General features: G+C 40.4%; 1 protein-coding gene and 1 pseudogene across 1 annotated transcript; both read left to right on the forward strand.

Moving 5' to 3' along the window:
- Nucleotides 1-4,061: 4,061 nt before the first annotated feature.
- Nucleotides 4,062-112,899, forward strand: LRRC2 (leucine rich repeat containing 2). The gene is made up of 9 exons (XM_058172661.1): nt 4,062-4,209; nt 16,264-16,408; nt 35,393-35,594; nt 37,751-37,907; nt 64,920-65,056; nt 101,818-101,963; nt 104,709-104,864; nt 105,891-106,027; nt 112,100-112,899. Exons 2-9 carry the CDS (start codon nt 16,284-16,286, stop codon nt 112,147-112,149), a joined length of 1,110 nt encoding a protein of 369 aa, XP_058028644.1. The 5' UTR covers nt 4,062-4,209; nt 16,264-16,283; the 3' UTR covers nt 112,150-112,899.
- LOC131192982 (small ribosomal subunit protein eS26-like) lies at nt 31,151-31,498 on the forward strand (annotated as a pseudogene).
- Nucleotides 112,900-144,179: the final 31,280 nt, after the last annotated feature.

Below are 144,179 nucleotides of genomic sequence, written 5' to 3' on the forward strand. Positions count from 1 at the left end.
GAAATAATGCATACATGTTGTTTTGTATTAACTCTTCATTAATATATCAAAAGGAAGCATAGAGGTTTTATTCCCAGCTCCCAAAGTTACACTTAAAATGGGGAAAATATCTTGGTTTCATTATGAATAGTATAACTGAGGAAGACTTTTTGGAGAGTTTAAACATTCTTTGGAAAGACTTGTCTTAAATTCTGAGCTATCTTTTTTTCAGGGAAATTGGTACTTTGATTAGCAAACTATATCGCAAAATTTGGAATAATGCTAATCAATTTGAAATGATAACCAGTCCTAGGGTTTGTGCAATGGTTTAAAATGCAAACTTGTTAAGATTGTATTCAAATGAGAATTAAATGAATGCTCTTCCTACTGCTAACAATATCATTCCTAAACATTTATTCTCAGTAGATGTGGATGACTTTTAAAGGCATATAAGGTAGTGTCTATATGTTGCAACCCATATCCATCGTTTAAAAATGTGCTATGCAAAAAAGAAAAAGAAACAATACTTCACTTCCTTTATCCCGAATCCTTATCAACAAACTTCCCTGGATGACCTCAGATTCTGCTATTATGACAGGGAGAAAAACACTTCTCTAATCACATTCACTCTCTGCAATTTTATAAAGTATAGTTTTATCCTTTTCTGAAGCAGCCGGGCCTTTTGCTGGATCGCTTCTCAATTGCCCGCCTATATGACAATTAACACAAGAAAAGTTTTCCAATTACAGTGTCAGAGGGATGATATTCTGCCATGTTATATTTTTACGCTGTGCTTTAGATGCTGCGGTATCTAACATAATAAACCTTACCAATTTTTTTGTTTTGTTACATCTTTGAAAGGACAAGGTAGGGTCAATTGAACTGACTTAAATTTGCCACTGGGACCAGCAGATCTGTAGCAAGGTTTCATAACCTTTACTTACGTTATTTAGTGCAGCATGTCCACCTTACCGTTTCCCTTTTTTCTGTTGCCTTTGCTGTGTTTTGAGTCCATTACTGCTCACCTTGATGACCCATGACTGCTGTGCCAAGTCTGCTACGAATCATATTGTGAAGTATGCAGATGATATGGCAGTGGTGGAGCTTATTCGGGATGACAGTGAAGATTCTTATAGGGAGGAGGTAGAGGCTTTGGCAGACTGGTGCAATAAAAATAACCTGGTTTTGAATATTAACAAAATAAAGGAGATCATTGTTGATTTTAGAAAGAGCCGGCATTGACGTACTCCACTTTGTACCAAGGCTGCAGCTGTGGAGGTGGTCAACAGTATTAAGTATCTGGGGGTGCAGATAACTAACAATCTGACTTGGTCTCTCCACACGTCATCCTTAGTGAAGCGTGTAAACCAGCATTTGCATTTCCTGCATCGGATGAGGAGAATGCATCTTTCTCCTTCTGTCCTGACCACTTTTTATAGAGGCATGACTGAGAGCATTTTATCAAACTGCATCATGGTTTGGTTTGGTGGCAGCAGAAGATCCATACAGACAGTGGTAAGGACAGCTGAGAAAATGATAGGAAGCCCACTTTCCGTTATTCAGGATACTGCTTATAAGTGCCATGTGCTTTGAGCTCGAAGTATTGTTAGACACCCCATATACCCACTTCACAGTCTGTTTCTGTTGTTCCTCTCTTGGAGGAGGTTTCAAAGTATCTATAGCAGGACTACTAGATTCTGTAACAGCTTTGTTCCTTATGCCATCCATCTTGTAAAATTGCAGGATTCTTTTTTTCACCATATATATGTATACATTTGAACTAGACTGTGGTGTTCCTTTGTGTCATATATGTGTGCGTCATCATTCCGAGTAATGAACTCTGGGAGATCAGGACTTTGACACTGTGTTTAGGTTCAAGAAACCCTTTATTGAGTACATCAAATTGGCACTTAGAAAGGTGAAACTAGTTCTAAATTATTCCCATGCTTAGGGATAGTTAAAAGAATGAGATTTCCCCAAGATCCTATGTCTCTCAGGTGACATGAGCCTATCAGTCCAGATGTATATTCCCACCCGGCTTCAACAGGTATCCGTTGACATGAACTTGGTTTCAGATGCCAGCTGGTAGATGCTATGGCTAGACAGCTGAGGCATCACATTCCCAAGTTCCCTCTTACCCCACTTTTGAATGGTAACCAAGAAACGAAGCAGAAGTAAGCATGGCTTCAGCTGAAGTTGTTTTGCAGGTTGACAGTGTGTCTATCTGGGTATATGCATAATGTTCATCATTTGAGAGCTGAATGCAATGAAATTTCATTTTAATGTATGCTGATTAGTGTACATTTAAAGTGACAATAAAGTTTTTATTCTATTCTATTCTAAAACATGGAAGGAAAAAAATGCAATGTGAGAAATTCAATGAAATTGACAGAAGAGTCTTAGAATCATGAGAATGCAGCTGAGTACATCATGTCATAGCACATATAACCTGATATAATTATTTGAATGAATTGGTTCAGGCTTATTGTATTTGGGCAGGGCATTAAATTTTTGCCCAACACTATAATTTAATAATATATTGGATCTTTTCAACCTATGTATCCAATGAAATGCAAAAGAAAATGTCCATATTAAAGAGTGTTAACATAGTGAAGAAAATAAACACTGAATATATTATAGTAGTTAAAGAAATTAAACATAACACAGACAATCAACTAAATGAAAAGCTCCACTGATAAGCATAGATATTTACATGAAATTAATTCAGTTGTGCTTACTAAATCTGGGACATGTAGCAACATCATGTGTCATTTTTTCATTTTTCAGCACAAAGATTTTTCAAAAAGAAAAAAGAAACTGACATCTCAGATTCATTTCTTAAAGTGATTTTCTTTCTATTTTTCTACCTGTAATTTGAATTGGTAAAAATTTCTATTGTGCTAGTGGAACTATTTCTCTAGTGCAGAAAAGAGGCATGGGGACCTAATTAGGATTACAATTACAATGCCACTGAAAGCTACAACAACACTGAAAAAGTGACTTATGATTATTTTTCACAGTTATGACTGTTGAAGCATTCCTATAATCGTGGGCTCAAAATTTGGACACTTGGCAATTGGCTCATATTTATGATAGTTGCAATATCCCCGTGATAACCTTTTGCAATCTTCTGACACGCAAAGTCAACGGGGAACCCAAAATCACTTAACAACTAATTTAACAACTGCAACGATTCAGTTAACAACTGTGGCAAGAAAGGTTGTAAAATGGGACAGATCTCCTTTGACAACTATGTCACTTAGCCACAGAATGTTTGGGCTCAGTTGTGGTTATAAATTGAGGACTACCTGAATGTTGAGGTGAGACGCAATGACTGGTTCAACATCACCTACTGAGATTCCATAGCTGAGGCTGGACTTGAACCCAAGCCTCCCAGCTTCAATTCAACACTGTAACCACAGCGGTTCTGTGCAGTAAAAGCAAAATGGCTTCTCTTTTTGCCTTTCACAGATCACAGATCACTGATCTATAAGCAAACCAAAAGGGAGCCTTCTCCTTCTGTTGCAGCCTTAGTAAATTGTTTATTTGAACAGACCTTTAATCACATGGATTCCTGGCATCTCTTTTCCACATACATTGCAATGCAACTACCTCAGAGATGAAGTTCTGCCAGGAAAGACCAGCTGGATCTGTTCCTTCAAAGATCTTTGAGACTATATCATGAAGGTCAGAAGGTCAACCTATCTCTTAAACCATGTGCCTGTCTCACTGGAGTGTCTTGTAGATGGGGATTTGGGCTCTGCAATGTCCCTCCCATCAGTCAATATATTATTCCTAAAGTAAACAGCCTGTTTTCTCTTTTCTGCCATAGGGAGAGTACCATATCTAGTGCTTCCAAATAATTTTAAATTATGTTTGATTTGTAGGTCAGACTAGTGTTATTTCTATCGCTCTAGTGGAAGCATGAGGCTTATCATATTAAAAGTACTATTCTGTTTCCCAAGTGAAGCTGAGGAGTGTTGATATTCTGTCATGCCATTCTATGTCCGTGGCTGCTTTCAAGCCACAGATCAAGTTAGCACATTACAAATATAGAACATTAGCAAATCTGGAAAGCAACGTTAGCATCCTGGCAAGTTTAAACAAATAGAGATATTGAACTGACCAACAGTATGTTTCTGTAAACAACCCCAGAGTTTTCCAACATACTTCCAACATACTGCATAGGTACATTGAGGAGCTGTGCACAAAAGTGATCCTTAGGTGCAGGTAAGTACTTGTTGGGATAATGACTGAAAATAGGAAACTTGAAACCTGTAGGAATCATATATAAAATGTCTTAATTGATGCTAGATCTGGTTGGCTCCTGCCAAAATGTAGATGTGTTTGGGTGCAAGGAAAAAGAGAAGAAGCAACATAAATACCTTAACATCACTCAGACTATTATGAATTTTGAAGCATGAAATGTTCTGATGCATAGCTTAAAAGGCTCACACTACTCAACAGTTTCATCTGAGACTAAGTTGATATAGTGTATTAAGTGTAGTTTTATAAAAATTGTTGCTACTAATTCTGCAGTTTCCTGTCAAGTAACAAAGATGATACTGCTGTATCTCTTAGGTACCTAAGTTGGAGCAACAAAGATTTATTGTAAAAAAAAATATGGTTTGAAAGAAGGACTTTTTATCTTTGTGTGTCAGAATGTTGAGGGATATTTAACAGGTTATGGAATATCTGCTTCTCAGGACTATTTTAACCAAATATTTGTACATGAAAGAAAAAAAATAAAAACCTTTATAAAATATTGCATGAGATCACCAGATTATCAGCTGGTTCCTTTCACTTATAAATGTTAGTTGAAAACCTGTACTAAACTTTCATGAAATAAATATTAAGACTAGAGAGAGACATGAGGCTTAATGGCTATTATGATGAGCATATCTTGTGAATACCAGTTGCTGGAATATAGAAATAACGTTATTGACCTCAATGTGTGCGTGTGTGCGTGTGTGTGTGTGTTTGTATGTGTGTGTGTATATTTCGTATTGGCATATTGGCCAGAATGAGAAACAGGACAACAGATTAGACAGATCTTTGATCTGATCCATTGTAACGTGTTTGCAGTAGTTTATTTCCCCCTTTATACAAAATGAGTATGAAAAATAATGATTGTTTCTTGTTTTACACAATGTTTTTCTTGTTTCACATACTGTGGAATTAGTTTAACAAAAAGATGTGCAGATTTTTCAAACCGTGCAAAGTTTTGTTTGAAAAAAATTGATGTGGGAGAGATGGGAAGGATCATGCAGTTATATGTGAAATTAAAGCTGGGATATACAATATGACTTCAAAACTCACAAAAGGTATTTCCTCTCCTAACAAAATCGCATTTTCAGCACCTACAATGTGTTGTGCCAGCCCTGAACCTTTAATACATTTGGAAGGCCCTGTTAAGCTGTCAGCAGGACTACAAGGTGCTGGGGTCTATGTACTCAGTTAGGATAAATGGCATCAGAGAAAATATTCAGAAACAAATACAAATATCTATAATCAACACTGAACTTGACTGGAACAAGCTTAGTCTCAGCCTATGACATTTGAAGCAAATACCTTGGTCCAAGGGGATAACTGCTATTTGATTATAACTCTGGGAAAATACGTTTACTTATTGTAACCAGTATCATTAAAAAGCTGATCCTGGGATATGCTGGCAAGTTGCACTTCCTCCTCCTCCTCATGAGCTATGGTGGTACAGTGGTTAGAGTGCAGTACTACAGGCTACTTCTGCTGACTGCTGTCTGCTGTAATTTGGCAATTCAAATCTCACCAGGCTCAAGGTTGACTCAGCCTTCCAGTTTTCCGAGGTGGGTAAAACGAGGATCCAGATTGTTGGGGGCAATATGCTGACTCTGTAAACCACTTAGAGAGGGCTGTAAAAGCACTGTGAAGCGGTATATAACTCTAAGTGCTATTGCTATCAGTCTTTGTTACAAGGCAAAGAACCACTCTGCCTTGAGAAGGCAGGAGGCAATGGTGGCCAAAGTTATGGGCTATGTGCCTCACCTTCCTTGTACCACAATCTCTTAAACTGTGAGGTTGAAGAGTCTTCCCTCAGAATCAGCATCTGGAACTGAACCATGTACTTAATTTTTCAAGTCTTAATAGATGAGCTAGGTTTTATTGTGCACTAGATCCTTTTTGATATTCCCTGTGGTGAAGTTACAGGTTTCCTTCTCATGCCAAAAGCTGAACCCCAACCAGTGGTAGAGTGGAACACATTTTCTGTAGGTTTCCCATTCCCATGCTTATAGGAAGAAGTCTAGTGCAGAGCTGTGGTAGGATTCAAATTTTTTTTACTACTGGTTCTGTAGGTGTGGCTTGGTGAGCTTGGTGGGTGTGGCTTGGTGGGCGTAGCAAGGAAAGGATACTGTAAAATCTCCATTCCCACTCCACTTCAGGGGAAGGTTACTGCAAAATCTCCATTTCCTCCCGATCAGCTGGATCTCAGGAGACAGAGAATAGATGGGGGCGGGGCCAGTAAGAGGTGGTATTTACTGGTTCTCTGAATTTCTCAAAATGTCCGCTTCCAATTCTCCAGAACTGGTCAGAACCTGCTGAATACCACCTGTGGTGCAGGGGTGTGGAACTATGGCAACTTTATGACCTGTGGACTTCAACTCCCAGAATTCCCCAGCCAGCCATGCTGGCTCAGGAGTCTGGGAGTTGAAGTCCACAGGTCATAAAGTTGCCATAGTTCCACCCTCCTGATCTTGTGTAAAAGCAGAACAAAGCATCTTTCCAGAATCAGATACTCACAGTTGATCCCAAGGCAGAAACATGCAGACTTTCTTTACATGGGTCCCAGCCTATTCTTAACAGTCTGTCTGCATCCATTCTTTTGCCATAGGAATAAGGAAACTCAGAATTAAATAGGTAAACATGCCAGCATGTCAAGCAGGTGCTTTATTCTTTATAGTTTCATGATAACTTACCAGAAATGAGATTGGCACTTGCTGTCTTACTTCTGCTCCAATGAAGCATAACCACTGTTGTTTGCTAGAGGATGGTTGCTTGGCCTGTACGGTAGTTTTTAATCTGACACTTGTCACATGCTGCATCGTGATAATTTCAGGAGGGCCAGCTGGCCTTCGGAAAACTTCAACTTCTGACCTGGCTGCTTGCTCTAATCAAGTGTTCACTTGAGTATAGGCCAAGCTGCTCACAGGTTATACATATTGGTATTAAACTTTGCTCAATAAAATTAAATATTTAATAAAATTAAAATTCTTCGGTTATCTCACAAGGCAAAATCCATTTGCAGAAGATGATTGCCAGTTCATGGAAAAGAAAAAGAGGTGGGAATCTGTCATTTTACATCCCACAGCCCAGTGGCAAAGATATTACAGTAATGCTGAAAGAGCAAGAGGGATACAAGAAAGCCTCTCATATCAACCGCTGTTTAATCCATAATTAAAGATATTAATTAGCATCTCTGTGAGGAATTTAGACTTGACAGTACAAAGACTGCAGCTCTCAAGTGAACCTTAATGATGAGATAATTTTCTTTCATGACTCCTGAAATATCTCGCTGGAAATTTGGCATTAGTGGCACTGATGCTTAGCACCTCACAAGGGACTGCAAGCTGTGGATAAAGTTAGGAATTAACTCTATATCTCCTCTTTGCCTTTCATTCTGCCTGCTCTTTGTCTTGAGATTGCTAATCTCAGGCTCTTTGCTACCAAGGTCTGCATGTATCTGCTTATGCACACACCCACACACCCACTCTTTCACACACAAGAGACACACACAAACACAAACACACAAAATCCCCAAAGCTTCAACCAAAAACTCTCTACTATTGACCTCACCCCATTCCTAAGAGGTTTGTAAGGGGCGTGCATAAGAGCACAAGCGTGCCTACCGTTCCTGTCCTATTGTTTCCTTTCGTTATATCCAATTAATGTAGTTATTACATACTTATGCTATATAAGCATATGCTTATATATTGTATAGTTATTTCATGCTTATGCTTATATATACTGTATGACAAAATAAATAAATAAATAAATATAAACAGGTGCCTACAGAGATCCTAGTGTCCACAGATTTACTTCCTGATAGGATGCAGCTAGTTTTGCCTATCTTCACTATTTCTTTAAATAAATATTATGTGCTCAATCTACTTCACTAATCCTTAGACTACTTAAACTAGTCAAATTCAAGACCATATTAATGCTAATACCAATGAATATTTATTTCCTTACTTTTGGAGGTGCAATGCCGTGTTTCTATCTGCCGAGAAGACTTGGGTTTTAATGTGTGATAATCTAGAACAGCACTTTATTAGAGTTATAATTATGCTAAGTTAGACTTGAAAGATCAACTTTGAGAAAGTTAATCGTGTACAAAAGTTTCATTATTCGAAAAGAACACCAGCCTCTGCATCAAAGGATGTTGAATTAACTATGTAGGCTTCCTACTGTATTAATAAATTGAGGAAAATATGCAGACTGCAAAAAGCTTACAAAAAAAAAAGGAATAATATCAGGACCAATCAGTATAATACATATTCTGTTTCTGAAGTCCTTAACAGCACATAATCCTGGAGATAGAAATATTTCTGATATGACACCTGGTAGCTGTCTGTTGAATAAAACACCATTTTAAATTGAGCAATTATGAAAATGGTAGCAGCTCCTTTGAAAATGTGTATATTCTCTGGTTTTCATAAGCTTTAAGAAGCAGAAAAGGGTTTTGCAAAAGCAATGAATTTCACAGTTGATGCACTGACTCATTTCTTGCATAAATCTATTGAAACTCTTAGAGGGAATGAATCTAGCTCATTGTATTAAACATGAGAGAGCATTGACTGAGGCTTGGTAAATTTTTCATGTGTAAACAGGCATTACTAAAGTTAAAATTACTCCTTACTATAAACTCCACATACAGACCTTTGTCATTCATGGTGCCTTGTAGTTTCCTTTTCTCTGTTTTTTATAGTCTTAGACCCTATCTTTTCAATTTGGAATCTTTGCTTTCTTTGTAGATATTGTGAATAGACCCAGTTTCATAATCTCTCATGACAAATAAATTACAGAGACATACAATACTACAATCAGGCATTACCTAAGAGAAATACACAATGACCTAAACAGGTGTCGTCTAAAAAAGTGATATTTGCCAACAAACTCTGCATGGCTATATTTTAAGCTACATAGTTAATTGTTCTTCCATTCAATATGCAAGTGGTAGGAAAAAAAAATACCAAAAGGAAGGGAAAATATATTCCTGGCTTACTAACAATTCCTTCCATACCACAAAAAGCTAGACGAAAAGGATTCATCCAGATGTTCCTTGTACTTGTTTTACTTGTACATACAAGTAAAACAAGATCTTCCTTTGCTAGAAGAGAGCTAATTGATTATTTATGAGCTATTAATGAAAATGATAAATTGTAAAACAGTCAGAGAGCAGTTGATAGAACAGAACACAAAATAAACAACCTATAGCAGGAAGCTAGCCTGCCCATAACTTCATTTACACCAATAATGCTTAGGCATGCAGAAGAAGTGCTCATTGTTATGGGAATGCCCTTCTATTTTTCCACATTGTGGTGTAGTAATTTCTCTTTAGGAAGTGATGTATGAGTATTTTTCTTTAGGAAGTCTCTGCTATATCTCTTTAGGAAGTCTTTGTTACATGGACACCAATCTCATAAAACACAAAGCTGATAAAAAAAAAATAACTCCAGCAAAGGAAGCATAAGTGTTGTAAATGTTGTACCTTGATGAACATATCTTTTCTTTTATGTACACTGAGAGCATATGCACCAAGACAAATTCCTTGTGTGTCCAATCACACTTGGCCAATAAAATTCTATTCTATTCTATTCTATTCTATAAGAATTTTCTTAATGGAAGTATGACAGAATCTATGGGCTGAGTATATGTATCCAAAAAAAGTTTGCATTATCTCCAGCCAATGGCACTTCAGAAGAAGCACAATTTTATTTCTGAACAATTTTTTTTATTGTAAAAATATCCTTTATGTCTGTAACTATGATCATTCCTCTATGGTCCTTCTCTAGCTATAATAATAATAAGCCATAATAAGGAAATGATTGAACAAGAGAGACGTTGTGATAAACATGTCAAACATAGTGGGTTCTAGCATGCTTAGAGTCAGCCTGGGTATTGATTCCAGATGTTGATGTGCAATATCATTATTTTTTAATGCATTGTGAAAGTATCAGTTTTGGGTTGATTTTCCTATTGTAAGGGAAATATATCTGAATCTGCAGTGCAACTTTAGAGAAGTGTCAGGCTGTCTGCCATTGTTGTGGCCCGCCAGCAGCCAGAGGAGCTAGTGGTAGACTCGGACAGTGAAGAGGTTGGGAAGGAACATGGGCCAGTTTTGGAGTCTGGGGAAGGCTCTGATGAATGCTCTGCGTCGGAGGCAGAGATGAGGCCAGGGCCATCCAACAGTTATCAGCTAACTTAGGAGTTGGAGATAAGTGGGGCAGAATAACAGCTGGAGCCTGTTCCCGATGTGCGCATGCGCAGAGCTGTCAGGAGAAGGGAATAATTAAGGAACAGGGGTCGACTTGACAGTAAAGGCACAAGGGGACGCTGAATGGTCCCTCCCATAGGGAATAAATAGGAGCAAAAGGGGAGTGGTGTTTGCAGGAGACAATTAGTTCGTTTATTAGTGTGAAGATATGCTTACCTGAGTTCGTGCCTCATAGAGACTCCTTGACAAGTATTTCATTGTACAGCATTGTGCCTGGAAGCTATCGGCCTGGCAACTATCCAAGGACTGATAAGGTCTGCAATTCACCCTTGACAGACTGTTGGATGTGAATGCTAGGAATTCACATTAGCCAAATAAAAAGGTTTTTTTTTTTCAGGACAAGGAGTCTGTTTCGTGATTTGGTGAAGCCTAGGTCAGAGCAGCCATTGACTTCTTTAGGTAATCATTGTATTGAAAATCATATCCCTGTCCTTTTGGAATTAACACCCAAACAGTTTAAAAACAGAAAATCCACTTTACTCACCCGAAAAATGGCCCTGAATTTGACTTCCATCCCCCAAAGGATCAGCCACAGGCTGCATATTTCAGGTCCTACCTTCCAAAAATGCCACCTAACAGACTCAGGAAACAGATCACAGCCTCACTAACCTCTGGAACAGCATCTTCCTAGACAAATTCGTGGTTCCCATTCAGGCTGTGCTTAAAAAGTTTTTGATAGCCTGGCTTTTTCCCATGGAACCTTGTTTTAAGGTGGCTGGTGGGCCTGTTATGGCTAGGTGTGTGTCTATGTGGAGAACTGTTACCTGGAATCTTTCCTCTTCTGGATATACATTGTTCTGTTCTTTGCTTTACTGGTTCTTAAGTTTTTAATGCTATTTGCTACCCAAAGGCTTTATGGAGTTGGTCAGTTTTTTAAATTTAACAAATACCAGTTGGGAAAAAAAAAGGTAGCTCATTTTAGTGTCTTCCTAGTTTACTTCAAAATATATTTCCCCCTTATTTTTCTAGTTACATATTATACCACTGCATAATATTTTGCTTGGATGCATGTCTAGAATAATAAATTGCCAACTGTCTCTAGCTGGGAGTTGACACCTTTGTCAATAAACCATCTCTGCAAATATTAGGCTTAACACTGTAATGTGTTTATTCCTTTATGATATTGTTATGAGCTCATAGATACATTGTACTATAACAAACTTAAAATAAACAATGAAAGCATAAGTAAATATTACTATTTCTGAAGCACGTGATTACAGTATATTTGAAGTAACATGCAACTTAGTATTGGTACTAATTGAGGGGGTTATAGAATAGCCATAAAATATGACAAGTGTGAAATATAACTTATGGTATGTCGATGGAGATTCTCAGTCATCCAGGTTTATAGTTGTCACAAAGGTGCTTTTTTTCAAGGGGCAACTGGACTTTCTGGTTTTTCTTTGAAGATGTTTCACTTCTCATCCAAGAAGAAGCTTGGATGAAAAGTGAAACATCTTCAAAGAAAAACCAGAAAATCCAGTTGCCTCTTGAAAAAGCACCTTTGGGATTACTTATGGTAATTTTAGCTTATCTTTTGGAATATGAAAAAAAAATCCCATTTATTTTTAATTATCTCTTATTATGGACCCAATTGTTAACCAGACTGAAGCAGTAGCTTCAATTAGCAGATGCTTGGAAGAGGAGAGCAACTATAACAACCTGTTGTGCTTCACGGCTATAGTGCCCTATATCTCCTAAATTAGCTTTTTATTTTTGGATGTAATGAAGGGCACTGGTCTGTAAACAGTATTGAAACATATTCTGCTGCCAGCCCAATTAGATTTAAGGGGAGGGAGGCCCCTTTGTTTCAAGCGATAATATATCTTTAAGATATATCTTAAAAAAACACACACAGAATATCCCAGACCATACAATCCTTAAAATGGTGAAAACAATGAAATATCAATTGAAACAATCATAATCAGGAAAGCAAGATACCTTCTCAACATAGCAAAGGGAAAATGAACAAAAGGGGAGAGGTACCCTTAAAACCAACAGCACAAGTTTTATCATGGATGGGAGAGGATAGATTCAGATTACATACATCCTAGGAAGATAAATCTACTGTTATATATTGAAGTTCCCCTAGTTGTCTCTGGATGGGGTTGTACTTCCTGTGATAGGAACCGTTCCAATCTGCTGGATCAATAGGGAGGCCTTGTTCTGGGGGACCTTTGCCCAGCTTTATTGGGGCATCAAATTGTGACCTTACTTGAAATGGAAGGCTCTGACTATGGTGGTTTGCTCTCCTCGCTTGTTTATACTATAGCAATGCACTCTATATGGAACATCTTTAGAAGACCATCCACAACTATCAATTGGTCCAAAACATGATGGTCCAGGGTGTTAATGGGTGCTGGCCAAACTTCTAAATTTTTTTTTTTTTAATTTATATCCCGCCCTTCTCCGAAGACTCAGGGCGGCTTACATTGTGTAAGGCAATAGTCTCATCCTATTTGTATATTTATATACAAAGTCAACTTATTGCCCCCCCAACAATCTGGGTCCTCATTTTACCTAACTTATAAAGGATGGAAGGCTGAGTCAACCTTGGGCCTGGTGGGACTCGAGCCTGCAGTAATTGTAATTGCAGGCAGCTGTGTGTTAATAACAGGCTGCATTAGCAGCCTGAGCCACTTCCCAGCAAAGGGAAATTTCCCAAGGAAATTTCCTTTCCTTTATTAAATTGGCTTGTCCTTTATCCCTTATTACGTGTAGGACCGCATCTCTCAATTGGAGTTGGTCTGATCATTATGATCTTTCAGGAGAAGCAGCAAGCTGTTTCCCATTTCTGGGAGGTAAGGAAGCCTGAAGCCCAGAGACGACACTTTCCTATTTCAAAGCTGTCTCTTTGGAATGGCCTCCCAGAGGTTCATTTTCTTCAGTTTTTCAGAAATAGCTGAACACTGAATGTTTCAGGAACCTCATTTGGAGGTTGCTGCCATGATCTGTTGTAACATCTGTATATATTTTATTTTTAAGTGTTTATGATTATGTTATTGTTTTTATTTGTGAGTCACTGAGAGTTTATTACGATTGTAGGGAGATATAAATCTGATATAAAAAAGTATCAAAATGTCTTGCAAAGCAGAAAGCTTTTAACTGCTCTTGCAGGAAGGTTGGTCATAGATTAGAATTATTTATAACAATAAGAAAGACTGTGAAAATCAGATGGGATAGAATGTGGAAAGATAATAAGATATGGAAAAGTAACAAAATATTTAGTAGAAAAAGTGAATGAAGAAGAGCAAGACGCTTTTTAATCCAGCATTCAAAAGTTCTACACATCCCAGAAGAATAACTTCTATTCATTCTGTGCTGTCCAACATATTGAACCAATATTCAGAAAAGGAACAATATCTTTAAAATGTGAATATAGTCAGAATGACTGAAATCCCTCATCCGTGAATATATCTAATCTTTAAGAAAATGAAGGGGGAAAGGTTGATTTGTCTTTCACTGGATTGACAGTTCCTGACTCTCTATTTAGCTTTAATAAGGATAACATCTAATGAAATTTCAAGATATGCATATATATATATGCAGAAAACATTTATATATCTATATCTATATCTATATCTATATATAGGTCTTGGCATATTCAGGTCGTTTTCCCATGTAAGGTTGAAAAGACCCAAACATGCCAAGACCTACATACCTATACCCGTGAAAACCTACAAACACACACACACACACACACACACACACACACACACACACACGTCTGGGTTGAAGCAATTATTCTTTAAAGGCTTCCTGACTTCTGTATAACATCAGAGTTCCTGCAAGCTGGCTTGGTGAATGATTTTATGAATGAGCAAGCATAACAAAAGCTCAGCCCAGATACATTAGTTGTATTTCTTGATAGAAATCACACGGAAACAGTGACACCTTCAGCCACTGATTCTAAGCAAGGGAGAAGAATTCACTATTAGACTTCTACCCAGGAGTGAAATCTACATACCTTCCTTACTGGTTTGGAAGTGTGCGTGCCGGTTCGGAAGTGTATGCTTGCTTTGCTCATGTGTGTGCGCATTGAAGGCAAAAAACCCATTACTTCCTGGTTAAAACCAGGAAGAAAAGACATCCGGGGTGGGTGGGTAGAGCTTCGCTTCGCCATCGCTATCAGATCACTGAACCACCGACCATGATTGCTACCAGATTGCGCAATCTGGTCTGATCTGGGAACATTTCACCCCTGCTTCTACCACTGTTAGTGACATCTCTGGCTTGTCCCTTTCAATATTGAAGTAGTGTTTTGAAGCTCTAATATGACACTCTATTGGAAGTCATGTCTTTGGACAAGATAGAAGGGCTGGATCTGTTGGTTGTAAAAGAGCTCACTGAGCCCTTTTCAGAAACAAGAGATGTTATTAATCCTCTAGCCAATTATAACTGGAATTTTGCTACTGGCTTTCTCAACAGATGAGCATCAGCCTCTGAAAGCAATTAATTCAAATTTAAATCAGTAGTGACTAGAAAAATGTGTATAGATCTGGTAGATGTGTCTCTCCTGTGTAAATTAGAATGCACATGCATTTTCTTCTCCAAGCAATCCCAAGTACAATTTTAGCAGTCTGCATACCATGAAGCAATTGAGTAAACCTGGAGAAAGATCCAACTGCTTTAATAGTGTAAAAAGAGTCACTCTTGCTACATGGATGGATATAACTGCATATATTATCTTTTCAGTCATCAATCAAATAGGAATCAGTTTCCAATTTATTACTTCCAGACAGTGCTTACGTAGGAGAAAGTTACATACGCTTCAAACATCTTGTGCCCCCAATGTATACATTGCAAGTAGAATACACATATCTCTTCATCTCATGAATTGAAACATATAACTTTACTTTGTTGTCAATTTTAGAGTTTTTAATATAAGTAATCCCCAGCTAACATGCTACTGTGTTTCCCTGAAAATAAGACCCCAAACGGGCTTTTGAGCACATGCATTAAAATAAGCCCTCCCCAAAAATAAGCCCTCCCTGAATATATTTAAATGCATGCGCAGCTAGTCCCCGCCTTTCCCTCTGGTTAGGATTAGGGAACCAGAGCTGGAAATCAGGTAAAATGGCAAGAGTAGGCCCTCTTGCTCATGTGCCCCAAAATAATAAGACCTCCCCAAAAATAAGGCCAAGCACTTATTTCGGGGTTCAAAAAAATATAATTCAGGGTCTTATTTTCAGGGAAACACGGTAGTTAGCGATTATGTAGCTTGGACTCCAACACATGAATGCCAATGTATCAGATTCTGCCTTACACCAGTTACTATAATATTTACTATCAATCCTGATTAACTCCAGTTAAAGTTTATGGCTCTCTAAGATCATCCATATTATTTTAGCATCTAAGCTACAAAACAAAAAACCATGACAGGCGAATCTCCCAAGTTGAAAAAAATTGAATACATAAACTAAAATTATTACCAATTTCACACTCTTTTATCATGATCAAATCAATTGCTTTATATGTCTGAATCCAAGTTACAGTTGGTTCATAAATTAAGATGCCTCTCCTCATGTGTAGGATGATAAATAACATTTAATGGATAAATCAATTCAGGCACTTGTAGGATTGAAAAAAAAGATAACTATGTATTTTAAAACAATGTGCACTGTATGACATAGGGTCTGCTGGTTTTTGTTTTATTATTTTATTTACTTAAATAAAATGGCTTTCTTAGTATTAAATAAGATATTCCTGTTCCTAATCATGACATTTTTCAAATAAAACAATTTTTTCCCCAGATAATCTTAATGCCAGCATTATGGGACATCAGGTGATAATATTTGACTTTTCAGCCATAAGAGGTTTATGGGAGATTCGAGTGAAGAAGCACAAAGAAAAACAGAAACAGGAAAAAGAACGAATAGCTCACAGTGCATTAGAGAAGTAAGGAAATATTTACTATATTATTATTTCAATGTTATTACTACTGTTTCATTATAAATTAAGCCATTGTACACCATAGCCACCGATAGCTGGCATTTATTTATTTATATTTCTTCTATGACTGTTCATCTCAGCATAGTGTTTCTGATAACTAATAGTCTGTATTTGATTGGAATTTTTGTTTTGGGAGGATGGGATTCACATAATTGTATTGACCATTGCTATTTTCATTTGCTATTTTCATCTGCTTACACTGTTCCCTGATCAAGCTGTTTTAAGAGATGACTCTCATTTGTTCTCTCTGTATTATTAATGGTTTATAACTATAATTGGAATGCTTATAAACAAATGGTTATGTCAAATAACCATTTATCATGAAAACATGATCCCAAGCAACAGTTACAAACTAAATACAAAAAGAACATTGATGGGCCAGAATGAAGGTACATCTGCAAGATTGAATATCTTATGGCCTGAGATCATTTGAAAAGATCCTTTTGTTGGGCTTCTTTTGGAAGAATATTTAGATATTTATCACGTGTGGGGGAATTTCTCTTGTCTTGATTTCATTTTGCAGAATGGAGTACAACCAAATCACACACCACTCTAGTGCCAAAGGTGACCCTCAACCAAGAAAGAGTTACACTTTCCTATCTTAACTCAGGGAAGCACCAAGAAAAAGAGCATGATAAAAAAAGGGTGAAAGGGTATTTTGTAAATTGAATAACATAATTCTCCATAATAAGGGTTTGGGCTTAAGTAGCGCTGTGCATGGGATATGCCTGTGAACTTAAAAAGTATTCATTCAAGTAGCTTTTAAAGAGCTTACAGAGTCCCAAAGGTATTGTTAATAGGGCAGGAATTCACTATGTTATAAAAAACAGTCTCATTAATGAGGTCTGCAACTCTTAAGATAGTTGCAATGTGCTGAAGAAGCCGGTTATATTACATGTTTGCCCATTAAAAAAATCTTAGCATTTTAATCAATTACATCTCAGGAAAGTATTGTTTATTTTACAAGATGTCAGTAGCGCCAGACATTCTTGCCTCTTTTCATGTTGCATTGTGTATTGTTCTCCATTGTGCCTCAAACTATTTGATTAATTGCAAAGGAGGTGAAAAGCTTTCTCTCTCTGACAACATGCAATTTGGAATGCTAATAAGTACCATCAGGAAAAGAGACATAGGACCAGGTCTGGTGCTACAAATCTTCTCAGTCATCTAAGCAAGTGAAAATTAATGAGTGGTTAACAGCAAAGGAACTTGGAAGTAACCTATGTGGATTAAGCGATTCTAATGTTTGGAATTTGCTCATAATGCTTAAAAATCCCACTTGTGATTTGGTTGCAAAACAAGCTTTTACAGCATTGGTTTATTCCATTGTTTGCCCATTAAAAAAATCTTAGCATTTTAATCAATTACATCTCAGGAAAGTATTGTTTTACAAGATGTCAGTAGCGCCAGACATTCTTGCCTCTTTTCATGTTGCATTGTGTATTGTTCTCCATTGTGCCTCAAACTATTTGATTAATTGCAAAGGAGGTGAAAAGCTTTCTCTCTCTGACAACATGCAATTTGGAATGCTAATAAGTACCATCAGGAAAAGAGACATAGGACCAGGTCTGGTGCTACAAATCTTCTCAGTCATCTAAGCAAGTGAAAATTAATGAGTGGTTAACAGCAAAGGAACTTGGAAGTAACCTATGTGGATTAAGCGATTCTAATGTTTGGAATTTGCTCATAATGCTTAAAAATCCCACTTGTGATTTGGTTGCAAAACAAGCTTTTACAGCATTGGTTTATTCCATTGTTTGCCCATTAAAAAAATCTTAGCATTTTAATCAATTACATCTCAGGAAAGTATTGTTTATTTTACAAGATGTCAGTAGCGCCAGACATTCTTGCCTCTTTTCATGTTGCATTGTGTATTGTTCTCCATTGTGCCTCAAACTATTTGATTAATTGCAAAGGAGGTGAAAAGCTTTCTCTCTCTGACAACATGCAATTTGGAATGCTAATAAGTACCATCAGGAAAAGAGACATAGGACCAGGTCTGGTGCTACAAATCTTCTCAGTCATCTAAGCAAGTGAAAATTAATGAGTGGTTAACAGCAAAGGAACTTGGAAGTAACCTATGTGGATTAAGCGATTCTAATGTTTGGAATTTGCTCATAATGCTTAAAAATCCCACTTGTGATTTGGTTGCAAAACAAGCTTTTACAGCATTGGTTTATTCCATTGTTTGCCCATTAAAAAAATCTTAGCATTTTAATCAATTACATCTCAGGAAAGTATTGTTTTACAAGATGTCAGTAGCGCCAGACATTCTTGCCTCTTTTCATGTTGCATTGTGTATTGTTCTCCATTGTGCCTCAAACTATTTGATTAATTGCAAAGGAGGTGAAAAGCTTTCTCTCTCTGACAACATGCAATTTGGAATGCTAATAAGTACCATCAGGAAAAGAGACATAGGACCAGGTCTGGTGCTACAAATCTTCTCAGTCATCTAAGCAAGTGAAAATTAATGAGTGGTTAACAGCAAAGGAACTTGGAAGTAACCTATGTGGATTAAGCGATTCTAATGTTTGGAATTTGCTCATAATGCTTAAAAAAATCCCACTTGTGATTTGGTTGCAAAACAAGCTTTTACAGCATTGGTTTATTCCATTGTTTGCCCATTAAAAAAAAAATCTTAGCATTTTAATCAATTACATCTCAGGAAAGTATTGTTTGTTTTTACAAGATGTCAGTAGCGCCAGACATTCTTGCCTCTTTTCATGTTGCATTGTGTATTGTTCTCCATTGTGCCTCAAACTATTTGCTTAATTGCAAAGGAGAGTGAAAAGCTTTCTCTCTCTGACAACATGCAATTTGGAATGCTAATAAGTATCTTAAGGAAAAGAGACATAGGACCAGGTCTGGTGCTACAAATCTTCTCCAGTCATCTAAGCAAGTGAAAATTAATGAGTGGTTAACAGCAAAGGAACTTGGAAGTAACCTATGTGGATTAAGCGATTCTAATGTTTGGAATTTGCTCATGGATTTGAGACATTGCAGGAAGAACCTCTCTCTAATATGTAGGATAATCTACATCCCCATTTATCTTCTTGAAATCAGTATTTCTGAAATGAGGATTGAGGTATCTATATGGGCATTGGATTCTCTAAAGAACATGCTGAAAAACTAGATAAAAACCATTCAAAAATGACAAAATTACCTTACAAGAACTCCATGAAAAGATTGGATGTGGATGAACAATACCTTTTAATTGCTGGAACTGTGACAGCTATGTTTGAGCAAATGGCAGTAATCTGTAGGAATGTAGATGAGCTGAAATACGTATGTGAAGTTTTGGTAATACATATAATGAAGATCTGAACTAGCTCCCAAAGGTAAACATTCTAACACCCTGATTATTAACAAAAGAGCACTGAACCCTTTGATTAAAATGTAGCATATCCCTGAAGGGGATGGGAGAAATTCCTGCTTCTTACAACCAAACCAAATAGCTGTTGTGGTCCACCAGCAGCCTGCAGTTCTAGCAGCAAAGTCAGACAGTGAGGAGGCTGGGGAGGACCATGGGCCAGTCCTGGAGTCTGGGAAAGGCCCGGATGAGGGCTTTGCGTCAGAGGCAGAGATGGGGCCAGGGCCATCTGGGAGCGATGTGCAGACTCTGGAGCCTCCAGAGGTGGACAGCAGAGAGACAGGGGAACAGGAGGAGCCTGTTCCTAGTCCACACATGCAAAGAAATGCCAGAAGGCAAGAGAAGCTAAAACAAAAAGGATATGTAAGTATCGGGAGTAAGGCCAGGAGATGATTGGCCCCTCCGATAGGCTTAAAAGAGCAGCAATGGCTCTTGGGCTCTTTATAGGAAAGCAACGTTGCTACATTTATTTCTAGCTGTCATCTCTTGTTTCTGAAGTTCTAGCTGTTGGAGAGAAACCAACCAGGGACTTACTTCACCTTAAATAGTTTGGAATAGACCAACAACGTATTTTCAAGATGGATCAGAACAGTCATGAATTACAGTGAGGCTAACATCCTTTGCCTTCGCTTAAGGAGTCGTACAGAATCAATAGCATTTCCATATACTCCGTATACAGATGAATTAAGGGGACATAGTGGCTCAGTGGCTAAGACGTGGAGCTTGTCGACTGAAAGGTCGGCAGTTCAGTGGTTCGAATCCCTAGTGCCGTGTAATGGGGTGAGCTCCCATTACTTGTCCCAGCTTCTGCCAATCTAGCAGTTCAGAAGCATGTAAAAAATGCCAGTAGAAAAATAGGGACCACCTTTGGTGGGAAGGTAACAGTGTTCTGTGTGCCTCTGGCGTTGAGTGCGTGGCACATCTGCGCATGCGCAGAAGTTTCTGTGCATGCGCACAGCATTTTTGATGATGCCTGGGCGGGTAGGCCAAGCTTCCCATTGCTGCCACTACTGATTCGCCCCAACTGGGGCGAACCAGTAGCAACCCACCAAATATGTTATGGCATATTTGTCTATGGATAGTAAGTTACATGTATATAGCTTCCATATTTTGAAAATCTTAGCATTTTAATCAATTACATCTCAGGAAAGTATTGTTTATTTTACAAGATGTCAGTAGCGCCAGACATTCTTGCCTCTTTTCATGTTGCATTGTGTATTGTTCTCCATTGTGCCTCAAACTATTTGATTAATTGCAAAGGAGGTGAAAAGCTTTCTCTCTCTGACAACATGCAATTTGGAATGCTAATAAGTACCATCAGGAAAAGAGACATAGGACCAGGTCTGGTGCTACAAATCTTCTCAGTCATCTAAGCAAGTGAAAATTAATGAGTGGTTAACAGCAAAGGAACTTGGAAGTAACCTATGTGGATTAAGCGATTCTAATGTTTGGAATTTGCTCATAATGCTTAAAAATCCCACTTGTGATTTGGTTGCAAAACAAGCTTTTACAGCATTGGTTTATTCCATTGTTTGCCCATTAAAAAAATCTTAGCATTTTAATCAATTACATCTCAGGAAAGTATTGTTTTACAAGATGTCAGTAGCGCCAGACATTCTTGCCTCTTTTCATGTTGCATTGTGTATTGTTCTCCATTGTGCCTCAAACTATTTGATTAATTGCAAAGGAGAGTGAAAAGCTTTCTCTCTCTGACAACATGCAATTTGGAATGCTAATAAGTACCATCAGGAAAAGAGACATAGGACCAGGTCTGGTGCTACAAATCTTCTCCAGTCATCTAAGCAAGTGAAAATTAATGAGTGGTTAACAGCAAAGGAACTTGGAAGTAACCTATGTGGATTAAGCGATTCTAATGTTTGGAATTTGCTCATAATGCTTAAAAATCCCACTTGTGATTTGGTTGCAAAACAAGCTTTTACAGCATTGGTTTATTCCATTGTTTGCCCATTAAAAAAATCTTAGCATTTTAATCAATTACATCTCAGGAAAGTATTGTTTATTTTACAAGATGTCAGTAGCGCCAGACATTCTTGCCTCTTTTCATGTTGCATTGTGTATTGTTCTCCATTGTGCCTCAAACTATTTGATTAATTGCAAAGGAGGTGAAAAGCTTTCTCTCTCTGACAACATGCAATTTGGAATGCTAATAAGTACCATCAGGAAAAGAGACATAGGACCAGGTCTGGTGCTACAAATCTTCTCAGTCATCTAAGCAAGTGAAAATTAATGAGTGGTTAACAGCAAAGGAACTTGGAAGTAACCTATGTGGATTAAGCGATTCTAATGTTTGGAATTTGCTCATAATGCTTAAAAATCCCACTTGTGATTTGGTTGCAAAACAAGCTTTTACAGCATTGGTTTATTCCATTGTTTGCCCATTAAAAAAATCTTAGCATTTTAATCAATTACATCTCAGGAAAGTATTGTTTTACAAGATGTCAGTAGCGCCAGACATTCTTGCCTCTTTTCATGTTGCATTGTGTATTGTTCTCCATTGTGCCTCAAACTATTTGATTAATTGCAAAGGAGGTGAAAAGCTTTCTCTCTCTGACAACATGCAATTTGGAATGCTAATAAGTACCATCAGGAAAAGAGACATAGGACCAGGTCTGGTGCTACAAATCTTCTCAGTCATCTAAGCAAGTGAAAATTAATGAGTGGTTAACAGCAAAGGAACTTGGAAGTAACCTATGTGGATTAAGCGATTCTAATGTTTGGAATTTGCTCATAATGCTTAAAAATCCCACTTGTGATTTGGTTGCAAAACAAGCTTTTACAGCATTGGTTTATTCCATTGTTTGCCCATTAAAAAAATCTTAGCATTTTAATCAATTACATCTCAGGAAAGTATTGTTTTACAAGATGTCAGTAGCGCCAGACATTCTTGCCTCTTTTCATGTTGCATTGTGTATTGTTCTCCATTGTGCCTCAAACTATTTGATTAATTGCAAAGGAGGTGAAAAGCTTTCTCTCTCTGACAACATGCAATTTGGAATGCTAATAAGTACCATCAGGAAAAGAGACATAGGACCAGGTCTGGTGCTACAAATCTTCTCAGTCATCTAAGCAAGTGAAAATTAATGAGTGGTTAACAGCAAAGGAACTTGGAAGTAACCTATGTGGATTAAGCGATTCTAATGTTTGGAATTTGCTCATAATGCTTAAAAATCCCACTTGTGATTTGGTTGCAAAACAAGCTTTTACAGCATTGGTTTATTCCATTGTTTGCCCATTAAAAAAATCTTAGCATTTTAATCAATTACATCTCAGGAAAGTATTGTTTTACAAGATGTCAGTAGCGCCAGACATTCTTGCCTCTTTTCATGTTGCATTGTGTATTGTTCTCCATTGTGCCTCAAACTATTTGATTAATTGCAAAGGAGGTGAAAAGCTTTCTCTCTCTGACAACATGCAATTTGGAATGCTAATAAGTACCATCAGGAAAAGAGACATAGGACCAGGTCTGGTGCTACAAATCTTCTCAGTCATCTAAGCAAGTGAAAATTAATGAGTGGTTAACAGCAAAGGAACTTGGAAGTAACCTATGTGGATTAAGCGATTCTAATGTTTGGAATTTGCTCATAATGCTTAAAAATCCCACTTGTGATTTGGTTGCAAAACAAGCTTTTACAGCATTGGTTTATTCCATTGTTTGCCCATTAAAAAAATCTTAGCATTTTAATCAATTACATCTCAGGAAAGTATTGTTTTACAAGATGTCAGTAGCGCCAGACATTCTTGCCTCTTTTCATGTTGCATTGTGTATTGTTCTCCATTGTGCCTCAAACTATTTGATTAATTGCAAAGGAGGTGAAAAGCTTTCTCTCTCTGACAACATGCAATTTGGAATGCTAATAAGTACCATCAGGAAAAGAGACATAGGACCAGGTCTGGTGCTACAAATCTTCTCAGTCATCTAAGCAAGTGAAAATTAATGAGTGGTTAACAGCAAAGGAACTTGGAAGTAACCTATGTGGATTAAGCGATTCTAATGTTTGGAATTTGCTCATAATGCTTAAAAATCCCACTTGTGATTTGGTTGCAAAACAAGCTTTTACAGCATTGGTTTATTCCATTGTTTGCCCATTAAAAAAATCTTAGCATTTTAATCAATTACATCTCAGGAAAGTATTGTTTTACAAGATGTCAGTAGCGCCAGACATTCTTGCCTCTTTTCATGTTGCATTGTGTATTGTTCTCCATTGTGCCTCAAACTATTTGATTAATTGCAAAGGAGGTGAAAAGCTTTCTCTCTCTGACAACATGCAATTTGGAATGCTAATAAGTACCATCAGGAAAAGAGACATAGGACCAGGTCTGGTGCTACAAATCTTCTCAGTCATCTAAGCAAGTGAAAATTAATGAGTGGTTAACAGCAAAGGAACTTGGAAGTAACCTATGTGGATTAAGCGATTCTAATGTTTGGAATTTGCTCATAATGCTTAAAAATCCCACTTGTGATTTGGTTGCAAAACAAGCTTTTACAGCATTGGTTTATTCCATTGTTTGCCCATTAAAAAAATCTTAGCATTTTAATCAATTACAAAATAGATGTGAAGCAGCATTTTAAATCACAATGTGATGTATTATTGTCATGTTTATATTTTATGCCTGTTTTGAGGCATAGCCCTCAAGATTGGCTTACCTAATATGAAAATAAACACGCACTGAAAAACAGAATGTTAAGATTTGTGGTTGCAATTCTGTTTTACGATAAAATTGAAGGGAAATTTGTCTTGCCCCCCAAAAAATAATAATCCTTGTTTTAAATCCAGAGAGAGAGTTCAGCCCACTCTCTTATATGTAATCGCAGAGACAGAGGAGTTAACTTTGCAGAATAGTGCCTGGCTCAATTGGTTAATATCTTTGATTTGTTAATCTTGAATAGTACCTGGGAGAATAATATATCTGAATATTATGCTTTCTGGAAGTGAGATTCCCATGAAATGATAAATATGATTTTTAATTTCAGAGTTGGTTTAGTGACCACTTGACTTTAAATTTACATTTGGTTTCAAATGGGCAAATTATATATACTTAAAAAATCTTATTGCACTGAATAGGCCTCTAGTCCTGGAATACATTTGTGTAAAATGAACTGAGAAGGTGGAAAGAACATGGAAATCTATATATAAATCTGGCAAGGGAGACAGTTTGTACAATTCTTTAATTAAAGTCCCCCAAAAGGATTCTTAACACAGTTTGTACTATTATTACATTTACTGATTTGCAAAATTAAATGAGCTCTAGCAAAAGGTTAGCCAATTATGGTTTGATGAGGAATGTGCAAAAGGAAAGAACTCTTTAATTGAACATTTGCAATTAATATTAGAATAATGACGGCCCATTACTCATGAGCAAAGGAAGAGAAAAGAATATAAAGCTTTGCTAAAAAAGAAAAAAAAAGATATGAAAGGTGTTGGGTCAAAATCACAGCTCCCATCTCTGCCTCCACATAGGAAGTTGTAGTCTAAAGAGGCACAGATGGACTTGCCAGATTGACCATCTGTTATCTCAGTTGAAGCTACTAAGTTAATATCACCACCAAAGAAGGGAAAACCTCAGGAAGTGGCAGTATCCCATCTGAGTTGTGAAACTCAAATCTTCACTAGTCGACACCCATTTTGGTGGTTTTGTTCATGATCATAACCTTCACACTGAAAAATCCCACCAAATACAATAACTCTATTATTGTCCCCATATTTAAAAAAGGAGCCAGGTCCAATCCTTCCAAATGTCTTCTGATTATTATAAATAACCTGCTAGTTACTTGTTTTGGAACCCAGTGGTCTGGAAAGCATGATTGCTGAGGAACAGACCAGGTTTGGTATAGGATAGGGACATCAACTAGGTTTTATGACGTTGCACCACAAAATTTGGTGGGTTTCAAATTTTTTTACTACTGGTTCTGTGGGTGTGGCTTGGTGGGCATGGCATAGCTTTATCGGCGTGGCTTGATGGGCATGGCAGGGGAAGGATATTGTAAAATCTCCATTCCCTCCCTACTCTGGGGGAAGAAGACTACAAAATCTCCATTCCCTCCCCACTCCAGGGGAAGATTACTGCAAAATTCCCATTTCCTCCCAATCAGCTGTTCCCAAAGGTGAATTTTAGCAACAGGTTCCTTGGTTGTGAGCTCTGTGCCTTTTTTTTTTTTTTGCTTTTTTTTTCTGCCTCTGAAACTCTGTTTCAGAAAAAAACTTTTCTGCCTTTGAAAGCCTTCAAAACAGAACTTCAGAAAAAAAGCCTCTGAAGCTCTGTTTGGGGACTTCTTTTCTGAAGCTTCTTTCAGTCTCTGAAACCTTCTCCGTTTGAGAAGCTGCGTGGGCTACATTTGGCATATAAGATGCACCCAGATTTTCACCCTCTTTTTTGTGGGACAAAGGTGCATCTTATACTCCCAAAAATACGGTAGTTCAAGGTCTTCAAAGCACAGATGAACAAGAACATACCTGAGCACCAGGGGTGGGTTCTACTTACCTTTACCACCAATTTGCATTGTGCCCGTGCGTTCTTATGCAGAAGAGTTTTGATGACATTTGGGTTAGTGGGAGGAGCCTCCCGCCAGTTTTACTACTGGTTCTATAAAGTGGTCCAAACCGGGGGCAACCCAAAAACTGCTGAGCACCAAAACCACGAAGAATCACTGGTTTTTTTTTTTTTAATTTGCATTTATATCCCGCCCTTCTCCGAAGACTCAGGGTGGCTTACACTATGTCAAGCAATAGTTTTCATCCATTTGTATATTATATACAAAGTCAACTTATTGCCCCCAACAATCTGGGTCCTCATTTTACCTACCTTATAAAGGATGGAAGGCTGAGTCAACCTTGGGCCTGGTGGGACTTGAACCTGCAGTAATTGCAAGCAGCTGCTGTTAATAACAGACTGCATTAGTCTGTTGAGCCACCAGAGGCCCTTAATATGCTTTCTTTCTTTTTATATTCTGCTGTAAAGGAAGCCTTATAATCGAGAAAACCAGATCCATCATATAAAGAGCATGAGACAGGCTGAAGATGATTCAGATGCATTTGGCACGTGCGCGCGCACACACGCATTATTAATTTGATTTGACATATTCCATAATTTGCTCATAATGCTTAAAAAAATCCCACTTGTGATTTGGTTGCAAAACAAGCTTTTACAGCATTGGTTTATTCCATTGTTTGCCCATTAAAAAAAATCTTAGCATTTTAATCAATTACATCTCAGGAAAGTATTGTTTATTTTTACAAGATGTCAGTAGCGCCAGACATTCTTGCCTCTTTTCATGTTGCATTGTGTATTGTTCTCCATTGTGCCTCAAACTATTTGATTAATTGCAAAGGAGAGTGAAAAGCTTTCTCTCTCTGACAACATGCAATTTGGAATGCTAATAAGTACCATCAGGAAAAGAGACATAGGACCAGGTCTGGTGCTACAAATCTTCTCCAGTCATCTAAGCAAGTGAAAATTAATGAGTGGTTAACAGCAAAGGAACTTGGAAGTAACCTATGTGGATTAAGCGATTCTAATGTTTGGAATTTGCTCATGGATTTGAGACATTGCAGGAAGAACCTCTCTCTAATATGTAGGATAATCTACATCCCCATTTATCTTCTTGAAATCAGTATTTCTGAAATGAGGATTGAGGTATCTATATGGGCATTGGATTCTCTAAAGAACATGCTGAAAAACTAGATGAAAACCATTCAAAAAGACAAAATTACCTTACAAGAACTCCATGAAAAGATTGGATGTGGATGAACAATACCTTTTAATTGCTGGAACTGTGACAGCTATGTTTGAGCAAATGGCAGTAATCTGTAGGAATGTAGATGAGCTGAAATACGTATGTGAAGTTTTGGTAATACATATAATGAAGATCTGAACTAGCTCCCAAAGGTAAACATTCTAACACCCTGATTATTAACAAAAGAGCACTGAACCCTTTGATTAAAATGTAGCATATCCCTGAAGGGGATGGGAGAAATTCCTGCTTCTTACAACCAAACCAAATAGCTGTTGTGGTCCACCAGCAGCCTGCAGTTCTAGCAGCAAAGTCAGACAGTGAGGAGGCTGGGGAGGACCATGGGCCAGTCCTGGAGTCTGGGAAAGGCCCGGATGAGGGCTTTGCGTCAGAGGCAGAGATGGGGCCAGGGCCATCTGGGAGCGATGTGCAGACTCTGGAGCCTCCAGAGGTGGACAGCAGAGAGACAGGGGAACAGGAGGAGCCTGTTCCTAGTCCACACATGCAAAGAAATGCCAGAAGGCAAGAGAAGCTAAAACAAAAAGGATATGTAAGTATCGGGAGTAAGGCCAGGAGATGATTGGCCCCTCCGATAGGCTTAAAAGAGCAGCAATGGCTCTTGGGCTCTTTATAGGAAAGCAACGTTGCTACATTTATTTCTAGCTGTCATCTCTTGTTTCTGAAGTTCATGGGCTTTGCCAAGAAAAGCCTTTGGCAGCGTGCCAAAGAGGACAAAGGTTTGTGATAAGGCCAAAGGACTTTTTCTGAAGGATTTGTTTTGGAATTAATTTGGACTAAGCTGAGAATGAAGTAATTCTCAACTGTTCTAATAAAATATGTTTGGTTAGGACTGATTGTGTCTGGTAATAACTACTTGGGCCTAAATCACAACAATAGCATAAAGCATCACTTTTAGCAAGACAAAGGAAAACAGCCATTTAAGGGACTCATTATTTACTTTCTAAGCAACTTCTGAATTGCAGAATATATTCAACTAATCTTAAACAATTAAACAAATGGAATGCTTTTAAAAGTAAAAAAAAAAAAAATGCTTTTAAAAGGTTCTGGCAATTAGGCAACTCAGATGGGATCGCCAGAATCCTTTAAAAGCATGTTTTGTATAACCTCTTCAGCCAAGAGGCTGCAAAAAAAATGCTTTTAAAAGGTTCTGGCAATTAGGCAACTCAGATGGGATCGCCAGAATCCTTTAAAAGCATGTTTTGTATAACCTCTTCAGCCAAAAATGCTTTTAAAAGGTTCTGGCAATTAGGCAACTCAGATGGGATCGCCAGAATCCTTTAAAAGCATGTTTTGTATAACCTCTTCAGCCAAAAATGCTTTTAAAAGGTTCTGGCAATTAGGCAACTCAGATGGGATCGCCAGAATCCTTTAAAAGCATTTTTCTACAACCTCTTAAGCCAAAGAGGCTGTAAAAACTGCTTTTAAAAGGTTCTGGCAATTAGGCAACTCAGATGGGATCGCCAGAATCCTTTAAAAGCATGTTTTGTATAACCTCTTCAGCCAAAAATGCTTTTAAAAGGTTCTGGCAATTAGGCAACTCAGATGGGATCGCCAGAATCCTTTAAAAGCATGTTTTGTATAACCTCTTCAGCCAAAAATGCTTTTAAAAGGTTCTGGCAATTAGGCAACTCAGATGGGATCGCCAGAATCCTTTAAAAGCATGTTTTGTATAACCTCTTCAGCCAAGAGGCTGCAAAAAAAAAATGCTTTTAAAAGGTTCTGGCAATTAGGCAACTCAGATGGGATCGCCAGAATCCTTTAAAAGCATTTTTCTACAACCTCTTAAGCCAAAGAGGCTGTAAAAACTGCTTTTAAAAGGTTCTGGCAATTAGGCAACTCAGATGGGATCGCCAGAACCCTTTAAAAGCATTTTTTCTACAACCTCTTAAGCCAAAGAGGCTGTAAAAAAACTGCTTTTAAAAGGTTCTGGCAATTAGGCAACTCAGATGGGATCGCCAGAATCCTTTAAAAGCATGTTTTGTATAACCTCTTCAGCCGAAGAGGCTGCAAAAAAAAAAAATGCTTTTAAAAGTAAAAAAAAAAAAGGTCTCTAAAATGCTTTTAAAAGTAAAAAAAAAATATGGCCATGCCGACCCAGTCATATTACACCTGCCCCCCCAAGCCATGCCCACAGAACTGGTAGTAACAAATTTTACATTTCTGCTATGTAAGGATATGTTTTAAAAGATGTCAGTTCCAAATATTGAGTCAATAAATACATTTACAAGTGGAAAAAAAAAATGCTTTTAAAAGGTTCTGGCAATTAGGCAACTCAGATGGGATCGCCAGAATCCTTTAAAAGCATGTTTTGTATAACCTCTTCAGCCAAAAATGCTTTTAAAAGGTTCTGGCAATTAGGCAACTCAGATGGGATCGCCAGAATCCTTTAAAAGCATGTTTTGTATAACCTCTTCAGCCAAGAGGCTGCAAAAAAAAAATATGGCCATGCCGACCCAGTCATATTACACCTGCCCCCAAGCCATGCCCACAGAACTGGTAGTAACAAATTTTACATTTCTGCTATGTAAGGATATGTTTTAAAAGATGTCAATTCCAAATATTGAGTCAATAAATACATTTACAAGTGGAAAAAAAAAATGCTTTTAAAAGGTTCTGGCAATTAGGCAACTCAGATGGGATCGCCAGAATCCTTTAAAAGCATTTTTCTACAACCTCTTAAGCCAAAGAGGCTGTAAAAACTGCTTTTAAAAGGTTCTGGCAATTAGGCAACTCAGATGGGATCGCCAGAATCCTTTAAAAGCATTTTTCTACAACCTCTTAAGCCAAAGAGGCTGTAAAAACTGCTTTTAAAAGGTTCTGGCAATTAGGCAACTCAGATGGGATCGCCAGAATCCTTTAAAAGCATTTTTCTACAACCTCTTAAGCCAAAGAGGCTGTAAAAACTGCTTTTAAAAGTGAAAAAAAAAGGCATGAATTAGAAACGTATGTAGCATCTTTAATAAACAGCTGCCAAAGGCCCTGGTGATACTAGATGAAGAATTTAATGCTAGGATTGGTACAAATGGTTATGTGTTTTATGAACAGTGTAACTGTTACCTTTGGCCCATATTTTTTGTTATCTCTGTGAAGAAGGCAATGGCAAAAAACTTCTGAAATCTTTCCAAGAAAGGACTTGTCCAATAGTCAACACTGACTCAAAGGCACACAGATACTCATACAATTAAAAAAAAAAAGTGTGTTATAATTCTTGGAAACCCTTATCAACACAAAAGCAGCTGTCAGGAATGTGAGACTGGTGCTTTCTAGTGAATTGTTTTCCATGAAGGCTACTTTAACCCCATGTTTTAATTATAATCGACCTAAATTGAACTATGTTAAGGCTTTATTTTTGCAAACCACTGGGGGTGGATACTAATTTACTTAACATGTCCATTTATGTGATCACCCTCTCCCCAAGGTAACTCTGGGTGGCAAACCTAGTTAATACATTTATATAACAATAGAAGACAGAAATATGCATATTAACACAAACAAAAAAGCATATGAAAATAGCAACTGAGTTTTTTTTCGCCTCCTCACCGTCAAAATGACCAGGAAGAGAAGAAACAACGGCCGTGCCAAGAAGGGTCAAGAACATGTCCTGCCTATACACTGTACCAACTGTGCCTGTTGTGTCCCCAAGGATAAAGCTATTAAGAAGTTTGTCATCTGAAATATTGTAGAAGCAGCTGCAGTCCGAGATACCTCTGAAGCGAGTGTCTTTGATTCCTACGTGCTACCAAAACTCTATGCGAAGCTTCAGTATTGTGTTAGCTGTGCTATCCACAGCAAGGTGGTGAGGAACTGATCCCGTGAGGCCTGAAAGGACCACACTCCTCCTCCCCGGTTCAGGCCAGCAGGTGCTGCTCCGAGACTACCCCCTAAGCCTATGTAACAGGGATGAAATGCTCCCAGTTCGGACTGGATTGTCCGATCCGGTAGTGATGGCGGCGGGTGGCTCAGAAAACTGATAGCAAAAATCCCTGCCCCCCCGCCTATGGCCAGCTGAGCTGTGCGATCATCAGAGGTTTTTTTTACATTTAAAAGTATTTTTTCTTCAGCCAAAAAAATGCTTTTAAAAGTAAAAAAAAAAAAGCCTCTGATGATCACGTGGCTCAGCTGGGTTTGCCAGAACCCTTTAAAAGCATTTTTTCTACAACCTCTTAAGCCAAAGAGGCTGTAAAAAAACTGCTTTTAAAAGGTTCTGGCAATTAGGCAACTCAGATGGGATCGCCAGAATCCTTTAAAAGCATGTTTTGTATAACCTCTTCAGCCGAAGAGGCTGCAAAAAAAAAAAATGCTTTTAAAAGTAAAAAAAAAAATATGGCCATGCCGACCCAGTCATATTACACCTGCCCCCCCAAGCCATGCCCACAGAACTGGTAGTAACAAATTTTACATTTCTGCTATGTAAGGATATGTTTTAAAAGATGTCAGTTCCAAATATTGAGTCAATAAATAAATTTACAAGTGGAAAAAAAAAAATAGCAACTGAGGACAAACTTATCTGTAATAAATAATACTGTAGAATCTCAACTAACTTCCCAGCTTCCCTGACTGGGAGAATAGCCAGATCTTTCCCAAAATCCCCCAGAGAGCCAGTTCATTTGCTGAAATGCATGAAATTTCGGGCAAATCTGTAACGTGCAACTAATTCAGAGCTTCTTGTGGCCAATTTCTGCCTTGTTTTGTTCTGACCTCTTCTCTAAGCATTGCTGCATTTTGAATGGAGTTCCAGTTTATTCTGCTCTAATGTATATTTGCTTGCGCAAATTGTTAATGTTTCCTCCAAGAATCTCCCTCCCACCTATTCATTCTCTTCGTAAAAGTAGTACTTTCATTTACAAGTCTTTTCTTTAAATCTTTATGGTTTGCTAGCAATTGTGGCTTATGAATAGCTTATGAAGAATGCTTGACTCGCTAGAGCCTATTTTTATTCAGTAATACTAGGAGGACATTTGATCACTTATCTTAGTAAAGCCCGCGCAACCTCTTCACCATTGTCCTGCTTGCGGGAATTCCCTTTTGCACTCTGACCTTCACGCTGCAAAGTCCTTCTCACCAAGCTATATGTCAAAGGGGACCTTTGGCTCTCATTATTTAGAACTGTTACTGCAACATCATTTTGTTTTTGGGTATCAAAGTGCTTGGTAGAAATAGGAAAAGAAAGTAGCCACGAGAATAGCAGCCAAATCTTATCAGCTGCTTTAATTTGTGTAGCAGAAAGAAGCAATGCACTACTACAAGGTCATCTTTCATGATTATGTGACTCCAGACTCATGTTTAAATGACTTTTAGGCCCTTAAGAATTGCTCAGAAAATGTACCCGTGTGCCTTTAGTGTTTCTGTCTAGTCCTTGGTACAGAAAGGCAATATATACATCTAATAAAGGAAGAAATAATCTTCATATGTTTACCCACAACTGACAGCTCTTTCATTCACGTTGCTACTGCACATATCAGGATAAAATTGGTTTGGGAAGAAATAAAGATAAGGAGGGATAGCTTAGAAAACAGCTTTCTAATTCAATCCCAGAGATGGATGAAAAGCAAGAACCAATCACCCACTGACATCAGTATAATTCAACTTTCTCAACCTGGCGCCCTGCAGATGTGTGGGCTTTCAGAACTCCCCAATCCCCAAACCCATTGATGAGAATCTAGGCGTTCAAATTCGTACGGTTGGATGACACCAAACTTGGAGAATACTAAAATAACGTATGGCTGGTATGGAAAAGTAGTTCAGGGTGCATAGGATTAAAACTTAACTATCTCAAAAATGTCCTGGAACTTCTCAGGAACTGATTGTGCCTTCTTAATGCCAATTGATGTAAATGCCTCAGGAAGAAATGATGACCCTCTTGGAACTTTTGTCTTTAGCCAATCAGCATAAGACCTTTCTGACTATCTCTTAAGAATAGGAGATCTCCCTTCCCTGCCCTTAAACCAGGGGTGAAATCCAGCAGGTTCTGACAGGTTCTGGAGAACCGCTAGCGGAAATTTTGAGCAATTTGGAGAACAGGTAGAGGAAATTTTTCAGAGAACAACTATTTCCAGAGAAATAGTTCAGAGAAATGGCAAATACCCCAGAGTGGGGTGGGAATGGAGATTCTGCAATATCCTTCTCTTGGAGTGGGGTGGGAATGGAGATTTTGCAGTAGCCTTCCCCTGCCATGTCCGCTAAGCCACGCCCACCAAATCACACCAGGCCACCAAGACACACCCATAGAACCAGTAGTAAAAAAAATTGGATTTCACCACTGCCTTAAACCACCTCTTTAGCAGCAGAGGAGAGGATACAAATTCCTTTGAGTGCTTAATGAGCCTTTCTTGGTGAATTTGATGTAATTGAAAATTTGGAGAAGGTGGCATGTGTGTGGGGAGGGAGGCAGGAATAAAATGAAAATGTTTTCATTTGTACTATTTCAGGATAAGGCAAGAATGGGATATTATGCTAGACTGCAGAAGAAAAGGCATTCCACAGGCTACATATTTGAATAATGGTTTCATAGATACTAACAGCATCTTAGACAAACTTGAAAAGAACTCACCATTGATTAAGAAGATTGCCTTGCTGAATGACAAGGAAAGAAGCAATGCACTACGAGAAGGTCATCTTTCATGATTATGTGACTCCAGACTCATGTTTAAATGACTTTTAGGCCCTTAAGAATTGCTCAGAAAATGTACCCGTGTGCCTTTAGTGTTTCTGTCTAGTCCTTGGTACAGAAAGGCAATATATACATCTAATAAAGGAAGAAATAATCTTCATATGTTTACCCACAACTGACAGCTCTTTCATTCACGTTGCTACTGCACATATCAGGATAAAATTGGTTTGGGAAGAAATAAAGATAAGGAGGGATAGCTTAGAAAACAGCTTTCTAATTCAATCCCAGAGATGGATGAAAAGCAAGAACCAATCACCCACTGACATCAGTATAATTCAACTTTCTCAACCTGGCGCCCTGCAGATGTGTGGGCTTTCAGAACTCCCCAATCCCCAAACCCATTGATGAGAATCTAGGCGTTCAAATTCGTACGGTTGGATGACACCAAACTTGGAGAATACTAAAATAACGTATGGCTGGTATGGAAAAGTAGTTCAGGGTGCATAGGATTAAAACTTAACTATCTCAAAAATGTCCTGGAACTTCTCAGGAACTGATTGTGCCTTCTTAATGCCAATTGATGTAAATGCCTCAGGAAGAAATGATGACCCTCTTGGAACTTTTGTCTTTAGCCAATCAGCATAAGACCTTTCTGACTATCTCTTAAGAATAGGAGATCTCCCTTCCCTGCCCTTAAACCAGGGGTGAAATCCAGCAGGTTCTGACAGGTTCTGGAGAACCGCTAGCGGAAATTTTGAGCAATTTGGAGAACAGGTAGAGGAAATTTTTCAGAGAACAACTATTTCCAGAGAAATAGTTCAGAGAAATGGCAAATACCCCAGAGTGGGGTGGGAATGGAGATTCTGCAATATCCTTCTCTTGGAGTGGGTGGAATGGAGATTTTGCAGTAGCCTTCCCCTGCCATGTCCGCTAAGCCACGCCCACCAAATCACACCAGGCCACCAAGACACACCCATAGAACCAGTAGTAAAAAAAATTGGATTTCACCACTGCCTTAAACCACCTCTTTAGCAGCAGAGGAGAGGATACAAATTCCTTTGAGTGCTTAATGAGCCTTTCTTGGTGAATTTGATGTAATTGAAAATTTGGAGAAGGTGGCATGTGTGTGGGGAGGGAGGCAGGAATAAAATGAAAATGTTTTCATTTGTACTATTTCAGGATAAGGCAAGAATGGGATATTATGCTAGACTGCAGAAGAAAAGGCATTCCACAGGCTACATATTTGAATAATGGTTTCATAGATACTAACAGCATCTTAGACAAACTTGAAAAGAACTCACCATTGATTAAGAAGATTGCCTTGCTGAATGACAAGGAAAGAAGCAAATTTATTTTTCAACTTTCAGGCGAACACTGGACAGTAAGTATATTATCTGAATTACTCTTTGCTTATGCCCATTGAAATGGACAGATTTAAATTTGTCTGAACCTTGTGAGTCATTAATTTTGTCTCTGCTCCCTTTCTTTCTTTGTATAAATGACACAGCATATATTTGATTTTAGTAGATGCTCCAACTCCTTAATATTTTCAGTTTTATCTTTAGCAACCTAGTATTGATATTGATATTGATATCTTCTCAATAGTAATGACACCAATAAGGAAAGACAGAGGTTGATGCCATGGCTTCTTTTTGCACAAGAAGAACTGACCTTTCTAGAAATTGAATTACAGTGTATTATATTTCTCACAATTGCTTGTTAACAGTAGAAGTGACAGTGCAGCAATGGCTCCTTTGTTGCTAAAATAAAGTGTGTGACATTTCACACATTTGACATGCTATCAGGATCCTAGCAGCTGATAATACCTTCTCTACCCCCTATATATTTTCTTTCTTTCTTTCTTTTTTGGTCAAGCAATCTAAACAGAGCCATCTTTTGGAGTGTTTAAAAGGTAAAGGTAAAGGTTCCCCTCGCACATACATGCTAGTCGTTGCCGACTCTAGGGGGCGGTGCTCATCTCCGTTTCAAAGCCGAAGAGCCAGCGCTGTCTGAAGACGTCTCCATGGTCATGTGGCTGGCATGACTCAATGCCAAAGGCGCACAGAACGCTGTTACCTTCCCACCAAGGTGGTCCCTATTTTTTCTACTTGCATTTTTACGTGCTTTCGAAACTGCTAGGTTGGCAGAAGCTGGGACAAGTAACGGGAGCTCACCCCATTACACGGCAACATTAAGGATTCGAACCACTGAGCTGCCGACCTTTCGATCGACAAGCTCAACGTCCTAGCCCCTGAGCCACCACGTCCCTAATAACTTGGAGTGTTTACAACATGGCATCCTTCAGGATAGGTGGGAGCCATTATAGGATATTAAATTTTATCTCTGATAAATTGTCTTGATTTGCTCTTCATTGGGCATCATGTTCCATGAAGTTTGGACATTATACAAATTTATGAATAGTTAATTCATTGTCAGTGGAGAGCAACTAATTGGCTTCCTATAGGCATCTGGGTACTGAAGGTTATAGAAGAATAACGGTTAGGATTAGGGTTATAAGCACAGACAAAAGGATGTATGTTTGAATTCCTATCACAAATTAACCACAGATCAAGGTTTCCATGCCAAGAACTAAGATGATTGATGGATTGATTGATAGTCTAAGCTCTGACAAATTATATTTATTTCTATGGTACAAGAATCTGGAAAGATATTTAAACAATGTTTGTATAACTTTTCCCTTCCCCTTCTGTTATTTACATTACAAATGTTGAAGGTTTGTTGCTTTGTTTTGCTTTGTTTTAATACTCTGAGGAAATATTATCTCTAGAAAGCCATTTCAATTAATCTTATCTAATTAGCTGGAGGGGAAAAAGACACAGGCATGCCCACCAACAAGGGGTTAGTTTCAGGTTTGGGACTATGGCACAAACTGATATTGTAAGAGCACATTGAGCATATCTTAGCTCTGCTTCCTAATTTCTTTTCAAAAATTATTACTAATTTAAATGTATATCAAGTTAAAGTGAAAGTCTTAGCTCAATAGATATGGATATAGTAATTTATGTTGAAATAGTCCAACAGCAAAAGACAAGAGCATATTCATACTCTAAAAAAGAAAAGAAAGTAACTTGCAAAAGGGGATAACGTGACGTCAGGACACTGTAACCGTCATAAATATGAGACAGTTGTCAAGTGCCTGAATTTTGGTCACATGACCATGGGGATGCTGAAACCGTGTGAAAAATGGTCCTAAGCCATTTTTTCCCCCAGGGTGGTTGTAACTTCGAATGGTCATTAATTGAACAGTTATAAGTCAAGGATGTTAAAAGGAAAAGCAGTGCTTCATGCACTGAAAAGTCATTTGTAACCAATGAGTGTAGTTTAATTTAGGGGGTCTCCAACCTTGGCAACTTTAAGCCTGGCGGACTTCAACTCCTGGGAGTTGAAGTCCGCCAGGCTTAAAGTTGCTAAGGTTGGAGACCCCTGGTTTAATTCAAATGGCTTTGTGAAGGAGAGGAAGGTAGAAATGCTACTGTTGCCACATATTCCTTACTGTCCCAAATCTTCTTTTTTTAGGAGTTACCCGACTGGCTGAAAGAGAAAACATACCTAAAAGAATGGCATGTAAACAATACTAAGATCTCAAGCATTCCAAGTTACATTGCCTTGTTTCAGGAACTGAAAATTCTCGAATTATCCAGTAACCAGATTACAGACCTCCCCGTTGAAATTGGTAGGTGTCCTTTTTTCCCCTTAGACATTTATATATTTTTTATTTTTTATTTTTATTTGCATTTATATCCTGCCCTTCTCCGAAGACTCAGGGCGGCTTACACTATGTCAAGCAATAGTCTTCATCCATTTGTATATTATATACAAAGTCAACTTATTGCCCCCAACAATCTGGGTCCTCATTTTACCTACCTTATAAAGGATGGAAGGCCGAGTCAACCTTGGGCCTGGTGGGACTTGAACCTGCAGTAATTGCAAGCAGCTGCTGTTAATAACAGACTGTTCATTTTACCACAATCAATAAGGATTTTCTTTTTTCTTTTTTCTTTTTTTTTAAAAAAAAGCAATTTCGGGATACATTTGATAAACACCTATTTTCACATATGATCATGTGAAATGACAACCTTCACAATCCTGGCATCCTACACATGTGTAGGCTTCAACTCCTAGAATTTCCGGCCCGATAGGTATCAGTCTGGGGAAAAAAAACTGAGCGGGAGCATTGTAATTCACACAAAGGCAAGAAGGTTGATGTTTCTGCATTATAGCTCTGTACTCTTTTATAATTGATCCATCAGGGCCACCTGCCAGATCCATTTACTGAAATGATAGATCCTTCAGACTTCTTCTGAAACAGATATGGGACTCTTCTTTATGGCTAAATTAAAGTGCCAAGTATCTGTGACTAAGCTGGCAGAAAACTATCCTGGTGTAACAATTGATGAGTTGACCCCTCTCCTGTCCAGGCATGGTGCTAGAAAATGCTGCTCTTATTTACTGCGGACAGGGCACATTAAGAAAAGTAATTGTGAGATTATCCCAGCTTTCTTTTCTTCCTTCCCACCAATTCTCACCTGCTGACAGGAAAATATCCACCAACAGAGAACCAGAGAGGTTGCCTTGAACCCTTGAACACACACACACACACACACACACACACACACACACACACACACACACACACACACACACACTCTTCCGTCTCTTTCTTCGTCTCCTTCCCTCTCTTCCTGTCCCTTCTCAATATTCAGAAACCATTATGAAACCAATCAAGAGAGAACCTTAAGTCCTGGGGAAGAATATAGCATTTATTTATTATCCCAACTTTTTAAATATATAACTCAAGGTGGCAAACTTACCTCCCATTTGCCCTACAACAACTCTGTGAGGTAGGTTGAGTTGAGAAAGAATGACTGTCCCAAAGTCACCCAGATGACTTTCATGCCTAAGGCAGACCTAGAACTCAGAGTCCCCTGGTTTATAGGCCAATACCTTAACCACTACATCAAATTGGTTTTTTAGTATTGAGATTCTTCTCTCTCTCTCTGACACACACACACACACACACACACACTCCCCATCTCCGTCTCCAACTCCCTCCCCCCCCCTCCTCCTCATTATCAATCTTTAATCTCTTAGAATTCTTAGCTTAAGAAGAGAGTCAAGTTAGCCCCTCCCAAACTCATTGGGGTATAAGAGGGAGAAGTGGAACTCACCTTCCCCTTAAAATATTCTCTACAGGTAATCGTTGACTTACAACCATTTGTCTAATGACAGTTCAAAGTTACAATGGTACTGAAAAAGTGATTTAGGACTAGTTCTCACACTTGCGACTCTTGCCATATCCCCCAGTCACATGATGAAATGTTGGGTGCTTGGCAGACAACATGTGTTTACAATGGTCGCAGCATCCCAGAGTCCTGGATTGTCATTTGCAACCTTCCTCAGGGTGCTTTTGACAAGCAAAGTCAATGAGGGAAGTCCCCAACAACTGTAGTGATTTGCTTAACAACCATGGCTAAAAAGGTCATAAAATAAGGTACAACTCACTTAACAACTGCCTTGCTTAGCAAAAAAAAAAAAAAAAAAAGGGCTCAATTGTGGTCATCCATTAAGTAGAGAGAGGAAGTGAGTTTAATGAATCTCTAGACTAATAGCTAGATCAATCAAAGCTTGTATTGGTTTTTGGGACTTGTGCAGCCACTGCTGGTCAGCTGCTGGTTGTGTTGATCTATATCTCTGAGCCAAGGATTGGCTTAGAGACTGGCAAGGGGAGAAGCCAGTTTGAAAGAAAAAGATGTTCTTGCATTGTGAAGCAGAATGGCTCTTGAAGACAGTGACAACGGCTGCGATCAGCTCATCTCCTGAAGGTCACCTGATTCTGAAACACAATTGATACAGATTCAGTAGCCCTGTCCTGGCATGTCACTTGCTTAAAAGGGAAACTGTATTTTAGCATTGGAACAGATACCTCCCGGTCCCAGCCCGGCTCCATGCCCAAGCAGGCTGCAGAGGAGGGAGCATCCCCCGGCCCCAGCCCTGGCTCCATGCCCAGGCAAACGGAGCAGCTAGACCCCTCCCCCTCCTCCACAGCATGTGAGCCTGAGGAAAGTTTATTTCCAACAGCTGCTGATTGGAGTGACCCTCGCATCAGAAGACTGGATAGGCGGAGGCAACAGAAGGAAGGGAGAGGCAGGCCTTAATGAGTGCTGAGTCATGGAGCCACACCCCATGGCCTATATAAAGGATCTGCTTTCTGGCAGTCTCTGAGTCAGGCAAAGTCGAACTTATCTTGCTGAAGTCACTTTCTGGTCTCCTGCCTGCTCTGAGGACTTTGCTAGGACTTTGGGCAGAGCTGCAGAGGCAAGCCTGATTCGGATTTCCCTGACCCGGCCATCAGCGGAGGAGTGGGACACGACATCTTGCCTGACTCCTCACACATCTACAAGATGGATCAGCAACAGCTGGCGCTGATTGTGCAGCAGCTACAAGCAGATAACCAGCAACTGCAACAGCAAGTCGCCCAGCTGACTGCTCAACTTGCTGCTGGGAATGCCCCAGCAGTCCAACCTCCTCCTCCTCCTCTTCCTCAGCGCCACAGCCCGGTACCAGTGCCGGAGAAGTTCTCAGGACGGATGGAGATGTTCCCGGCCTTCATGGCCCAGTGCCAGACCTACATGGCAATGCGGCCGGGGGACTTTCCAGATGACCGGGCCAGGGTGGCCTTCGTGATGAACCTGTTGTCTGGCCAGGCTGCGCAGTGGGCCACGTCTTTGGTGCTCAGGGACAGCCCCTTGCTGGCGGACTACCAGGGATTCTGGGGGCAACTGCGCCTAATGTATGAAGACCCCGTGCGGGCCCAGACGACTGCCTGGCGCCTAGGAGAGATCCAACAAGGGCCCTGCCCCCTCCGGGAGTACATCGCGGAATTCCGGTTGCTGTGCCATGATTCGGACTGGAATGACACGGCACTAGCGGACACGTTCAAGAGGGGCCTTTCGGAAGAGCTCCAGGACGAGCTGGCTCGGGTGGAGGCGCCGCGGACCCTCGTTGACCTGGTGCCCCTCTGCCTGCGCCTCGACACCGGTCTCCAGCAACGCCCGTCCTGTCGCCGCCAGCAACCATCAAAGACCGTCGCCCTCCCTCGACCCGTGCTGCCCCCGTCCCGTGCCGCCCTGCGCTTCGTGGCCGCCGCCGAGGAGCGCATGGAGTTAGGAGCGGCCAGGCCTCGCCTGACAGCCCAGGAGCGGAGCCGGAGGCGCCAAGGGGGGCTGTGCTTGTACTGTGGGGAGCCCGGCCATTTCGCCGCCGCATGCCCCAGGAAGCACGGCGGAGCACGTACGCCCGTCCCCGAATCCCGGCCTGGCCAGTCAGGAAACGGGGCAGGCCCGGCCCAGGGGAAACCCTAGGTCGGGCACGGACCAAGCCCCCGCCAGACATGGCCGACGTGGACCCCGGGCCCCCTCAGCACCTGATTTTGGACACCCGGGTGTGGGTGGGTGACCGGCCGGAAGGGATCCCAGCGCATGCGCTGGTGAATTCAGGGGCCACCATGAACTTTATGGACCGGGCCTTCGTGGACCATTTTGGTGTCCCCTTGGTTCCGGTAGACCCTCCGATGAGCGTCGAGACCATCGACGGGAGGGAGCTGGTGGCCGGACCCATTAACTTCGCCACATAGCCCTTGCGCCTCGCCATCGGGGACCACGAGGAGGCGATTCGCTTCTACATGACGGCGGACCTCCACTTCCCAGTGATCCTTGGACTGGCCTGGCTGCGGACTCACGACCCTCAGGTGGCCTGGTCGCGGAACGCCATCTTGTTTCCCAGCCTGCAGTGTGTCGACCACATCCGCCACACCTGCGCCAGCCAGGACGTCTTCACCCTGGCCGTCGCCGTGCCCCCTGAGCTGCAGGACTTCGCTGACGTCTTCAGCGAAAAGGAGGCGGACCGCTTACCCCAGCACCGGCCCTACGACTGCCCCGTGGACCTGCAACCCGGCGCCCCGCTGCCAACGGGACGCCTGTATTCCATGTCCGAGCCCGAGTTGGCTGCCCTCAGGGACTTTCTGGACAAAAATCTGGCCCGAGAGTTCATCCGGCCTTCCAAGTCCCCTCTGTCGGCCCCTGTCCTCTTCGTGAAAAAGAAGACGGGGGATTTGCGCCTGTGTTGCGACTACCGCCGGCTGAACGCCATCACGGTGCGGAATCGCTACCCCCTGCCGCTCATCCCGGAGCTGATGGACCGGCTGCGGGAGGCCTCCATCTTTACCAAGCTCGACCTCCGGGGGGCCTACAACCTGGTGCGGATGCGTGAAGGGGACGAGTGGAAGACGGCGTTCGGCACCCAGTACGGACACTACGAGTACACAGTCATGCCGTTCGGGCTGACCAACGCCCCCGCCGTCTTCCAACATTTTATGAACAATGTGTTCTGGGACATGTTGGATCGGTTCGTGGTGATCTACCTAGACGACATCCTGGTCTACTCCCGGTCCAGGGAAAGTCACCTCCAGCACCTCCGCCTGGTCCTGCAGCGCCTACGGGAGCACCAGCTCTACGCCAAGCTGGAGAAGTGCTTTTTCCTCCAGTCGTCCATCGAGTTCCTTGGGCACATCCTCTCACCCGAGGGGATCGCCATGGACCCGCGCAAGGTGGAGGCCCTGAGCAGCTGGAAAGCCCCGCATCGGGTGAAGGATGTCCAGTGGCTGCTGGGCTTCGCCAATTACTATCAGACCTTCATCCCGGGTTTCGCCACACTGACGGCTCCGCTCACCCAGCTCCTCCAGAAGAAGGTCCCGTTCCGGTGGGGTCCCCCGCAGGAGGAAGCCTTCACGGCTCTCAAGAAGGCTTTTGTCACGGAGCCCATCCTGCGACATCCCGACCCGCACCGGCCTTTCGTGGTGGAGACGGACGCCTCCAACGTCGCCCTCGGAGCGGTGCTGCTACAGGCCCCGGCGGATGGCGGCACCCTTTTTCCCTGCGCGTACTACTCGCGGAAGCTCAACCCTTCCGAGCGCAACTATACCATCTGGGAAAAGGAGTTGCTGACTATCAAGGCCGCGTTTGAAGCATGGCGGCACCACCTGGAGAGGGCCCGGCATCAGGTGGAGGTCCGAACGGACCATCGGAACCTCGAACATCTCACCACGGCTCGGAAGTTGAACCAGCGGCAGATCCGGTGGTCGCTGTTCTTTGCCCGGTTCAACTTCCGCGTCACCTATATCCCCAGTGGCCACAACCGGAGGGCGGACGCCCTGTCCCGTAAGCCGGAGTACCTGAGCGCCCAAGACCCTCTTCCTCCACGGACCGTACTGCCGGCGGAAGCCTTGGCCGCCGCCCGGGAACCGGTGGACTTACGGGCCCGGGTGCGAGAGGCGCAGCGCCAAGACGCCTGGTCTCAGCAGCGGCGAGCGGAGGTGGGCCCCACGTTCCGTGGACATCGGAAGATGACGTACTCAAGTTCCGGGGGCGATTGTATGTGCCCACGGGACCGCTCCGGTCCCTTGTCCTGGCCCAGTGTCACGACAACCCTGCCGCGGGCCATTTCGGGTTTTTCAAGACTCTCAACCTGGTGACGCGGACCTTCTGGTGGCCCCGGGTGCGGCATGATGTGAACCAACAGCAGGACAACTGGGCCAATTACCTGTCCCTGGCGGAGTTCGCATTCAACAACTCCCAACACACCTCCACCCAGACCACCCCGTTCCAGGCCAACTTGGGGTACCATCCGCGGCTCTTCCCTCTGGCGCCCCCGGATTCCCTGGTTCCCGAGACACAGTCCTTTCTCTCCGAGTTGCACGCGGTCCAGCAGATGGTGCGTCGGCAGCTGAATCGGGCGAAGGAGGACTACAAACGGGTCGCCGATCGTTCCCGATGGGCAACACCCCCGCTGGTGGTCGGAGACCGCGTGTGGCTCTCCACAAAGCATCTCCCGTCCGACCGGCGGGCGAAGAAACTGGACCACCGGTTCATTGGTCCGTTCCCCGTCGAGGCGGTCATCAATCCGGTGGCCTACCGGCTGACCCTGCCGCGTTCCATGCGGATCCATCCCGTCTTCCACCGGTCCTTGCTGGTCCCTGAGGCCCCGCCGTCTCCCCTCCGTCGCCCGTCGGCGCCCGTCGCTGTCGACAAGGACGGGGTGGAGGAGTACGAAGTGCACAGCATACGCGACTCCCGCTGGCTGAAGGGGCACTTCCAATACCTGGTTGCGTGGCAAGGGTACGGGACCGAGTTCACCTGGGTCAACGCCTCCGACGTCCACGCCCCGGACCTGGTGCGGGCCTTCCACGAGCAGAACCCGGCCCGACCGCATCCCGATCGTCATCCCCGGGGGAAGGGCCCTGCGGTGAGGGATAGTGTTGTGTCTTGTCCGCTCTCACAGCAGCCGGGGCCTTCTTATCTGCTCCCGAACACGGAGGAATGTATGCCTCCCGGCCCCAGTCCTGGCTCCATGCCCAGACAAGCTGAAGAGGAGGGGGTACCTCCTGGTCCCAGCCCTGGCTCCATGCCCAAGCAGGCTGCAGAGGAGGGAGCATCCCCCGGCCCCAGCCCTGGCTCCATGCCCAGGCAAACGGAGCAGCTAGACCCCTCCCCCTCCTCCACAGCATGTGAGCCTGAGGAAAGTTTATTTCCAACAGCTGCTGATTGGAGTGACCCTCGCATCAGAAGACTGGATAGGCGGAGGCAACAGAAGGAAGGGAGAGGCAGGCCTTAATGAGTGTTGAGTCATGGAGCCACACCCCATGGCCTATATAAAGGATCTGCTTTCTGGCAGTCTCTGAGTCAGGCAAAGTCGAACTTATCTTGCTGAAGTCACTTTCTGGTCTCCTGCTTGCTCTGAGGACTTTGCTAGGACTTTGGGCAGAGCTGCAGAGGCAAGCCTGATTTGGATTTCCCTGACCCGGCCGTCAGCGGAGGAGTGGGACACGACAGGTTGCTATGCATCTTCTTCCTGTGATTTGTGCAAGTGGGCAAATGGTCGCGTTGGTTGATGATCTCTGGAGGACTCGGGACAGAGGTTGTTCCTCTGTCCTGGTCCTATTAGATCTCTCAGCAGCTTTCGATACCATCGACCATGGTATCCTGCTGCGCCGGCTCGGGGGACTTGGAGTGGGAGGCACCGTTCATCGGTGGTTTTCCTCCTACCTCTCTGACCGGTCGCAGACGGTGTTGACAGGAGGGCAGAGATCCGCCCCGAGGCGCCTCTTATGTGGGGTGCCACAAGGGTCGGTTCTCTCGCCTCTTCTGTTCAACATCTACATGAAGCCGCTGGGTGAGATCATCCGTAGTTTTGGGGTGAGTTGTCATCTATATGCTGATGATACTCAGCTGTATATCTCCACCTCTAACCACCCCAACGAGGCTGTTGAAGTGATGTCCTAGTGCCTGGAGGCCGTACGGGTCTGGATGGGGAGAAACAGACTCAGACTCAATCCCACCAAGACCGAGTGGCTGTGGATGCTGGCGGCCCGGTACAGTCAGCTAATTCCATTGCTGAACGTTGGGGGCGAGTCATTGGCCCCCATGGAAAGGGCTCACAATCAGGGCGTCCTCTTGGATGCACGGCTGTCTTTAGAAGAACATATGACGGCTGTCGCCAGGGGGGCTTTTTATCAGGTTCGCCTGATACGCCAGTTGCGCCCCTTTCTGGATCGGGCTACCTTATGCACAGTCACCCATGCCCTTGTTACATCCCGCCTGGACTACTGCAACGCTCTCTACACAGGTCTCCCCTTGAAGAGGATCCGGAGGCTTCAACTGGTCCAGAATGCGGCTGCACAGGTGATAGAGGGAGCACCTCGTGGCTCCCGTGTGACACCTCTCCTGCGCATTCTGCACTGGCTCCCAGTGATCTTCCGGGTCCAATTCAAGGTGCTTGTTATCACCTTCAAAACACTCCATGGCTGAGGACCGGGGTATTTACGGGACCGCCTACTGCCACCAGTAACCTCACACTGACCAGTGCGCTCTCACAGAGAGGGCCTCCTCCGGATACCGTCAGCCAAACAATGTCGGCTGGCGACCTCCAGGGGGAGGGCCTTCTCTGTGGGGGCTCCCGCCGTCTGGAACGAGCTGCCCCCGGGGCTTTGTCAACTCCCCAACCTCCGGACCTTCCTCCGCGAGCTGAAGACACTGTTGTTTCGACGTGCAGGACTAGCTTGAACATAGTTTTAATCTAGGGTTTTTAAATTAGGGTTTTTAAACGGGGTTTCAAATTGTATTTGAAATTTTTAGGCCATTATCGAATCAGTTTTTTAAATAGTTTTTAATTTGTATTGTATGTATTTTGTCTTTTTTTCTGGCTGGGAACTGCCCTGAGTCCTTCGGGAGAAGGGCGGTATACAAATATAATAAATAAATAAATAAATAAATAAATAAATAAATAAATAAATAAATAAATAAATAAATAAATAAATAGTTATACTAGTTAAAGTAGGACATATAGTTGAGAAGTCAATGAGAGAAGGACTTCTCTCTGTAACATGCACTTTCAAGAACTGCCAATTCTTGAAGATATTTGCATCGGGTGGATATAGGAACAAAGGGCTCTATCAATCAAGGACATTAATATAGAGCAAGTAGGAATTAGATGTCATCACGATTTAAAGACCCAAAATATAGGTGATAAAACATCTCTCTTTCTGAATGCATGCGTGCACACACATACACACAAACAAACACATATTAGGTATAACTTGAAAGCCTTTATAATGCCTTGGTAAGGCCACACTTGGAATATTGCATCCAGTTTTGGTCGCCATGATGTAAAAAAGATGTTGAGACTCTAGAATGAGTGCAGAGAAGAGCAACAAAGATGATTAGGGGACTGGAGGCTAAAACATATGAAGAATGGTTGCAGGAACTGGGTATGTCTAGTTTAATGAAAAGAAGGACTAGAGGTGACATGGTAGTAGTTTTCCAATATCTCAGGAGCTGACACAAATAAGAGGGAGTCAAACTATTCTCCAAAGCACCTGAAGGCAGGACAAAAAGCAATGGATAGAAACTAATCAAGGAATGAAGCAACTTAGAACTAAGGAGAAATTTCCTGACAGTTAGAACAATTAATCAGTGGAACAGCTTGCCTTTGGAAGTTGTGAATGCTCCAACACTGGAAATTTTAAAGAAGAGATTGGATAACCATTTGTCTGAAGTGTTGTAGGTTTTTTCTTCCTAAGTAAGGGATTGGACTAGAAGACCTCCAAGGTGCCTTCCATTCTGTTATTCTGTTATTCCGAATAACTTTTATTAGTAAAATTGAGGAAGTCATTTTTAGGGGTTGAAGAATTTTGGATTAAAGAAAAACTGTGGAATAAAAAACATCAAGTAATTCTCAAATTTGCTGCTCCAAAGCCTTCCAAAAATTCCACAACACTTTTTCATGAAATTATTTTGAAATGATTTGGGACATTTTATCTCTTTCTTAAAAAAAAAAGGATGACAAACTGAAATAAAAGTGTATCCTTTTTTGTACTTTGGGGGACTTTTTGAATAATCTCTAGGATCTCTAAGGATCTTGTTTCTCAATTTCTGGTTATTGGTTTTAAAGTCTGCTGCAGTTTTGATCCTCAACTTTTAAAACAATAACAGTGGAAATAATTTGTGTATGTCCATTTTATTTTATAAAGATAATTGCCAACTAGCATCCATGTCTTATGAGCAGACTAGAAGCAAAACATGTTAGAATAACTTTAATGCATAAAAAGCATGAGTATGAGTAGGAAGCAAAAATTGAGCTCCTCTCTTATTGGTATTTTTTAATCTTGGGGATGAAACAAAACAGACTTAATTGATTTATGTGTTCCACAAGGTGGCAGTGGAGAATAAGATAAAAATGCAATCATTCACCAGATTAGATTCTATCTCAAATAGTCTTCCTCCTTCTCTTTAAAAATAATGCACAAGATTATATTATTTATTTATTTGTTGAGTACATATTAGATAATATATATAAGTATAAGCATGAATTGAATACATAAAATAAATACAATTAAAGGGAACATTAGGACAGGGACAGTAGGCACGCTGCTGCTCTTATGCATGCCCCTTATGAATATAAATATAAATATATAAATAAAAATAAAAATATAAACATAAATAGATATAAACATGAATAAATGTAAATATAAATAATAAATGAATAAATATAAACATGAATAGAGATTCATGTGGGTGATTTGCCATATAAAGATGGGTAGTTCTATAAAAACATTTTGCTTGAAGAGTTTCTGAAAAACGGATAGTGGAGTTTATAAAAATTACTACAATGAACTACATTATTCCCAAATCAAATCAGGGTATTTGGTAGAGAAGTGGAAAGACTTAAAGTTCTGCCAGTCTTTTCAAAATCCCCTTCCTTCGCATTAAATGGAAATATTATAAGTGATGTAAAGTCAATGCCCCAAGAGTGGGCAAGGTTCAAATAATATAATTTATTTTAGATAGAAGGGGCATATCAATCTGGAACAGCTGTTACATGTCATACATAAATGGCCTGTAAAGCCACTAAGCAACTGTGGAAGTTTAATTTTTGGAGGTTAAATAGTGTTTGTTCCAAAGGTCTAATCTGCACATCACATTAAGTCAAAACCAAAACTCATTATGGTTAGTGGCTTAATGGTTTGAAGTAATGCTATGACATAATGGATATGGTTGTACATCCGACTAAATCCAAGACAAACCAGCCACATAGTAGCTTAGTGCTCTGTGAAAATGTTAACCGCTTCAATCTTGATTGCAGAAAATATGACTTCTGTCACAGAGTTATTAATACTTGGACCACACTACCTGACTCTGTGGTCTCTTCTCAAAATCCCCAAAGCTTTAACCAAAAACTGTCTACTATTGACCTCACCCCATTCCTAAGAGGTCTGTAAGGGCGTGCATAAGAGCACCAGTGTGTCTACCGTTCCTGTCCTATTGTTTCCTTTCATTATATCCAATTAATATAGTTATTACATACTTATGCTTATGTATATGCTTATATATTATATAGTTATTTTCATGCTTATGCTTATATATACTGTTGTGACAAAATAAATAAATAAAATAAAAAAATAAAATCAATAAAAAATCAATAAAAAGGAGGAATAAAACAGATTTTTTTGAGCTATGAAAAAAAAAGGAACGAAGATACGGAAGAAGGAAAGTAATTTCTCACAGAATCATGAGGGAAACTTTTAAAAAGAGAACAATGAATCTTTTGGAAAATGCACAGTATGAGAGCAGTCTCAGAAAATCAAGTTCCCATTTATAATACTACTGTGCAGTATGTAATCGTTATGATGACTAACTTTGGCTTTGTCAGGGTTCCAGAAATACTTCTTCTGCGTAAAAGAAACTCAGAGGCATTTTTTCTTTTTCTCAGAGTCCTTTACTAGCATGAGGAGACTGGCACACGATGAGTGCAATTCCCAAAACTGAAGTTCCGGATTCGTTTCCCCAGTTATACAAACCCCCATAGTCCCACCCCCCTGACCCCTCTGATGATCACACGGTCCCACGTTCTTCCAGTTCATTCGAGTAACTTCTTGCCACTCTTCCTGCAGACGTGAACGCCATCCGACCTTGACCCTTTGAAGAATGTTACCATACCCCTCAACCCCCCCTCCTCCCCTCAGGATAAAAATGTGGCAGCGTCTGGAAACCTAAAGTTTAATATGGTTTCCAGGCCTGACAGGCTTTTAATTTTGAGACCCAGAGATAAGTTACCAGCAAAATTGATTGGTAGAAGACTTGATTCTTACATAGTCTTTTCCACAGTTACCCTTCCTTTTGGTTTCTGGGATTCACTCCCCTTTCTACATTGTGCTCTATCTAGACCTTCATAAAATTTTCTTACTCAATTTGAGCTGTTCTATCTTTTGAACCCCTTAAGATAAAGTGATTGGTAAAACCCATCATGACATCCTAAACATCCTAACAGCTCAGAATATGGCTGGGCATAAATCGTCTTGAGTTATAGGCATTCCTCAATTCTTAGCATTATGGCAAGAATCTTCCAGTCTTTTAAAGGAAGTTGTAAAAATGGATTTATGATTAGCTCTACTTACAATTCTTTGAACAGCCACTTAGGAACTTTATGCAGCTTTCCTATTTCTTGAAGTTGCATTGCTATAATGATAATAGCCATTGCCTATTAAAAATTAAAAGCTGTGGTTTAATTATGGGATTTAAGATTTAAAAATGATTAAAAAGAAATGAGAATAAATCGTGACCCAGGGATGACTGCGCTACTAATTAAAAATAAAATATTATTAGATTGGAAATTGGCACAGAAAATACATTTCACTATACTTTTAACTATTTCTAATCTGATAGCTCATAACAATAACATTTTTTATTATTGTTTAATAATTAAACAATTAATTATTGTTTAATGGGTATATTATTCTTGTTATTGTTTAATGGGTATATTATTCTTGTTGATAGCAACATTGTGCCATGAATCATTTAAATTAGAACCATGTTAAAAATCTTCATACTACAGGTATTTCTCACTTACCAATGGTAACTGGGACTGAGAAGTCCAACATTAAGCAATGTACTCATAAGGGCCAATATCATGTGACTGCACTGACAAATGATGGCAGTTCTGGCAATCACAGTTGCCCTTGATAGGCAAATCTTGCATGGGCACAACATCCCATCATCACGTGATCACCATTTGTGACTTCCTGCCAGCTTCCCCATTGAGTTTGCTTGTGTGATGCCAGTAGTAAAGGTTCCAAATGGTTATTATGTGACTGTGGGATACAGCAATGTTGTAACTGCAAGAAGTTATAAAGCACCCAAATTGTGATCATATGACCGTGGGAAGCTGCACCAGTTGCAACTATGAGGACTTGTCACAATTCCCTCTTTTCAGTGCCACGGTATCTTCAGTCACTGAACAAGTAGAACAAGTTAAGCAAGGTGTAATGTATTTGAAATTTAGGAGGGAAATTTGGGCGGGAAAATGCACGTTGCTGATTGGCTGATGCCTCAGCCAAAATACTATTTAAAGAGGGGTTTTTGCCTGTTGGCTTTTGCTGGGATCACAATAAACCAAAGAGCTGTTGTCACTTGTATCGTCTCCTGCCTCGTCATTGCCCGAACGTAACATTGGCGACGAAGGTGGGATTTTGAAGGCAGTGAGACTAGGAAAAGAGCTGAAGGAGCAACTTAGTTTCAAACCCAGCCAGTATCAAGAGCGGATACATAGCGATGTCTAGCTATACGCCGCCAGCACCATTCGACCCAGCCAAGGAGAAATGGGGGTCGTACATGGCTCGTTTCGAGTGTTTCCTCGAAGCTAACGAACTGCAAGGAGTATCGGATAATTGGAAGCGCGCTTACTTCCTGAGCCACTGTGGGCCAGAAGTCTTCGATACCGCCGAATCGCTGTCGGAACCAACGCCTGTACAATCGGTGCCATGGCAAATGCTACAGACGACACTACGAGCACACTATGCGCCGGTGCTGTCGAAGTTTGTACAACGGTTCAAGTTGAGGCAAAGAGTTTAGCGAGAGGGCGAATCGATAAGCGTGTACATGGCCGCATTAAGGAAAGCCACAACCCACTGTGAGTATAGAGACTTGGAGGACACTTTATTAGAACAACTCATTTGTGGGGTCAGGGACATCCGACTACAGAGGCGGCTGCTGTCGAAAAGCAACCTAACCCTGGCGATAGCCCTGGATGAGGCCAGGGCACACGAGATGTCCACCAAACTGGCGGAAACCTTACAAAAGCCGAACACGCCAAATGCCGCGGCGAAAGCAACGCCAGTCCACAGCGAAGAAATCCAGGCCGAATTGGACGGTGAAGAAGAGGAAGAGGTTTTCCACACCGGGAGGCCGGAGAGAGGCAACCGGGACGAGTGCGTGAGTTGCGGAGGCCAACACCAACGACAGAATTACAGGTTCAAAGATGCAATTTGTCGGCGGTGTGAAAAGAAAGGATACATAGCTCCACAACCTTCCCGCCCAAAACTCAAACCGGCCAATCAACAGGGCGCCGGATCCGCGAAGCGACCAGGGATTGGTCATTTAAAAAAGGCGTGAAGTTGAATCAGACCACTGTGCGAGTGGGCCACGCATCGACACGGCTAGAAAAGAAAATATTCACCAAGACATATATCGAAGGAGTGCAGTGTAAAATGGAGGTGGATACCGGCTCATCAATCACGATTATGTCTTGGGACACTATCGCAAGGGACCTACCAGACATCGCGAAACGCCAGCTGCAACCCCAAAAGCTGAGAGTGCAAGACTACCAGGGGAACTGAATCCCTGTTCGAGGAGTCACGACCGTCAGAGTGAAATATGGACAATTCAAGAAAACCCTGCCGATCACCATCGTAGATGGAAACCTGCCCAGTTTGCTAGGTCTGGACTGGTTCTGCGCCTTGGGCATGGGAATAACCGGGGTTCACAGAAGCGGAGTCAAACTGAAGGACGAACTGTTGAGAGAATTTGAGGACGTTTTCCAAGACAGCCTGGGCAAGTACGTGGGGACCCCATTTCATTCAATTTGGACCCCCAGGTGGCTCCCATTAGATTAAAAGCTAGGAGGGTCCCGTTCGCCCTCAAACCCAAGATTGACAGGGAACTAGACAAATTAGTAAGCCAGGGAATACAAGTCCCCATCGACCATGCAAAATGGGAGACACCAATAGTGACCCCAGTCAAACCGGATGGATCAGTCCGGATTTGCGCTGACTATAAGGCAACGCTTAACAAAGCATTGCAAAAGAGTGCTTACCCCGTTTCCGTAGTGCAACATTTGTTGCACTCGTTAGGGCAGGGACAGGTCTTTGCCAAACTCGATCTGGCTCAAGCCTACCAACAATTACCGGTTGACAACGGAACGGCCGAAGCGCAGATGATTGTCACACATCGGGGCGCTTTTAAATGCACTCGACTTCAGTTTGGAGTTAGTGTAGCCCCTGGGTTATTCCAAAACCTAATGGAACGACTCCTACAAGGTCTACCGGGAGTAGTTCCATATTTCGACGATGTACTGGTATCAGCAGAAAACTTGGAAGAATTAGGGGTCAAATTGCGAAAGGTTTTGGGCATTTTCAGGTCTGCGTGGCTTAAGGTTAAACTCAACAAATGCCAGATAGGAGTTGAATCTGTAGAATTCTTGGGTTACCGGATAGATAAGGAAGGCATCCACCCAACTGAGAGCAAAGTGCGAGCCATTAGAAAGGCCCCAACCCCAAAAAACAAAACAGAATTATAAGGATTTTTGGGGCTTGTAAACTTCTATGCGGTATTTTAAAAAAATAAGGCAATGGTAGCCGAACTGCTACATAAACTGCTAGCGAAAAAAGCTGTTTGGACTTGGGGCATGGTTGAGGCTAAGGCATTTGAAGGCGTTAAGAATCTCTTGTCCAGCGATAGCCTTCTAATTCAGTACAATGGGACGTTGCCACTAGTACTAGTTTGTGATGCATCACTCTACGGGGTAGGGGCTGTCCTCAGCCACAGGTTACTGAACGGTTCAGAAGCCCCTATTGCATATTTTTCCCGCACAATGTCTACAGTGGAAAGGAACTATAGCGGGAAGCCCTGGCTATAGTTTTTGAGGTTAAAAAATTCCACGAGTACCTGTTTGGCCGGCAATTTGAAATAGTCACAGACCACAGACCTTTATTGGGACTCTTGGTGGGGGACCGTCCAACACCGGTTGCATTATCACCCAGGCTGACCCGTTGGACTATTTTCCTGGCAGCATATTCGTACAAACTGTCTCACCGACCGGGCAAGGACTTGGGACATGCGGACGCTTTAAGTAGATGCCCGTTGCCAGAGACTATTGAAGACCCGACCCCAGGGACGCCCGTCTTGTTAATTGACTTTTTGGACTCTGGCCCAGTCACATCTACGGAAGTGACTAGGGCATCTTACAAAGACATTGTCGTAAGAACTGTGATCGGTTGGGTGCAGAGGGGATGGCCCGCTGCACCGGGGGATCATTTCAAAGAGTTTACAAAAAAGCGTTCGGAACTGTCGGTACAAGGGGGTTGTCTGTTATGGGGGGATAGAGTGGTTATTCCGGAGAAATTACGAGGGCATGTGTTGGAACTATTGCATGTGGGCCACCCGGGGATTGTGAGGATGAAAAGCCTAGCAAGAAGTTACGTGTGGTGGCCACAAATGGATAAAGACATTAGCGACCGGGTAGGGAAATGCCAAGCATGTCAAGAATCAAGACCACTACCCCCAACAGCCCCCATAAGGGATTGGGAGAAACCCCAGGGTCCTTGGTCCAGGATCCACATAGATTTTGCCGGGCCGTTCCATGGGCAGACCTTCTTAATTGTGGTAGATGCCTACTCGAAGTGGTTAGAAATTTTACTCATGAAAACCACAACAGTGAAAGCTGTAATTACAGTCTTGAGGCATCTATTTGTGACACACGGGTTGCTCGACACTCTAGTGTCCGATAATGGCCCGCAGTTCACGGCCACCCAGTTTGAGGGGTACTTGGCAGAAGAGGGCATCCGACATGTCCTCTCGGCACCTTTCCACCCGGCGCCGAAGGGACTTGCAGAACGTTTCGTACGCAGTGCCAAGGAAGCGCTATCTAGAATTAGCCCAGGAGATTGGCAATCCAAAATTGATACCTTCCTGGCAGTCCAACATAGAACTCCCTGTGTGACTACCGGCCGCAACCCATCGGAGTTATTAATGGGTAGAAGACTCCGGTGCCCCCTAGATCGGTTAAACCCAACATACTCCCCTGATGGGTACCAAAGCACAAAGGGAAGAACCAGAACAATGACAACAGGTGACCCGGTATGGGCACATAACTATAGTGAGGGCCCAGCGTGGCTAAAGGGAACAATTGTAGGAGTGACGGGCCCAAAGTCATACATAGTGGACATGGGGGATGGCCGAGTGTGGAGACACCACATAGATCAATTACGAAAAAGAATACAAAACAATCCAGAAACCAAACAGCCAGACCCTGACTACCCAATATTTGAACCAACAGCTAACTCAACCCCGAGGTGATCGGAGGACTTAGCTGAGTCTGAAGAAGTCCAGCGACGCCAACCGGCTCCTCCAGAGGACAGCAGGGACGACTCTGACAATAATCCAGGGCCGGATGGCCCAGAGGAGGAGCTGGGAGGAACAAACAGTCCCTCTGACCAGCTCGACTCACTCCCAGGGAATGAATTGCGCAGGTCAGAAAGAGTTAGGAGATGCCCTGTCTACCTGCGTGACTACATGGAAAAATAACATGCAAATGTTATGCAAAAAACTATGTAAATATGGTAAAATGTGTTCTGGGAGGGGAGGAGTGTAATGTATTTGAAATTTAGGAGGGAAATTTGGGCGGGAAAATGCACGTTGCTGATTGGCTGATGCCTCAGCCAAAATACTATTTAAAGAGGGGTTTTTGCCTGTTGGCTTTTGCTGGGATCACAATAAACCAAAGAGCTGTTGTCACTTGTATCGTCTCCTGCCTCATCATTGCCAGAACGTAACACAAGGACTGCCTGTTAATGTACCTACCTAATTTTAATGAACACAAATCAAAAGTTGCTTCTTATGAATATTGTTGTTTGACTGCCTTGAGAAAAATGGTTTCTCACAAAACACATTTACTGTATATGGAATTAATCCTCACTTTGAATTCACAAAGTTAAATTTTCAAAAGACATATAAAAGTTCCTAACAGTTAGAAATCTTTTTAACTTATAGCATAAGTTAGAAATCTTTTTAACTTATAGCATAATGGAGTTTGTAAAGCCCTAGATTTGTCTTATATATGGCTTAGCATGTTGTGTCTTCAAATGGTGAATTCTGTTCTGAAGTAATTCTCGAGTCTCCATTTTAGTTGCTTTCCAGTTTATGAAGCAAGAATTATTGTGAGAGACTACTTTCTGGAACCCTTTCCACAATAAAATTGAATTTGGGCAATGACATCACCAATTTTTATAGGTTGATCCAGGACCCTCAGAGAAATATCCAGCCTTCAGACAAAATTGTTTGTTATTGACTCTAAAATCTGCTGCTGAATTACTATATACTAATGACAGAGAAGAAATAACATATATAATTCATATATAGATGAGTAATATTATAGCAAACCATGACTTAAATTGTAAACTTAGAAGAATAGTATCTGGTATTGTACACTGTACCATAAGATTAAGTATATGCTGCTGAGAATAGATAGCGTAGGAAGTATTTATTTACTTGGGTTTGTATGTTGCTGTAATCTATGGAAACCTAAAGTTTACAAAGCCCTACTTGCTGGGAGGATTAAAAACATGACATCAAAATAATCACGTAAAACAAATTACAATTAGAGAAAATGTTATGCCAAAGGAATAAACAAATATCAACAAATATCATAGCAGGGAACTTCCCTCTTCAGAATTCCCCATTCCAAGCTCTTTTCAATAGCAATGTCTCGACAGCTTTTTGGCATATTGACAGAGAAAGGTTTAGTTGATCCTGATGCAAAGAAGGTTTGATTAAAAAGGATAGTGCTCAGGATTCCTGCAGTTGAGTTTATGTTGAAGAAGATTTCTAGAAGCAAACCTATTCCTCACAATCTTACTGTGCAGGAAGAAACCAATGAGAGTAGGCAGTCCTAAAGATACCAGTTCTTAAGCCACAGAGACAACAATCAGGGCAGTGGCATACATTGTCAGGAAACTGTGTTGATGATCAGCTAACCAATGTTTGAAACCCAACTGCTGCTGTGTGGTGGGATGAGCTCCTGTCATTCGCTCCAGCTCCTGCCCAGCTAGCAGTTTGAAAGCAAATAATTGCAAGTAGATGGACAGATACCATTGTGGTGGGCACATGAAAAGAGGCCCTAACTGGGTGTCCCCTGGGCATTGCTGATGTCGCTGGCTAGCCCTTTCAACCCAGAAGCGCCTTAGGTTCTTCCAACATGAACACAGGTGAGCAGCTTGAACTTCACCCAGAAAAGATCTTCTGACTTTCTGAAAAGGAGGTAAGATTCGCATAGGGAGCCCAGAGGAGCACACAGCCCTTCCTTTGCCTTTTAACTAATTTTAATCTCTTGCCTCCTTTTAAATTTTTTAAAAACTTTTTTTAACTTTTATATATACTGTTTTATATTTTAACATTTTATTGTACACTGGCCAGTATCCCTCATTAAGGGAGATGGGCAATACAGAAAGGTGAAAAATAAATACAAATAAAAATATGGTCTGTCCAGTTTCCGAAGCTGAGAAGTTATGTGTGAATTCCTATTGACATCCATCACAACTTAGGCTGTTGGATTCTGCCCTAGTTCAAGGGTAGAGTATTATATAATCCAAACCAAAAGTGACTAAGGTATGAGTAACTAAAAGCAGGGTCTCAAGATCTTGCTAAACAATAACTGACAGCAGTAGTAACTCTGAGAAGATAATTTTAGCTATAAATATTATCTATCTTTGAACAGGAACTAGTAGTGCAGGTGAACCCAATGGAGTGCAGACCAGGAGTGAAATGCTCCCAGTTCAGACCAGATCGCTCGATCCGGTAGCGATGGCAGCGGGTGGTTCAGAGAACCGGTAGCAAAAATCCCTGCCCCCCCCATGCCCAGCTGAGCCACGCGATCATCAGAGGTTTTTTTTTTTTACTTTTAAAAGCATTTTTTCTTCGGCCGAAAAAATGCTTTTAAAAGTAAAAAAAAAATGTCTCTGATGATCGCGTGGCTCAGCTGGGCATGAAGGGCCAGGGATTTTTGCTACCGGTTCTCTGAACCACCCGCTGCCATCGCTACCGGATCGAGCGTTGTAGAAAAAATGCTTTTAAAAGTAAAAGAAAAAGTTGGCCACACCCACCCAGTCACGTTAACACCCCCCCTCCACCAAGCCACAGCCACAGATCCGGTAGTAACAAATTTTACATTTCATCACTGGTGCAAACTATCCACAAACAAATATATATCTTGGATATTAGCAGGTCCCAGTGTCACAGTCACTTAATCCTGCTGAGATTAAGCTCAAACTTTTTTTTTAATGTTAGAATGGAGAATTAGGTTGTTTTCAATGGGAGAATGAGTTTGAATGTTAGGTAGTTGTCTAGCCGTGGTTGTGGTTGTAGTAGTGTGTATGACCTTAGGAATATTATTGGATTTGACCAAGTGGAGTTCACTTGGACCATGTGGAGTTGCACATGGTCATTGCAAGTTGAGTTTGTCAGTCTTAATTGGAAACCTGGACCTCAAATACCTGTTCAAGACAGACCTGTGGCATGGATAGTAGCATCAGTCAGTTCTGATTGAATGCCAACTGAAGGTAAGAAATAGAGCAGGTGTTGATTGAATGAGTCAACATTTGTGACTGGATTGGTGTCTGGAGTTGTTGACAGAATAATCACATGATATATTAATTGGGTTAAGTAATCAATGTATCTTGATTTGCCCATGTGACATCTTCCCTTTGTGAGCCACACTGGTCCTTGGTTGACTTCTGAATGCAATTCAAGGTGCTGATTGTAATCTATAAGGCCTTTCATGATTTGGGTCATAATTATTTATGAATCTGCCTGTCTTCAGTAGCTCCTGCCCATCTATAAGATCAAGCTAGATAGGAAAATATTATTTTTCATGTTTATTGGACAGCTCAGAGAATGTTTAGAAACAGTTGACTGTCAACTTATTGAAATGTAAAATGATGGAGTGAAAACTTACCTATTTGATATATGCTTGCTGTACTGTGATCTCCGTATTTAATATTCATACGTTTGCTAATACGATTTAGGGAAAAAATAAAGTTTAAAGATGTGAATGTAATTTTGAAATATATCAGATTTTGGTATTATTAATATATGAAGAGACACTGATTTGGGTATGATGGAAACACTATGCTATTTTGCTGTTACAGAGAGGCTACTATGTCCTTTCTTGCTACTTTATTATTAGCCTTTTCTTCACAATGGAAGCACAAATCAACAATATTCTTTTGGGACAGTTTTAATATTGTATTTAAAAAATAAGCATGCCTGTCACAGGGAATGCCACAGGTTCATGATCTGATGGGGACCGGGCAAAGACATCGAGTTTCCAGATTTTATCTTTTATACACATTTTATTCAAGACAGAAATAAGCAGTTTAAACATAGGCCATGCTTCATCTAAGTAGCCAAATAGATTCACTTTGTACACTTCAAGATTGCTAATGGGTATCTCATGAATGAAGCTACACCTCTTCTCTAGGCAAGCCTAGCTTAACCTAGCTTTGTGGCACTTCACACACTTTTTTTTTTGCTCTAGATATGCATCTGTTCTCAAAAGCATTCCAGGAAAGCAACTATGAACACAAGACATATGACCTACATGCAGTGGTGGGATTCAGCCAGTTCGCACCACTTCGGGAGAACCGGTTGTTAACTTTCTGAGCAGTTTGGCAAACTTGTTGCTGGAAGAAATCATTAGGGCAGAGAACCGGTTGTTAAATTAGTTGAATCCCACCACTGCTTACATGTCTAAGGAAAAGGTTGAACCTTCATTCATTTTCAATCTGAAGAGAAAATAGGTGACCCTTTTGTTATTTCTTTGGAAGGCAAATCTTTGAGCGTATCTTCTTCACCTTCAAGCTCACTGAATTGTAGGGTTATCTAGTACTTAGTTCCACTATGGTGTTTCTCTTCAACCTTCTTTCTCTCCTGGACTGATATTGTTTGATCAAAGGAATCTGTAGTGTATCCAACCCTGGCCAGGCATACACTATGGAAAAGAAAAAATACACACGCACAATTGAGCCCAGAGTTTTGTTGTGGTCCGCTGGCAGCCTGGGGAGCTGGCAGCAATGTTGGACAGTGAGGAGGCTGGGGAGGAACATGGGGCAGTCCTGTAGTCTGGGGAAGGCTTGGACAAGAGCTCTGCATCGGAGGCAGAAATAGGGCCAGGAGCATCTGGAAATTGTGTGCTGACTCTGGAGCCTCCAGAGTCTGACAACAGCGAGACAGAGGAACAGGGGGAGCCTGTTCCCAGTGCGCACATGCGCAGAGCTGCCAGAAGGCAAGAACAGTTAAGACAAAAGGGCAACTTGGGAGTAAGGCTTGGAGATGATTGGCCCCTCCCATAAGACATAAAGGAGGAGTAAAGGCACATGAGCCTTTGCAGGAAGCAACTTTGTTCATGCTGGTTGGTTTAAAAATTTCTGCCTATTTGAAAGACTGTACACAAGAAAAATATATTTTGGAATGGAGAAAGTGGATTGATTATGTTCAAAATAAGCATCAGATTAAAAAATATCAATTAGTTTTTGAGTGAAGTTAGGAATTGACATGTATTAGAGTTTAAGAAAGAAGGGAATTGATAGTGTGATGGTGTGATGGTGTGAAATAGAATATGTTTTATGTTATATTTTAGATTATGTTTGTTAGTTACAATACCTTGTATTCTGTTCTGGGAAGTCTCGGGGGGGAGGGGGGAAATGAGGGGGGGGGGAAAGGGGAAGATTATAAATTGAGTGATTGCCATTGTACAGAAATAGTGGTAGAATTAAACAAGTTGGAATGGTGTAAAGTCGGGGCTGCTCGGTAACCATTCCCGAAGGGAAAGGGAGGAAAGAGGAGTAAAGAAGGAAGAAAGTAGGTAGGTAGGTAGGTAGGTAGGAAAGAAGGGAGGGAGAAGAAAGGATAGGAGGAGAAGAAGGAGGAGAAGATAGAGGGTTAGAAAGGATGGTAGTGAGAAGTGGGAAAGAGGAAGGGAAGTAGGAAAGCGAGGAGAAGGATGGTGGGGAAAGCCGAAGAAGGATGAGAAGGGTAGAAAGGATTAAGGGAGGGAGTGGCGGTCAAGCAGCCCAGATTGAGCATAATTTGAGTATAGGATCGATTGTTGTATAAGTGATTGTATTGTACACTGGTCAAATTGTGGGAATTATTATGGAAAATAAAAAAATTTTGCAAAAAAAAAAAAAAAGGCACATGAGCCTTTGCAGGAAGCAACTTTGTTCATGCTGGTTGGTTTAAATTCTGAAGCTCCATTTTGACTATGTGCTCCGTGTGACCTATCAAAGCTAATTGCCAATTAGGTCTTTGGCAGCGTGTCAAGGGAGATAAAGGTGGGTGTTTATCAGCCTTATCCTGAAGGACTGTGGAAGACTTCTTTCAGACTTTTTACAAACTATTTGTGATTCATCACAGACTGTGAATGAACAGAATTCACTGCCATTGAAATAAAAAGAGGGTTTTTGGGACTAATTGTGTGCTTTTTACTGTCTCAGGAAGCCTAGGTCAGAACAAGTTTCCATTGTAACATGACAGTTATTAGGTGAGATGTGCTCCATTTTACAACCTTTTTTTGTCACAATTGTTAAGTGGCTCACTATAGTTGTTAAGTGAATCATACAACTGATAATCGAATCTGGCTTTTTCCATTGACTGTGATTGTTGGAAGTCAATTGGGAAGGTTACAAAGGGTGAACACATTATCCCAAGACATTGCAACTGTCATAAATGCATGCCAGTTGCCAAGAGCCCAAATTCTGATCACATGATTATGGGGATGTGCAATGCTCATAAGTGTGAAAATTGATCACTTTTTTCAGTGCTGTTGTAACTTTGAACGGTCACTAAATGAACAGTTGTAAGACAAGGACTACCTCTAGAGAAGCTCATTATGAAACTAACAACGGTTGGTGAAAAGTCAAGTTAATGTTAAGTATTAAGAAGTTAGAGCTGCTATATGGTTAATCTACAGGTATATCAGTGGTGGGTTTCAAAATTTTTTACTACTGGTTCTGTGGGTGTGGTTTGGTGGGTGTGGCAGGGAAAGGATACTGTAAAATCTCCATTCCCACCCCACTCCAAGGGAAGGTTACTGGGACATGGGAGGCAGAGAATAGATGGGGGCGGGGGCAGTTAGAATTTTTATTACTGGTTCTCTGAACTACTCAAAATTTCCGCTACCGGTTCTCCAGAACTGGTCAGAACCTGCTGAAACCCATCTCTGAGGTACATGCTTAGTGAATTTATAGCTGATAATGAAGAAGTAAAGATTTTGCCTTGTTTCACTGGGTTCAAGAATGCTTAAAAGTGGCTAAAGTGTTTTGAGATTTCAAATGGGATTTAACCCTAGGAGGAAAGGCAATGTCAAATGTAGACAAGATAGTGAAAAGGTTATTTTAGTGACAACAAACATTACAATACCTAAAAGAAGCCTTCCAGTGTTAACCTTCATTATGAAAACTGGCCTTTGAGAAGCATAGGAAGAAAGGGAATGTGCTATTTGAGTTGTGGATTGGGAGACAATTACTCAGAGTCCTGTGGCCTACAAAAAGCCCCTAAGTCATTGAAAAATACATAGTGTATAGCTCCAAGGAAAATCCTTATTAACACATACTGAAAGGCTCATAGAAATAATAATGTTTTAACATCTGGTTACTGACAAATAACAGTAGCCCTGATTTTATCACAGCAAAAAAAAAAAAAAAAAAAGGAAGCAGAATATTATGGAAGCTATCAGGAACTGACTGCATTGGTTAAGGGAGGCAGTAAGCATTCCCTTGTTCCTTAATAAAAGCTGCAAAAAGATATGTACATATGTGAATCAATTTTAACTTCCCTGAAAAGAGGAGGCTTTGTGCAAAACGTTTGGAAAGCAATATTTTTGTATCCTAGAAGGCATTGACAGAATTATGTTAGTGCTTTTACCCAAGTCTTCTGGAACTAAGCAGTGATGCAATTTCAAGTAAGAACTTCTGCTGGGTATTTCTATTCCCTTCCTCCCTTCCCATTCCCTTTTTCTTGGACTATGTATTATGTCTTTCAGATTGTAAGCCTCAGGGTAGGGACTGTCTGATTTTTGAAATTTGAAGGCTGCTGCAGAAGCCTTGTCACAATTTGTGAACCAAAAGAGAGAGGAAAAGCCAAGAGTGAAATTAACTTAGTCTGTTTTGCCAACATCTGAACCTCTTGCATAATTCCCCAAAGATTCATAATCATTTGAACAGTTATATTTAGAACAAAGAATTTAAAATAAACTTTCAGGCCAAAAACATCAAAGAGCTTTACAGTAGTCCGCTTCCAAATTCCCCAGGAACACACTTAATTGTTTAAATTGGCTAATATTATGATTAAACATATAATTTATATTTCAATTCTTTCTAACATGGATTTTAAAAATAAGCCAACCTTAAAGTAAAAAGCAAAGCCCGGCTTGTATCCATGCATTTTTTCATAGCAGGGTTTATAAAGGTATCTGGTAGAGTCTTTTTTTTTTCCAGGAAAAGAGAAAAAAAATACCCTTAATAGGCATTTCTAAATAACTAGTCAGCAATTTAAACATGATTTAAGAAACGATCAGATTAATACTTATAAAAACTTGCTGACTGTGGAAAAAATAGATTGTGTTACTTTGATGCCTGCGATGATGCTTACCAAGTATTTTCCTTAATTCTGTGGAACACAAAGGAAGTTCTACCTGTTCTACAGGGAACCAAAATAATTGTACCTTTTTGAGGGACAGGCTTATTTAGACCATCAAAAGTTGTCTAAAGTGAAAGGTACTGTACATTAACAGATAATCCTCAGCCACAAAATTATAAATACATTTTAGCAGCTGGAGTGGATTGGGTAGAAGAGTTAATGCTGGCTACAATGGTGCAAACCATTAAACCAAAGGTGAAATCCAATTTTTTTTACTACCTGTTCTGTGGATGTGGCTTGGTGGGTGTGGTGTGGCTTGATGCGCATGGCTTGGTGGGCGTGGCAGGGAAAGGATACTGCAAAATGTCCATTCCCTCCCAACTCCAGGGGAAGGATACTGCAAAATCTCTATTTCCATCCCACTCTGGGGCCAGCCAGAGGTGGCATTTGTCAGTTCTCCGAACTACTCAAAATTTCTGCTACTGGTTCTCCAGAACCTGTGAGGACCTCCTGGATTTCACCCTTGCTCAAAGCTTTCACTTAACTCTTATAAGACAAAACTTCGCAATTAGTTTTTAACAAACATTTTTATTGAGAAAGCAATCTAAAGAGTAAATTTTAAATAGATTGAGTGGAATGGAATTTTGAACATTTGATGGGTAACCGTGTTGATGTTTGCAACAAACATTTCAATAGAATTTAGATTATAGTTTATTCAATAACAATAATAAACCAATTTTGAACTTACTGCCTTTATAAAGCAAAGGAATTAATGAAACACGCTGAATGAATGAATCAGGATATTTCAGCAATCATTTCTGATGGGAAGAAATCATTCTACATATTAATTTGACTTTGGCTCAGGGTTTAATAATTTTAGATTTCCATATGCTTTTGAACAATGTACCTGGTACAGAAAAATTAATGGTTGGCAATGAAAATGAATTCTCCATGCCTTATTTATTGCTAAAAGACTTGTTCTTCAATATTGGAAAGATAAATTTATGGCCCCAATTACTCAGTGAATTAAAGACTGATGGTTCTTGTAACTTATGAACAAGTTGCTTACAATGTAGATTATATATGGACAGTTATAATGAAATATGGCCATCCTTTATTGACACATTATATCAAACCTTATATAGAATAATCCATATACATATGTAGTGTCTCATTCCCTGAATTTTTTTTCTTTTGTTTAATTAAATAAGGCTTTTTTTTAAAAAAAGTAAGAGTTCTACCCTGTTTTCCCAAAAATAAGACCTCCCTGGATAATAAGCCCAATCGGGAATCAGAACTCTCTGCTCCCATTAGCATGACCATACCTATTCCTGCTGTTGCACTCAATTGAATTATTGCTCAGCTAATTTTAACTCACTTTCTTTTGACAGGTTGTTTAAAAAACCTAAAAGAGCTGAATGTAAGTTTTAACCGTTTGAAGACTATCCCTCCAGAACTGGGAAACTGCGAGAATCTTGAAAAACTTGATTTGTCTGGAAATTTAGAACTAATGGAGCTTCCATTTGAAGTAAGACTTTGAGCTCACTTTTGATGTATTGATCAATTGAAGAACGGCATGTTTAAAGATAATTTGATTCCCAATTAGTTAAGGCCATGTTAAGTATTACACCATTACAAATGTATCCTATGGCTCGGTGGTAATTTAATTACCTCATTTTTAGGAGTCATGTAAATAAAGAACCTCAGTGAATTAGATATGAATTTGTTTACCTATGACAGATTTTGAATCTGCATGTGTATGTGCCTGTGGACAGAAGACCAAATTATGCCAAAACATACTTTGTTTAAGGCTAATTGTGTGAATGGCTTTGTGCCATGAAAAACAAAATTATGCAGACAGCTGGACCCATGCTATGCCATGAAGACTTGGCTGGTTAAAAATATTTGGCTTGGTTTCAAGACTGCCATTAGCAGCAAAACATGGCTTGGCAAAAATTCAGGGCATTTCCAGACAACCAACATTCCTGTCACCTAAGACTCCTGACCTGACTAAGAAGAAGTTGGGATGGAGGAGATCAAGTTATTTATTTCATTTTAAGTCCACAGTTGTTGCAGGGAGGTAACAAACAATTTTTCAAGACAATATAGAAGCATATATACAGTATTTTCTTCTGCTTTATAGAAAGCAATAAAGAAGAAAAGACTTTCAAATGCCTTTCACAATAGCAACCTAGTTAGCCTTCTCTCTTGCCCCATTACTTTTGTTGACTAATTAGAGCTGGGAACCGAGTACCCACTCCTTTCAATAAAATCTAAAGCTGCCTAATTCAAAGCACAGCAGCAAAATGTGGTTTTCATGAAATTCACAGAATATAGTCAAGGCCTGAAACCTGAGTTCACTGCATATTGTACCCCGTAGTGGGTTCTGCTTATCTTCACTACCGGTTTGAAACTGTGAGCATTTGAACTTGCTTTGCTCACATGTGGTGCTTCTGCGCATGTGCAGAACCTTCTGCGCTTTCACAGAGCATCCATGATGATGTCCAGGCAGGTGGGTGGAGCCTCCCACCGCTGCCACTACTGGTTTGCCCAAACTGGGGCAAACCGGTAGAAACTCACCACTGCAGTAAAACCGGCAGGAGGCTCCGCCCACTGACCCGGACATCTTCATAGGCGATCTGCACATGCACAGAAGCTTCTGCGCAGAAACCTCAGCGCATGTGCGCATGCTCCTGTTGCAAACTGGTAGTAAAGGTAAGTAGAACCCAACCCTGCACCACTGGTGTGACCGCATCATCAAGAAGCATTCAAATAGCATCAATTCTGGAATTTTTCTGTTAGCTTAAATCTTAGCTCCTTGATGACACAGTCACAATAAGCACTTCCAGATGGGGACGTATATCCTTTCATGACTGAGCTGAATCCCACCATATATATAGCGGGGATCAGCTCAGTCCTGAAAGGATATACATCCCCATCAAGCAGTGCCCACAGTTGCACACCTTTGTGGTGCAGCTGAAATCTTTTACAAATTGCTTAGGAAAAGAAAAAATATTTAATATTCTGTAAAAATATTAGGAATATGTACTCAATCCATCTGCATGTGGCCAAAAGCCCATAGGATACTACGTCTTGTTACACGCCTAACAGAGGGCAAAGTGAAATCATAATAATTATAGTAGTATTTTTCTATTGCTCCCTCTGCAAGATGAGTAGAAACATGCTCACTGAGACCATTTCTACTGCATTCGATTATTTTTATTTCATTAATAGCTCCTAAGGTCTTAGAAGTCTATTAATTTTTGCTGGAGATATTAAGCACTGAATAGTGTTACTGATTTAAAGACTGCATAATTTACTTAATGTGTTATGAGGTAATTGGAATATTGGGCCTAAGGTTGCATTTGACGATTTAGTATAATAAAATGCTACAAAAAACAAAAAGTTTTAAAATATTTTTAAAAATGATATGATTTAGTCCTTGGTTCAATTACCAAACATAGGTTTGCAATTATGTGATGATTTTAAAGTTCTCATACTAGAGATTGGTGCTAAATTAGCATAACACTGTCCAACATGCCCACTGAATCTCCACAAACTTGCCATTTGGTTCCTATGTCTTCAAGGAAGGAGGCACAAGTATTAGAACACTAAAATGATGGGGTGTGTGTAGAGTATTGGATGTAAGTGTGTATCATTTTAGCAATTGTCTATCCATTGCAGGATGAAGTCCTCTTCTGTATGTTTCCAATCTATACGGTCCTGAATTTTCTTTTGAGAATTGGGCCTACAATACTTGCTGATGTTGTTGCTCCACCTTGTATACAAGTGTGTGAGTGTGTATACACATACACATATATATATATATATTTTTTACATTTATACCCCGCCCTTCTCCGAAGACTCAGGGCGGCTTACAGTGTATAAGGCAATAGTCTCATTCTATTTGTATATTTTTACAAAGTCAACTTATTGCCCCCCCAACAATCTGGGTCCTCATTTTACCTACCTTATAAAGGATGGAAGGCTGAGTCAACCTTGGGCCGGGCTCGAACCTGCAGTAATTGCAGGCTACTGTGTTCTTAATAAGCCTTAATAACAGGCTTTTACCAGCGTGAGCTAAACCGGCCCCTATATATGAAAGTTTATGCAGTGAGCAATATTATTATGTGAACCAAATGCTTTAATCCTCAGGATTATAGCATCTTTCACATAGAGACTGTTTAAAATTTTATACTAGCCTTAAGCTGTATGTATGTATGTATGTATTTTGTTTCTTTGTTTAGTGATCTTCTTTTCATAAAGAGGACTGGAAATATGAAGTAAAATGAACTAAACTAAAAGAACTAAAAGGTTAAAACTTTTAAAACCACATTCTATAAAAATGCATCAAGCTCATCTCTGCTTTAAAGCAAATATATTTGTTATGATCAGCTTTGTGCTGTGGAATTTCTTAGTCAAGGAAGTGTCATTTTTGAATACTATTTAAGAAATATAGAAACAATAGAAGAGAACCCGAGAGTATCTGCTTTCTGGTACAGATTCCCCATTTCTATAGAATCGAAACATTTTAATGTCACTTGTGAAAATGCCCTTTGGGTCTCCTCAGATGATTTGGGGCACTCAAAGTTGTTAGACAATGGCAAGGCAGACTGCCAATTATATGGAAATTACATTCTTCAGCAAATTAATGTGCAGTATTTCATCACTGAAAAAAATGCAATTTTTCATTTGGCAGGAATGTCTCCTGCAGTAACTGATGACATTTGGACAATGTGTGTTGGCTTGTGCAAATACGAAAGACACCTGTCAGCAAGTGTCTATGAAAATTGAACCCTATGTGTTAATAAATTGTGACACGCACGCAAATCAAATGGAATGTTGCTTTTAAAAAATGGAACATGCACTTCTTTTCTATTATTAAAAATGAGATGGAAATGAAAACACTTGTTCTTAGAATAAATGCAGGCATGAGAAGCCATTCTGAGAAAGAACTTAAAGGCTTAAAGTTTCACAGCTAAGAGCTCACTTCCTATTAGATTTCTTGGAAGTTTTTAAAAAAAGATTTACCAACATGCTTTTTTAAAGATAATTGTTACTTTCTTTCCTAGTATATGTTTTAAAGGCTGAGTACTACTTCGTTATATTATAGAGGCGCAGCAATTCTCATAAAGGCTGATCCAGTATGTCATGATCCCTAGATAAAGTTCTACCACCGAATGTAGAGGCCTTTAATTAGCAATGTATAAAGCTGTTAAGATACAGCCAGCTTTACCAGCATCTCATTCTCCTTCGTGAAGACAAGCTATACTTTTTGTTTTAAAACAAAATAAAAATCTAGGTTAACAGGATGGAGGTCGGAGCCCCCAGTGACAAAAAGGGAGATGACAATACAACACAACACGAGAAATAGACTTCCTAGAGAAGGGTTTTTCTTGTAGAAACGTTATGGCTGCCCATCTTTAGCTACATTCACCAGACCTGGTTGATTGTGGGTGGGTAATTTAACTAGAGAGCAGCCCCAAGGCTTTGGGTCAGAAATTTTAAAACGTACTGAGTTTTTGCCTATCATATATTACCCTACTTATTTCATCATCTTTGACTGCAATTATCTGCACTTCTAATACTGTGGTCAGTGACTACAACAAAAAACCAAAGCAAACCATGGAATGTGGACTCAGTTAATGGATCTGAATCCATTAACTGTATAAAATTAAATTTTGTATAAAATTTATACAAATAAGAAGGGGCACAATCCAAGCAAGGATAAGCCATGCAATTCCCAAACCAATGGCTCCTAACATCACCGAGCAAAAGACTTTTGCAGCTTTCCTATCTTTCTTTCCTTATGTCAGGGTTCCAAGTAACAGCCCATAAGAAATCAAAACTTCAATGCAGGGTTCTGCAAAGTATAGATTTATTAGGCATGTCATATTGGCAAAGCTGGTGAAAACCCGAATCTGAAGTCCCCCAGGTTTTCCCCACCCAGTTCAAAATCCAAAGTTCTTCCCCACATTACACACAACCATCACATGCCCCAATCAGGTGTCTCTCCCCATACCGGATGCCTCCTATCCACAGCCCTCCAGGTGCTGGTGAGAGTGTCCTTGGTTCCCAGAAGAAAGAATGTTTTTTTGGCTACATATCCCCCCTTAGCTCTCTCTACTTCCCCTTCCTTTCCCACAGCTCTAGCTAGCCTCGCTGTGGCAACCTTGAAGATGCTCAAAGATGGATCCAGGGTTGACACCTTAATAGATTTTATTTATTTTTTTTGGTCAAAGAGGGCACACAATCCAGAATTGTTGAGGAAATAAGGGTTTGGGGGAGATAAGTAAATATTAATTCTGTAAATTGCATCACTGAAACACCCTTCAATTACTATTCCATGTTTTAAGTAGATGAATTGTAGAATTAAAAACCTTTAGAATCCCTTTTCAAACTGACATTTCTCCCCTGTCCTGTGAAGGGGAAGGCCGATACATGCGCCAAATCTTTCACTCTTCCTCTTTACCAAATGTCTGACAGTTTATGAAAAGGAACAGCTGAGTTCTAGAGAAACAGGAGAGTTCAGGGTGTTGATACTGACATCACCTATATTTTCTTTTTTTCAATATTAATAGGAAGGTGTGAAAAGCAAAAGAACAGGTGTGAGGGATCAAATGTCAAGTGGGCTTCCACAGAAGCATTAGCACCACATGAGGTCCTATAAATGTTTGGAGAGATTAAAGAAGCATGTGCAAAGAACCCAGAGCAAGACAATCATTCAATGGTTTTAAATCAATTATATATAATTCAGATAAGAACATTGTGAATATTGCCATTTTTCTTCACAGGGAAAAGCCAGTTGGATATGTTAGGAGAGGCAAAAAGTTGAGTTCCAGTGCAGTGCATCAAAAGGAGATTGATCAAAAGGAGTCATCATTTCAGGCAGTATCTATTTTTAGCTTTGATCAACAGCAGCTTGTTTGGGGGAAAACATCCTCTCTAGTTCAATCAGGGCTAAAGGACAGATTTTCTATAAATTGAAAGAGCTTCTGATTCAAGGCAGATGGGTTCGTTGTATCTGCAGATGCTAAACTGTTATAAGAGAATTCTACAAGCATTAACCCCATTTGCTGTGTTCTTTTGCTTCAAGCTTTAATGAGCATAGCTGCAATACTGGGAGTGCTACAAAACCTATAGGCAAACAAACAAGCTGTTCTGCATCAAAACTTTCTTGAACAAATCTGGAAGAACTCCCTAAGACAAAACATTTTGTTCCAGTAATGGAAAACTCAGTCCAATCTCAGAAAAGAATTCTATTCTCCACATATTCTGGGCTTTAAGTCAAAGGCAAGCAAACCTTATTTTAACTGACTCAGCAGGTGCTTTATTTTCTAGAGAAAGGGAGAGGAAGCAATTTCTCCCCGAGTTTGCTCTTTTAAGCAGAAAAGGCTTTAGATCCAGAAGTTCTTCACCCACAATTATATATGGTATTCCTGATCAGTCTTCCTTCCTGGTACATCTTATTGCAGATAGATCCAAAGCAAAGGGTAGGATCTGGAAGTTTTATAAATTAGGCAGGGTGGAAGGTCCCAAGCAGTTCTTCTAATGCCTTGGTTGTTGCTCCTAAAGATCCCTCACATATGTTTATAAATTGCAGTGTTGTTTAATATGACAAAAGAGGAAAAAGATTAAAGAGGCAGTTGGAAAGTAATTGTATGAGCTTGTTTAATATTACGTACATCCAAACAGAATAGAGTGCAGATTGATTTAGTTTTGTCTAAGTCGCACCAACAATATTCAGAAAGGAACTCATGGCATCCCCTTCAAAGGATATGCACAGCTCTCGGTTTAGAAAAAGCACTTAAGCACTTTGAGAGTGTATCTTGGGGTGCTGTCTTAGCATTCACTCAGCTCCTTGACTTGCTAAATTTGAAACTGAATAATTGTTCTGGCTGGGTTGTTTTTTTAAAGAAAACTATGTTTTATGTGTTAGTCAAGTGTTGTCCTGTAGAGATCCTGAAGCTCAGAAAACCAATCACGAAGGCCTTTTAGTCAGTCCCTTCTTTTATCCAAGACTTGGTCGAATCTCAATTAACAGTTGGAAACATTTCGTTTTCAAGAATGATAATGTGAAATTGAAACAGCAAAGATTAATTTGACTTACTTTGGTCCAAATCAATCAAACTGATGATTTTCCCAACTTTATTCTTGATTTCCTAGTAGCAGCAATAAAAGTTATACTGGAAAATAGAGACATTGGCACACTAAATGACAATTGATTCACCTTGACATAAAAACAGATCTAAGCTTTTATATACCCCAAATCAGCTTGCTTAAGAAACAATAATATCTTTTCTACAGTGAACTAGTTTTAATAAGTATCTTAATGTGTTTGATTCAACTTCCATACAGATAGAAAAAGTTCATAATTATGCTCATAAATGATTTTCAAAAAGTGTAATGCTGTTTTGACAAAGCATAAAAATATAGGTTCTCCAGTTACTGTGGAAATATGATTCAATAATTCTACTTGTAAGCAATTGCCATTTTGCAACACCATCATCCATCAGCCCAGCTGATAGCATCTTCAAAGTATCACTGACTGAAATGTTGCTGCTATAATAGCACATTGCTAAAGATCAGGCCTTTTTTTTAAGCTGTGCTTTAACATTTACCTCCCATCTTTCCCCTGACATTTATTTCACATCTGACATTCCTATCCCCTTCCAGAGGTCTATGCTGCTGATATTATCTTTTAAAGCATTCTCAATATTTTCAACCCTGAAATGAACAGTCATTGTTTTTCCCCCACCCCAATAAAATAAAAGGATCTTGCCAAGGAGAAGTTTTATCATGCCCTTTGCAGTGAGTGGGTTGTTGTTGGATTGTATTAATTCAAATGTTTGCAAATAAAATTACTTCGGTAAGAACATTCTGCTTGTCCTCTAGGAAGCAATGATTGATTTACCTTATGCTTCAAAAAAATGTTTTTATTTTTTTGTGAAAAATAAAATAACAGCTTCCGTCGCTGGGGTTTCTGGTTACATCAAATTATTGTTGATTAGTAATTTCAGAGTATTTTCCTTTGGGGCAACATTTCCATATTAGTTGATTCTGCAAGCTACAAATGGGTATTTTTTTTTAAAAAAAAATAGCAATTAAAGGGAAACATGAATTTAAAATAATTCAGGACAAGGTGGGAATGGGATGAATTTAGTCTTATTTGCATAGTTTGCTCTTCTTTTTTAAAAAACTAGATTCCTCATGATCCTCTCATGTGGTTTAAATTATAAAGGAAAAAATGGATACATAGCAAAATGTAAGTAACTTTGTGTCAAATAATTCTGAACTTGCACTCTTGTTTTTCAGCCTCAGGTGTGCCTTCCTGGATGGTACCCAGTACCATCTGATACCAGCTAGTGACATTTGCTATCTGATACCTTGCAGCCTACCTCTTTCTCAGCTTTGATTTAAAATTGATGTTGTCAGTTTATTGTGGGGTTTCATGATGGCTATGCATGATATTCTGAACAGGATGATAATTCAGCTCTATGAAAATCCATCTAATTCTTGAGGCCAGTTCAAAATATGAAACAACCACAGACAGTGGTTCCCAAAAGTTTCTTTGAAGGGGCAAACTTCAAAGCCAACTTTCCAACTTGTGTAGCTTAATGACATAGATTTATCCCATGCCAACACTGCACAATCTGAAAGCTAGTCCTGGTATGGAGCATCCCCATGAAGTTAGGTCCTACCAAAGTTATAGAGAATAGCAATCTGCTATTGGCTTGGTTTCTCATCTCCTTGAACAGCTTTCAAGGCTGAGATTTCTTGCATGTAATAATCTCTTTATCCTGGAAGCCATATTTAGTTCCCCTTGCATTAGTTCAACCTTTCTTTAAAATCTTTCAACCTTCCTTCCATTGCATTCTAGTATTTTCTACTATCTTCTTTCCTTTTTATTTCTAATCTGATGTCAGGGTTCCAAGGAACACCCCAACGAAATAAAACTCTGAGGCTTGAGGTTCCTCAAAGTTCCAATTTATTAGAGAGGTGATGTTGGCATAGCTGGGAAAACCCGAAACAGAAAGCTTCCGGGTTTTCCACACCCAGTTGACAGTTCACAGCCCTGCCCCACACCCACAAGTTCATCACATTGTCCAATCAACTCTTCACACTCAATTGGATATAATCTTCAGGCAGTCTACATCAGACGCAGGCAAAAGTCCTTGAATACGGAATGTTGTTATGACTAACTTCCTACCGCTCCAACACAACCCCCTCCCAACTTCCCCAGCTAAAATATGTGGCAGTTAAGAAGCAAAAAGAAAATTGCCTTCCAAAACTGACATCTGTCTTGCAGAATTGCAAATGCAGCTGCAGCAAGAGTAAGGGCAACAAGAACTATATAAAAAAAGTGTTTTCAGGGACACTGAGCTTTTTATGCCAAGCATTCCTTTTGTTCTTTCTGTCTCTAATGCTTTCTGTTTAGTATAGCATGATGCTATTAGTGATTGTTTCTTAAGTAGTCATTTCCTATTTCACACTTCCAGGGCTTCAATTATTGGTTTTTAATACCAGGCACAAGACTTTCAAAATAATACTGTTTCACTATATGAAAGAAAGAGGAAATTAATCCTTACCCCTGTCATCATAGTCATGGCAGGGGTGTTGAATTGAAAGGAGGCAGACACTACAAGGGGAAATTCATGAGGGACTTCCAAATACCCATGCTAATCTGCTAGAGGAAAACACTTCAACAGACCAGCACTTCTCAGAATGCAAGGGGTCTTATCCCAATTGCCATTTTTACTTCCTTCACATCCTTTTTTTTTTCCAAATGAGAAAAACCAATATTATTATCAGTGGTGGGTTTCAAATTTTTTTACTACCGGTTCTGTGGGTGTGGCTTAGTGGGCATGGCAGGGGAAGGATACTGTTAAATCTCCATTCCCACCCCACTCCAGGGGAAGGATACTGCAAAATCCCCATTCCCTCCCAATCAGCTGGGACTCGGGAGACAGAGAATAGATGGGATCCAAACTACTCAAAGTAGATCCGAACTACTCAAAATTTCCTTTTCTCCTTCCAGTCAGAACCTACTGGAACCCACCTCTGATTATTATTCTATCTGAACTGAGAAGGATCAGGTTTCTTTAACTCCTCCTTTGGTTTGTGCAACCCATGGAGCTGATCTATTCCCTCCTATTGGAGGGAAATCTTGCTTCCTGGGTCTTTAGCTCAGTCAACCAGTAGAATCTTCTCTCTATGCTAGAAACATACTTGCTTCCTCATTGACCTTCCAGTGTTCTATTGTTTATTTATGACAATTGTTATTGTCAAACTTTCAAGGTGGTTAAAACTTACTATCTTTCATTTCCTCCTTCGCAATTCCAGACAACCTAGCAATATATTCCCATGGGCATATTTGGAAAAGCATCTGAATGGAAAAAAAAACCCAAAACACCTCAGCTTGCCATAATCTCATACATGTCATTCCACAATAATGTTTGGAATGTAATGACAGTATGGCGCCATGGCAACTGAAGCACTTTTCAATGCATTCATTTTCATATCGATTTTTCTTTGCTGCTGATCCTTACGCACCTGTTTGAGATAGAAAGGACTGTAAAAACAGCAACAACAACTGTGTGCATGTGTGAAAGTGCTATTGATTTGTTAAATGTTATTTTTGCGGAGGTGAGGACTAAGAGAGCTTTATTAGCGCACAGTTGAGGGAAGCTAAGAGATGAGACATAACAATTTGAAGCAGAAGGGAAGAATAAAAGAGCAGCATTTGGTGCTGCAAAATTCTTAATGTGCCGAAGGATGGCTAGTTAAAATAATGTGGCAAATTGGTATAGCTCCTTGATTTGTATATTTTTGTAAAACTAGTGTGCTGTCTGGAGTCTGTGGAAATAGGCAGTTTATAGGATTTTGTGATGAATAGATAAACTTTATTTATCCTTAAAGAAGATGATGAAGTGAAAATAAAGCACATTGCAATTTAAGTTGAATTTTAAAGTGTTGAGAAACAGATTGTGGGATGGAAATGCCCATCATTAAATTGCCTTTTGCTGAACAATAATAACCTGCGAACCTGCAATATAAAACAATTTTGGGTATAATAACTGGCATTACTAGACAATAAATAGCATTCTACATTGTTTTTGCAAAGCTTTTGTTTTACTTCTGCATCCTGTGGTTTGCAGAAAAGTAATGCCTTCCAGAAAAACTGTGCATTCCAGCAGAGAGATTAGAAATGCACAACTTAAAGAATTAAAGGTAAAATAAATAGAGTGGGAAGGCAAATGATACTGAGGACACCAGCAGATTTTTCTTCATTCATTCGTGTCTCCTTTAGGATTTAACTCATCAGATGTTGACTCATCTAATGGCTTGAATTTAGACACTATCACGCTTAAAATTCTAACCCACTGAAGTCAATGCACCATTCAATTTTGTAGGTTTATACTATTATCCAACCCAATGTATATAATTAATGGTAATGTTGTTTTAGAAAAGTGAATCAACAATTGAAATTATCATGGACCTTTTTATTTCTGATATGCTATGAAATGAGAAGTTCCTGCTGAAACCACAATCAAGCAACCTTATCAGCAAATCCTTTTCAATGACACAAATAAATAAAGAAGAACTGAAAACACATCCATTAATCACAAAACTCTTGCCACTTAGGAATGGAAGCTGGAAAGCAGTGGGATCTTTGAAATGTGCACAGGCAGCATTTTAAAATTAAATGATGAAGATCAACAGAAATATTGGTTGTTTATCAAACAAAGATGACAATTGTTAATGAAAATCAGGACAGAAGTAAGGGTGGCTGGGACGTTTAACTGGCACAGAGTCTGCATTAGAGCTGATTTAGAGTTAGAAGGGAAATTACTTGAAAGAAAGGGAGGTAAATGCTGCTAACAATGAAACAATGATGTAGGTTTTTTAAAAATAAATCGTTACAAGAAGTTGCAGAAATTCGCTTAACTTCTAAAAGGAATAAAATATATAGGACTTCCTTTATTAAAAGCATTATATAACTACCATAATTTCCTCTGAGTCCGTGAGCAAAAGGATTAACTAATAAATCCATCTAGTTTCAGTATAGAATGGAAAGGAGCTGCTATTTCTTACTTAAAATCAGTTTTAACTCCTGGAAACTGACAGATTTTTTGGGCAAGATTTTTTGGAAGTGGCTTGCCATTGTCTCTTTCTTGGGGCTGAGAGAAGAGTGACTGACTCAAAATCACCCAGCTGAGCTAAGGCAGGACTAGAATTAATGGTTTCCCAGTTTCTAGCCTGTTGCCTTAACTACTGGACCAAACTGGCTCTAATTTCTTAAATATAGCCTCAAACAAAATACCTAATGGAACTTTATTATATCTTGTTAGTCTATCCATTAATATTTCTCAATCAGATCCTATTTCCAAGGGACTAGAAAGTTTAAGGAAGACAGTCTATAGAGATTCTCAGTCATCCAGGTAATGGTTGTCCCAAAGGTGCTTTTTCAGGACGCAACTTGACTTTCTTGTTTTTGAAGTAGTTTCACTTCTCATCCAAGAAGCTTCTTTAGCTCTGACAAGCTCTGGTGGCTCAACAGACTAATGCAGTCTGTTATTAACACAGCTGCTTGCAATTACTGCATGTTCAAGTCCCACCAGGCCCAAGGTTGACTCAGCCTTCCATCCTTTATAAGGTAGGTAAAATGAGGACCCAGATTGTTGGGGGCAATAAAAGTTGACTTTGTATATAATATACAAATGGATGAAGACTATTGCTTGACACAATGTAAGCCGCCCTGAGTCTTTGGAGAAGGGCGGGATATAAATTCAAATTAAAAAAAAAAAAGCTGCTTGTCCATTCCTCACTATCCTGTCAGAGCTGAAGAAGTTTCTTGGATGACAAGTGAAATGTCTTCAAAAGAAAAAACAAGAAACTCCATTGCCTCCTGAAAAAGCATCTTTGGGACATTTAAGGAAGACACTTTTTGTGGCATGATATTATCAACACTTGAAGAAAGTAATGATCCTCTAAAAATATTGCAGATTTTAATTATCTAGGCATACAACCTCATACCAACTATGTTATATATCAGTTAGATACAGTAAAGCAGTGATGGCAAACCTTTTTGGTACTGTGGGGGTAAGACACTCCTGGTCTCTCTCTCTCTCTCTCTCTCTCTCTCTCTCTGTGTGTGTGTGTGTGTGTGTTCCAGCATAACTGGAATGCCTTGAGCAATTTTAATCAAACTTGGTATACAGATAACTTACTCTCTGGAAAAAAATACTGTTGGGGTAAGACACCCCTAACATCTCTCGGGGTGTGTGTGTTTGTGTATGTCTCTCTGTGTGTTCCACCATAACTCTGGAATTCCAAGAGCAATTTTAACCAAACTTCGTACACAGATGACTTATCTTCTGGAAACAAATACTGTGGCAGTAAGACACCCCGCTCTGTGTGTGTGTGTGTGTGTGTGTGTGTGTGTGTGTGTGTGTGTTCCAGTTGAGCAATTTTAACCAAACTTGATATACAGATGACTTACTATCTGGAAAAAATATTATGGGGGTAAGACACCCCTAACACCCCTTGGGGGTGTGTAAGGGTGTGGGTGTCTGTGTAAGTGTGTGTTCCAGTGTGTATGTTCCAGCATAACTCTGGAATGGCTTAAGCAATTTCAACCAAACTTGGTACATAGATAACTTACTCTCTGGAAACAAATACTGTGGGGGTAAGACACCCCTAACACCCCTCAGTGTGTGTGTGTGTGTGTGTGTGTGTGTGTGTGTGTGTGTGTGTTCCGGCATAATTCTGGAATGCCTGGGCTTCTGAAATGAAAAGGAATGAATTATATCTATAGTGTCAAATCACAGTACTTTTGACAGCGATAGTGTGCTTTTTTTATTCAAGTTCTGTTAAGATACAGCCTGTTGTGCCTTAAATTGGCTTCTAATGTACATCACAATGGAGTTGCCGTGGTAATGGCTTCACAGTACTCCACAAGGGGGCTCCCTCTGGTAAGGGGGATTGGTTCTTAAACAAACAAACAAAAAATAAACCCCCTAGGCCCTCAGCTTCAAGCAAAGAGGGCAAGTTGTCGGGGGAGGTGGCTGCTAATGCAGATAATCACCTCAAAGGATGTTCCCTGTAGAATTTTTCCCAGGCTGCTGGCCAGGGCAATTAGGTCTCTAATTCTCACCACAGTGAGCGATGGCTTTTCCTGTCTAATACAGGATTGGGATAAGTCCTTTGGGAGAAGGGCGGTAAACAAATTAAATTATTATTATTATTATTATTATTATTATTATTATTATTATTATTATTATTATTATTATTATTATTATTATTATTATTATTATTATTAAATACCTGGGCAACACTAGGTTATCAGCTGTTGTGTCCCTCCTCCTAGTCCAGTGCAAAGACACACTGCAGTCATGTTTTCCATCTTTGATTCCAAACTGTAACTGTCTTACCTTATGCCCTTCCACCTTATGCCCTTCAGAGTGGAAGGTCTCCAGCATTTTATTCAATTCTAATGGCAACCCCAAAATTAAATTGGCTGCAGTACCTGATAAGTCCCTTCCCTCCCATGGTTAGTTGCTGCTCTGTGTGATAATTTTATGTTGCACTGCTAGGCGGCTCAGTTCTCTGCCATTTGGCAGTTGCTATTTTTTTCCCCAAAATTAATTTTGCAATTGATCCCATGATAGCTCACTAAGTTAACGAACTGTCCTCAATCCTAGAAACTCATGCCTTACATCTCCCAGCAGGTTAATCTTTTAATTTTTGTCTAGAATAAGTGAAGCATGCTTTCCCAACTTTTGTTCACACTATGGCAAATCTTCTCTGCTAAGTCTTTAATTTGCAAAGTACAGTTAAATACCTGCTATTCTGTTTATAATGAAACTGAAGTATCTGCTCTGTTTTACTGCAAAGTTTCCATGTACTTACAAAAGAATCCTGAAACAAAAGATCTGTCGATTCTTTGATTATTATAGCAAAAGTGGAACCCTAAGGGGAGAGGGAAGGAAAGGTCCTGGGCTAATGTTAAAAAGATAGTGTGGGAAGAGGGTGTGGAGGCATCCATATTTTTATTTATTTATTTGTCTTGAGCAGCAAGGTAGCCTATGGAGTTCTTGCTACAGAATCTGGAGATTCTGAGGTAGTAGCAGATATTTCTCTGTCTGGGTACAAAGAGAAAATGCCTGCTGTGAATCCCTCATAGGCACCAGGAAGGGCATCTGGCCAATAAACACTCAGCTGTATTCAGTTGCCCCGACTCCACCACGATGCAAGGATTACAGGGTTGTTAAAAGAAAAAAAAAATTGCATCCTGTGTTTATTATTTTTACAAATAACTCAACATACCCAACACACCTTCCTCCTATTTTTCCCACAACAGCAACTTGAGCTGAGGTGGTGCAGTGGTTAGAGTGCAGTACTATAGGCTACTTCAGCTGACTGCTAGCTGCAGTTAGGCAGTTCAAATCTCACCGGCTGAGGGTTGATTTAGCCTTCCATCCTTCTAAGGTGGATAAAATGAGGACCCAGATTGTTGAGGGAAATATGCTGACTCTGTAAACTGCTTAGAAAGGGCTGTAAAACCACAATGAGGCAGTATATAAGTCTAAGTGCTATTGCTATTGCTATTGCAAGAGAGTGACTGACCCAAAATCACCCAGTTGGCTTCTATGGCTAAGGTGGAACTAGAACCTGTGGTTTCTGGTTTCTAGCCTGGTGCCTTAACCACTAGACTAAACTGCTGGTTTCCCAACATCTATGAAACTAACTGAAAGGCACAAGGACTGGTGATGCAAGAACAATCCCTATAACAAAAAAGCAGGCATTGATTGATTGGAGAAAACCAATGAGACTCACCTCTTCTGCATGGATGAGCAAGAAGCAGGGGAATGACCAATCACATCTTGTGGTGATTTTAGTTGGGACTGAACATCAGCGCAGCCTTGTTGCCAACCTACTGCTATCCAGACTGGCATATACTATCTGTAGTAATCCATTAAGATAATATTTAATTAAAAAGGCTCTCTATATCACTGAAACTGTGTAGGCTCTCTGGTATGTCCGGCACAGAGAAGAAGCCTGTGAGTTTCAGGCATAAAATGAAACAGGAATGCCATAACCATTGCCTAACTTTCTTCAAACGGGCAAACTTAAAATGTAACAAGTAAATACACTGCTGATCTGCTATATTTCCATTTGCTTTTTGGCATTTTGTGAGTCCCTTGTTAGTTGTAAAATATTGTTCAGATTAATTTTTGCTGTCTAGCAGTTGGCTTAGCAAAACAAAACAAAGCTTTTAAACTGTGTGATTTTTGAACAGGCCTTTCTGGAAATAGGTGGACAAATATCTTCTTAAAGAGAAAATGGACAACCAGTTCACAGTAATATTTTTGATGGAATGATTATTAGTGTGACTGACTCTGATGTATATTTCCTTTTGATCAAACGCTTTGTGGCACTCCATTTATCCTGTTCAGGATAGAAATATAGAAATCTAAATCAAAGTATCCCTGATTACTCTCTATCTAGCCTTTGTTGAATATATTTTGAAAAGAGGAGCTACTCACTTAGGGAACTGGTTCAATTGTTGAATTGCTCTAACAGCTACAGAGTTTTTCTTAACATTCAGCCAGAATGTATCTTTTTATGATTTACTTTAAATTTGGTATTCTGAGTCAGCAGTGGTGGGATTCAAATAATTTAACAACTGATTCTGTGCCTTAATGATTTCTTCCAACAACCAGTTCACCAAACTGCTCAGAAAGTTAACAACCGGTTCTCCCGAAGTGGTGCGAACTGGCTGAATCCCACCACTGTGAGTCAGCCTTCTTTTGTGGGACATCCCTTCTGAAATTTGTAGACTGCTATCATACTCCTGCCAACAAAGGTATGTAAGTGGAAGCCACCTTGTCAAAGGTAACATATGGTTGACCATCAGAAAGGTGGAATGAAGAAAAATCAATGCATTTGGACTGCGAATGGTTGAGAACAGCCCAGAGAACAAATCAGTCAGTACTTGTGCAGCTAGATAACACTATAAAAGCAGTAATGAGGAAGCTAAATTTTTGGACATATAACATGGAAGGAAGATTTTTTCAAGTAGACCGATATTTGAAAAAGCTGACAGCCGCAAAAAAGAAGGCAGCAAAAGGCAATATGGATGAATGCTATCATTAACATCACAACACCTTCTTACATCTTACAAGAAATCAAAACATTTACTGACAGATACTCCTGGTGAAGTGTTGTCCATTGAAGTAGAAAAAGTCAGAATTGTCTGGACAACAAAACATCAAAATTATCTCTCCCTTCAGTCATCTTTTCTAAAAGCAAAGTATATCAAGTTCACCCAGCCTTCTCTTCTTATTTTCAGTCTCCTCCTTTGCTTATCTTCTGGTTTGATCAAAACTTTAAAGTATATAGTATTCGAGGTGAAGTTTGATCAATGAAGAAGACTGTGAAACTATTATTTTCCTGTGATTTGGAACACTATCTCCACTCCCTTATCTGGATTTTTAATTACATTTTTCTAAATGACAGGATATCTTTTTCACCCTCTTCCTTTAATATATTATAAATATTCTGAATATTGTTTCTGCATTTTAGAATATTGTACAACCCACCCAATTTTTATCTTGTGCAAATTTGATAAGAATGCTCGCTTTCTTGCCATCATTTTCTGTAATAGTTTAAAACAAATCTTGAAAAGTCCTGCCCAAAGAACCAAACTTTGTGGATGGTTACTAGCTGCTTCATTCCAGTTTACCTGAAATCATATAATGAGCACTTTTGGAGTGGATTTTTTTTTTTTGCCAGGTACAGATCCATATAATTGTCATGCCATTCAGCATATTACTTTGCTAGCTTGTTAATCAGAATGTCAGGGGAATATCATTAAACATCAACTTATATGTTAGAGAACTTTTTCTTGCGGTAAGAATAATTGGCAGTGGAACCAATTAGCTAGAGAAATAGGGTGCTTCATCAATGATTGCCCAGAAAGTTTAATATCCAGAATTGTTGAAGTAATTCAGCTTTCTCCAACTTAGCAGCCACTAGATATGGTATTGGGGGGGGGGGGAGTTGTATTCCAAGGATTTTGAAATTTCTGAAGAAATGAAAATACCAGAAAAATTATACATATAGCAATATTTGAATATTTTCATTGGTATGTGAACTATTCCCACAAATTTAATTGAAAAGGCTGTTATGTGACCTACAGGGATACAGGTACACATCAAAATGGTGTAATAACAACAAAAGCATTTGTGATAGTCCTTAAACTGTTGTACAGGATATTTGGGTAGCATTGGTGCACACAGTATATTCTGTAGATCTCTAGAAAGAGTGCAGAGAAGAGCAACTAAGGTGATTAGAAGACTGGAGGCTAAAACATGAACAGTTGCAGTTGGGTATTTCTAGTTTAATGAAAAGAACGACTAGGGGTGGCAGCATAGCAGTTTTCCAGTTGCCACAACCATTCTCTAAAGCATCTGAAGACAAGACAAGAAGCAATGGATGGAAATTATCAAGGAGAGAAGCAACCTAGAACTAAGCAGAAAATTTCTGATAGAACAATTAATTAGTGGAAGAACTTGCCTCCAGAATTTGTAGGTACTCCAACACTGGGAGGTTTTATGAAGAGATTGGATGGCCATTTTTCTGAAATGGTATAGGGTTTCCTGCTTGAGCAGGGGGTTGGACTAGAAGACCTCCAAGGTTCCTTCCAACTCTGTTATTCTGTAACAGCTTACTTATATGTGGATTCGGTATATACTGATCTTTGTAGAAAGGAATGAATAATACTAGATAACTTCAGATTATGCTGAAATAAGGAAGTAGCATGTCTTGAAACAAACAGTTCAGAGAAATCTGACAATTTTTAAACACTTTGTTAAATGTTCAATCCTAGTTCTGTTATTATTCATGATTGAAGAAAGAAAAGGCCTTCCACTTTTACAAAGCTTCCTTCAATTCATTCCCATAATAGCAACACTCTGAAGTAATAAGGGCTGAGAGACATTGAGTAGTCCAAAGTCAGTGATTTCCTTAGGCAGAGGGTGAAATTGAATCTTAATTATTTTAGGTTCTAGTCCAATATCTTCACATTATACCAGACTTGCTTTATTACTAATGCAATTCATGCATAATAGATTGGGAGTAAGCCCTTGCACAATCCTGATGGAACAGACTCAAAGGGCAGAGAAAACATCTTTAGAATTGACCTGTTAAGAAGACTGAGATTGAAAGGAAAAGATATGAAGTTAATTCTTAATTTTGTGTGTAAACTGAGATATGCCCACTTTGACATTTGACAAATGATTTTGAGTGTAAATTGATTTGGTACAAGTAGTCTTGCGTTATCCCAATGAAGCTTGGAATGAAGTGTTCTTCACCTTATGATGATGCAAGGTACTGTGGTGGTATGTGTATTTATGGCAGGCCATTTGATGACTATTCAAAGTTATGAGAGCCTTAGAAACAGTCCGTAAAGCACTTCTGGCTATTGTAAAATGTCACGTTTTCTCTCTCCCCATGATTCAATTATTGTTTTTTGGAATCTTGGCAACAAGCTGAGATTTATGACTGTTTGCCAACATCTTGTGTCATAGGTCACCAAGCTGCAAAAATATTTGGTAGTTTCCAGCAAAAAATGCCCTTTGGGAAGAAGAGATTCAAATTTAAGACTGTGAGATTCGCTTAACAACCGTTGTGAAAATGGTTGTAAAATTGAATCCAGTCACATGGTTGTCTTGATTTATGACTGAAATTGGGATCTCAATTGCAATTGGAAGTCCAGGACTACCTACATGAGAGACAGAATGAGTGAGGCTTTCTAATGTGTGAAAATTAAATTAGGAAAAAGGACAGAAACATGATTGTATGTAATAGAGTTCTGAATTCAGAATGTCATATGCTTTGAAAGAGACTAAAATGCAGTATTACTACTGACAACTTCTGCTTATCTAGTACAAAACACCTCATTATAGGAACTAGAAGGTTGGTTGGACAGAATAAGGCAACAAGTATAAGATGCATTGTTTTTTTTCAAATATAATTCTAATAAATATAATGCATTGCTGTTAATGAATTCTGTAAACAAAATAATTTTCTATTTTTGTCATATCCATAGCAGCAACTAATTGACATTGGCTCTCAGGAAAGCCAAGTCTCAGATATGGTTAGCATTGGGACGAGAGCTCACTGGAAAATCTCACAACAAAAGGCTAAAATAAGAGCTTAAAAGCATCCCTCCCCTCAAAAACCCATGCCAAACTACTTATGCAGTATTTGACTTTAAAGATATGTGGACTTCAACTCCCAGAATACTCCAGCCACCACGCTTGCTGGATAATTCTGGGAGTTGAAGTCCATACATCTTAAAATTGCTAAGGATGAGAAACTTAGCAGTTATAAATTGCTCCTCCAAAATCTATATGGAAAATTCCATGGGATCACAAGGAGGCATGCTCAGTTTAATTTGTTTTTGTTAAGTCTGGTTTAGAAAAAAAGATTATTTGATATCTTGGCTCTAAGGCATTGTTTGCTCTCAAGAAAAAGATTTACCTTAAAAGCAAAACATTATTTTATGCCAGTCAACAAAGAGCTGGAGATATTAACATTCTGATCCTTAATCTGTTTCCTGGGAGTAAACTCAATTGATTTTAATATAATGAACGTTATCCAGGATAAAAGAATCTACTTAGTGCCTTTTATGTCCCATTGGTCTCCATGGGGGAGAATTCAACATTTAATTAATGTATTCAAGTGAGCAATGATAACTTTTTTATGTCTTAGCGATATGAAATATTAACGTATTAACCTATAATGGGACCATCTATTTCAGTATTATGAAATACATTTAATAGAAGCCTACACATGTTTACTTCAAAACAAAACCTACTATATTCAATCTTGTTAATGAGCACAGGCTGGAACTTTATAGTGAAAATCTAGGTATGTTATTTAATAGATTGGAATTAAATTTAATTTTAATATCATTGATTTCTAAAGAAGACTTTTGGGGGAGGCATGGCAAACTAGTTGTTAGTTGTGAAGTTGTGTCCGACCCATCACGACCCCATGGACAATATTCCTCCAGGCCTTCCTGCTCTCTACCATCCTCTGGAATCCATTTAAGCTCACACCTACTGCTTCAGTGACTCCATCCAGCCACCTTTTAGTCTGATTTTTGTTTTGAATATATTCTATTCATCTTTTCCATTCCACTTTATATCTTTCTTGTGAATAGTCTTTCAGATATGCTGAAATTTTTGCCATTTTACAGTATTTTTTTAATAGGTTTGAACACTGGGGGACAATGGGATTATCCATCTTGCTCACAACTGTGGTAGAGCCTTTTAAAGAGCATTAAGTTTGCAAACTTCACTTTCTAATCACTTTTGGAAATTGCCTATTAATTATCTTAAAGCTATTAAAGATCTTTCGACAAACAACTTTGAACAGCTTTTATCAGGTGAGGAAAAGAAAAATTAGAAGCATGAGCATGAAAAATTTCTTTTGAGGAAAAGAAAAATTATAAGTATGAGGACTTTTGATCTAAGAAACTGTTGTGATTCAGGCCCAAGTAGGTAGAAATAAACTTAGTTCTGTGAAAAAACAAATTTTATTCGAACAGCTGGGAATTACTTCATTCCCAGCATCGTTCAACTCAAAGTAAAACAAATGCCTCCCAAACACAAATTCCTCAGTTATCTAACAAACCTTAGTCCAATTAGGCAAACTGCCAAAGGCCTTTCTTGGCAAACGTTCAGAAGTCACAAAAATAAATGCAAGACGTAGACAAAGCAGAAGATGAAGCTACCAACGCTCTTTTCCGGCAAAGCCCAAACGCCATTACTGGTCTGTTTTAAGCCTTAAGGTAGGGGCCAATCATCTCTTGGCCCTACTCCTGAGTTGTCCTCTCTGCTTGAGATGCTGTTGCCTTCTGGCAGCTCTTCTTATGCATGCATTAGGAACAGACTCCTCCTGTTCCTCTCCCTCACTACTATCAGTCTCTGGAGGCTCTGGAGTCTGCACCTCACTTCCCAATGGCCCTGGCCTCACCTCAGCCTCATCACTGTCCGACTTGGTTGCCAGCTCCATAGGCTACTGATGGACCACAGCAGAAACTTATAAATGAATGGAGATTCCAGATACATTTTAAATATTGTTTTTTACTATATCACTATGGAATTAATTATAAATCATATTCTTTATGAATTTCTTGTGGGAAACAGATTATTTATTATTGCAAGGCATTAAACAATTTTATGATTTTAGAAACTAGAGGGCACTAAACAGTTCCTAATCAGAGGTGAAAAAAATTACAGGCTTTTATTTACATTTACAAATGATGAAAAATGCTATAACACTAGAAATAGTAAAGGAGATTTTTGAAGAAGGGAGCCAGAAATTATTAGCCATAATAACATCAGTATTAATAATGATGTCTACTTCTATGAATAGAATATATCCCAAAGATTATTTAAGAAATGACAAAAATCAAACACATTTTTATGAGAAGACAGACATGTACCAAAAGTTGATTTACAAATGAAAAACTAGAGAATGATTGGATGCTTTAGAGAATTCAAAAAAGAAACTGGATTAAATCAATCCTACAACAATATTTGAATTAATTAAAGATTATGGCTGTTAAAAATAAAAGGAAGGAATATAAAATTGAGTTATTTCATCAACTTTATAACAATATATAAGGTATATTATTATAAAGCTGGAAACCCAGAGGTGGGATTCAGCTGGTTCAGACCAATTTGGGAAAACCGGTTGCTTATTTTCTGTGCAGTTCAGCAAATTGGCTGATTGCACCACTGTCTGGCCCCGCCCCACCCCTCCCGACCCCTCCTAACCACTCCTTATCTTGCCTTAGTCACTCGCCTAGAGTTATGCCCATGGCCAAGCTTCTCTCTGGTTCCTTGCCCCAGATCTGCCTTAGATCTGCAGCGCCACCTCAGCCCTGCCCCTTGGGCATGCACACAAGAGGTTGTGAGTGCGCAGGGCTGGTATCCCTGGGAACTGCTTGCTGAGCACTGCCCTTCACCCGGATGCAAGCCCAGCCCTTGCACGCTTGGAGCCTCATGTGCGCATACCCAGGGGACGGGACTGAGGTGGCAGCATGGATCTAAGGCAGGCTGCGGATGGCACCAGTGTGCCATGCCCCACTCACTGGCCTTTCCCTGGGACCACCCCACCCCCACATGGGAAAGCCATGTCCCTACTTGTGCATGGAGGAAGGAAGAGGTAGGAAGGAGAAGGCATGGGACCCAGAGGGCTTCTGCCTGCCAGTGCATCATGGGCAGTAGGAGATCTCAAGCCGCAAGCTCGGGGGTGGGGGGTGGGACAGACATGGAAGGCGAATGGTGGTGGTGTGCGGTTTCTAGCATTGTGGAGGGGGCAGAAGCAGAACTGTTCTTTTGGCATAAGGCATGGAGGCAACAGAGGGGAGGGTGGACAAAACAGGAAGCTCCACAAGATTATTTTTTTTTAAATGGGCAGAGGCTTCCCATTTTGATCCCCTTCCCCAGAGGTGGTATTCAGCAGGTTCTGACCAGTTCTGGAGAACCAGTAGCGGAAATTTTGAGTAGTTCGGAGAACCGGTAAATACCACCTCTGACTGGCCCCGCCCCCATCTATTCTCTGCCTCCCAAGTCCCAGCTAATTGGGAGGAAATGGGAATTTTGCAGTAACCTTCCCCTGCCACGCCCACCAAGCCATGCCACACCACGCCCACCAAGCCACACCCACAGGACCGGTAGTAAAAATTTTTGAAACCCACCACTGCCATTCCCCTGTCATTGCCTGTGTGCCTGATGGACCTCTACATGACTCTCAGATCACCTCTCCAACCCGTGTACATGTGTATGTGTGTGTGTGTGTGTGTGTGTGTGTGTGCGCGCGCACGCACATGCATTCATGCATGCCTAAGGACTCCCCCCTTGCAGCCTGGTGCTGTGACAATGGAGAGGAAAACATCAGGAGAGGCTGCTGTGAGCTGAGAAAAACAAGGATTGCAAAAAAAAGAAAAAAGAAAAAAAAAGAGTTTTTGTTAGTTTGCACTTTGCAGCCTTCCATCACAGAAGTTTGTTTGTGTATATGGGGCGGGCAGGGGGAAGGCCTCACTCATTGCAGCCTGCAAGTTCATTGTAGGCTGCAAACTAACAGAAAGTTCTTTTTTTTTTGGAAATGCTTGTTTATCTCAACCCCTCAGCCCAGCCTCTCCCAATCTTCCTCTCCAATGTCACAGTGCCAGGTTGTAAGGGTTGTAAATACACACACGCATAGCTGTGCAAGAGTCTTGGAGATATGAGCTAAAAAACACGCTGAAGCAATGATGGGGGAGGGTTCAAAATGGGAAGTCTGTTGGCAGCTAAAAAAAAAAAAAGGAAAGGAAAGTGGGAAGGAAAGTTAGTAAGTAAGTAAGTAAGTAAGTAAGTAAGTAAGTAAGTAAGTAAGTAAATAAGTAAGTAAGTAGAGGCAACTTGGTTGGAGATGCCCTGGTTCAAAGGAGAAAGCAATGTTGTGTTCTATTTCTAACAGACAGAACTTTGTTGGCAATCCAAGTTAACACTGATATTCTTGAATTGTGAACTCTTAGGAAAGTATCTGTCGTGTCCCATTCCTCCTCTGACGGCCGAGTCGGGAAAGTCCGTATCAAGCGTGCCTCTGCAGCTCTGCCAAAGTCCTATCAGAGTCCTCAGGGCAGGCAGGAATCCAAGGTGTGACTTCAGCAATCCAGATTAGACTTTGCCTGACTCAGAGAATGTCAGAAAGCAGATCCTTTATATAGGCCATGGGGTGTGGCTTCATGACTCAGCATTTATCCAGGCCTGCCCCTCCCTTCCTTTTGCTGACGTCGCCTCTCCATTCTCCGGAAGCGTGGATCTATCCATTGCATCGTTTCGTCTCCAGCTGTTGGTAATCCCAGCTCGTGGCTGGCTGCAGGCGCACATGCTATTAGAGGGAGGTTTGTTTGTTCGGTTTGTCCGGGCATGGTGCCAGGGCTGGGGGCTGGAGGCATGGCAGGACATTCTTCTGTACTATCAGCGTCCGGCAGGAGATAAGAGGGGCCCGGCTGCGGCGGGGGGAGCGAGCGAGGCACAACAGTATCCCCTCCTTGTGTGTTGCAAACACCCATTTCCAATGGGGAAAACAGGACAAAGCAGAATGGGGAAAATATTTTGCTTTGCTATATTTGCAGTCTGAATTGGACATGGTAGGCTCTGTACAGGAGAACCCTTTTAAGGATTTTGTATTAATAGAAAAGCAACTAATTTGCCTCTGTTCCTAAATGCTAAAGCTGTTGTACATAAAAAACAGAGGAGCTTTGATCAACTATCACATCCGACCGATATTTTGAGTTTTGCTGTTGTTTGAAGACTGTCTCACTAAATGCAAGCACGGGATACACTGAATCTGGTTTGCTCTCAGGCTTTGGCCACAAACTATTAGCAAAAGTGCCATTTGATCACAAGGCATTGAAAAATGTTTCCCTTTTGCATTTGAGCACCCAAGAAGGGATAGGAAAGAAAAAGAAAAATAAGGAAAGAGTAAGAAAGGGAAAGCAAGGAAAGAGAGAAAGAAAGAAGAAAGGAAAACTAAGAGGGAAGCAAAAAGAAGAAAAGGGAAAGAAGAAGGAAAGGAAGGAAGGAAGGAAGGAAGGAAGGAAGGAAGGAAGGAAGGAAGGAAGGAAGGAAGGAAGGAAGGAAGGAAGGAAGGAAGGAGATTATAATGAGAGGGAGTCAGATTCTGAGGGAAGTCCTACCTTAGCACTTGGCCACCAGCATCCCTGCTGCCCTTTCGCCATTCCCTTGCCCCCTCCTCCTGACCTCTACTGGTGGTGGTCTCCCTTCCTATTGCTGAGGATGCTTTGATTACAAAGCTGGGTCTCCTCACATGGAGAGGGAATGGGCCTTCCTGTGACCCACACTTTTTGCCCTCCTGCATACAGCATGAGGAACTTGCCCAAGGAGAGAGAGCACAGCAACAGCATCCTTGAGGAGTAGGTAAGTACAGCTGGGTGCCCCCTAAGGGAAGCGGTGCTGAGCTGTGGGATCCAGTGCCCTAGGAGTTTGAGGGCCAGGCTGGGCTCTTGCCTTCCACTGCCCAGGGCTCTCGGCAGCCTGCGCTGCTGTCTGGGGGTCCTTTCTGTGGCCTGAGAGGGACGGCGAGGCTCAGACAAGTGTTTGGCTCTCACCCTGGTCTTGCCTTCCTCTGCTGGAGACAATGGATCCCCCAGACCTGCCTGGACCACCATAGGCTCTCCCCAACATAAGCTATGTCGAGCTGGCCACGCAATGCCATCATGGCCATGCCCACTTTGTCCACACCCACCCAGTCACATGACCACTCGGCCATATACACCCAGTCAGTCATTAGGGCGGTAAACCAGTTGTTAAATTATTTGAATCTCACCACTGTGGAAACACTTTATGATTTTTTTCTTGTTGCTGTTTGGATCGAAAAGTTGATACGTTATGGATTTGTCTGTAGATAAAGAATGGGATATTTGATGTAGGGAAATTTGTTTGTATCCTTATACTGTAGAGGATGGAGAACCACTATAATTGTTTATATCTGTGATGAATGTTGGAAGTTATGTTTTTATATATTTCTTTTCTCTTTATTATATTCTCATTTTCTCCTTTTTTTCTTGCATTTTCAATTTTTTCTTTTTCTTCTCTTTCTTTACCTTTGAATGTTTTTTGTATTATAACCAAAATTTTAAGACAAAAATTATATATCAAAAATTGTATTTTGACTAAACGTAGCCCTGACACTGCATGTTCTTTGAGGGTTACTTTCAATTAATTGGGGGTAAAAATGTCCCCTGAAACTACAATTGCATAATTAATTACTTCGAATATACTCCATTGAATTGAAATGGCTTTTACACAATTGATGTGTCACTGTTACTGTTGCACTGTTACAGTAGCATGGAGCAAACCTGATTCCAAGATATGCTGAGAAAATTGATCTACTACATCTGAGTGGATTGGATCAGAATAAATCACTCCTGTTGGTAAAAATTGCTCTCCACTAGCAAAATTGTTCTTCTGCCTGGAGAAAGTTAGCGGTTGGGGTTTTTTGACTAAGGTTTTCTCTTCAAAATCACTATGGTAGCCAAAATATATCTGAAGAGAAACTGTCAAAGTGGCAGAGAAGATAGAAGAGGGAGAGAAGTGAAATTGCAGACAAAGGTTCTCCTGGCTGAAGTCATACATATTTCAGCATTTCTCCCCCCCTCCCAATCCCCTACTTTGAGTCAGGGGATGAATCAGGGTGAGCTTCAAAAATTTTAGCAAGGGATTCTCTGCCCAGTTGCTGGGTAGGCATGGCCATGGTGGCGTGGCCTAGTCGTCCTCCTGCATCATGGTGGGGAAGGGCATTTTTGCCCTCCCCGGGCTCTGGAGGCTTTCCTTGAGCCTCCAGGTGGGCGAAAATGGCCACTCCAGGCTCTGGAGGCCCTCTGGAGGCCAGAAATGGGTCCATTTCTGGCCTTCCTGAACTTCTAGTAGGCCTGTTTTTCACCTTCCCCGAGCCTCCATGTGTGCCTTACACTTACCTGCATCCAAAACGGGCCATGTGGGGATTCCTGGAAGGGGCGGGGTGGGGTGGGAGGGGCCATCCAGGAGTGGGATTTGGGGGTTCTCTGAACTGCACTGAATCTTAGCTAGAGGTTCTCCCGTGAACTCCCAGCAGCTCATCCCTGGGCTGAATGGCTAATGTCAAATGACCCAACCAGTTGGAGTTAGTTCAGCTAATCCTCAGCCATGGCCATATTGCCTTTAAAGCTTGGAAGAACAGTTTTAGATTCCACATGCCACTAATAAATCAACCAGATTACACTGTTAGACTAGTATTTTTACCCTTCTAATGACCATATATTAAATAGTTTCATACATTTTTGACAATGGAGATTATTTTGTTTGAGTAAGAATAAAAACACTATTTCCTTTAATATCTGTTTTGGATTGGATAATTAATTTTAAATCCAGCAATATAGTTTTTTAAAAAGACATGCTTTGGAAAACTGTTATTCAGGCAAAAGAATTTAGTGTACTGCCATAAATCATTTTTATAGTAATAATAAAATGGTGCTACTGCTGTGAGACTTTTATTTCAAATATTTATTTCTAAAGTCGGTTAGCAGCTTGTTAGTCACATAACATTTCTCTCCGTTATCTTTTAAAGGACTATTGAAATGTATGATTTGGAGAGCCTCAACATTTATGAAGGGATGTGCATGGTTTCTTATTTAAAATTGTCAACTGTTACCATCATAACTTTTAAGCTAATTGATTAAAGATAATGATTATTGTTAGGTTCGGGAAGTAACGAGGCTGGAGACCAGGGTAGTGACAACAGCTCTTTAATATATGGTGAACCCAGCAACCAGGCTGGGGAAAAACAACCCTTTATATACTGTTTAACCGGCGGCTTCAACCAATCAGCAACGTGCTTGTTTCCCGCCTAAATATTTAAAGATACATAACACTCCTCCCCTCCCAGAAAACACTTTACCACTATTTACATATTATTTACATGTTATTTTTCGACGTAGTCACGCAAATAACCTGGGCGTCTCCTAATTCTTTCGGACCTGCGCGGTTCAGTCCTGGGTGGTGTTTTGAGCTGGTCGGAGGGGCTTTTTTCTCCTCCCAGCTCTTTCTCTAGGCCATCGGGCCCTGGATTACTGGCAGTCTCTTTTTCTTGGCCCTCCGGCCTTGGATTACTTTTGGAGTTTTCCCTGCTGTTTCCATCGGGAACCTGATGGCGTCGCTGGACCTCCGGGACCTCAGCTAAGTCTTGCGCCTCCCCCGGGTTATGGTCAGCTGTGGGTTCAAATAAGGAGTGGTCATGATCTGTCTCATTTAGCTCGGGTTGTTCAGCTATTCGTTTCCTTATCTGATCTATGTGGCGCCTCCATACTCGGTTGTCTTGTAACTCGACCAAGTATGACTTTTATGATTTGCCCTGCGAGCCAACTTGGGCCGTCCCCATAGTTGCGGGCCCACACTCGGTCGCCTATGCCCATTTCTCTCGTTTTTTCTAGTTCCCCCTTGTAACCCTCTGGTGTGTAATGGGGATTCAAACGGTCAAGTGGGCACCGGAGCTTCCGTCCCATCAATAATTCGGCTGGGCTTCTGCCTGTAGCAGTGCTTGGGGTTCTGTGTTGAACGGCCAGAAAGAAATCTATCTTTGTTTGCCAGTCACCTGGCTTGAGCCTGGACAATGCCTCCTTAGCGCTCCGGACGGAACGCTCTGCAAGGCCATTCGACGCAGGGTGGAAAGGCGCAGAGAGGGCATGTCGGATGCCCTCCTCTGCCAAGTATTCCTCAAACTGGGCTGCCGTGAATTGCGGGCCGTTGTCGGACACCAGAGTGTCAGGCAACCCGTGGGTTGCGAATAGGTGGCGCAGGGCTGCGATTACTGCCTCGGCCGTAGTGGATTTCATGAGTATGATCTCCAACCATTTAGAGAATGCGTCGACAACCACTAGGAAGGTTTGGCCGTGGAAAGGGCCAGCAAAATCAATGTGGATTCTTGACCAGGGCCCTTGGGGGTTTTTCCATTCCTGACTGGGGCGTTGGGGGTAGAGGTCTGGACTCTTGGCAAGCCTGGCATTTCCCTACCCTCCCAGCAATCTCTGAGTCCATGAGTGGCCACCACACATAGCTTCTTGCTAGCCCCTTCATCCTTACGATCCCTGGGTGACCCTCGTGGAGGAGGTCCAATACCTTTCCCCTTAATTTATCCGGGATTACCACACGATCACCCCATAACAGGCACCCCCCTTGAGCCGAGAGCTCATCACGTTTTTTTACAAATTCCTTAAACCGTTCGCCCGGCGCAGCGGGCCACCCTCTTTGTACCCAACCGAGTACAGTCCTTAACATAATGTCGGTATGATGCCGAGCCACTTCCTTAGATGTGACTGGGCCAGAGTCCAAAGAGTCAATAAGCAGGATGGGCATCCCGGTGGGATCTTGATCGCCCTGGTAGTGGGCATCTGCTTAACGCGTCCGCATGCCCCACTTCTTTTCCTGGTCGATGCTGCAGCTTGTAAGAATAAGCGGCTAAGAAAATAGTCCATCGAGTCAATCGTGGCGAAAGTGCCACAGGCGTTGGGCGGTCGCCAGCCAGTATTCCTAACAGCGGTCTGTGGTCAGTCACAATTTCAAAGTCTCGCCCAAAAACATATTCGTGAAATTTTTTCAGCCCTGACACAATTGCTAGCGCTTCCTTATCTAACTGGCTATAGTTCCTCTCTGGGGAGGACATCGTTCTGGAGTAGAAGGCTATAGGGGCTTCTGTACCGTTTGGTAGTCTGTGGCTGAGTACAGCCCCCACCCCGTAAGGGGAGGCATCGCAAACCAGCACTAGTGGCAATGAGCTATGGTACTGGATGAGCAGGCTGTCGCTCGAGAGCAGGTTTTTTACTGCTTTGAAAGCCCTACTTTCCGATTTCCCCCAAGACCAAGCAGTATTTTTCCCTAGCAGCTTATGCAGCGGTTCAGCAATGGTCGCTTTGTTTTTTAAAAAAACCGCGTAAAAATTCACTAGCCCTAGGAATGCCTGTAGCTCTGTTTTGTTTTTGGGCGCTGGAGCCTTTCTGATTGCCTTGACCTTGCTCTCAGTGGGGTGAATTCCTTTCTTGTCTATTCGGTAGCCCAAGAATTCGACGGATTCTACCCCTATCTGGCATTTGTTTACTTTGACCTTTAGTCCGGCTGACCAGAAAATGCCCAGAACTTTTCTCAAACGCTCCCCCAATTCCTCTACGTTTTCGGCTGATATCAATACATCATCGAAGTAGGGAACTACCCCTGGGAGCCCTTGCAGAAGTCGTTCCATCAAATTTTGGAACAGCCCCGGTGCCACACTCACCCCAAATTGTAATCGGGTACACTTGAAGGCCCCCCTGTGAGTTACAATCGTTTGGGCTTCAGCTGTGTTGGCGTCTACGGGCAGTTGTTGGTAGGCTTGAGCCAAGTCTAACTTTGCAAAGACTTGCCCTTGCCCCAAAGAGTGCAGCAAGTGTTGCACCACGGGAACTGGGTAAGCGCTTTTCTGTAAGGCTTTGTTTAGCGTCGCCTTGTAGTCAGCGCAGATTCTAATTGACCCATCTGGTTTTACTGGGGTGACGATTGGCGTCTCCCACTTTGCGTGATCGACTGGCACCAAAATCCCCTGATTTATGAGCTTATCTAGCTCCTTGTCGATTTTTGGTTTAAGGGCAAAAGGGACTCTCCTTGCCTTTAACCTAATGGGAGCTACCTGGGGGTCTAAGTTGAAGGAAATAGGGGTCCCCTTGTACTTGCCCAGGCAGTCCTTGAAGACATCTTCGAACTCGTTGAGTATGTCTTTCAGGTTACAGTCACTTCGGTAGATGCCAGTCACTCCCATGCCCAGTGCACGAAACCAGTCTAGTCCCAACAAACTAGGCAGGGTCCCTTCGACGATCGTGATGGGCAGGGTCTTCTTGTGTGGTCCGTACTCGACTCGGACGGAGGTGGTCCCTCGAACAGGGATGCGATTCCCTTGGTAGTCGTGGACTCGTAGCCGTTGTGTTTGCAGGTGGCGCTTCGCGACTGATGGCAGTGACTTCGCCAAAGTGTCCCAGGACATGATGGTGATCGCTGACCCGGTGTCCACTTTGAGTCTGCACCGTACTCCCTCTATTTTGGGTTTGGTGAAGATCTTCTTCTCCACCCGGGTTGAGGCGCGGCCTATGACCACTGTCGTTTGGTTTGAATCCGCGCCTTTTTTGTTTGAGCCAATCGCGGGTCACCTTGCCGATCCCGCGCTCTGATTGGCCGATTTGAATTTTCGGCGGGAAGGTTGGGGAGCTTGACAGACTTGAGCTAGGTGCCCTTTCTTCTCGCACCGCTGACATGTTGCGTCCTTGAACTTGCAGCGTTGGCGCTGGTGTTGACCCCCGCAACTTCCGCATTCGTCCCGTTTCTCTTGGCCCCGTTTCTCAGTTCGGCAAACCCCTTCCTCATCCTCACCGTCAGATTCGGTTTGGATCTCTTCTTGGTGCACCGGGGTTGACTTTGTGCTCGCCTTTGGTGTGAGAGGCTTTTGCAGTGTCTCCGCCGCTTGGGTGGACATTTCATGCGCTCTGGCTTCGTCCAGGGCGTTTGCCAGCGTCAGATTGCTTTTCGATAGCAGCCGCCTCCGCAAATGCATGTCTCGGACCCCCCTGATGAGTTGCTCCAGCAGCACCTCGTCCAGGTCTCGGTACCCACAGTCTTTGGAGGCTTTCCGTAGGGCGGCCATGTAGTCGCCGATGGATTCGCCCTCTAACTGTCGGCGCTCTCCAAATTCAAAACGCCGCACGTATTTGGACGGCGTTGGCGCGAAATGGTTTTTTAGAAGGGTTTGCAGAGTTTGCCACGATACCGATTGTATCGGCGTTGGCTCTGCCAGGGCTTCCGCGATGTCGATGACCTCGGGACCGCAGTGGCTCAAGAAGTATGCCCTTTTGCGGTTGTCTGGAACTCCTTGCAGTTCGTTGGCTTCTAGAAAGCTTTCGAAACGGGTCATATACGTTCCCCATTTCTCTTTAGCCGGGTCAAACGGTGCGGGCGGAGTGTAACTGGCCATCTCCGCTTTTCTGCCCTGTGTTTGCTGGGTTCGGTTCTTTCGTGCTTCAGCTCGGTTCTGGTGCTCTTTAGCCTCGAGATCCCACCTTCGTCGCCAGTGTTAAGTTCGGGAAGTAACGAGGCTGGAGACCAGGGTAGTGACAACAGCTCTTTAATATATGGTGAACCCAGCAACCAGGCTGGGGAAAAACAACCCTTTATATACTGTTTAACCGGCGGCTTCAACCAATCAGCAACGTGCTTGTTTCCCGCCTAAATATTTAAAGATACATAACAATTATGAATCCCCAGTAGGGAACCACCCAATCTATGAGAAGAGGTACAATTTTGGGTTTTTACTACAAGAATATACTATTCACTAGCAATAGCAATAGCAATAGCAATAGCAGTAGCATACTTATATACTGCTGCATTGCCTTTCTAAGTGGTTTATAGAATTGGCATATTGCCACTGACAATCTGAGTCTTCATTTTATCAACCTCAGAAGGATGAAGGGCTGAATGAACCTTGAGCCAGTCAGGATTGAACTCCTGGCAGTGGGCAAGACTTGTGGGCAAACTCCTGCAATACTTCATTATAACCACTGTGCCGCCACGATTACTCAACCAATCTGACCAGTTTTACTATGTCAATATCATAGTAAATATCCTTTAAAATATATTTATGATGTCTCCTACAAGAGAATTACCTTATAGTGTACTGAGTCCTTCAGGAGAAGGGCGGTATACAAATTTAATAAATAAATATGAATTGTAAGAATTGTAAGATGGTAAAAAGAAAAGATTGAGTTTTTTGTATCTCTTGGTTTCCATCTTGGACTCATATAGATATTGTAATAATAGCAGTATTTGAATATTCAGACTATCTTTCCTGAACTTCATCTTACTGGATTTGGAGAAATTGCAAATGAAACATTTATTTGTATGCCATGTCAAACACATTTATTAGTTTTTTACAGTTATTACTTAAACTTTTCTTCATCTTTCTGCTCAATATCTGAAAGTAGATGTGACACGATCTGATCTGTTATTAAGCAATGAAATGGATTTATTATATATGTGTATATGTGAGAAAGAAAGTATAATTTCACCCCACTCTACTCTTCTTAAGGCCCTAGGAGATTTTGGAGGACAAAAATCTCTGAGGTATTCAGTTTGCCTGATATCTCCAAATGAATTGACTCTCAAAAATAACTGCAAGGGTTAAAATTGCCAAAGTTGCAGTTGAAGCATCCAAGTCTTGCCCTTTTTATATGTTCATCAATGTTATACACAGTTACAAAGAGTCAAGGCTTTAATCACAATACCATATTCACCATTTTGTCTGTCTTGAGCCCTACCTAGCAAAGCTGTTGCTTGCTGTCTTTAAATGATCTGTAGAAGATTCAACTGTCAGGTCTCATCCATTTCTCTATATAGGATGATATTGCTGCCTTGTCTTTTCTTTAGGTAGTACACACTATGAGGAAGAATCAAAGATATTTACAATATAAATATTTAACACCACTGACAATACATCTACAATTCAAAAAAACCTCAATCATCTAACCGCTTGGTCTAAAATTTGGCAATTACGAATCTCAACCAGCAAATGCTCAGTCCTACATATTGGAAGAAAGAACCCAATCACTAAGTACATGCTTGATGGACATTACCTCACTGATGACCCCCATCCAGTTAAAGACCTTGGAGTTTTTATATCTAACGATCTAAGTGCCAAAGCCCACTGTAACTATATAGCAAAAAAGGCTCTAAAAGTTGTTAACTTAATTCTACGTACTTCTTTTCCAAAAACACCACACTACTGACCAGAGCATATAAAACTTTTGCTAGGCCAATTCTTGATTACTGCTCGCCTGTCTGGAACCCATACCATATATCCGATATCAATACAGTTGAGCGTGTCCAAAGGTATTTTACGAGAAGAGTTCTTCACTCCTACGAAACCAATAAAATACCTTATTCCACCAAACTTGATATCCTGGGTCTAGAAAACTTGGAACTTCGTCGCCTTCGACAGGACCTGGGTTTAGCTTATCCGTTATAATGTCCTTCCTGCCAATGACTACTTCAGTTTCAACTACAATAACACAAGAGCTACCAACAGATTTAAACTTAATGTCAACTGCACCAGTTTAGATTGCAGAAAACACGATTTCTGTAACAGAATTATCTATGCTTGGAATGCATTACCTGACTTTGTGGTCTCTTCTCATAACCTCAAAAGTTTTATTAAAAATCTATCCACTGTTGACCTCACCACATTTCTAAGAGGACTCTAAGGGGCGTGCATAAGAGCACAAATGTGCCTACTGTTCCTGTCCTATTGTTTCTTCCCCTATATATATATATATGCTTATACTACCTCGTTTCTCCCCATATATATGTTTATATATTATAGAATAGAATAGAATAGAATAGAATAGAATAGAATAGAATTTTATTGGCCAAGTGTGATTGGACACACAAGGAATTTGTCTTGGTGCATATGCTCTCAGTGTACATAAAAGAAAAGATACGTTCATCAAGATACATCATTTACAACACAATTGATGGTCAATATATTAATATAAATCATAAGGATTGCCAGCAACAAGTTATAGTCATACAGTCATAAGTGGAAAGAGATTGGTGATGGGAATTATGAGACGATTAATAGTAGTGCAGATTCAGTAAATAGTTTGACAATGTTGATGGAATTATTTGTTTAGCAGAGTGATGGCCTTCGGGAAAAAACTGTTCTTGTGTCTAGTTGTTCTGGTGTGCAGTGGTCTATAGCGTCGTTTTGAGGGGAGGAGTTGAAACAGTTTATGTCCAGGATACGAGGGGTCTGTAAATATAATCTTTTGTGTTATGCTTGTTATCTTTGTGTATATTGTTATGACAAAATTAAATAAATAAATAAATGTATGTGCAAAAAAGTCAAGTTGGCTGCCATAATGGTGAAACTCGAGGTCAACCCCGAGGCGCCTCACTTGTGGGGTGCCACAGGGGTCGATTCTCTCGCCCCTCCTGTTCAACATCTATATGAAGCCGCTGGGTGAGATCATCAGTGGTTTCGGTGTGAGGTACCAGCTGTACACTGATGATACTCAGCTGTACTTTTCCACACCAGGCCACCCCAACGAAGCTATCGAAGTGCTGTCCCGGTGTCTGGAGGCCGTATGGGTCTGGATGGGGAGAAACAGGCTCAAGCTCAATCCCTCCAAGACAGAGTGGCTGTGGATGCCGGCATCCCGGTACAGTCAGCTGCAGCCGTGGCTGACTGTTGGGGGCGAGTCATTGGCCCCAATGGAGAGGGTGCGCAACTTGGGCGTTCTCCTGGATGGACGGCTGTCTTTTGAAGACCATTTGACGGACGTCTCCAGGAGAGCTTTTTACCAGGTTCGCCTGGTTCGCCAGTTGCGCCCCTTTCTAGACCGGGATGCCCTATGCACGGTCACTCATGCTCTCGTGACATCTCGTCTGGATTACTGCAATGCTCTCTACATGGGGCTCCCCCTGAAGAGCAGCTGGAGGCTCCAGTTAGTCCAGAATGCGGCTGCGCGGGTGATAGAGGGAGCCCCTCGTGGCTCCCATGTGACACCTCTCCTGCACAGACTGCACTGGCTACCTGTGGCCTTTCGGGTGCACTTCAAGGTTTTGGTAACTATCTTCAAAGCGCTCCATGGCATAGGGCCGGGTTATCTACGGGACCGTCTGCTGCCACCGATTGCCTCCCACCGACCCGTGCGCTCTCACAGGGAAGGACTCCTTAGGGTGCCGTCAGCCAGGCAGTGCCGACTGGCGACACCCAGGGGGAGGGCCTTTTCTGTGGGGGCTCCCACCCTCTGGAACGAACTTCCCCCAGGTCTTCGTCAACTTTCTGACCTTCAAACCTTTCGCCGCGAGCTTAAAACACATCTATTTATTTGCGCAGGACTGGACTAGAATTTTAAATTTGGTTTTAACGGGGTTTTATTATTTTTATTGCAATTTTTAATATTCGGCCTTATTTAATAAGTTTTTTAAATTGGTGTTTTATTTTCTATTTATATGTATGTTTTTATTAGGCTGTAAACCGCCCTGAATCCCTCGGGAGATAGGGCGGTATAAAAATGTGATTAAATACATAAATAAATAAATAAACTGAAGCTCTATCTGTGCCTTATGTTGCAGACATAAAAAGAGATGATGCTTCAACCACACTGCCATGGTCAATATCTCAACATTTTTGGTCATTGCCTGCTCTTGGAAAGAAAACAACTTTTTTTTATTATTTAATTTTTTTTAAAAGCAATTGGACATTTGACAATTACTGAGTGGTAAAGTCATACTCATTTAGGAGACATAAATCTATTTTAAAACTTAGAATGGCATTGGCATAATCATAGAATTGTGTCATTCAAAATCCTATTCAGTAGGAACTATTGTGAATACCAACATGTAAAATATTGTTGTTTCACTCAGATAAAATGCAATAGTCAATTAAACAAAGAACTTCCCTGAGGGAAGATGAATATTGCATGCAACAAATAAGAAATGTTTAATTCTGAACATGGCTTCATTTTTAAAATAATGGACTGCCTTATGGCAAATATGCAATTGACCTCATTCAGCCAGCAAAATATCAACTATAATTGTCGTCTATTTCCTCATTCGAGTCTTTATTAAATAACATTCCGTTTCTTTACAGCTAAGCAATTTGAAACAAGTGAGCTTTGTAGATGTATCAACAAACAAATTCTTTTCGATCCCAATATGTGTACTCCGGATGTCAAATCTGCAGTGGCTTGATATAAGTAACAACGGTCTGAGAGATCTCCCACAAGACATAGACAGGTAGGTTTTTATATGATTTTTGCAGTGACAGTTGGTCTTAGCAAATAAAGCCATGCCTGGCTATTTTGTCAACATTTGTAAGTGATTGGAAAACTGTCAAGCTCATTTATGCTAGAGTCACAAAGCTCCGAGTTTACAGCACTGTTGAAGACAGGGCTTCCTTGTCTCCTCTTACAAAGCAATCTGAAACTGATCCACAATAATCTTGACTTCTCCCCTCCTCAATTGCTGGGAATATACCCAGATAATATCACAAACCAATCAGTATTGTTCCTCAATATCCCTCTGAGATTCTGCACTGAAATCCTAGCAATTTTTCAATCAGGTGTGTTTCCCAGTACAGGTGACCCTGACTTCACGTTGCTATGATTGTTTGATGTGGAACAACAAAGTAAATAACTTTTAGCCAATGTCTAAAGAGATGTTCAAAGTGCAGGATGGTGTTCCTCTAACAGTGTGAAAAGTAAATCTAGCTTTGGGGTCCAGGAGAAGGGCCTTCTCTGCTGGTGCACCTATGGAATATTTTATTCTCCCCCTCCCCATGTGAGGTCAGCCCCCAACCCTCTGACCTTTTGCAAGAGCCTAAAGACCTAGCTCTGCCAGTTAGTTTGGGGCCTCAATGGGGGAGGATCCCAGTGGAGGTGGCTGATGGAGTAACAACAGATCTCATCTCTCCCACATCCTGCTCCCGCCCTCCCCATCTATAATTGGATCATGGCATTTGCTCATATTACATTAATTATGCTTTTATACATATACATATATGTGTATATTTTTTATGATTGTAAGCTGCTCAGAGTTAGCCTGTGGTAAGATGGGTGGTCAATAAATTTTATAAATAACCAATAAAGGAGAATATTTGTAGCTGAGGGTTGAAATGAGGGATTACTGGTGTCATTCATACTTCTGCAGCAGCACTTAGGCAAGATTAATATTAGACCAACGGTCAAGTAACCAATACCCCTATCAAGTAACTGACAACAAGCCAACAGTAAACAGCCCAACCAAAGTACTTCCAAGACCATTCCTACCAACACTGAGAAGGAAAGCCACTAGACTATAAACTGAGAGCAAACCACATCCTTACTAGCACTGACTTTGTTACCTAGTTTGGGTAATGAAACATTTGCAAAAAAACATCAAGCACAGAGAGTACCAAGGACCCTTCATAAACAAACAAACAAAGTGTAGGCTGCAGAAATCCAGCCGATTGGTAGATGGTGACAGGTAGATAAAGAAAACCCTAATTTATTTTGTGGTCATTTGGATTTTTTCAGCTCAGATATGTTAGACTTACATTCCATTGTCTTAGAGGTTAACTTAGTCCTAGAAGGTCGGGGGAGAGAGAGCGAGAGAGAGAGCGAGCGAGCGAGCGAGAGAATAAACGTTGTCCTGAGGTTTGGAACAGGACGGAAAATAGAGTACATAAAATTGGTAGATCTATATTTATCAACAGAAAATACCAACAGCAGTTTTCAATAAACAAAGGCAAACTTAGAAGTAAATTGTCTGAGTTTCTAAAAACAGATGCTGCAAGATCAATCAGGTCTGGAACAGGTCCTGAATGGGGAAGTGTCCTTACTCAGATATAGTAGAATTCTGCAATTTACTCACAACTCAAGTTATGTTTTTGATAGATTAAGGTACAGAAATCAACCAAAGGAGCCTGTCGATAACATTATATGCTCACAGGATTCAGAAGTCTCTCTCCAACTAATATTTCTGGATTTAAAACAACCATAATGGGTTTGCATGTACACACACTTTCCTGTCTTACCCAGCAGCATCTAAGCTGCTGGGTAAGACAAGGGCTGGGAAGTGGCTCACCAGGCTAATGCAGCCTGTTATTAACACACAGCTGCCTGCAATTACAATTACTGCAGGCTCGAGTCCCACCAGGCCCAAGGTTGACTCAGCCTTCCATCCTTTATAAGGTAGGTAAAATGAGGACCCAGATTGTTGGGGGGGCAATAAGTTGACTTTGTATATAAATATACAAATAGAATGAGACTATTGCCTTACACAATGTAAGCCACCCTGAGTCTTCGGAGAAGGGCGGGATATAAATTCAATAAATAAATAAATAAATAAGCACACATTTAAACTTGAAAATTCGGTACATTTCCTTTGATAGCATGAATTTGACTTGTTTTTCACAATCTCACCTTTGCAACCCAGAAAGTAATGAGTAGGTAAGCTGACATTCATAAGTTTTTAATTAAGTGCTTCATTCATTCCACTTTAATTTCATATTCAATAAAGAAGTCCAAAACAAAAGACCGCGGAACTATAAAAACAATTTTTTTTGTGATTTATTGTTTGTACACACTGGGTTTCATATAGCATATTCCCCTATGAGCCATATTAACAGTTATATACAAGTTATGCATAAATTAGAAACTGTGCAGACATAATAGATTGGGAGGCCACGAAATGGTGTTCATTGTCTCTGACTTTCAAAAATTTGCATGTCAACAATCTGCTATCATCAATGTGAAATCAAACAGCCATTCCTGCCTATTAACTTAGGATAGAAGAGAACATCAAACAAATGACACATTTCACACCCTGCAATTATTTTATTGGTTTTGTGCATTACTCTTACTTTATGAGCTTGGTTAAAAATATATCTATTATTAATATATGTTCCATTACAGGTATTAAACAATATGTTTATATGTATATGTATACATTTGCAATTCTATAATGCACAATTAATTTTGCCAATTTTGTTAATTTTCTAAGGCTAGAGAAGTTACAAACTCTTCTTCTGCAGAAGAACAAGCTGACCTACCTTCCACAAGCCTTGGTCAACTTGCCAAAACTCAGTTTATTGGTTGTGAGTAGTGAAGATTTGGTTCAGATGCCCACAGCCATCTGTGACTCTTCCACTGGCTTAAAGTAAGTCAACTACATTCAGACACATTTTCTTCCCATTTGTTTGGATTCTGGTGGGTGGATTTTAAGTAAAAGACATCATGGAACATGATTTCACCAAGTTGTGATACGTCTAGCCATGCATTAATATGAGCAAATACAGTAGTTTAATTAGTTAATGCCACGTATCTTAAACATATTAGAATAAATACATGGCCTGTGGTGGGTTGTGGATACTCCAGTTATTGTCTTAATTCTTAATTCCAGAATAGGCAGCACAATATCAAATGTAGCAGCTATATCTTAATCAGGAAGGAGGTAGGCTAAAATAAACATTTAGCATGTAAGAGTAATTATTTGCATTTATGATTTAGAGTGCAATTATGCATCATCAATGCATAAAGTAAAATATGTGTAAGCCTAGTGAATTGCATAATATTTTTTTCCAAATAAAAGACCACTCGCTCCATACTAGCATAAGGACCAAGGCTTGTGCCTCTGAAAACAGTTCTGTTCTCAGAGGCTAGTCAAAAATCATTAGGAATAAATACTCCATAAAACTGGATAAGCAGGATCAGAGCTCTTCGTTAACAATACACAAATGAGATTCTGGGCATTACATTGCTCCTAATCTCCTGCTATAAATTGGCAATAGTCCATATGTGTGTGTGTATGTTTGTTTGTTTTTTAAAAAAAGCCAGACAAATTAATATTCAATGACTGTGATGTGACATAAGCAGCTTCAGTGCCTCAGTCACATGGGGGTACTTTTTTGATTGAATAATTAAGATTACACTTTTAGGGTTTCCTATGCTTGCTTCTAGAAAAGACAGCTCTTAATTAATATTTCTAATAGATAATGAGTGTTATGAACACTGAACATTGCAGCAAAGTTTTGTTCACAGACAAAATTGGCTTTGCTCTGCAACAAAGTAGGAAGAAGAGAAAATTTATAGGGCTACAAATCATGTGGGTATAAGCAAATAACAATCTGCTCACGATAAGAAGCATTATATAACCTTTTCATGGTAATATGTCATCACCTTGCAGATTTATAAGCCTGAAGGATAACCCTCTTGAAACAACCTCATTTCAGAAGAATCAAGAAATAACAGAAAGTGACCGCGATCGTGAACTGTTTGAAAAGGAATTTATGAAAGCCTACATTACGGATATACAAGAGAGAGGTATGGATGCATCTAAATGAAACTCCAAGCTAATTTTCTTTTCATTCTAACTGATTTTCTGGACACATTTCAGAAAATATTGAATCGTATATACCTGTTCATTCCATGTAAAGCATTTCATGAGGAAACTGGAATTTGGTAGAGACAACTAAGCATTATGGGGAGGGAGAGTACATACCCTCAAGCCAGCTGTCTGGTAAATTGAGGAATCTGACAGCTACAGCACTATAGACATTTCAGCCTCTACTAAAAGTGGAGAAATAAAATAATTGTATTGGAAGTCAGCGTAACAATGTCAGTGTTTCTATTTTTAAAAAGAGGGCTAGCTTCTAACTGTTATGATAGAAAAGCTCACACAGCATCTCAGAGAGGAAGGTGAGGGCAATTTTAAAAGGTTTCCCTTTTCTCTCTAGCATCCAGCATGCTCCTTTAGAGTAAAGCAAATGTTATCCTCTTGCTTTAATTCCTGGCAGACCATTTTATTTCCATATCTGCCAACAATTACGGAATTAATATTAAAGAAACTTCACAGACGTGATGGTTTCCCAATTTTGCTTTTGCCCTTCTCTCTGTCCATTGTCCTCTTTTAAAGCATGTAATCAAAAATAAAAAAGCTGCTCCTTTCTTTTCCTTTATGCCTTTAATAGCAAAATGACACACAGAAAGTTAAAAAGGTTAAAGTTTTTCATTCATGGAAAATGTTATCTAGAAAGCACTCCACACGTGCCAGGTTTCTTTTGAAATCAGAAGTGCAGATCCAACAAAACTGAAATATCCTGTAGATAGAATGGACTATGGATGCATGATAAGTGATGAAGATGGAAAACTAATACGATAACATCTCAACTCCTGACATTTTTGTCTGTCCATTGCTATTTATTATAGAAAATTGATGCACATATCAAACAATATTCACAGTTATATTTAAGTACAGGGAATAAGCTTCAACATCTGCTTTCTCTTCATTGATTGCTGAAAATTTCAGTAAACTGCATAGGGGAAAAAAAACCCACTCCCAATGAAAATTAAACTAAGGTGAGGGTTAGGTCTCCTTGGAGTCAGGGCAAAACAATAAATTGTTAGAGTTTCTCTAAGAAATGCACAGTGATAGCTTACAGTTTGGACTTGTTTGTGGACCACATTAAAGTACATGGGAAAATCATTTTGCAAATGAAAATGAAATTAGGTCATGGTTAGGGTTAGAATTAGGGTTAGAGTTAGGATTAGGATTAGGATTAGGTCTCCTTGGTGTCAGGACTGAAAACAGATATCGGTGATAGATTCTTAAAAGTTCTCTAAGGAAAGGGATGGTGACAGCCTTTTGTTTGGAGTAGGTTATGAACAATAGTAAAATACATGGAAAAATCACAGTGCCAATATAAATGAAACTAGGGTTGGGTAGCGAATATTGCCATTGTCAATAAAAGTTAAAATATGGTTTTGGTTAGGGTTAGGATTAGGTTTAGGATTAGGTCTCCTTGGATCAGGGACAGAAACTGATTCTTAGAAATTCTTCAGTTCTAAGAAATTCTTCATGCTCATTTAGACTAGTTTATGGACCACAGTAAAATTCATGAGAAATCCCATTGGCAAACAAAATTAAACTAGGGTTAAGGTTAGGGATAGTGTGGGGGTTAGGCTTAGGTCTCCTTGGAGTCAGGGCTGAAAAATGATTTCATGGATTGATTTTCAGTGGTTCTCTAAGGCAAGTGAAAGTTAAAGCTTTTTGTTCAGACTTGTAAATGTATTGCAATAAAATACATGGGAAATCCCATTGCAAAAGAAAACTAAACTAGGGTTAGATTACAGATGGGTTACAGTTAGGGTGAGGTCTCCTTGAAGTCAGGGCCAAAACTAAGATCAGGAATAGATTCACAGTGGCTTGGCAAGGGAAGCATCAGTTAAAGCTTATAATTCAGACTTTTTTTTACAGAAAATACATGGGAAAATTCCATTGCCAATGATAATGAAACTATGGTTGGGTTTGGGTTTGGGTTTGGGTTAGGGATAGGTTTAGATTCCCTTAGAGTCAGGGCCAAAAATTAATGTCTGGAATAGATTCTTTAAAGTTCTCTAAGGAAAGAGGACTTTTTTGTTGGATTGTGTACTACTTTATAATACATGGGAAAATCTCATTGCCAATGAAAATTAAACTAGATTGGATTAGTTACAGATTGCACAGGTACAGTATATGTACCTGTGTATATTGCTCAATAGTAGTAATTGTTAGAGGGATCTTGGAGTCCTAGTGGACAACCATTTAAATATGAGCCAGCAGTGTGCAGCAGCTGCCAAAAAAGCCAACACAGTTCTAGGCTGCATAAACAGAGGGATAGAATCAAGAACACGTGAAGTGTTAATACCACTTTATAATGCCTTAATAAGACCACACTTGGAATACTGCATCCAGTTTTGGTTGCCATGATGTAAAAAAGATGTTGAGACTCTAGAAAGAGAAGAGCAACAAAGATGATTAGGGGACTGGAGGCTAAAACATATGAAGAATGGTTGCAGGAACTGGGTATGTCTAGTTTAATAAAAAGAAGGACTAGGGGAGACATGACAGCAGTGTTCCAATATCTGAGGGGTTGCCACAAAGAAGAGGGAGTCAAACTATTCTCCAAAGCACCTGAGGGCAGAACAAGAAGCAATGGGTGGAAACTAATCAAGGAGAGAAGCAACTTAGAACTAAGGAGAAATTTCCTGACTGTGAGAACAATTAATTAGTGGAACAACTTGCCTCCAAAAGTTGTGAATACTGCAACACTGGAAGTTTTTAAGAAGATGTTGGATAATCATTTGTCTGAAGTGGTATAGGTTTTCCTGTGTAAGCAGGGGGTTGAACTAGAAGACCTCCAAGATCCCTTCCAACTTTGTAAAAATTAAATTAAATTAAAAGGGTATAGGGGTAGAGTTAGGGTAAGGTCTCCTTGGAGCTTTATTGGTTCCCTAAGGAAAGCAAAAGTTAAAGCTTTTCATCCATACTTCTGTATATATATTGCAGTCAAACTCATGAGAAAATCCCATTGCCAATGAAAACTAAACTAGGATTAGGTTACAGATAGAATTAGAGTTAAGATTAGGTCTCCTTGGAGTCAGGGCCAAAAACTAATGTCAGGGATCGATTCATAGGGGTTCTGCAAGGAAAGGATCAGTTAAATCTTTTCTTTTGGACTTGCTTATGGAAAATATATGGGAAAATTCCATTGCCAATGAAAATGAAACTATGGTTGGTTGCCAGTAATACTTTCTTAGATATAATCTAAGGAAACAAATAGTTATAGCTTTTTGTTCGGACTAGTTTATGGACTATCTCAGACTGCTGTTCATCCAGAAGAAGCTAGTTTCTTCTAGTAGTAGAAGAGATTTTTCCCCATTTACCATAGTTGATTTTGTATCATCCTAACTTCCTTTAATCTGTTAATTTTTCAATCAGGATGTTTGTTTGTTGTAGACATCAATCTACCTTTGTTTTGTTTTGTCAGAAGTTGCCTAGACCCCAAATGTTAAGATATTTGTTTTTATTCCTGTTTAGTCAAACTGTGCCGTAAGTGCTTACCAATCATTGTCATTTTTAGAGCAAATAGATTATTTACACAACATGAGACTAAATATTTGCTCCAGCTGGGAGCCATTGAGGGAAGGAGCTGAAAAATGGATTACAAAATGATGTTTATGAGGCAGAACCTTTTTTGGATAATGATCAGGAAGGTTGTGTATAGTTGTGAGTGTCAGGCCACAAGCTATCAGGTATAACAAGCATGTTTTAGCTTTATTGTTGCTGTTCAAAGAAACTAATCTAAGTCCAGAAACCTAAAAGGATATAAACAGAAATGGGGAATGTTCCTTCAAACCATTAACAAGATACGATATGCTATCATAAAATAAAGAATGAGTCTAACTAAGGTCTTAAATTGCCTTAGTGACTGACAGTGACCTGTTTCAGTTTGCTTTCTGCTGTAATAAGGTTGGTTTGATTTTAGCAAAGTTGTTAAGTGATCAGAAATAGTATAGCCAGTAATTTGTGGTTCAGGGTGTTATAAACATTCACCTTACCACAGTTAATTCAATAAACAGGGATTTGTATAATTTGTAAACCCATCTAATAAAAAGACACTGAATGCCTGAACTAATAGCACCAGTTACTTAATTTGGATAAGGGAGGAACATTCATTATCACGTGACCTCTGGGTTCAGTGGGATGAAATGGAAAAGGGACAGAGGTGGGTTTCAGCAAGTTCTGACCAATTCTGGAGAACCGGTAGTGGAAATTTTGAGTAGTTCAGAGAACTGATAAACACCACCTCTGACTAGCCCCACACCCATCTATTCTCTGCTTCCTGAATCTCAACTTATTGGGAGGAAATGGAGATTTTGCAGTAACCTTCCCCTGGAGTGGGGAGGGAATGGAGATTTTACAGTATCCTTCACCTGGAGTGGGTGGAAATGGAGATTTTACAGTATCTTTCCCTTGCCACACCCACCAAGCCACACCCACAGAACCGCTAGTAAAATGTTTTGAAACCGATCACTGAAAAGGGATGAGATGGGGAGGAAGGTATGGGGAGGAAGGTATAAAACAGAGAGAAGAAAAGAATGAAGAATAGAAGTGGGACAAATGATAGAGTGGGGAATGGAGTGGCTCAGAGACAATGGGGTATTATACAGTGGTCTTGGCTGAGGTTTGTTGAAGATGCTTAATTTCCTGCATTAAGCACTAAGATAGACTAAAGTCAAGTCAAAAAATGCTAGAGAATTCCTGGCACTCAGATAAATCGGCCATATGGAGAAATATCTACATACCATTCATAATAAATAATCAAAAAGTTAAAAAGGAAATAAGACCAAAATATCTCCTTGCCAGCAATCAACACCTCAGATTGAGATAAGCAGATAAACATCAACATTAATTCTAGACCAACAATCACGAAGTAAAAAATACCCCAATCAAGAAACTACCAATTCAGACAAATGGCAAGCAACAGCCTAATGAAGGAACTACCAAGAATACTTCCACCAACACTGACAGGGCAAGCAAACTCCACTCTCTTCTTACACTGATGATGTTACCTAGTTGGGTAATGAAATGTCCACAAAAAACATCCAAGCTCAGAGAGCACCAAGGATCCCACAGACTATCAGGACCAATCCACAGCCAATCCAAATATTTTCTCTTTCCTTCATGTACCAATCATTGGTTCATATCATAAATTCCAATCTTAAATTCAAGAGTTGCAGGAAACAGAATGGAAAGCAAAAAGAAAACGACAATATAGCAGAAACAGAGCCCTATTTAGTTCTTTGGCAACAAAAGTAGAATTGCCTTGTTACCGGACATCAATACCTGTGAAAAAAATCGTTTTATTAGTTTCTTGATCTTCAGGAGTTGCCAATAAAACATGAATAGCAGAGAGGCTTATTTGAAAGCAGTGGTGAACTTGCCTGGTATGGAGGAAAGAGCAGAAGATGGCTTGGGTCTTACCAGGGTGAATCATACATAGAGCCTATTTTAATACCATTCTCATACTTTATCCCAAGCCAGGATCTGGGAATCATTTCACATGCAAAAATGCTGAAATTTCAAAAGATTTGATGCTCTCACAAGATTGGGATGTTTATTAATTTATTAAAAACAATTGGGGGTTCTGGGAATTATTTGCATATTTTATAAATGGAGTGTTATTTATCACCCTTGGAACATTTTTAAACATTTTCTTGCATGGTCCCTTGTTGCATGTACTTCTGGTCTATCTTATACTAGACAACACTGAATTCCATGCATCCATTAGAGACTCAGAAGCATCTCCCTTTTGTTGAACACATTATTCCCTAGAACACCAGTTGTATTTCGAGCAAGAGTAGTATTAAAAATAATGGGGTTTTTCTATTTAAAATGGTACATGCATTTCAGTGAAACGATTCATAATATGAAAATTAGTTTTGAACAAAAGAGATGGATTCCTTCAGCTATATTAGAAACTTGGCTTTAATATCCGCCTAATTGTTTTCAAAAAGTTACGCTATCCACAAAATGACCAGTTAATGAGGTGTACTTATGCTTTGTCTTTACAGAGATTGTTCCTTGCTATACCACAAAAGTATCGCTTAGCATCCAAATATGACCAGTGGAATTTCTATAAAGACTTACTTCTGCCAGATGAATTCAAAACCATCCTCTGCTTACAATAATAACAAAAGCTCTTTTTAAGAAGAAAAGAATAAGCTATCAATAATAACAGAAGTTGACGCATAATGGAAGATTTAAATGACTGGGTGGGCATATGATAGTTGCAAATCATACATAACCATGACTGCATTCACTTTGCAAAATGTTTCTGTTATGAGAAAAAGGATGTGATTATACTTATATGAAAAAAGTAGAAAGATTTAGGTTATAAGGCATGTATTGTAATGGGTTTTCCCCCCCAGATGAAACAATAAACATTCTGATTCTATCCCAGACTATCAGGGATAAGTCATTTGTGTCCTGTGATCCACTGGAGAATTATCAGACTCAAGGTGTAATTAACTGTGCTACTCTATGCATGTTTACTCAGTTTCTACTCTGCACAGTTCACTGCCAGGAAAGTAAACCTATTCCCTGGATTCATTATGTCTACCGTAGATTCTATCTTTCAACTTGGAGTTCAAAGTGGTTGCAGGGATGGATAATTGGATCTATACTACCTTGTGAGACAGATCCATCTGACACATAGTGATTAGCCCTACAGTCACCCACTGATCTTCATGGAATGTAGACCTCAATCTAGAGCACCCTATTTGCAGTTCAACAACTTAATTACATTTTTAGATGGGACGAAAGATTTGCAGATAAATATATTTTACAGACTTTATTTTTCAGGTTGTTTTTTTTTTAAAAATACATATTTTACAGTGGTTGCCCAGGGATTGTTTAGGTAGCCTGAGAGGATATGCATGAACTTGATGATCAACACTACAGTTATAGTTCTGAAACCTTATGTTGTCCCTCTTCCTAAAATATATTACCCTCCTACGTCTTTTTGAATGGTAGTCTCAGACAAAGCTATTGCTTACTTTCTGAGTTGTGTAATGGCACATAAGAAAATAAATTTGAAATGATTGCCTATAGTTAACTTGTTTACTATATTTCTCTGAAGCTTCTTTTTCCATTGCAACCTTAGACTTGAAATAATTGCTAGTAATAAATTGCCATACCGAACCAATTATGGTGGCTCTTTTTTTTTCTTTTTTAAAGAGTTTGTATTTTCATTAGAGGCCACCAGACTTTAGTTCAGAGCTGGAGGGCCACAAAATGATAGTCACAGCAGAGACACAGGAAACCACTTTGCTGCCCTCCACTGGCTGTCTGGATTTTTGTAGATGTGGTAGCTCTATTCATTGTCCTCCCTTCCATATATAATAATATTTTAAACTCCAGAGATTTTAAGACAACCCTTTACAGTAGGCATGGGGGCACAATTAAAGGTGATGAGCTTTTTAGCGGGAGGGCTGACAGCCCAGGTTCAAGATCCGAGTGCTGCATGATTGGGTGAGCTCCTGTTACTTGCCCCAGCTCCTACCCACCCAGCAGTTTGGAAACACGCAAATATGAGTAGATAAACTCATATTTGAAGTACTACTTCAATGGGAAGACTAACAGCGTTCTGTGTGCTTTGGCATAAAGTCATGCTGGCCACACGACCATGGAAATTGTCTTCGGATGAAGCTGGCTCCCTTGGCTAAGAAATGAGATGAACACCGCCCCTTGGAGTCACAAATGACTGGACAGGGTAAATTTTTACGTTTACCTTCATGGTAGTCATTGCCATGATATCTGTGAGTTAAAATAAAGCTCCCACACAAAGCAACAGCAAGATGGATTTGTAAAGAATGTATGATTTTCTGCTTTAATTTCTTACAAGCAAACACATTTGCTTCATGTAAAACTATTGCCCAGTTTGCTTAGGAAATTTCAGCCAGTCAGTCTGGCATTTGGAGGTGGGGTTTTTTTGAACACATTCTAAGAAGTTACATGAAAACAAAGAAATTAAATTATATTTTCTAGTAATCACTAAAAGACCCTGTGTTTTTTACCTACATAGTAAATTTTTCTATTTGTCATTGTTAATAAAGTTTGTCTACAAAAATATTAATAAATACAGAGCTGATCTACATAAAATGAAAACATTGGCAATTTTTAGGATGGTAAGAATTTGTCTTGATAGGCACCATAAAACGTTAGACATATCAAAAGAGCTAGATGCATTTCAGCTATTCAAAGCTAGAAGAATATTAGAGAACTAAGCATTTTCATTAATATGTGTAACATTATTTGTTGTTATTAAATGTTTTGATCTTGTGCATAAGACATAATTGTGTTTATTTTTATTTGAAAAATTTACTTGTTTTGTAATATGTCATTTTTGTTGGTTTACTGCACTTGTAAACTTGTAAAATAATTTTGTTTTGCATAATCCCCTTTTCCATTCAATAAATACTCTATATTGATAATCCAATTAATCTGATGTACTGTGCTTTCATTTGTATACTGGGTGTTGGGCAATTTTCATCCAGTCTCCTATCTCCCCCTTTTGGGGAATTTGTTAAAAGGGTGGTTGTAGCTTCAAATGGCCCTGGGAGAAGCAGATTATCTGGATCCCCTTCAGTCAGATTTCAGAATAGGATACTTTACTGAAACAATGTCGGCTGGCGGCCCCCAGGAGAAGGGCCTTCTCTGTGGGGACTCCCACACTCTGGAACGAGCTTCCCCCGGGTTTACGCCAAATACCTGACCTTCGGACTTTCCATTGCGAACTGAAGACACATCTTTTCATTCGCGCGGGGCTGGCTTGAATTGAATTTTATTAATTTTAAATTTTTATTAATTAATTTTAAATGGGGTTTTTTAGTCTAGTATATTTTAACCTATCAGGCTAATTTTAAAATAAGTTTTTTAATCTGCTTTTTAAATTGTATATTGTATTATCTGTTTTATTTTTGCCTGTACACCGCCCTGAGTCCTTCGGGAGAAGGGCGGTATAAAAATCAAATAAATAAATAAATAAATAAATAAATAAATAAATAAATAAATAAATAAATAGTATTGATAATGGTTGTTGATTATCTCTGATAGAACTTGGTTTGGGGTGATGCACCCATTCTAAATCTCTTTGACCTCTCAATGGCTTTGATGCCATTGATATAGTATTTTGGACTGACTTCAAAGATGGGATGCCGGGGGGGGGGGGGGGAGGGCAAAGCGTTCTCCTCATTCCCTCAGGATTGATTTCAGTAGTTGTTGGTAAGAAAGGTCTCAAAGGTCCAAACTCCCAACCCAAACCAAAATCAGGATGCCACTGTGGGATCCTGTGGGATCCCTCATCCGTAGGTCTCTCTCTGCTCCTATGTAACATCCACACAGAGTTACTGAGTAAGATCGTCCATTGACATATGATTAAGTATTATCTGTATTACCTTGCTGTCATCTAGTGCAGCGACCCCCAGCCTTTGGGACACCCAACCCCCAACTTTTGGGACACCCAACCTTTTGGAGGGGGGATGGTTTTGCATACTGCCTGCATCCTATGGATGGGGCTTTGCTTGTTTGTGTGGCCCAGTTGCTGACATGCCGTGGACCAGTGCCGGTCCACGGACTGGGGGTTAGGGAGCCCTCATCTATAGTCATTATGATTTTTTTCTTGCCATCATTTGGTAGTCCTAAACAAGTTACTGAATGAGTAACCTGTATGCCAGATAATTTGCTCTGTGCTCCCTAAGCTGCTACATTTAGAAATGATGTATGGACTCTTATTGCACAAAATCTTGAAGAGAGATTCTACTGCTAGACCAATCATGTCTTGAACATTTAATGGAAGATCAACATCCTGATCTTCAACTCTGTAGCAAAATGACTTGGACTTAAGAGGTCATGGTTCAGTCTTCACACACTGCCTAAATCCATTCACCCATCATAGAAGTATGGAATCATAGAATTTAGAAGGGGCCATTTAGATAATCAAGTTCAATCATCCACTCACTGCAGAAATCGAAATGGCTCTTCCCGTCTCTCGCTGACTACATCCAATGAAGGGTCCCCTCTCAGTATAATGTTTCCCACTATCAAACAGTGTTACTCCCAAGGCCTTCAACTAAAAAAAGGGTTGTTCCTCCAAGTCCAGTCACTTTTAAAAGCCAGTTTGATAGCTTTAATGACTGAAGAGAACAAAAATACTTTAAAATGTATAAAAGTACTTTGAAATTAGCATGGTACTTAGATGATCCAATTTGGATCTACCTCTAGTGCTTGTTTGTAGGAAAGAAGCTATCACTTATAAATAAACTCAAATTTTAAGAGATAACTAATAAAGTTAGTAGATCTTAGTTGGCTCTAAATCAATAAAGTTAAAAGGAAAATACAATTATCTTTTCTTTCCTCTTGACCAGTGACATTTAAATGCCATCTAGAAGTGGATTTTTCACTGTTGCAGGGGGCTGGGGAAGGAGAGTATCAATTTATCATAAGATCTGACAGCTTTTCATATAATGTGATTTGTTACAAATGGACTTCGGGTACAAGATGCCAAGAGGCCAGGAAAATATAAGTTTGCTTTGCTTCAACTGAACAGTTAACACAAGGTTCACAAGCAGAATCAGAATACACAAAGGAACAGTTTTTATTTTTTAATTCTATTACCTTACCTCTGTTTGACATCTGTTCCACAAATTCCACCTGTTTTCTTCCCCTTCATTAATCCTTACTTATCTTTCTTCTTTCAACTTGTGAATCTCCAGAAGGCTGTTTACAAAACTAATTTGCCACTAATTACAACATAGGGTTTTTGTTGTTGCTGTTTTTTGCTGAGTTTAAAAGATGAAGCTAAGGAAAAAACAGCATTGAAAGAGCAAAACAGTCAACAATATTAATACAGGTCAATCGGATTTTTACACGAATCCATCGAGTTAGGTCAGAATTAGCTAAAAAACAAATACTGTACTCCCATAATGACATCAAACAGTTTATTTGAAACCAAGGAAAGATATTTTCTTTTGTATTGAGACAGCAAAATTGATAGCCTATTTCTCAGCCTAGAAATTCAGCACCCTGGTCACGTTGATAAGGGAATCTGCTGCTAATTGCAGTGATGAAAAATGATGGAACGTCTATTATAAAATCAGAGTGTTAAGTCTGGCCTTTCATGGTAAGAACTTGACACTGGATGCCTGTATATAAATCACAAGATTTCGGTTGTGACTTTGAGATATAAATTTAATCCTTTCTCCCCAACACTTATGCTGATGACTATTTGTAAATAATACTTTTCCATTTACTCCATCCATGCTAGAAATTTCAGGAAAATACATGGGGTCATTTCACCATCACAACCTACAAGATGTTTTTCAAGTAGAAATAAACTCCTCAATTTACAACAGTTTATTTAATGACCATTCAAAGTTACAACAGCACTGAAAAAAGTGACTTACGGCCGTTTTTCACAGTTACGACCGTTCCATGATCATGTGATAAAAATTCAGACGCTTGGCAATTGGTTCATACTTAAGACTGTGTCCCAAGGTCATGTGGTCAATTTTTGCAACCTTCTGATGAGCAAAGTCAATGGGGAAGCCAGATTTGCTTTACAACCGTGTTACTAGCTTAACAACTGTAGTGAATCACTTAACAACTGTGGCAAGAAAGGCTGTAAAATGGGGCAAAACTCACTTAACAGTTGTTTCACTTAACAACAGAAATTTTGGGCTCCATTGTGGCCATAACTCAAAGACTACCTGTATTTATTTGGTAGCAATTACCCACCCTCCCTCCCTCTCTCCCTCCCTCCCTCCCTCCCTCCCTCCCTTCCTTCCTGGAGAGCACCAGCAACTCCCATTTTAGCATTTTTGATACAAGAAGAAACGATTAGACAACAATGTATGCTTTGATTCATTATCAGAAGGGAAGCATTAATTTCACCATGGTGATTTCTGCATGTTCTCAGACATTTAAGGTTGGGAGATGCAAAGATGAAGATCAGTTTCAATGTAAAGCATTGGGAAGTGCAGCTGATCAGCTTAGAAAATGCCTCAATCTCTAAAATGCCGTTTCACAATGCAATTCTCTGTTTGTCTTTATGGAAATAAATATGTGCATATTCCTTAATCTATATCATTTTCCTCTTGCCTTGTGGTATATGCCAACAGACTAAAAAAATGACTGAGCAGAACGAATACATAAATATCAACATTTTAAAAGTTCACATTAATGCATATTATGCATCTAAAACATTTTTAGAACATCCTTCATTGAGACAGGGTGTTACACCTCGGGCAATCGATCAATATTTTTTTTTAAAAAAAAAACTTGCCAAAGTAAAATTAGGAAGAATTTGATAATAACACCATAAGCATTCAAACTAAATTTGGAGTTTATTTTGTAACCCTTGGGAAAAAAAAGAAGGGATATACTTTTTTTGCTCTGTTATCTGTCTGAAATTGTATAAAAATTCCAACTTTTACTTATATAAACCCTCCAAAGTGATTGTGAATTGGAAGGCCATAGAAATCTTCTTAATAAATAAATAAACAATAAAGATTCTTTTATTTGATTTTAATTCAAAGACAGAAAAGTGATTCAAAATGCATACAACATTGTCAGAAATGCTTTAAATCAGCTGGGTTGTTTCTTGGTATTACAGGACTATGGGTCACAGCTGTAGTAAGATGTAGTAAGATGTTTAGAGAAACACCCATTTAGTAGACTGAGAGATGTTATGGTTCAGGAGAGCTCAAAGAGTTTTTACTTATCTTATAACGTTAGCAGTTCACAAGCTTCAAATATGAGGAATTCAGAAGCAAAGATACGAAAGGAGTCTGGAGTAGTCCAAAGGTCTCGGGCCAAAGAGAGCTGCATAGATTAGTTCAGGAACCAGACAGAAGATCCACACACAGGACAAGATGCTAGAAGAGCAAAACACCATAGAAACATGGGTATGGAGGAGGAGAATCCTTTTGGTCAAGAGGAGAAGGTATGAAAATTGGTCTTATATAGGCATGACTTAATTAGAGGAATTGCTGCCTTCCTTGAGGAGTCATGCTCACCACTCCTTAACTCCTAATGTACTCTTGCATTTGACATCCTATTGGAATCTTCTTCATCAGTATCTGAATCATCCTGTGGTTCATTATATCTGGGATGTCCTTCATCACCTTTTGGTTTTCCAGGTTGACAGTGCATGAATTCTGCTTCTTCGGCATCTGAATCCGGTTAGAAGATGCCATAATACCCACGTGCCCTCTGAAGCACCTTTGAAGCTACAGAGCTGTAGGGCTTATTCTGTGCTTTTCATGTATATTTCAGAGAACTGAGATTGTGAGGCAAGTGCGAATGACATGTAAGCAAGGATTTGAAGCAGTAGTAATATTTTTTTTCCATGGAAGATTGTTTTTTTTCCTAAATTTTTATCCTGATAGGTATATTCTGTCTTACTACCATAGTTTTGCAATGAAGAAATATCAGGAGCACAAAATCACAAGAAATCAGTAAGCATCTAGAGGTCCAAAGTCAGGAAGGGGCCAAATGCAAACAGAAGCAAATTAAAATTAGGATAATAAATGAAGAAAACAATTTGAGATTCTGAGGGCAGGAACAGCCAGAATGCCAAAAATAAGAATATTGAGTCCCTGAAATGCAACTATGTCTTTGAGAGCTATGTACACCGATTCATTAAGAAGCTTTCAAATTCCACATCCCATTTGCTTTTGATTTTGAGAAAATATCACATTTCAGTACGTAGTTTTTGAGATGCTGATGACTAATTTTGGAAAAGAAAGAGAGAAGCTGCAAATGCTATATTGCATATAGAAATCATCATTAAAAGAATAACATCAAAGCTTTCCAATGGTCAAGCATGTACCTTCTCTTTTTCACATTTAGGTAAAGGTAAAGGTTCCCCTCACATATATGTGCTAGTCGTTCCCGACTCTAGGGGGCAGTGCTCATCTCCGTTTCAAAGCCAAAGAGCCAGTGCTGTCAGAAGACGTCTCCATGGTCATGTGGCCGGCATGACTCAACGCCAAAGGCACACGGAACACTGTTACCTTCCCACCAAAGGTGGTCCCTATTTTTATACTTGCATTTTTGATGTGCTTTCGAACTGCTAGGTTGGCAGAATCTGGGACAAGTAACGGGAATTCACCCCATTATGTGGCACTAGGGATTTGAACCGCTGAACTGCTGACTTTTCGATCGACAAGCTCAGCGTCTTACCCACTAAGCCACCGCATCCCTTTGTTTTCACATTTAGCCATCAGTTATTATTTTGGTAACTTTTGCACTTTCATTGTTTTTTTTTTTTACTGAACACGCTTCCCTTTGATATTGGAAGGAAACAAGCTATGGAAGGAAACTCTATGGCTGACCTGTCACTAGAGTTGTCATTACAGCTAGATGGTGTGGCATGAATGTTTAATGCCTTATTATTCTATTTCATGTTGCTTATGAATCATTCTAAAACATTTTGAAAAACAAAAAAGAGCATGCATGGGTCAGACAGATCATTTTTAATTTAATTGCTCTTGTTACAGCTGACTACTCTCGGAGGAAAGAATGTTCTTTATCATTCTATTGTTGAGGAATAAAATGTGTATAATTGAGTTCTGCCACTACCTTGTTTGGGGCGGCTCTAGTAATTAATTTGTCTTTGGAAGCATTAATTGCCTTAAGGCAACAGTCATACATTTAGATTCTTTACAATCCTTGGCATCCTGTTCATGCCAAATAACATTAATATATTTCTACTCCTTCTATGTCAAGATATTGTTGGGATGAGTTATGGCTGATGAGAATCCATCATTCTACCTTCTAACTGGAGGAGAAGGAAAAAAAATAGAAAAAGTATCAGCATCTTCCCAAAATATGAATAAAATTGCATTCTTATTTGAACTTGCAAGCATTACTTCAATGTATAATACCTACCTTACTCTTTCAATCTATACACCAATATCAGTTGATATTATGCATGGAAATATAAGTATTGTCTTGAGCCTCCAAATGAAGACTTAAGACAGGTAACTTTTGGATTTACTTTAATTAGGTGAATGTTGGTTTTCGTACAGCATTTGGCTGGCATGCTGCCATCATGTGAACATTTTCCAAAATACAAGTCCCAATCTTAGTATGATACTTGATATTGGCACCACCTTAACTTTTCTGAGTCCCCTCTTTTGGATACCCCTGGTCTCATCTCTTTTTGTTCTTGCCCAAATAATATCTAAGGAGGGGCTTAGTTCCCTCTCCCTTTTATGTAGCGTGGAAGAGACCACCAGAGCTGGTTTTGAAACTCAAGAACATATCCTTCTCTTCCCCTGATCTTCATCTTATTCAGAACCGTCTGTCAGTCAGAATTCTTCTTCACCGTTGCTTCAATTTGTTCTTTCTGGGATCTTTTCAATGTCACACTGTCTTTCTCAGTCAGAAGCCCACACTCCTTCCCTTACCTACTATCTTTCCTCTCATTTCCTCACTGTTTTGGAAGGCCTGAAAAAAGATTAAAAAGTTCCAGGAAGGAATAGAAGCTGTGACTGAGAAAAAGGGTGTGACATTCAAAAGAACCCAGAAAGAACAAATTGAAGCAACGGTGAAGAAGAACTCTGACTGACAGACAGTTCTGAATATTTTCAGTCTCTTTTTTGGTGTTTCAAATTTTTCCCTTGCACCTTTGATTATATTCTCCACTGAGCCACAACAGGAGAGTAGTTAATGGCAGCAAATAACCATGGTAGCAAAATGTTAGTAATGACGACCATCCTGAAATAAAATTATTATTATTTTCTTCTGTTCAGTTATGTCCTATTCTAGGAGCTTGCTAGGACAAGTTCGTCTGGTTTTCTTGGTATGGTTTTTCAGAAACGGTTACCTTAAAAAGCTAATTAGCCCCATTTTCACCCTAGTGATAATTCGTTATAAGCACAAATCTGTATCTGTCTATGCAAGAAGGCTACTATTTCAAAGTAGCTGGTCTTTCTCTTCTATTACTTTCAGCTTTTGCATTAACTTGCACTAAGATAAGACATGTTAGAACAGGGGAAAAATAGATGTTTTTGTAATTATCCATTAATGATTTTGGTAAAGATAAGGAAGCATCTTGGAATGGGTAGGTAAACTTTTAGACAAATGAATTATTGAGTTTAATGCTGATTTATTTAAACATTTGTGTTAAAAATGCCCAACTAACATCAAAGGTTATATGAGACAGAGAAACAGCATATAGGCTTTGAATTATATGAGTTATATCACTTTGGCTTCTGATGCTTTGCTTGGCTGCAATTTTGGCAGCATCTTAAATTTTAATTTTCTAAATTCAGGGATAAGTGCAATGACTGATTTTTGACTTGTTTTAAGCCATGCTTTAGTTATGCATTAGAAGTAGTTCTATGTTGCTTCCCATAATGAAGCAATTTATAAACTTTAAACATGAAAATAAAGAAGGTAAAAAATCAACTTCAACTGCAAATAAAAACTAGAATAAAACTCAACCAAGATCTTAATGGTTGTGGAAATGCACATGGACATCCATAGAAAGCTATGCAAAAGAGGCAAATGACCAACTTGCTTCATGACATCATTGTGAAAATAATGTAAATGAAGTATTTAATTCATATAATTTATATGGCAATGCAATGATACATGCAATCTAAGTTTTATGAAATTGTGCCTTCTACTAATTGTGAATTAGTAGATTCTAATTGTGCCTGAAACCTCATCACAATCTTTGTGGGAAATGTTGAGCTAAATGAAACAAGGATCCAATTCAACAGAAGACTTTTCATTAGACTGATTATTCTCCTTGAACTTTGCATGACAGAGCAACATAAACAGAAAAATTTAAAGATACTCTAAAATGAATCAGCCCGATATAGTAGGCAGTGAAGTTTTTGTTTTTTTTAATTTACATTTATATCCCGCCCTTCTCCGAAGACTCAGGGCGGCTTACAGTGTGTAAGGCAATAGTCTCATTCTATTTGTTCATTCTATAAGTTCATTCCACAGGGCTGTTATCTCCATGAAGAAGGCTTGCTTCCATGTTTCACCAACAAGCCACCTAGTAGTTGTGTCACAGGTAACAAGTCTACTGAAAATAGTGGGTGTTTTAGGTTATTGAACCCCTGATTTAAGATAGCTTGAACTATCTGAAACTTGAGTAGGAGACTAACATTTTGAAGATGGTTCCATAATTGACTTTTGAATGACTTATTTCCATTGCATCTGAAAGAAAACTGAGGTAGAGGAAGTATTGACTTGGGGACAATCCCAGACTGAAATGGTGGCATCTTAAGGAAAAAGTCCTGCCTGAAACCTCATCACAATCTTTGTGGGAAATGTTGAGCTAAATGAAACAAGGATCCAATTCAACAGAAGACTTTTCATTAGACTGATTATTCTCCTTGAACTTTATTTGCTTATTCATTACATCTCTAGACCATGCAACAACCACAATTCCCTAGATTGTACAAATCCATTCAAATATGTTGTTAAAAAGAAAATTGTTAAATTCAATTTTGTAGCATTATGGGAACAACAACAGTGAGATAAAACAGTAAAAGTAAACTTTAAAACTTTCCCTTGTACAATTTCCAATTTAGGGAATGGTGTTCATCTTTATTTTTTAGACGAAGAAGCATTGTCTGAAGACATTTCTGTGGTAATGTGGCCAGTGTGACTATATGCTGAGGCACACAGCATGCTGTTATCTTTCCACCAAAATGGTACCTATTTATATACTTGTATTTGCATACTTTCAAACTGTGAAGTGGGCAGGAGCTGAAGCAAGTAACAGGAACTCACCCATTGCATAACATTCCCATCGCAAACCTTTTTATCTGACAAGCCCAGTGTCTTTAACCACTGAGCCATCATGCCCCCTGAATACAACAATACTAACAGCAAGCAAGTAGCACCAAAACCATAAAAATTTACTCCATCTTGGAAAGGAAAAAAATAAAAATTTTCAGTTGGTGCCAGAAATATCCAAATATATGTGATAGACAAACTCCTCTGGGGAACCCATTCTTGATAAAAAATACTTTGTCTTCTGACTGCTCATCTGGTCTCATTTGGTGGAGATTTCTGAACAAGATGCTCTGATGCAGGTAACAGAATCCAGGTAAGTGAAAATTGGAAGATGTCCTCATAGGGATAATCTAGTTCAAAACTATTTTCAAGTTTTGAAGTTAAAATCACCAAGCTGACTCTGCCAGTGTAGACTGGAAAACACTGGCATAATATAACTGAGTGTATCTGGAAATCCAAGTTATGTAGGAACTCAGAATTAGCAGGGATTAATGAAACCATGCTAGAGTGCATTTAGAAAAGACTACAAGCTATTAGAAGCTTTCAGGGAGAACTCGCTAGATATTGTGAAAGCAAATAAGGTAAACCAACAAAAAGCTGAAAGCATGGAGAATAACCAGTAAGATGTGTAAACTATACAGGAATAGCTGTTTTTATATGAGCCCTAAGAAAGACAACAGTTTCTGATAGCCAGGCTGGATTGAGGGTGTTCTTTCTCCAAAATAAAAATTACTGTTCAATTACTATTGTTTGTAACAGAGTACAAGATACAAGAAGATCACATTTGATGGCTGGAGCCATTTTGATAATAATGCTTGCTTGCAAGTTTTGTCTTCTGTTCACTAAGACTACTGAAGAATACTGTGACCACAGTATTCCATAAGAAACTGCAGCTTTCTTCTGTTGGTGTGTTCTTATTTTGGGATTAGCAAAAACTTTCAGAATAGTCAGCATTCTTACTTTCCAATTTGAATACATTTTTCTGAATTGTTAAGCAAATTACAGGGAAGAGAAGGAGGAGGAAAGAAGCAAATCATTCCTTCATGATTTAAAAAATTTAAAGGGCCTGTACCTATTTGTCATCCTATTTTCTGTACCGCAACCATATTTTCTCTAGGTGATCCTTTCTAGTGCATATAAGAACAATATTAACTATTAAATAGAGTAACCTCCCTTGGAAAGACCCAAGCTAAATCGATACAGTATGTCAGTAGCATGAGAGTTTGTTATGATATAAACTTGGTTTAATATTATAAGCAACAAATCTTTCCAAAATCTTTAGAATACTAGCACGTACTAATCAGTGTTAACTTTTTTTTTGGCTGCAGAATTGTTCTGTCTCCCAGCAATTACTATTCAATTTCTGTTACTGGAATATTATGGCACGTTTCTTCAAAAGAGTCAGCTGGCAATATTTGCATTTAATCATTGTCATCCTGTCTACTATAAGTTAGCAAGAGTTTACCGTTAAATTTTATTTGTGTTTCCACAAGCTGCTGCATCTGCTGTTCTTATTTTCATTTGAAGAAAAAGGAATAAAAATAATACTGAACTTATTAATATGAAGATGACATAGCAAAGATGATGTATCTTGGTAGTGTGTTGGCAATAGACCAAGTAGTGCTCCTTTTTTTCTTCCTAGTGGAAACTCTTCCTTGAGATTAAACTATGGCTTCCTGTTCCTTTTGTTTGTAGAAATAGAAAAAAGCACAAGAAAAATGATGTCTTGGCACTGTTCATTTTAATAAACAGACCCATGTCTGACCTAATAAAATATTCTTTTGAAAAAAAAACTTGTGCATACGTTTTAGAATACTTGAAATGTAAGTTTCCATTCTATCAGCAAAATTATTCTTTGCTATGTTTTTGAAAAGCAAATTGCGTATAGCAGAGTAGTTAAAGAACTAGAATATCTTAAATCTTCAAAGGAAAAAGAACAATAGTTTTATTAAATGTGATTCCTCCAAATGTGGTTCAGTGGATGATTTTCTATATTGTGCTTAAGACTGCATACTTACACAAAAGAAGAAAAATAGCTGAGTTTAGAAACAATTTAAAACAAAATATGACATGAATATGAATTCCAGTTTGTAAATTAAGCTTTGTAGCTGAAATGTTTTGGGTCTTCTGTGAAATTAGCTTTTTTACCTATAAATATTTTTACCTTCCCTAATAAAAGATACTTGTAATCTACGGCTTAGAAAGCACTGATTGAATGTCAATTTTAAGACAAGAAATGGGGTAAGGGAAAAGTGAGGAAGACTGCAGGAGATATAATTTTTGAAGTCAACCTGGGATAAGAATAGAATTTTCCAAAATCACTCTGAGAATAGAAAGTTCTCAATACTTTGAAGTTATAGAACCAAAAGAAAGCCTTATAACCTCAATTGCTGTTTGTAAAGCAAATCAAGGTATTTACCATAACTAAAATCAATTTACCTTCTTTTGGAGTCTTTTAAATGTAGTTGAAGAGCTTATTGGAGGAAAAGTTGAACAGATCAAAAAAGGAAGTTTTGCAGAGATGAATTTTAACCCAGCAATTAAGAGGTACATCTATTTATGTAAAAGCTCATTTATCATGCTCTAGCTTTGGTGGAGAAAGACTAATCCAATATATGATGGTTATTTCTAGCTGCAGTTGCCATTGACCTTGTTAATTCTGGTTATTGTTTTCCTTACCTCTGCTATAAATGAGGTGAGAAAATTATTTCCCAGCATTCTTACGGTAACCCGAATGGAAAGGAAGACACTCACATGTCAGAAACTGAGGCATAAAGGATATCTTTGGCATCCTGATTATCCAATCATCTGACTTGAGAATCAGAGAATTACAAGGACCAGGACTAGTATTCCAAATGTTTGAAGAGTTCTGTACCTAATTTAGGGACAGACAACCTGATATTCTCCAGCATTTGGACTCCATCTGGAAGTCACCAAGTTACCTATCCTTCTTTCTGATGCAACCACTTCCTGCCAGAGAACTTCTGAGACATGACTGCCAAGTCATAGTAAGGAGCTAACCCAGGGGTCTGCAACTTTAAACACCCAAAGAGCCCTTTAGACTTGTTTTCCACAGAAAAGAAAACACCAGGAGCCACAAAACCGTACCTGTGCCTGACTATTTTTTCAGTGGCACAAAACTAGCATATGTAGTTGAATTAAACGTTCTGTTTTCTTCTGAAACTTTTCTTTTCTTGGGGGGGTTAAAAAGCTCAATAAATCATATGCTGGCAGGTATCACACATTGGCAGTTGTGACGCATATTGAGTGACAGGGAACTGCAGCAGAGGGGTGAAAGAGCCACATGCGGCTCCAGAGCTGCAGGTTGCTGACCCCTGAACTAATCCATAAGATCTCCTTTAAATTGTCCATGCCAGGACCTCAGTAGAAATAAATTCATTTTGGAAGCTTTCCCACATGGAACTTTTCATAATACTTTTTGTTTAGCCTTAAAGGGATTACAGCCAGAGCTGTAAAAATGGAATGTATTTTTTAGTGTGGTTTTGGCATGATTTCGGGTTGAATTCCTTTAAATTGCTAGAGAACACTTCTTGAGGCTTCCATTAATCCATGGATCAGACTATTGATCCCTTTATCCTGCTTTCATGAGACTGTTGCATCCAAACTACTGAATTTTGCACATTCGGTTCAGAGATCCTATAAGAACTCTAATTCAATACACCTCAAAAGCACCTGACTGGGAAAGTTACTTTAGATGGAAAGCCCCGGGAAATGTCATTTGTTCACTCATGGAGGTTTTCCCTTCTCATAATCAAAATTAACGAAGACCTGAAGAAAATTCCATATGTTCTGAGATTATGAAGGGGCTTAAGGAGAACAAATAAACTGGTGCTGAAATTTGGCAAGATAGAGATACTGTTTATTGGAGAATCTATATCCCTACTTCAGTAATCGCTTCCAGATTCTCTTTGAATAGAGTATGTAATGTATTACTGTAAGTTTTGGCGGGAGTTTTAGGCGGGAAATATCTCGGTTCTGATTGGATGCAGCCTCAGGCTGAAGTGTATATAAGGAGAGGTTTTTCTCCAGAGTTTTGCTGGGTCACACTATATTAAAGAGCTGTTGTCACTAACCTGGTCTCCTGCCTCGTCAATACCCAAACTTAACATTGGCGACGAAGGTGGGATCTTGAGGCAGAGCACCAGAACAGAGCTGAACTCACTACGAGAATCAAACCCAGCAAGGTGACGGCCATTGCAGCGATGACCGGCTACACGCCACCCACTCCGTTTGACCCTGCCCAGGAGACATGGGGAATATATATGACCCGTTTCGAAAGTTTCCTGGAGGCAAACGAGCTACAGGGAGTCTCCGACAACCGCAAACGGGCTTACTTCATAAGCCACTGTGGGTCAGCAGTCATCGCCGCCGCAGGAGCCCTAGCGGTGCCAACACCGCTACACTCCGTATCGTGGCAGACCCTTCAGACCCTCCTGAAGAATCACTACGCACCAGCCCGTCCAAATACGTTCGACGGTACGAGTTTGGGGAGCGCAGGCAACAAGAAGGCGAGTCTATCAGCGACTACATGGCAGCCCTGAGACAAGCCTCCAAGCATTGCGAGTACCGCGATCTGGACGAAGAGCTGCTGGAACAACTTATACGGGGGGTCAGAGACATCCGTTTGAGGAGACGGTTGCTAGCCAAGAGCAACCTGACATTGGCAAACGCTCTGGACGAAGCCAGAGCCCATGAGATGTCCAACCATGCAGCAGACACCTTACAAAAGCGACTCACGCCGATGGCGGGCGCAAAGCCGAGCGCAGTCCACCACGAAGAAACCTATCGTGAGTCAACCAGCGAAGAGGAGGAAGAAGTCCACTACACCGGAAAATCGACAAAGGAAGACCCGGAGGAATGCGGAAGTTGCGGGGGGCGACATCAGCGCCAAAGATGTAAGTTCAGGGCGCCATTTGCGGCGGTGTGAAAGGAAGGGCACCTGGCTCAAGTCTGCCGAGCACCCCAACCTTCCGCCGAAAATTCAAATCGGCCAATCAGAGCGGCTCTGAGTCAGAGATGCAAACCCCACATTCCGCCGAAATTTCAAACCAGCCAATCAGAGCGCGAGATCGGCGAGGCGACCGCGAATGGCCAGGAAAGAAAGAGCGCAAGTCAAACCGAATGACTGTTACCATAGACCACGCAGCTACCCGCATCAAGAAAAGATCTTTACAAACCCGACAATTGAAGGCGTACCGTGCCGACTGGAAGTAGACACAGGATCAGCTATCACAATCATGTCCTGGGACACTTTTGTGAAAGCCTTGCCGCACATCGCAAAGCGCAAGCTACAGAAACAACGGCCCGGGTGCAGGATTACCAGGGCAACCGCATCCCTGTTCGAGGGACAACGACCGCCGAGGTCAAGTACGGGACATACGAAAAGACCCTGCCCATCACGTTAGTCGAGGAACCTTGCCAAGCTTGCTGGGGCTAGACTGGTTCAGGCGTTGGGAATGGGGGTGACTGGCGTCCACCGGAGCGGATGCAACCTGCAAAACGCCCTACTGGAGGAATTCGCAGACGTATTCGAGGACCGTTTAGGCAAGTACAAGGGGACCCCTATCTCCTTCAATTTAGACCCCCAAATAGCTCCCATTAGGTTAAAGGCAAGGAGGGTTCCTTTTGCACTCAAACCTAAAATCGACAAAGAGTTAGATAAATTAGTCAGCCAGGGGATACTAGTGCCAGTTGACCATGCCAAATGGGAGACGCCAATCGTCACCCCTATAAAACCAGACGGGTCCATAAGGATTTGCGCTGATTACAAGGCTACCTTGAACAAAGCATTGCAAAAGAGCGCCTACCCAGTTCCAGTAGTGCAACACTTATTGCACTCACTAGGACACGGGCAAGTTTTCGCCAAATTAGACTTGGCACAAGCGTACCAACAGCTACCCGTAGATGCTAGCACAGCTGAGGCCCAGACCATTGTAACGCACCGGGGTGCCTTTAAGTGCACCCGGTTACAGTTCGGGGTGAGTGTGGCCCCGGGGCTATTCCAAAATTTGATGGAGCGGCTCCTACAAGGGTTACCGGGAGTCGTACCCTATTTCGATGATGTGTTGGTATCAGGGGAAGATTTAAGAGAACTGGGGAAGCGATTAAGGAAAGTTTTGGCCATTTTTAGGTCGGCAGGATTAAAAGTCAAAGCAAGCAAGTGTCAGATAGGGGTCGAATCTGTTGAATTTTTGGGCTATAGAATAGACAAAAAAGGGATTCACCCCACTGAGAGCAAAGTCAAGCGATAAAGAGAGCCCCAGCACCCAAAAACAAGACAGAACTCCAGGCTTTCCTGGGTCTGGTAAACTTTACGCCGTGTTTTTAAAAGACAAGGCAACCGTTGCTGAACCGCTGCATAAATTGCTTGGAAAAAACACTGTTTGGTCGTGGGGGAAGTCAGAGAATAGGGCATTTGAGGCAGTAAAAAGTTTGCTATCAAGCGATAGCCTGTTAATACAATACAACAACAGACTGCCATTAGTATTGGTTTGTGATGCGTCCCCCTATGGAGTAGGAGCTGTACTTAGCCACAGACTCCCAAACGGCACTGAAGCCCCTATAGCGTTCTATTCACGAACGATGTCCCGGCTGAAAGGAATTACAGCCAGCTAGATAGGGAGGCTCTAATAGTGTCAGGGGTGAAAAATTTCACGAATACGTTTTGGGCGTGATTTCGAAATTGTTACTGATCACAGACCGCTATTGGGGTTACTGGCTGGCGACCGCCCAACGCCAGTAGCACTCTCACCTAGACTGACCAGATGGACTATTTTTTTGACCGCATACTCCTACAAGCTGCAGCATCGGCCTGGAAAGGAGCTGGGGCATGCGGACGCATTGAGCAGATGCCCATTGCCAGGGGAAATCGAGGACCCCACCCGGGCACACCGTTCTACTAATTGACTCTTTGGACTGGGGCCAGTCACATCGCAGGAAGTGGCTCGGCCTCCTACCGGACGTTGTTTTAAGGACTGTAATCAGTTGGGTTCAAGGGATGGCCGCTGCCCCGGGCGAACGTTTCAAGGAATTTGTAAAGAAAAAAGGGGAATTGTCTGTGCAAGGGGGGTGCCTGCTCTGGGGGGATAGGGTGGTAGTTCCAGAGAAGCTGAGAAAAAAAGTTCTGGAACTCCTGCATGAGGGTCACCCAGGAATTGTGAGGATGAAGGGTTTGGCTAGGAGCTATGTCTGGTGGCCCCTAATGGACAGGGAAATCAGTGACAGGGTTGGCCGATGCCAAGTATGTCAGGAATCCAGACCACTACCACCACGGCCCCAGTTTTGGAGTGGGAGAAACCCCAAGGCCCTTGGTCCCGCATACACATTGATTTTGCCGACCCCTTCCACGGCCAAACATTTCTAATTGTGGTGGATGCATTCTCCAAATGGCTGGAGATCATCCTAATGAAATCCACAACCGCGGGAGCTGTCATCTCAGCACTAAAACACCTTTTCGCCACGCACGGGCTACCGGACACCCTCGTGTCCGATAACGGGCCACAGTTCACCGCAGCATTATTTGAAGGGTACCTGGCTGAAGAGGGCATCCGACATGCCCTCTCAGCGCCGTTCCACCCTGCGTCGAACGGCCTTGCTGAACGTTTTGTCCGGAGTGCGAAGAAGCGCTATCACGAAGCGGCCCGGCGATTGGCAGGCACAAATCGACGCATTCCTAACCGTCAACACAGGACCCCTGTGTGGCCACCGCCGCAGCCCAGCCGAGCTATTAATGGGCGGAAGCTACGGTGCCCGCTAGACCGGCTACACCAACTACGACAGGACGGGTTCAAAACAAAACCAGATAGAATCCGAGAGTTAAACATAGGAGACTCAGTGTGGGCACATAATTACAGCGACGGCCCTAACTGGAAGAGGGGATAGTCATAGACAAACGGGCCCCAAATCTTATCTAGTGGAACTAGACGATGGCAGAATCTGGAGGCGCCACATAGATCAATTAAGAAACAGATTGAGCGATAAGGCAGAATTAGGCGAGAACAGCCCTGACTATGATTTGATTAACCCCACAGCTGACCCGCGCCAAGAACAAACAGAAAGCGTAAGCAAAGAACCAAACAGAGACTTATCTGAGTCAGGCGAGGTCCAGCGACACCCTCCGGTCCCTCTAGAGGACAGCAGGTCCGAGCCGGCGAATAATCCAGGGCGGATGGCGGGAGGAGGAGCTCAGAGGAACGAAAAGTCCCTCCGGCAAGCTCGACTCAACTCCAGAAAGTGAACTGCGCAGGTCCGGGAGAGTCAGGAGACGCCCACGACCTGCAGGACTACGAGAAGTAATATGCAAATATTGGCAAAGTGCCTTCTGGGAGGGAAGGAGTGTAATGTATTACTGTAAGTTTTGGCGGGAGTTTTAGGCGGGAAATATCTCGGTTCTGATTGGATGCAGCCTCAGGCTGAAGTGTATATAAGGAGAGGTTTTTCTCCAGAGTTTTGCTGGGTCACACTATATTAAAGAGCTGTTGTCACTAACCTGGTCTCCTGCCTCGTCAATACCCAAACTTAACAGAGTAGATTAGGATTTTACTGAAAATCATGTTTTTGCGTTTCCTAGGAATTTCCTCAGCTATGCTTTAAATTTCCTGGTGATAACTAGCTCACAACATGCCTTCCACCATCTGCATGTGTATAGGCAGGTTATAGAGACAGAACATAGCTTTTAAAGCATATCTTTATAGTAGCCATATGCAGTCATTTGGACCTGGGGTTGTGCTCAGAAGATAATTCACATTTAAGTTATTTCAAAAAGATGTTTAGCTTATTGTGTGGAACAAACTGAATGGAACATATGGGCTCATTTCATTGTATTTACACGTACAATTTCTTGAGAGCTTCAGGGTTCTTTTCAGGAATTATCTACTACTTGATCAGCTGGCTTTAACACTTAAATCATTTTAAATGACACTGAAACTGCCATGATTGCTAAATTTGCATATGCGTAATAATATATCTTAGCTATGCAAATCTGATGTGAAAGCATTATATATGGGTCTTAGATTTAGCTCAATGTAGGTAGTCCTCATTTAATGAACACTTACTGACCATTCAAACTTATGATGATGTTGAATGAGTGATATTAATTATTGGTCCTTGTAGTTATGGGTATCACAGCACTCTGAAGTCATGTGATTACAATTTAGGTATTTGGCATTTATGATATCGCAGTGTTCCCGTGGATCTGTGGTTGCCATTTGTGACCTTCAGTGCTGGCTTTTGGCAAGCAAAGTCAATGGGGAAGCTAGCAGGAAGTCTGTCTCTGTGGTCTCTTCCCAAAATCCCCGAAGCTTTAACCAAAAACTGTCTACTATTGACCTCACCCCATTCCTAAGAGGTCTGTAAGGGGTGTGCATAAGAGCACAAGCGTGCCTACCCTTCCTGTCCTATTGTTTCCTTTCATTATATCCAATTAATATAGTTATTACATACTTATGCTTATATATATGCTTATATATTGTATAGTTATTTCATGCTTATGCTTATATATATTGTGTGACAAAATAAATAAAATAAAATAAAAATAAAAATCGCAAATGGTGACCATGTGATGTCACACTAAAAAATGGTGCAGGGTTCCTTAATGATGGCAATCAGAAGGGCCAGAACAGTCACATGAACATTGTGCTTAGCAATGAAGAATCCATTATGAGTTACTATCATGAAGCACAGTTTACCTGTATCAGAGTCAATATGACCAGCAGGAGGAGGAGATGGATACATTTAGACAAAAAGGGAGTGAAACTTGATGGTTAGGATCTGACAAATGAATATATGAAAATGATACTGAAATCCAAACATAGGATCTTTGTGCTGATTGCAAAGCAGCACTGAATCTATGTAATCTGCACTTCTCTCTTTATAATCTTGATTTATTTCCACTCCAGTTTTTAAAGGCTGTACCCTTGTAAACAAAGAGGTGAGGACCTGAGTATTGAGTAACAGAAAGTAAATGCTGCACTTTCCCCTCATGTAGAAAGTCTGCTGAAGTTTATTCCCCCACCCAGACTCTTGAGCACTTAGGGATGGGATGATCCACAAAAACAGGCTTACTGAAGTCTCAGGAGTCCAAACCAAAAATTTAGAGTGACACTCAAGATAAAATATCAAACTAAGAAAGTCAGTGGGTCTGGCAGTGGCAGTTCTTGCACCAATGGTTTCAATAAGTCTCCCAGCTCTTGGCTATGACCATATAAGCAAAAACCTTACTTGAGTAGTCTCTGGCCCCTTCCTTCCCTTTGAGCAAGGTTCTTCAACGTGAAAAATTAGCTCTCTTCTAGGACAACGAGCTAAATTCCAGTCAGCAGACTTAGAGGGATGGGGAAAACTATTTATACAGGTCTGATAAGGATAATTCTAGTGGGCATTTCCTCTACAGCTTCTCTTTTTCATCTTCTGCCTCTCCCTCAAACTTCTTCTCCACCCCAACCTGCCATTTCTTCAGAGTAGTCTTCCTGTTTAGCAAATACTGAGCCTGCAGGCATTTAGAAGGTTGATCACAAGGAGACTGGTGGTTTTCCTTCACTGCAAGGAGAAATAACAGAATCTCTAACTTTTCTAAAAAAAATTCCAATTAGCCAACTGGAGGAAATGCTGATTGGTTATGACTGTTCCCACCATTTTGAAGGTTGATAGCAGAAACTCATGGTCAACTTCAGATGATCTCTGAAGAACTGGAGAATAGAAACAATAGTGGTTGCGTGGAAGCAGCTCCTTTCTTCATGACAAGGTCTTTGAATGTTGCTTCTTTCTTGTCTGTAAGAGGAAACAATATAACTGAACATCTGAAATTATCTAAAAATTGGAACAAAGGATATGAGGGTTCCATGATGTCATTTTAAATGGTTCTGTTATAGTGACTTAAGACTAGCTGAGAATTTTATGGATATTTGACTCAGACTAGGGTTCTCTAATCCCATAAGACTGCTGCTATCAGTGACTTTGAGTAGATATGAATCAATTTCATGATTCTTCAATAGATATAGCTAAAATAGATTTTCCTGGGGAAATAAAAGTTTCCAAGCAATGTTTAGTTATAACAGAACATGGGAAGTGGAACTATTCACAGAGGTATTCACAAAACTGTGCAATTCCATTGGGGGAAAGAAGTCATAAAAACATACCATTAATTTATAGTAGCTTTGTAAGAAAAAATAAAATAAAAGTGGTAATAGGAAAGTTGAGAACATGGGGAAGAGATCAGAATCTCTCCTTCCTCTGACAAAATGATATACTTTTACCACTTTATGCTAATCGATCCAATGTTTCATCTTGTTTCTAAAATGCTATTAAAGACTGCCAGGCCTCTCTTACAGTGTTCTGCGGTACTGCCTATACTGTAATTAGGAAAAAAAATCATATCCAGATATTCCAATTTATTTAAAATTTAATTGAACTAAGAAAGAGCCCCTTTTTGCAATTAGTGAAAAGATTTTTTTTTTGGGTCATGGTTTTCTGAGCTCTTTCTTCTTCCGTGAAGCAGCTCGCCCAAAAGCACACGACAAGAAAAAATAATGACTATAAAAACCAACTCTACATCATTTTTCTTCTTTTTGCTCTTCTTTATGCTTGTGTAGCAGAATGCATGCTGAAATGAACTCATTAACTCCATAGGTGGCCTGTTTTTTAAAAAAAAAGAAAGGAGGAAAAAACCACACACCAGTTTTTAACATTGCAAAGAAAAAAAGAATTGCGGACTTACTGTGTTAGAATACATCATCCTTGGTGCATTTTGCTGTGTTGGTTTCCCCCTACTGCTTTAGAAACTGCTGTGTGTAATTTTCTCCAACCTCTAGCCTGCTCTTAGGGTCTCCATTAGCACAGCAGCAATAGTGGCACTTTGCCAGGACTCTGGTTTGTCCCTCCATTTCACCTTTCTCTGACAACACACACAGTAGGCATGATTACTACCACAGCAAGTCCGAGTGGCTTCAAAATTGCCATCTTGCTTCTTCCCTTCTCTTCTGGTACTGAATAGAGAGAGACCACACTGAATTGAAATGCGATGGACTGTTTTCTGATGGATTTGTTTGCTCTCCAGTGGTAATTGAGCTTTCGGTTTAATGAGATGAGTGAATGAAGAAAAATTATCCTTGGGAGTACAGCTCTTTAAGGCATCTTGACTTATTTTGGTATTTTATGATAGCATCTGGACCCGGTAAATCAGGATAGACAGAAATGATACCCAAGAATCACGATAGCTTTTGCTGCTTCCAAGTCTTTCTGGATTGTTACAGTTCCCCGCCCCACCCCACCATGGTATTTGTTAAAAAACTCTTTGATACAAAGCTGTGTTTCTCAACCTTGGCAGTTTTAAGATGTGTGGTCTTGGGATGTGTGGATTTCAGCTTCCTGATAACTCATGTATGGAATTCAACTCCCAGATGTAAATCAGAATACAATGTAATGACCAATATAGCATTTTTCTCCTCCTTCTTTCAATGCATACTTATTTTCTTTACAAATAGGTGTTTATATGGATACATACCTGTCCCTCATCCCATAACTCTATAAGGTTCCAACGCTGAAATTTCATTTGTTGGAAAATGCAAAGAAAAGCCTTCCTAAAATCTAAGTATCTGCCAATGAATTTATTCTTAGGTGAAATAACTAACCAGTCAATGTATCGGACAACTTAAGTAGCATATATGTTATTTCTAAATGCACACTACACTTTTGTTTCCCCTTATTTATTATTTAAAATATTTGCATTTAACTTTCCATTTAAGAAAAAAATACAAACAAAGCAGTATCTTAAAACTACTGTATATATGGAGAAAGAGAAAGAAAAAGAGAGGGTGGGGGAGACTATACTATAAATTACTATAAAGAGTTGTAAACCTAATCTTACGTAGCTTCTTCTCCAGACAAACTACACTACTAATCAGAGCTTATAAAACATTTGCTAGACCAATTCTTGAATACAGCTCGCCTGTCTGGAACCCATACCACATTTCAGACATCAATACAATTGAACGTGTCCCGAAATACTTTACAAGAAGAGTTCTCCACTCCTCTGAATACAACAAAATACCTTATGCCACCAGACTTGAAATCTTGGATTTAGAAAATTTAGAACTCTGCCGCCTTTGACAGGACCTGTGTTTAACTCATAGAATCATCTATTGCAATGTCCTTCCTGTTGAAGATTACTTCAGCTTCAATCACAACAATACAAGAGCAAACAATAGATTTAAACTCAATGTTAACCGCTTCAATCTTGATTGCAGAAAATATGACTTCTGTAACAAGTTATTAATACTTGGAACACACAACCTGTGGTCTCTTCTCAAAATCCCTAAAGCTTTAACCAAAAACTCTCTACTATTGACCTCACCCCATTCCTAAGAGGTCTAATAAGGGGCGTGCATAAGAGCACAAACGTGCCTACCATTCCTGTCCTATTGTTTCCTTTCATTATATCCAATAATATAGTTATTACATACTTATGCTCATATATATGCTTATATATTATATAGTTATTTTCATGCTTATGCTTATATATACTGTTGTGACAAAAATAAATAAATAAATAAAATAAAATAAATTAACTAATGAAATATGAACAGTCAAAGAAGAGATAAACAATTTAAAACATCAGAGCAGCATTAACCATCTTTGGGGATTAATCTGTCTTTTCTTGGGCCTGAAAGACAAAAAAAGTAGCAGGAAGTCTACATCTGAAGGGCATTTCAGAACTAGGGAACTTCCATTGAAACTTATCCCACTCAATGTCCCTAGCATAGGACAGCAGGACTGTCAAAGATGACCTTAGGACAGTGATGGCAAACCTATGGCAAGCGTGCCGGAAGTGGCACGCGGAGCCATCTCTCCAGGCATGCCAGCCATCACTCGTTGCTCTTCTGGGTTCGGGAATGCACATGTGCACTGGCCAGCTGGTCTTCGCACATGCGGGAGCACCAGAAACCAGAAGAGTAGCTCCCTGGCATGCATGCAAGTGCCAGGAAGCTCAGCTTCCAGCTTCCAGCATGCACATGCGCGCTGGCCAGCTAGTCTTTGTGCATGCATGCCAGAAACCAGAAGACCAGGTAACTGGTGTGACCAGAAACAAGAAGCTCAGCTTCCCGGCACATACATGTGGACCGGGCAACTGCTCTTCTGCTTTCCAGCACTCCTGTGCGTGCATGCTGGGGAGCTGTTCTTCCAGTTTCTGGCGCTCCCTCATGCGCACACACTCCCGTTTCGGCACTCGGTGCTGAAAAAGTTTGCCAATACTGCCTTAGGATATGAGATGGAAGAGGCTTTCTTCCATGATAGTATCCTGGAAAGATAAATAACCTAGGGAAGCATGCAATTGGTTCATTGAAAGGCACAGCAATCTAGACCACAGGAAGAATGGACCCCCAAAGTGGAGGCATATTATTTCAAAGCACCAAAAATGGTGCTTTGCCACATATAGGAGAACATATAAGCCACCTCTCTTCAAAGCAGCCATGTTAAAATTCACATGACTTCTTTGGCACTGGCACTGTTCCTGGCTGTTTCACCAGGCTTATTGCCAAGTGGCTTATGGGCAGATTTCCACTTGTAGCTGTATCATATTGGTTCTTCAATTGGAGGACATATCCTGGAATGGGTGGGGAAGCCCCAGTGATTTGGCTGGTGACTGTTCAAAAGAGTCCTTAATAGTTCTTAGACATAGAGTTACATATGTTGTTGATTGAGTGTAAGGGTATGTTGGCTTGGAATAGGACCACATTTTTTTTTTAAAAAAAATTAGCCATCAAAAGAGGCACAATCATAATGATGATGATGCATCAATTTTAATTGGGCACAGTAGAACTGTACTTTATTAAGTTATTTTGGGTGGAAATAAAAAGGTGGTATGATAAATTTGATAAGCTCCTTGAAGGTTACTCTACTTCATTTCCAAACCAAGAAAAACAAAAACAGAAGTTTGTTCCTATGCTTTGGTATGTATGCTACCAAACTGTAGTGGGATTATTTTTTTTTACTACCGGTTCTGTGGGTGTGGTTTGGTGGGCATGGCTTGGTGGGCGTGGCATGGCTTGGTGGACATAGCTTGGGAAGGATACTGTAAAATCTCCATTCCCTCCCCGTTTCAGTGGAAGGTTACTGCAAAATCCCCATTTCCTCCTGATCAACTGGGACTCAGGAGGCAGAGAATAGATGGGGGCAGGGCTAGTCAGAGGTGGTATTTACCGGTTCTCCAAACTACTGAAAATTTCCGCTACTCGTGCTCTAGAACTGGTCAGAACCTGCTGAATACCATCTCTGCTACCAAAATCAGAAAACAGAGTTGGGGGCTCTAGGGCAAACAGAAATGATATTGAGACCATTTGTAGCCCACATAGAAGCACAAAAATATTTTTTTAACCTTAAATTTAAATCATTTTCCTTCTTGTTCAGGGTTTGCTGAAATGCAACCACATTCATTCTTATGATATAAATTATGATACCTGTCATCTCTTTTCCCATGATCTTTCGGGATCATTACTAAGTTGGTATTGAAAAGATAGATGATGTTGTAAAATGACATTTCGCCCCAGACGGATACCAAATATGGGCACCTAGAAAAGTGAGACATCCATTTAATTACAGTCCCTTCTTGTTTTATTGGGTTAGGATTACAAGACAGCAGGAAAAGAAATGTTAACTTTCTCCTGTTGCTTCTGACTTTGTAAAGAAAACAGGAATGGATTAAGACACGTAAGTAAAACAGTGGAGAAAACCTTTTAATGAGGTTTCTGATTGTGTAGTGCTTTTCAAGTTATACATACACAGTAGGAAACTTTTACCTCGCTAAATTATCTTGCAACAGATAATGAAACTGTTGTTTGGGATTCCTGAGGTATATAACAGATGGCACTAAAGTGGAACTGTGGGTGATAGCCAAAGCAAGGAGGAGAATTTTTTTTTTGAAGTTGTTATATATAGATGGCACAGAGGTGAAAATGTTTCTTTCTGGCTCGGGAAAAAATAAATACCGGTATCAAAATACACAGCTGCAAAATAGAAAAAGAGGCCAAGAGGGCATGCTTAAAAGGAGCTATAACTAGCTTCTGGAGTGTGTCTTCTACAGGATAAAAAAAAAGGACTAATCAGTATAGTTGTTATCCCTGGGATATGACTAATTCACCTGTTTTCTGTTTTCTCTTGTAAAAAATGTTAGTAACAGTGTTTTTTTCTTGAAATTTTAGAGGCACTGTGATTTTGACTGTAATTTAAAATTGCTTTAGAACTAAACCTTAAATTCAATTGTTAAACCACTCTGAGTTGACTTCAATAGAGTTAACTCCGAATTAGATCTTAAACAAAATATAAATACCCATAGTCAGGCAAATTCTTTTCTGGGACCAAGCAGATATTTCCCAGATTATAGATGACATTTGAAATCTGCTGAAAGTCCAAGGGTCAGGGTAAGGTAAGAGTCAGAGGTGGGTTTCAGCAAGTTCTGACCAGTTCTGGAGAACCAGTAGCGGAAATTTTGAATAGTTCGGAGAACAAGTAGTAAAAATTCTGACTGGCCCTGCCCCTATCTATTCTCTGCCTCCCAAGTCCCAGCTGATTGGGAGGAAATGGGGATTTTGCAGTATCCTTCCCCTGCCATGCCCATCAAGCCATGCCCACCAAGCCATGCCACGCACACCAAGCCAGACCCACAGAATCGGTAGTAAAAAATTTTAAAACCCACCACTGGTAAGAATATATATATAAGAATATATATATGAGAACCTGCTAGCCCAGGGGTGTCAAACTCGCAGGGCATGGGCCGGATGCATCACACGCTGGCCACGCCCACCCTGGTTTAGCAAATGGGGGAAAAGTCACGATACATCACATGACAATGACACAAGTTTGATACCCCTGTGCTAGCTCTTCAGATCCAGAGGAAACATTGGGAATCTATCTTGATAGCATTTCCCCTAGAAATGGGAGCTAGGTTGATGTGAACTGGCTCAGCTTCCCAAGACCTTCACAACCCTTTGTAATCTTGGGGTGACATATCAGTAACCTTGGATCAGTGCATTGCTTGCATGTGGAAGGATACTTACTGGGTGGTGTCTGCTATGCAGTGGTGGGACTTGAGTAACTTAACAACTGGTTCTCTGGCTGGGTAGGCATGGCTGATTGGTCATGTGACTGGGTGGGTGATGTCACTCATCACACCCAGTCCCGCCTCCCAGCCACTCACCTCAAAGGCAGAGGTAGGATTCAGCTGGTTGGGGCTAATCCCACCACTGACTGGCCTTGCCCCTGCCTGTTTCTGGGCCGCTTTGGGCCATTTTCCGGCCAAAATCCCACCATTGTTGGCATTTGCCAGTTCACCGAACTGTGCAGAATCTTAAATACTGGTTTGCCTGAACCTGTGTATACTTTTATCCTAAAAATTACTGCTTTGAATCATATGATTGAAGTGGTATTAAAAACATTTATACTAAATAATTTTTTGGGAACAAAGAAATACATTTTAATCCTTATGCAGTCAATGGCATAAACCAGTGATGGCTAACCTTTTTGCCATTGCGTGCCAAAAGCAGGGGGAGCGGAGGGGTCACGTGTGCACATTCCCACACCCATAATTCTATGCACCCTGCCCCGCACATGCATGTGCATATGACCCCCTCGCGCTATGGCATGGTGGGCCCAATAGGCTTGTTTTTGGCCCTCCCCAGGCCCTAGAGGCTTTCTATGAAGGTAAAAACGGCCTTCCCCACCCTTCCAAAGGCTCTCTGAAGGCCAGAAATGGCCCATTTGCTGACTTCTGGTGGGACCGGAAGGCCCGTTTTTCATTCTCCCCAGGCTCCAGGGTCTTTCTAGGAGCCTGGGGAGGGGGAAAATGGCCTGGGGAGGGGAAAAACGGCCTTCCCCACCCTCCCAAAGGCTCTCCGGAGGCTGGAAATGGCCCATTTTCTGACTTCCAGTGGGCAGTGGTGGGATTCAAATAATTTAACAACCGGTTCTCTGCCCTAATGATTTCTTTCAACAACCAGTTCACCAAACTGCTCAGAAAGTTAACAACTGGTTCTCCCGAAGTGGTGCAAACTGGCTGAATCCCATCACTGCTCCAGGGCTTTTCTAGGAGCCTGGGGAGGGCAAAAACAGCCTTCCTCAGACCCCAGAGGCCCTCCGGAGGCTGGAAATGGCCCATTTGCTGACTTCCATTAGGACCAAAAGGCCCAAAAATGTGTTGGCCGACACGCCCACCAATATGGCTCCGCATGCCACCCCTGGTGTGCGTACCATAGGTTCACCATCACGGGCATAAACTATGACCAATGACCAACACATATTCAGAAGCCTTTCTCACTGTAGGTAATGTAAGTATCTGTATGGATCAGCCTCAACCAGTTTTTCAGCTGGACCTGCTTTTCACCTATTCCCTGTCTTGAATGGGGCAGTTTATGTGTGCAACAAACAAACACAATTTACTAGTTCTGATTCTTTTAATAAAGAAGACATTTATTGAGAAGACATATACTATCTATGCTGTGAGATATGGCCCTCAAGGAATTTTTCTTTTTCTTAGGACATGTAGGATACAGCTCAGTATAACATATATAGCTTTTTTTTAAAAAAATGATTGAAAATTGTACTAATAATAGTAAAAGACAATGCAAATTAAACTGAGAAAGAAAAAAGACTCATAAAAGAGAAAAAAAGAGCAAAAATAAAAAAGAAAGAAGAGAAAAATATTTTAAAAAGTGACTTTCAATCTTCAACATAAGTGCAAAGAAATTGAGGAATCCCCTACCCTCTGTAAGGTTAAGTACAAGTATCTCTTCTTCCCATAACTCATCCCATATTTAATACAAATCCATAAATTATTAACATTTGTGCCCTAGTATCAGCAAAAAAGTCCATAAAGGAATTTCCAGAACTTTACAGAAATATGCCTTGTTTTAATCTTGATCAAACAACTCCTTCTTGTTGCTTCTAACAATCTTTGTCTTTAATTCATTCAGAGATTGTTGTAGGATTTAATCACTCTTCAAATGCTCATTTTCACATCTCAAAGCTTCTTCGAACCTTTAGCAAACCTCTTTTTCTGAATCCACTAAGGAATTATTATCCAGGGCATTCTTTTGGCTTATCATTTGTATTTCATCAATAACTGTCATCTCTGTTTCATAATTAACATTTTAAAAATATTTTATAGTATTTCGATTACTTTATATTCTAATATTTCTAAATCAGGTGAAGTTTCTTTCAGTTCTTTATCCTGTAGACTTCCAAGGCATTCTCTTTCACATCTGTTATTTGTTCCATAATATCTTTTGGAAATTATCTGTAGAAGCAGAGATCATTATAGCTGCTGTTTTATGATTCCATTTGTCAAAGATCTCCTGCAGTATTTCACATATCATACCATTTTCTATTGTTTTATCAACAATAAAAAGAAAGCCTTTCTCTGTTTTGTTTTCTTTTTCTCATTTCTGCTTGATCTTCAGTTCTTCCACCGTCCAATAAATTTCCTAAGAAAGTGCTATTTATTTATATATTTCCAGAATCTTATAGCAAAAATCATAGCATTCCATATTTGTCTGATTTCTTAATTCATTTATAACTTTCTTAAGTTAAAATCTTATTTAGCTTTTTGCTGCTTATTTCAAATTGTTTACGTTCTTAAGTTTATAATTATTATTTTTCTTTTATTCTGGGATGAAAGTAAATTTACCAGATGGCTTTGCAAATTTGTCATTTTGAAGATCTCTATTATCTGTATTTAACATAATTAAATAGTTAATTTTTGGATGTGATTGGAAAGTGAGGTTAACAAACTCTGTGACTTTAAATAGACTCTACTATGATTAAGAGCTTTCTTTTGTCTCCTGGCAAAGCTGCAGTAAACCACTGTCTTGCAGTCTTCTTGCAAGAAGCAGCCATCTAGAATTCAAATGGGCAATCCCCCAATCCTCTTCCATAGAGGTTTTGTGGGACTGGTCTACTTGATAGCTTTTTGGTTGTGGCTGCAACATAGTTTTTTTTTTTTTTATTAAACTTTATTAAACTTTTTTACATTAAAAGCATAAAAAGTTTTTGTTCACTTGGAGAAGTGTTAGTTTGCCATTTCTCACCCAGAACTCCCCACGCATATATTTTCTTTCTCTAATTCAAATGCTTGTTGTAATGTATCTTTAAGAGTTGTGGAGGGAAAACTGAGCGGGAAAAAGCACGTTGCTGATTGGATGAAGCCTCTGGCTAAACTGTATATAAAGAGAAGGTTTTCCCAGCCCGGGTTGCTGGGTTCACCATATAGTAAAGACCTGTTGTCACTATCCTGGTCTCCTGCCTCGTTATTGCCCGAATCTAACA

This window comes from Ahaetulla prasina, chromosome 2 (genome assembly GCF_028640845.1).
Source record: "Ahaetulla prasina isolate Xishuangbanna chromosome 2, ASM2864084v1, whole genome shotgun sequence".
Classification (NCBI taxonomy): domain Eukaryota; kingdom Metazoa; phylum Chordata; class Lepidosauria; order Squamata; family Colubridae; genus Ahaetulla; species Ahaetulla prasina.

What these genes read in the sequence shown, in the direction of transcription:
- LRRC2 (XM_058172661.1), top strand. Translation starts at nt 16,284, where the DNA reads ATGGGACATCAGGTGATAATATTTGACTTTTCAGCCATAAGAGGTTTA. An exon ending in GCTCACAGTGCATTAGAGAA is followed by an intron (nt 16,409 to 35,392) that starts GTAAGGAAATAT and finishes GTACTATTTCAG; the next exon opens with GATAAGGCAAGAATGGGATA. An exon ending in TAATGGAGCTTCCATTTGAA is followed by an intron (nt 65,057 to 101,817) that starts GTAAGACTTTGA and finishes GTTTCTTTACAG; the next exon opens with CTAAGCAATTTGAAACAAGT.